This window comes from Suncus etruscus, chromosome 6 (assembly GCF_024139225.1).
Source record: "Suncus etruscus isolate mSunEtr1 chromosome 6, mSunEtr1.pri.cur, whole genome shotgun sequence".
In the NCBI taxonomy this organism is placed as follows: Eukaryota; Metazoa; Chordata; class Mammalia; order Eulipotyphla; family Soricidae; genus Suncus; species Suncus etruscus.
In genome coordinates this window covers 77940208-78084386 of record NC_064853.1, presented here as the reverse complement: position 1 = coordinate 78084386, position 144179 = coordinate 77940208, and the positions used below count along the sequence as shown (strand labels likewise).

Sequence of the window (144179 nt, the reverse complement as noted above, 5' to 3'; positions counted from 1 at the left end):
AAAGAGGACTAGTAGATATATATAGGACACTCCACCCCAAAACACCTGAATACACATTCGTCTCCAGTGTACATGGGTTACTCTCCAGAATAGACTACATGCTGACACATAAAACATACCTTCATAAAATCAAGAGAAAGAAATCTTGCAGGCTACCTTTGCTGACCACAAGGCTCTGAAATTAGATGTGAACTACAAAGGCACACAGAAGAAAAACTTTAACAATTGGAAATTAAACAGCCTGCTATTGAACAACCAGTGGGTACAAAGTGAAATCAAAGAGGAATTCAAAACGTTCCTGAAAACAAATGATAATAAAGACACAAACTGCCAGAATCTACGGGACACAGCAAAAGCGGTCCTGAGAGGAAAATTTATAGCTTTGCAAGCACACACCAGGAAGGAAGAAGGGGCCTACCTGAATAGCTTAATGACACAGCTCATAGAATTAGAAAGTGCTCAAAAAAAAGACCCAAAAATAGAGAGACAGAAGGAAATAAAAAGGCTGAGAGCAGAAATCAACAAAGTGGAAACCCAAAAAACAACCCGAAAGATAAACAAAAGCAGAAGTTGGAATTTTGAAAAAATAAACAAGATTGACAGACCATTGGCAAAACTCACAAAGAGAGAGAGAGAGAGAGAGAGAGAGAGAGAAACCTGATAACCCGTATTAGAAATAAAAAGGGGGAGATCACGACAGATATTGCAGAGACCTAAAGGGTAATCAGAGACTACTTTGAGAAACTTTATGCTACTAAACATGAGAACCTAGAAGAAATTGATAAATTCTTGGACACGTATAACCTTCCACAGTTAAGTAAGGAGGATGTAGCATATCTAAACTCCCCCATCACTACTGAGGAAATTGAAACTGTAATCAAATATCTGCCCAAAAAGTAGAGCCCAGGCTCAGATGGATTTACTAATAAATTCTTTCAAACCTATCAAGAGGAGCTACTACCTATCCTAGCCAGGCTCTTCCATAAAATTGAAAAAACAGGAACACTCCCAAACAGCTTTTATGAAGCCAACATCGCCTTGATACCAAAACCAGACAGAGATGCTGCCAAAAAAGAAAATTAAAGACCAATATCGCTGATGAATGCAGATGCAAAGATCTTCAACAAAATCCTGGCAAATAGGATCCAATGCATCATCAAGAAGATCATACACTACGACCAAGTAGGTTTCATCCCAGGAATGCAAGGATGGTTTAGCATCCATAACTCTATCAACATCATATACAACATCAAAAATGAGAAAAATTAATGATATGATCACATGATCATATCAATAGGCGCAGAGAAAGCATTTTATAAGGTCCAACACCCATTCTTGACAAAAACTCTTAGCAAGATGGGAATAAAAGGAACCTTTCTCAATCTAGTTAAAGCCATCTACCACAAGCCAATGGCAAATATTATCGTCAATGGAGAAAAATCTAAAAGACTTTCCTCTAAATTCTGGTACAAGACAAGGCTGTCCACTTTCACCATTCCTCTTCAACATAGCACTGAAAGTTCTTGCTATAGCGATCAGGCAAGAAAAATATATCAAGGGAATCCAAATAGGAAAGGAAGAAGTCAAGCTCTCACTGTTTTCAAATGACATGATACTCTACTTAGAAAACCCTAAAGACTCTACCGAAAAGCTTCTAGAAAAAATAGACTTATATAGCAAGGTGGCAGGCTACAAAATTAACAAACAGAAATCAATGGCCTTTTTATACACCAATAATGATAGGAAAGATATGGACGTCAATAAGGCAATCCCATTCACATTAGTGCCACACAAACTCAAATATCTTGGAGTCAACTTGACCAAAGACGTGAAGGACCTATACAAAGAAAACTATAAAGCCCTGCTCCAAGAAATAAGAAAGGACACACGGAAATGGAAACACATACCCTGCTCATGGATTGGCAGGATTAACATCATTAAAATGGCAATACTCCCCAAAGCATTGTACAGATTTAATGAGATCCCTCTAAAGATACCCATGACATTTTTCAAAGAAGTGGATCAAACACTTATGAAGTTCATCTGGAACAATAAACACCCTCGAATTGCTAAAGCACTCCTAGGGAAAAGGAAAATGGGAGGCATTACTTTCCCTAACTTTAAATGTACTACAAAGCAATAGTTATCAAAACAGCATGGTATTAGAATAAAGACAGACCCTCAGATCAGTGGAATAGGCTTGAGTTCTCAGACAATGTTCCCAGACATACAATCACCTAATCTTTGACAAAGGAGCAAGAAATCCTAAGTGGAGCAGGTAAAACCTCTTCAACAAGTGGTGCTAACACAACTGGTTAGCCACTTGCAAAAAAGCGAACATAGACCCCCAGTTAACATCATGTACGAAGGTAAAATCCACATGGATTAAAGACCTCGATATCAGACCTGATACCATAAGGCATATAAAACAATATGTAGGTAAAACACTCCATGACATTGAGACTAAAGGCATCTTCAAGGAGGAAACTGCACTCTCCAAACAAGTGGAAACAGAGATAAACAAATGGGAATACATTAAGCTGTGAAGCTTCTACACCTCAAAAGAAATAGTGCCCAGGATACAAGAGCCACCCACTGAGTGGGAGAAACTATTCACCCAATACCCATCAGATAAGGGGCTAATATCCAAAATATACAGGGCACTGACAGAACTTTACAAGAAAAAACATCTAATCCCATCAAAAAATGGGGAGAAGAAATGAACAGATACTTTGATGAAAAAGATATACAAATGGCCAAAGGCACATGAAAAAATGTTCCTCATCACTGATCATCAGGAAGATGCAAATCAAAACAACGATGAGATACCATCTCACACAACAGAGATTGGCACACATCACAAAGAATGAGAACAATCAGTGCTGGCGGTAATATGGAGAGAAAGGAACTCTTATCCACTGCTGGTGGGAATGCCGTCTAGTCCAACCTCTATGGAAAGTGATATGGAAATTCCTCCATAAACTGGAAATTGAGCTCCCATTCGACCCAGCTATTCCACTCCTAGGGATATCCCCTAGGAACACAAGAATACAATACAAAAACCCCTTCCTCACACCTATATTTATTGCAGCACTTTCACAATAGCCAGGCTCTAGAAACAACCAGATGCCCTTCAACAAACGAATGGCTAAAGAAACTGTGGTACATATACACAATGGAATATTATGCAGCTGTCAGGAAAGATGAAGTCATGAAATTTTCCTATACATGGATGGACATGGAGTCTATCATGCTAAGTGAAATAAGTCAGAGGAAGAGAGAGAGATGCAAAATTAACTCACTCATCTATGGGTTTTAAGAAAAATAAAAGTCTTTTTTGCAACAAGCCTTAGAGACAATAAGAGGAGGGCTAGAACTTCCAGCTCACTTCATGAAGCTCACCACAAAGAGTGGTGAGTGCAGTTACAGAAATAACTACACTGAGAACTACCATAATTATGTGATTGAATGAGGGAACTGGAAAGCCTGTCTAGAGTACAGGTGGGGGTGGGGTGGATTGGAGGGAGATTTGGAACTTTGGTGTTGGGAATGTTACACTGGTAAAGGGGGGTGTTCTTTACATGACTGAAACCTAATCACAATCATATTTGTAATCAAGATGTTTAAAAAAAGAAAAAAAAACACTGTCAGTTGTGAGTGCCACTATCAGTTGTGATGATGCATCCATGTCTTTACATTATCATTTTCTGTGGGTAGAGAATCAATTGAGGGTGTTTTCTCTATTACAATCAGAACACAGAGATTCCTGGATAATGGTCAATCCTATGGCTAAATAACATACCTCAACATTCAGAGAACCATCACTATAAATTAAGTCACTTGCCAGTAAAAAGTTCTATCTCCAAGACTATTGAAATCTCGCCTTCCAACCAAGAAAATTGTTGAAATCTGTCTAAGGTAGTAGAAATGCATTTATTTAGAACAGTTCTTTTTATTTAAACATAACACAATTCACTTAATTTATCTACATACAGTCTGCAATTAAAACAAAAATTTAAAAATGAGAGACTGTGTGGAAGAAAGGAGTAGAGAAATGAAAAATATCCATGATCTGATATTGTAATCCTCGAGCAAAATCTTTATCTCTGGACCTGTGAATAAGATCATCTCCATGAGTGGAACTCTGCAAATCGTATACATCCACTAAAGTTGTAAGACTAAAATCAAAATGAAACAAGACAATGGCATTAAGATAAATTTGTAAAAACCCATCTTTGTAGTATTATTTGTAATAAAGAAAATCAATGTTAGACTTAATGCAGAATTGGTTCAATTTGAGTATAGTCAAAATGGCTGTCATAATTTAAATAACACTATTTTTTAATTAGGGTTAAATAATTACGTTTGGAGGTGAGTGAACTCAGGCAAGATTGTGGTCATGAGGAAAATAAGGACTGGTGACCAGCAGCAAGGGGGAGACTGTGTGGACTAAAAAGTGCTGTTTTTAATTGAACTGTGGTGTCAAGAGCATGACTGGGAGGGAAAAAAATATGGACTGGTGGGGCTGGAATGATAGGGAGTGGCAGGGCATTTGCCTTGCATGCAGCCAACCTTGGACAGACCTGAGTTTAATCTGCAACTTCCCATATGGTTCCAGAGCCTGGAGCAATTTCTGAGCTCAGAGTCAGGAGTAACCCCACAGGGAGTGGCCTGAAAAAAAAAAAAAAAACAACAAGCAAACCAAAAAAAAAAAAAAAAAATCTGGTGACCGGGAACATCAGGAGCAATTGTGGGATATGGAGGAGTTTGGACTTAAAAAACACTATTTTTTTTTTAACTGAACTGAGGTGAGTAAGCCCAGGCAAGAGTGCAGCCACTCCACTTCTTCTTGGAGCCACGCATTTCTGCCTACTTAAGGAGCCCCACCACAACACATTAAAAAAAAAAAAAAAAAAGCACCATACTACAAAGATTACAATGAGAAAACAATGCAGAACCCCACTACACCTTGTGACTGATGATGCTAATTTTGAAGACTCAGCCAACATCAAATAAAATAACTTCTCTGAACAGGACTTCAAAGAGGAAATGTAAAGGCTCAAAGAATTCAAAGAATCATGGGATGAACAGCTCATAAAACTCAAGAAGGTATGAGAGTAGACATGAGAAAATATCAAACAAATATTAAAAGTGAAAAAAAATGATAGGTGACATGAAAACCTCAATGGAAAAACTCACCAGCCAAGTAATAGCTGTGAGGACAGAATCAGTGAGCTGGAAGATGAGCTGAATAACACCTCCATTTATCAGAAGAAATTGGAAAGTAGTCTTAAAATAAATTAATGAAAGATGGAAAATATCTTGAAAATATGTGAACAGACAACAATAAAATTTAGAATAAATATGACAAAAACAACAGAATCATTGGGTTCCCAGAAGGCCAGGGAATAAAACCCTATGAAGTAATAGACAAAGATGTTATTATCAAGAAGTTCCCAGAGGTGAGGAGTGCATTCACCAACATCCTGGATGCTAAAGAGAGATAGCATGGAGGTAAGGCATTTGCCTTGCATGCAGCAGGATGGTGGTTCGAATCCCGGCATACCATATCATTCCCCAAGCCTGTCAGGAGTGATCTCTGAGCATAGAGCCAGGAGTATCCCCTGAGTGCTGCTGGGTGTGGCCCAAATACCAAAAACCAAAAAAAAAAAAAAAAAAAAAGGAACAAAGCAAAAAGATTACAAGATTCAGATATGGACATTTCTTAATAAATCAAGGGATATGTACATCAAGAAGACATCACACTCCTAAAAATATATGCACCCAATGAGGGTCAGTAAAATTCTTAAAAATAGCTAGTAAAAGACTTAAAAAATACAATAGCAATACAATAATAGTGGGAGACTTGAATACCACCTTGTTATCTCGCTCTCTCTCTTTCTCTCTCTCTCTTTTTTTTTTGTTTTTTTTTTGTTTTTGTTTTTGGGTCACATCCGGCAGCGCTCAAGGATTACTCCTAGCTCTATGCTCAGAAATTGCTCCTGGCAAGCTCAGGAGACCATATGGGATGCAGGTATTCAAACCACCATCCTTCTACATGCAAGGCAAATGCACTACCTCCATGCCATCTCTCTTGCCCCAGCCCTGTCATCTCTTGATAGATCAACCGGGCTAAAACTTAACACCAACATAGGTGAGTGGATCCACCCCATGAGAGGATCCTGCTCCCCTTCAAGTGACTCAGGTTCATGCAGGTGAGTAGACCCTTCCCTGAAAGACAGAGCAAGATGAGTATAGCTACTTTATTTCATCTACACATTTCTCCTAATCAATGAACCCCAGCATAACATATAGAAAACACCACATTGCAAGTATGACAGTGAGGAAACAACACAGGCTTCTACAATGCTTAGAGAATGAAAACGGTAGATGTGATGACCCCAAAATTACCAAACACCTATTTAGCCTACCAAATAAAGATTTTAAAGAAGAAATAAGGACAATGCTCGTATAATTCAGAAAAAGCATGGGAAAAAAACTGAATGAACCACAAATAAGAATCATGAGGATATGAAAGTAGAAATGAAAAAACTTTAAGCTGAAATAAAAGGATTAAAATACTTGGCAGGCAAAATGAAAACCTCACTGTAAAAGCCTCTCCAACAGTAACAGCAGCTGAGGAAATGAGATGCATAACAACTCCATACAACAGAAAAAATTGAAAAGAGCCTAAAAGTAGACAATAAGAAAATGGGGAAAAATCCTTAAAGAATATTAACAGATTAAAAAGGATTTTTTAATAAGCTCAACAGAAACAACATAAGGATCATTGAAGTCCCAGAGACCCAGAAAGAAAATTCCCAAGAAGAATCAACAGTCAAGGACATCATTGCAGAGAAACTCCCAGAAATAAAGAGAGCACGCAACCAAATCCTGCATGCCTACAGAGTACCAGCTAAAATAAATCCCATAAAAAGCACCCCAAGCACATGCTATTTACAATGACAAATTCCAGAGATAGTGATAGAATACTAAGAACAGCAAGATTAAAAAGAGAAATTACATCCAAATCTTCATCCTTAAGATTTAGAACAGATTTGGCACACTCACACAAAAAAATAATAAGCTCTCAAGGCCTGAAAGCAGTGGTGAGACAAAACTCATTGAAATGAATGCTTCACCAAGATTACAACACCCAACCAGATTTATGTTCAGGTCTGAAAGAAGAATACAGAGCTTCATGGATAAACAATAGCTCAGAAACTTTATAGACTCAAAAACAGCCTTAAAAAACAAACTGAAAGGTCTATTTTAAGACAAGATAGAACACAAGACACAGCAAACTCCTACAAAAAGATGACACTGAAACCTATGACAATTATCTGTCTCAATGTCTAAAAGCAACACTTAAGAAACACAGATTGGCAAATGGATCAAAAAGCTAAATACAACTTTTGTTGCCTCCAAGAAGCATATCTGAATAGTCAGAGCAAACATAGACTCAATGTGAAAGGTTGGAGAATAATCATTCAACCAAACAACTTCCTTAAAAAGGCTGGGATGGCTATACTAATATGAAATGAAACAGACTTTAAACTTAAAATGTTATAAGGAACAAAGATGTACATTTCTTAATAATCAGGGGATATGTACAACAGAAAATCATACTTCTAAATATATAGGCACCCAGTGAGGGATCCACAAAATATTTAAAATAATTACTGACAGACTTAAAGGAAAGCATCAATAGCAACACAATAATAGTGGAAAACTTCAACACTGACTTGTCACAACCTTGATAGATCAACCAGACTAAAACCTACCATGAATATACTGACTCTGAATATAGAAATGAAAGAAAGTGGCATATTAGATATATACAGGGCTCTCTATCCCCAGAAAACTGAATATACATCCTTATCCAATGCACATGGATCATTTTCCAAGATAGACCACATGCTGGCCCATAAAAACATATCTCCATAAAATCAAGAGGATAAAAATTGTGCAACTACTTTATCAGATCATAGTTTACTGAATTTAAAGTGAATTACAAACAGGAACAGAGGAAAATCTAAAAATTAAACAGCTTACTTCTGAATAACCAGTGAGTCAGAGACAAAAATCAAAGAGGAAAAAAATTGAAGAGGAAATAAAAATATTCTTGGAAACAAATGAGAATGAAGACACAAATTATCAGAATTTGTGGGACACAGCAAAAGTGATTCTAAGAGGAAAATTTATAATTTTGCAAGCACTCATTAGGAAGAAAGAAGGAACTTATATAAATAAATTAATGGCATAGCTTATAAAATTAGAAGTGATCAACAAAATGAAGTAAAAATAGGCAGATTGAAGGCAAAAATAAAGCTTAGAATAGAAATTAATAAATTGGAAATACAAAAAACAATCTGGAAGATCAATGAAAGCAAGATTTGGTTTCTTGAAAAAATAAACAAAATAAATAAGCCACTAGAAAAGCAAGTAAACCACTAGCCAATAAATCACTGCGAAATTCACAAAGAAATGAGCAAGAATGAGCAAAAAACTTAATAAACCAAATTATAAATGAAAAGAGAGAGATTACTACAGATACAACCAAAATTTAAAGGGTAATCAGATACTACTTTGAGAATCATTATGCCCCAAAAAAGAGAACCTGGAAGAAATGGGTAAATACTTGGACTTTTAAATCCAGTTGAACCAAGATGATCTAGCATATCTGAATACACCATCACTATCGATTAAACTAAAATGGTAATAAAAAGTCTTCCCAAAAACAAAAGCCCAGACCCAGATGGATTAACTAATGAATTCTTTCAAACCTTTTTTTTTTTTTTAATTCTTTCAAACCTTTCAAGAGAACCTAATACCAATCCTTTCAAGCTCTTCCAGGACATTGAAGAAATAGCAACACTCTCAAATAGTTTTTACAAAGCTAACATCACCCTGACTCCAAAAGCAGACAAAGATATCACAAAAAAAGAGAATTACAGACCAATATCCCTGATGAACATAGATGCAAATATCCTCAAAAAAAAAAAAAAAAAAAACAACTTAGTTAAAAGAATCCAACGCCTCATCAAGAAGGTCATACATCATTACCAAATAGATTTTATTCCAGAGATTAAAGAATGGTTTACCATATGCAAGTTAATGTAAACACTATATCAAAAGAAGGAAAATTTTAAAAAAGCATATGATCATATTAATAAATGCAAAGAAGCATTTGATAAGGTACAATATCTACACGATAAAAAAAAAACTCTCAACAAGATGAGAATGGAAGAAACTTTTCTCAACATAGTCAAGGTCATTTACAACAAGCCCATGGCAAATATTATTCTCAATGGAGATAAACTACAAATATTTCCTCTAAAAACTGGCACAACACAAGGCTACTCCCTTTCACCTCTGCTATTTAACATAATACTGGTAGTGTTTGCCATAGCAAATAGGGAAGAAATATATATCAAGGGCATCCAGAGGGGAAAGGAAGAACTCAAGATCTCACTGTTTGCAGATGACATGCTATTATATTTAGAAAACCCTAAAGACTCTACCAAAAAGCTTCAAGAAAAAATAGATCCATATAGCAAAGTGGCAGGCTACAAAATTAGCATGGAAAAGTCAATGGCCTTTTTTTACACAAATAATTATAGAGCATAAATCGCTATTTTATCTTCAACAACAACAGAATAGATACCCAATCTACAACAAGCTGTAAAGTGGAGACCAGCTACACTAGTATTCTGGGGGGTAAAGGAGGGAGATATGGGATACATGCTGGGAACAGGGGTGGAGGGAAGACAACACTGGTGGTAGGAATACCCCTCATTCATTGTCACTTTGTACCATAAATAATTCTGTGAAAGATTTGTAATGCACTTTGGTCACAATAAAAATTTATTTAAAAAAAATCCCATTCCAATAATGCCACAAAAACTCAAAAGCATGGAATCAACTTAACAAAAGAGGTGAAAGACAAAGAAAACTACAAAACACTGCTTCAAGAAATATAAGAGGACATAAGGAAATGGAGACATATACCCAGTTTATAAAATGAGTCAGAGGGAGAGAGATAGACATAGAATAGTCTCAATCATCTTTAGTATTTAAGAAAAATAAAAGACAGTATGGTAATAATACCCTGAGACAATAGAGATGAGGGCCAGAAGGATTAGTCCATAATATAAAGGTTGCCATAAAGAGTGGTGAGAGCTTTAGAGAAATAACTACACTAACAACTACCATGACAATAATAATGGAAGAGAGAGAGAGAGAGGGGAGAGAGAGAGAGAGAGAGAGAGAGAGAGAGAGAGAGAGAGAGAAACAGAATGCCTGTTCCAAAGATAGGCAGGCATGAGAGAAGAGGAAAATGAGGGGTATTTGTGGTGAGAAAGTTGCTTTGGTGAAAGAGAGTGTACATTTTATGACTGAAATCCAGCTACAAACATGTTTGTAACCATGATGCTTAAATAAAGAAATTGATTTTAAATAAATAAAATAAACCAGCAAGTACTACTTGACTATTAAAAAGATTAAATCATGCAATCTTCTCCTGTCGGGATTGTATCACATTGAGTGAAGTCAGCCAGAGAAGAGAAAGAAATACAGAGGATGCACTCCACTCTCTCCTATGTGAAATATGAATAAGCATAGTAAGGGAGTAACAAATGGCCAAAGGCACAACTGAAAATAAAAACAAATGAGAACGGTCTACAGAATTGAACTTGCCATACAGAGAGATCATATAGGTGTAAGGAGATGATGGGGACCTCAAGACAATAGTGGAAGGAAGTGGGCACTCTGTTGGAGGAGTGGCATTAGAACATTTCATGCATGAAACTGTATCATTAACAGCATTGTAAAACAGAGTGACTAAATTTAATACTTCAGGCAATCTAAAAATTTAGTGTGTAGCTCCCATGAGCCAATATTTCTTTCTCTAATATATTACTGATTATTCAACCAACCATAGGAACCAACAATATATGTTCAATTTACTAGTATATCAGAGTTATTAAAATATATCTCACCATTCATATTCTAGGAGCTGGAGTGGTGATCCCCTGGAGTCCCATATGGTCCTCCAAGCCAGGAGCAATTTCTGAGCATAGAGTCAGGAGTAACCCCTGAGCACTGCCAGGTGTGACCCCCCACCAAAAAATAAATAAAACTGGTACTGGAGAGATAGTACAGCACATAAGACACAAGGCCAACTCAGGTTCAATCCCTGGCATCCCATATCCCTGGGACCATCAGGATTTATTCCTGCCTGAGTTTATAGCAGGGAGGAATCCCTAAGAATGCAGATGACCTCCTAAAAATTTCAAATAAGTTATAGTTATTAGTAATATGAGAAGACAATTGTTTTATTCTGTTAATGCAATCAATTGTTACATTTTAATTAGTATTGTTTCAGTAAATATTTTATAATAATAAACTATTGCATCCATGACACAACTTTAGAGATAAAATTACATAGTTTATATACCTATAAAACTATTAATTTTATTACGTGAAAAACAAAGAAGTAATTTGTACTGTTAATTCATTTCATCATACTTTGGAGGGGTAGAGATTGGGTGTTTCAGACCAAAATATAAAAAATAATTACAAAAAATAAGCTTACTTCTCAAAGTAATTTCTGACCAAAGACCTAAAATCTATTTCATAATGACAATAAATTTCACTCTCAAGAGAGAAAAATTAATTTACCCAAATACATATCACAGTAGCTAATACTAAAAACTATTTTTGTAAAATCATTCACAGACATCTTAATCATGTCATGACAACTCTCAGATTTCTCATGAATATAATAACTCAAATAACATAATAGCTCAAATAGTATTACTCAAGCATCTATATGTTTAAAGACAGATTTGATCAGTCTCTTGAGCACTGATTGGTTTTAGGTTTCAAGAGATTTAATTTTGAGAACTGCTCTTAGTTCCAAGTCTTAAACAACTTAATTGCTTTCACAATAGAATTCTTACCTTTAAAAAAAAGAAATGACAGACTGCCCTTAGAAAACTTAATTGTTCTGCCTGTCTGAATCACTTGTATGCACTTATTTTACATCTATAGCTCACAATTATTCCACACTATTTCCAAGACCTCTTGTTGGCATTTTCAAGAGCCCATTTTTTTCTACCTTTGTAATATAATTCTTCCCTTGGGCATGGAAATATTGCTAGAGCCTCCTGTAATAATTTTAGCAGGGTGTTAAGCAATAGTATATTTATTTCAGGGAAAAAGGAAAGGTCTTTTAAATCACAGCTCATAGTTTCTTTCCAGTTGAATTAACCTCACTTTTGATTGGGCATGAGGCAGGTAACTAAAGGATTTTAAGACAAAACAAAGCCTTCAACATCATTTTTAAAAATGATGAGATGGCCAAAAGGCACATAAAAAATGCTCCACATCGCTAATCATCAGGGAGGTACAAATCAAAACAACTATGAGGTATCATCTCACGCCACAGAGATTGGCACACATCACAAAGAACAAGAACAAACAGTGCTGGCGGGATGTGTAGAGAAACGAATTCTTATTCACTGCTGGTGAAAATGCTGTCTAGTTCAACCTTTATGGAAAACAATATGAAGATTCCACCAAAAACTGGAAATTGAGCTCCCATTTGATCCAGCTATACCACTCCTAGGGAACACAAAAATACAATACAAAAATCTCTTCTTCACACCTATATTCATTGCAGCGCTATTTACAATTGCAAAACTCTGGAAACAACCAAGATGCCCTTCAACAGATGAATGGCTAAAGAAACTGTGGTCCATATACACAATGGAATATTATGCAGCCATCAGGAGAAATGGAGTCATGAAATTTTCTTATACATGGATGTACATGGAATCTATTATGTTGAGTGAAATAAGTCAGAGGAAGAGAGATAGATGCAAAATAGTCTCACTCATCGATGAGTTTTAAGAAAAATAAAAGACATGTTTGCAGTAATTCTCAGGGACAAAAATGTGGAGGGCTGGAAAGTCCAGCTCACAACATGAAGCTCATCACAAAGAGTGATGAGTGCAGTTAAAAAAATAACTACATTGAGGGCCCGGAGAGATAGCACAGCGGTGTTTGCCTTGCAAGCAGCCGATCCAGGACCAGAGGTGGTTGGTTCAAATCCCGGTGTCCCATATGGTCCCCCATGCCTGACAGGAGCTATTTCTGAGCAGACAGCCAGGAGTAACCCCTGAGCAATGCCGGGTGTGGCCCAAAAAACAAAACAAAACAAAACAAAACAAAACAAAAAAAATAACTACGTTGAGAAATATCATAACAATGTGAATGAATGAGGGAATTAAAAAGCCTGTCTTGCATATAACCAACCATTAACTCCATTCCTGATGGTACACTGGCATTATCAGAAGTGATCCTTGAGAAGCCTGAAATAAGCTTAGCACTCTTAGGTTTGTCCCAAATTCCCTCAAATTGAATAAAACAGATCAGTGTATAGGAAACTCAGAGAATCACTTGACTATGTGATTCCTGATATTCCCTGAGAAGTTTCTCCATCTTATCACAGGATACCAAAATCTGCTGACATTCTAGTACTTTAGAGTTGGTCTTTCTTACTTGAATCTTCTGCATATGCAAATTCAATCAATCAGCATAAACAGTTGATTGGATTTGTGAATGTGGACCTGGATATGAAGGATAAAGGTCTGTGGGTGTGGGTGAGGATAATCAGGGCAGAGAGAAACACTCATAAAAATTGCACTTAAACAGCTCAAACACAAGTTGTTGAAAAGAAAACTGTAGCTTGTTCTTTAAGCACATGTTGTGCCCTGAACATATATCTCCCTTGTTTGTCTCTATGCCTTTGCTTGCTTTTTGCTCTCTGGACAAGACCCTGTTCTCTTCTGAACACATACTTCTTTCTCTGTCACCTCTTTCTTAGATTATTAGAAAGATGAGCTGAAATAAAAACTCTTACTTCACTAAAAACAAAGTGAATTTTACTTCAACAGCAATTCTGCATAATTCAGTGGTTTAAAGCTATTGCAGAGCAGGCGGGATGGGATGTCTTCAGCTGGATTCTACTAACTTTGGTCCCAATCTGCAGATTTGTTTCAAGACTGCTGTACATGTTCTCTCATCCTCTTGAAACACTGCCTAGCCTAGGACAAAAGCATGAGACAAAAAACTGGAATCTCTAGGGGTCATGCCTCAGAACAGAAGCACTATTTCTTGGTTTTCTGGGCCACTAGCCATCCAAAGAAGGAATAGGGGATCCTGAGTAGGGAAAGGGAAAGGGAAATGAAATTATATGAACATAATTTTATTCATCACCAAAATTTGTTTTAGTTCCAGTTCTTGCAGTTTTTTAAATAATAATATCATTATTTAAGCGCCATGTTTACAAACATGTTTGTAGTTAGGTTTCAGTCATAAGAAGTACAACCCCCTCTTCACCAGTGCAACCTTCCCACAGTTTTATGTAGTTTTATACTTCAGTTAATTGTATTAATTGTATTAATAATATTAAAAATAGAAAGACACATTGGACAAAATATGGATCCTGTAAACAAATTGCTCCATATCTTAGTAAAAGTCTTAAATTAACAAATGGGCAAAGAATAATACCCAAATTTAGACAGGAAGGCCCTATGTTGAAGAAGCCTAAAGTTAGATGAGGAACCCAGTGTAGTCTTCCCATCCTTCACACACACACACACACACACACACACACACACACACACAATTTATATGGTCTCTTTGGCACATTGAAAAGGAAGTAACTAAGCTCAAATCTTTTTCTCTGTTTTTTAAAATTCAGATGTTTCTTTCCTCTCTCACACTTAGCAAACTCTACTGTGGTCATTATGGTAGATTACAAATCTGGCCACAATTCCCTGATCTTCCTTTTATCTATACCCCCTTTGATGTGGCTTTGTGGCTTCCTATTAGGCAATGGAATCATTTTCCTCACATTTTGAAGCAGGGACTGTCTTTGACAACAGAATGCACCAGAAGTTATGCAGGTTCCACACCTAGGCTCAAGTGCAAATTTTCATATGTTCTTGGACCCTGCCACCACTGCAAGATCAAGTCCAAGTCAGCCTGCCCAGGAGGAACATAACACATGAAACAGAGATGTGCTCCCAATTAATGCAACCATGTGTGATTCTCAGTCTACCTGCCGCCTGACAACAGATCCAGGAGTAACAAGAGGCAGTTAGCAAAACATTTCAAACAATTCACAAACTTGCCAGAAATAAAATAATAAAATATTGTTTTAAGACACCGAGCATTTGTCTTGTTTTGCTGTTTTGTTTTTGGACTTTTTTGGGAGGTGGGGGATTGTCTATTTCTATTTATTGATATAACTTACAAACTGCAGTTTCAGTTCAGTTATCCAAATGAAACTAGGGAATATTTCCAGCACTCTAAGTTTTCTCAGCCCAATTCCAGTACTTATCATCATCCAAGGCTTTATTATATCTCTCATCAATTCAGTCATTGTGTCTGATCTTGAACTTAATATACATGAGATAATAAATATGAATTCATCCCTTTTTGTAAAGGTACATTCATTAAACTATCATATGTGATAATTATTAAAAGCTTGTATAGCATGTAGTAGCAGTCATTATTTGTTTATATTAACTATTCAAATATATAATTATTATTCATTATAATTAATCCACTATTTATTAAATTAATCATTACATTCTATTAGTTATTCTGGTATACAGATACATCAACTATCTTAGCCATTTGAACATTGATATGCATTGGGATTACTTCCATCTGTAGAATATTAAGAATACTGTATTTTCTGGCATATAAGACAACTTTTGAAACGAAAAAAAGTCAACCGAAAATCGGGGTTCGTTTTATATGCCGAGTATATCCCGAAAAACGTTTTGATATGCCACTAAACGAAAATCATCTGGATATTGCCACGAAACGAATTTTCCAACTTGATCCTGCACCAATCATGCAAGGCTGCTCGGACTGCCTCTCTAACTCAGCTAATCCAAGCAGGCTTTTTATGCATGCAAATTAGACAGTGTTCTGGACCCGAATCTACACTGTAAAAAGCCTGCTCAGACAGGCCAGAGTCAGAGAGGACGTCTATTACAGTATAACCTTTGAACCTTTGCTTGTTGTGATTGGCTCATGTGGTAGGTATATACAGTTGCAGCACAGGAACGTTGTAAACTTTGCCAAGGAACACAATAACTGTGCTGTGGTAAGACAATATGGAGTAACAGAAAAAATGGTCCGAGACTAAAATTAGGGGGTTGTCTTATACACCCCATTGTCTTATACGGCAGAAAATAAGGTAAGTATACTACAACTTGAGAACCCCCAAAGGCCACCAATGCGATGCAGAGGTTGACAGCTGTTGGGGGGGTCTCCGAGAGTGCAGGGGGGACGGAGGGACGATTTTTCTCTCCAGCCGTTGAGGGGCCGCTCCAAGTACACCAGAGCTCCAGGGTCCTGACCAGGACTCTTGAAAGGGCCTTGCTGCTACTCTTCAGAAAAAACCCAGGCATGAGAAGATGGACCCATACCGTGGGACTTTCTGCCCCCAGATGGCAACCCTGCCAAGAAACTCTTAGTCCCACTATGTCTTGTTAGAAGCAGAATTCTCACAAATTATGAAACCCAGCCACAATGGCAAGCTAAGGAACCCCAAACAATGTGTTCCTGTTTTTTCCCCAGATACAACACAGACTACTCAAGAGGATTAGAGAAGAAACCAGCAAAAACCTAAACAGAAATCTATGGAGAAAGAAGTTGGACACTCCAAATATATATTACAGTGCTCTGTACTCTAAACTCTCATTACAGTGCTCATTATAAGAATGTTTTAGCAATCCACAGCTGCTAAAACGGTCTAATATTTTTGTTTACAGAAGTTTATAGAAAAGGACCTTGTGGGTATCCCCTCCCCCAATTTCTTGTTTACCCCTCCCGAATGATCAGAACCACCTACACCTGGGTGGGAAGAGAAGTCTGCTTGGAGGGGGAGAGCGGGGATAAGAAAGGAGAGTTAGGGCCCGGAGAGATAGCACAGAGGCGTTTGCCTTGCAAGCAGCCGATCCAGGACCAAAGGTGGTTGGTTCGAATCCCTGTGTTCTGAGCAGACAGACAGGAGTAACCCCTGAGCAACGCCGAGTGTGGCCCAAAAACCAAAGAAAGGAGAGTTAGAGAAGGAAAAATCAGCAGAGAGAATTAACAAGGAGATCACCAAAGAGAATAAACAAGGAGAATCAGCAAAGGGGAGTCAGTCAACAATGAAGCCTGAAGAGCAAATGAAAGGGAGACAGAGTCAGAGAGAGCCAGAGAAGGAGCAGAGAAGTAGCTGCTAGGAAAAAGCTTAGTTTAGAAGCCATGTGAGGAAATAAATATGGGGGTTAGGACGTGAAATAAAGCTGGCTGACTTTTGGGACTTCATCTGACTGCTTTGTGACTTTCTCCACCATCATCTTACAACCTTCAAACCCGCCAGGCTGTAGAGGCTGAAGGAGCCGGGAAAGGCCTCACCATCCCCCTTCCAACACATGTGAGCTGTCTTATTACATATTAAAACAACAGGACTTGAGTACTATGCAAAAAAAAAAAAAGAATAAATATGCTACAACTAATCTTGCACATGTCTTTTTGTTGATGTAAGCACTCATTTTGTTGGATATTTATCTCTTAATGATATTTCTAAATAAGGACATTTTGTATACATAAGCATTCAAAAATAGATATTGGTCTTAATAAATTATGATATATAAATACAAGTTGGTATGTGGCAGCAAGATGATTTTTAATGACCATGTGCAATATGCTTTCAATTAAGTCCCAGCAATATAAAAATAGTATGCAGACTATGCATATTTATGTGTATATGTGTGTGTATTTAGAATATGTGTATATGTATTTGTGTAAAAACAGGAAAGAACTAGAAAAGAAGGCTAACAATAAACATCTTTAGGTGATAGAAATAGGTCTAATTTTAGTTTTCCTTTTTATTAATTTTGTCACTGAAAAATTATATTTGTGCTCATAAACAAAAAGTAAAAACAGAAATGTATTCATTAGTAGAATCTTATACTAAAAACTCATTTTATAATGTTTCCTTTTATTATATATATTTAATCTAAAAACCTCATTTTATAATGTTTCCTTTTATTATATATATTTAATCTAAAAATCTCACCTTCATTATAATAGTTGATGAGTCAGGACAGATATAATGGTAGATATTCTCCTACATTGCACTGTTTGGACTATTATATTAGTTGACTTTCTTAATATTCTAAAACAATAGTACAATAATCAGGAAAAATAACCTTTCTCAAAAATAAAAGAGAAAAGAGAGCAAAGAGTATAAAAATCTGAGGACTAATGAGATAACAGAACTATTAAATGCATTCAAGAAAGTTATTGCAGAAACTGGAGAAATAATATAGTGGATAAGACTCCGGCCTCGCATATGACTAACTCAGATTCAATCTCCAGAACCCCATCTGATCCCTGAATCCCTCAAGCTCAGGAGTTTATTTGTGAGCACAGAGTAAGAAGTAAGTCCTGAGCACTGCCAGGTATGCCCTCCTCCCAAAGAAACCATTGTAAATAAAGTTCCCAGACAATGGAAGTCTGATGTATCTTTATTACATTATAGAAAAGAGACATATGAAATAACTATACCTTGAGGTTAACCTAATATTTCCTGTTTATTATTAGTTTATAGTTGTTTTTTTTAATTTGGAGAGATGATACCTAGAAGTGCTCAGGGGCTATTTATTCCCAGCTGGACACTTGAGATTTGCTCCAAGACATGCTTGGAAGTCTAGAAGTGCCTGGAACAAACTGGGGCCTCCCACAGGCCAAATATACACTCCAGTTTCTCAAACTGTGGCCCCCAAAATCACAGCCTGGATTTTTAAATGCTAGGCTCATAGAAATTGCCATGGTTTTCTGAAAAATATCAACCAAAGTCAAAATTATCTTAGAAAGGGATCTTAAAAACAAAATATCTTGCAGCACCAATATTATTTTAAAAAATATTCTCTAGTCTGGGGGCAACTAGATTAGATTCTAGCTATGCTAGAATTCTAGCTAATTATGATCCACAGGCTATATCTGCATCTCTCTTTTGTGTGGTCTTTTATTTAAGAGTGCCTTTTATATTTTGATGATTGATTATAAATTCACACACACAATGATTTTGCTTCTTGTTTCACAAAGCTAAAAATTATTAACTAATCAACCCCTTACCAAAAAAAATTGTTAATCTGTACTCAACCCTCCAAGACACAAGTTTTTATTTACATAATGGTGATAAATGAATGTCACTTAGTCAGAAATAATTATTATGAGAAGCCTGCATGCATTTAACAAAACTATTTTGTCATGGAAATTCTACTTGTTTTTGGTGTTGGCCAACACCTGGCAATTCTCAATGTTTCCAGCTGGCTTTTGCATAAAGGAATCACTGCTGGTGGTGCTCTGGGGCCTATATAGGATATTGTGGAGCAATTTTGAGTCGACTACAGGCAAGGCAAGTATCCTACCCACTATGCTAACATTCCAGCCCTGGGAATTCTATTTCCTAGTTATATTTAAAATTGTATAAAACTGCATGCAACCAAGTTCTAGTCAATAGTTCGTTAGCTGGTCCCTAAATGTCCTAAGTCAACCACCAGATCTTTTTTTCTCTTCCTTTGCTTTCTGGATAACACAGATTCTAAACAGAAGAACTATAAACCTCTTGATCAAATGAAGCTACACTTGGAACACCAAAATATTCAAAATATTGAAGTGCAAACAAAAAGCAAGCTTTTTCTATGTTGCCATTGAACGTTGGGAGTGGGGATTATTTATTATAAAACAGTGATGTCACTTACCCTAAGCAATACATACATAATTTTTGATATTACTGTGTCTGATGTCATGGTCACATTTTAGTTCCTCACATATACATACATCAAAGTGTAAGCACAGTATAGCCTTTCATTTTTGTGAGTAACCAAAACATTCCTTTAAAGCACTATTTGGTTTACAACAAATAACATCTTCATTCCAAAATACTGCCCTTTTTTGTCATTAATGAATAAAATTAAACTAGTTTCAGAATCAAGTAAGGCACCAGGTAAATAAAGAAAAATCTTGACCTTTGTAAAATAACCGTCTCAAACTGTAGCTTGGGAAATATGTAAACAGCTCTTTTATGCTTATTACTCCACGAGGATATTTCTCATCTAACTTTTGTCATCCTGTTTAGTTTACCAAGTGAGATTCTTCAGGTTTCCGATGAGACACATCTGGCTCACAATCATTGTGAAATCCTTTTCTCGAGCATTGGTGATGAGATCTTGTATTTAGTAAAGATGTGAGAACCAATCAATTGGGAAACTGTTTTGAGTGGAGACATCTCTGATGTGGCATCTAAGAGGTGACAATTTAATTTTTCTTCTCTTAATAACTGCTGCCATTAAATTCACTTCTAAGTGTAAATTTACCAGTTTTGGCTTTTCAGTTATAAATTTGAACAGTCAGATTATTTTTATTATTTTGAGGTTGCTTAAAAAGACTTCACATTTTTTCTGGGTTGGAGCGATAGATAGCACAGAAAGTAGAGCATTTGCCTTGTGCCAGGAACCTGCCGAGCACAAAAAAAAAAAACGACCCTTTTCAATTTACTGATTTGGGGGGGACAGCGCCACACCCAGTGATGCTCAGGGGTTACTCCTGGCTATGTGCTCAGAAATAGCTCCTGGCTTGGGGGACCATATAGGATGCCTAGGGATCAAACAAGAGTCCGTCCTAGGTCAGCCACATGCAAGGTAAATGCCCTACCGCTGCACCACTGCTCTGGCCCCTACTGATTTTTAACTTGTTGAAACTTTTTTAATCTCTAAGTATATTTAGATATCTTCAAAGTTTTTTTAAATATATCATTATAAAGTGCACATATTTCTTACTTTTAAATCACTAACGTACTTTTAACAGCAAATATCAAATGTGAATTGCTATGAGAAAGAAAAATGGAGGCTACGTTCTTAAAAGAGAATTAAAGACATCATTAGAGCAAACCAGAAAACAAGTAACTAATTCATAAATGAAAGTCACAGGGATCTCTTCGCCGAGATTGACAAGTAACTTTAAATAAAAGGGAGTAGGCTTCCAGAAATCAGCCTCACACCTTATTATAATAAAAAAAATACATCTTTCACATCAACATTCTTATTCCAGAACTCTTCCTGTTTAGCCCCACATCATCTTAAAAAAACATATTTTGTGACAACTGGGTAAATCAGCATCCTGGATGCCAGTCTATGCTGCACTGAGCAGATGGACTTCTAGATAGTCTCTTACCCAATTGAATCCTGTAGAACCAACCATGTAAAAATAAAGGACATTCTGCAAAATAAATGATCGTAGACTTTAAGAAATGCTAATAATAGTAAAGACCAAAATAAAAGTGTATATAAGGGATATATGAGCCCTTCAAAAGAGGTGATAAATTTAGAGGACAATTAAAGGCAGCAAATGACTCTGACCCAAATCCCTGGGGAAAATATAGTAGTTATAATGGACATTAAAGATACAATTAGAAATTTTTTTGAGAATGCATTGTTAATTAGAAAAGTTTGTTGTGTCCATGTTAAAGGTATTGAGCATCATTAAAATGTCAAGATAAAGTTTTCTACTGATAACACATGACAAATGAAGTCATTAGAATTCAAGATGACCTTAGTGGCTTTAATTCTGTGATAATTCCCCACACAACAGCAACCATATATTTAGTTCTTATTTTATTTTCTCCCAAGTGACTCCTGTGATCATGGCTACATTCCCTTATGTGCATATAAGCAGCAGACAGGAGGTCAGTCTATCTGGGGTTAGGTTGGTTGCTGACTATGGTAACTAGGACTCCGTCTCTATCCCTCTGTTAAGTTAATCTTGGTTTACTTGCACAGCAGTAGCCAATTCCAAAGGCAGACATAGGAAGAGAAAGAAAGGAAGCACTTGAGGCCTCCTGGTATGATTCGCTGGGCTACATTTTGTTGAATTTTGTTGTGAAAGTCAATCATTGAGATAGTAAGAAGTCAAAGGGTAGTGCCTCCAAATTGTCACTGGAAAAGTCTCAAAATGACACTGCAGAAGGTTTAGTGACAGAACTGCAGATCTATCAACAGGACAGAACCAATAATCAATCCTCTGTACTCTTCCCCAAAGCTCTGTCGGGGTTCATAGATCATACTTGCAACTTTCTCTAAGTTTCAGCTTTGTTATTTTTTTTTATCTCCAGAGGAAGGGTATCTCCCTCCAAGCAATACTCAAGGGGCTCAATTCAAAGCATCAGAGGATTTGAAAGTGCTCAGGTCCTGCCTGCAATGTAGGTGATTAACAGGGCCACCCAGCAGTACTTAGGGACTCTAGGCCTGTACTTTGTAATGATCAGATCATGGGAATGTTCAGGAAATGGAACCAGAGTTACGAGCTTACATGGCTGGCACTGGAACCTCTGTACTACATCTGCCTTTCTAGGTTTGAGATATTTAAAAATAAAAATCTGGGGATAGAAAGGCAGGAAGATAGTTCACAGAGATGAGCATGTGCCTAACATATGCAAAGCCTGGCATGACTTTATCCTGGAGCTCTGCTGGTTTTGGCTCTGCTAGGTCTCAACTACTACCCAGCCTGAGCACAGCTGGGCATGACTGCTATAAAAATATTAGCAAATAAAACATTTGGAAGAGGGACAGAAGATAGCCTAAGAAGCTAGATACTAAGAAAACATTACCAGAATATTTTTTAATTTGATTTATTTTTTTCAAAGGTAAATCATATGTGTGAGAATACCAACTATGTCAGTAATGTTCAACTAAGTTCTGGATCTCAGTAGTCCAAGATCCATTGAGTTACCCTTGTGGGATACATTCTCTTTTTCCATATGCACTTTGAAATGTTAAAATTACTTTGAGAAATGTAAAGTGCTTTGGTTTTGGAGCTGGGAAATCTGTTGCCAATGCTAAGTGGCCCTCTAAATATTGGAAATGGCCTGATTCCTGCTGTGTGCTCTGACACACAGGAGACATTGTGAACTGCCTCTGCTCTGTTGTGTGCTGGACCTTGAACCATCCCACCCAGAAGTTCCCTGTGGGCACTTCTTCAGAGGTGAGCTGTCCCTGCCCACAAAGGGTGGAGCCAGAGGAGCACTCTCTGGTTTGCTTCACAGTCACACACACACATCTCCTAGCCAATAAACACTTAGCACTACATAAAGAAAACACCACACCATAAGTGTGACAATGGGGAAACAACACAGGCCAACACCATGCATAAAGAATGAAGATGGCTACTCTGATGACTCGAAAAGTCCCAACCACTTATTTAGCCTCTCAGATAAGGAATTTAGAGAAGATATATAGAGGATGTTCAAAGAACTCAAGAAAGCATAGATTGAGCTGAACAAACTACAAATAAGAATCAAGAGGATATGAAAATAGAAATCAGAAAACTCCAAAGTGAAATAACAGGTCTGAAAAACTTGGTAGATGAAATAAAAACATCACTGAAAATCCTCTCCAACAGAGTAATAGCAGCTGAGGATAGAATCAGTGAGCTGGAATATAAAATAAATAACAACTCCATACAACAGAAGAGATAGGAAAGAGCCTTAACGCAAATATCAAGAGGATAGAAATTGTACACACTATCTTCTCAGATCACAATTCAGTGAAATTAGAAGTGAACTACAAATGGATACAGAAAAGAAATTTAACACCTGGAAATTAAACAGCTCACTTCTGAACAATCAGTGGGTCAGAGCTGAAATCAAAGAAGAAATCATAAGATTCCTGAAAATAAATGCAAATGAAGATTCAAATTATTAGAATTTGTGGCACACATTAAAAGTAGAACTAAGAGGAAAATTTATAGCTTTGCAAGCACACATCAAGAAGGAAGAAGGGGCCTACATAAATAACTTAATGACACACTTATAAAAATAGAAAATAATCAACAACAACAAAAAATAGGTAGGCAGAAGGAAATAACAAAGCCTAGAGCAGAAATCAATGAAGTGGAAAGCCAAAAAACAATCTGAAAGATCAACAATAGCAAAAGTTGGTTCTTTGAAAAAATAAACAAGATGATAAACCACTAGCAAAACCAGAAAGAATGAGAGAGAGAGAGAAACTTAATAAAGCAGATTAGAAATGAAAATGGGAGAACACTACAGACACTGCAGATTCAAGGGATAATCAGAGACTACTTTGAGAAACTCTATGGCACAAAACAAGAGAATCTGGAAGAAATGGATAAATTCTTGGACTCTAACAATCTTCCATGGTTGAAACAGGATAATCATCTGGCCAATCTAAACAGACCCATCACTATTGAGGCAATTAAAATGGTAATTTTAATGGTAACTTGTTTTCCCCAAAACAAAAGCCCAGGCCCAGATAGATTAATTAACAAATTTATTCAAACCTTTTAAGAGGTACTACTACCAATCCTTTTCAGGCTCTTTCAGGAAATTGAAGAAGCAGAAACACTCCCAAACCGTTTTTATGAAGCTAACATCACCCTGATACCAAAACCTGACAGAGAGGCTGCAAATAAAGAAAACTATAGAGCAATATCCTGATGAACGCAGGTGCAAAGGGGCTAATGTTTAAGATATACGAACTACTGGCAGAACTTAACAAGAAAAAAATCTTCTAACCCCATCAAAAATGGGGAGAAGAAATAAACACTTCCTCAAAGAAGAAATACAAATGGCCAAAAGACACATGCAAAAATGTTCCACATCACTAATCATCAGGGAGATGCAAATTAAAACAACAATGAGGTATCATTTCACACCACAGAGACTGGCACACATCACAAAAAACAAGAATATGTGCTGGCAGGGATGTGGGGAGAAAAGAACTCTCATTCACTGCTGGTGAGAATTGCCGTCTAGTCCAGCCTTTATGAAAAACAATATGGAGATTCTTCAAAAAACTGGAAATTGAGCTGCCATATGAACCAGCTCTACCACTCTTAGGGATATACCCTAAGAACACAAAAGCACAATACAAAAATGCCCTCTGCACTGCTATGGTCATTGCAGCTCTATTTACAATAGTCAAAATATGGAAACAACCCAGATGCATAACAACAGATGAGTGGCTAAAGAAGTTTTGGTACATATACACAATGAAATACTATGTAGCTGTCAGGAAAATTGAAGTCATAACATTTTCCTTTACAGAAATGGACATGAAACTATTATGCTGAGTGAAATAAGTCAGAGGGAGAGAGACAGACACAGGATAGTCTCACTCATTTATGGGTTTCAAGTAAAATAAAAAACATTATTGTAATAATACCCAGAGACAATATAGATGAGGGCTGGAAGGACCAGCCCATGATATGAAGCTTAACTACAAAGAGTGGTGAGTCCAGTTAGAGAAATAACTACACTAACAACTATCATGACAATAGTAGTGAGAGAAATAGAATGTCTGACTAGAAGACAGGCGGTGAGTGGGGAAGGAGTATGATGGGGGGCATTGGTGGTGGGAAGGTTATACTGGTGAAGGGGGGTTTTCTTTTCTATAACTGAAGCCCAACTCAATCATGTTTGTAATCATTGTGCTTAAATAAATATATTATTTAAAAAATAAATATTGAAAATGTCAACTAAGTTCTCTGGGTCTTAGAGACTTGTCAGAAAGAGGAATGAATCTAGATGTATTAAATGGGCCCTTCAAACATCTAAATTTTTGAGATAAAATTTCTATTGAATAGTTTGCTGTCTCCCTATTTCTGTTTACAGACTTATAGGATAAGGAACACATAATCTGGTAATAACCTATAACCTGAGATTTTCCTTTTATTTTGCTTTCCAGAGTTGGTATGAAAATAAGTGTAATAAAAAAGCAGTAAAGATGTCTTTAAAACAATAGAGGGTTTTCACCTCAGGATCTGTACAGATACTGAGACCTCTAAACACAGAACTCTGATTGTATCACCCTGGACAGAGCAGAAGTCTTCCACACACACACAAAAAAAAAAAAAACAAAAAAAAAACACCACCGGGAGAGTAATGATCCTGAGCAAAGAGCTGATCCCATGACACTATACTCCAAGGACGGAGAAACCCCATATCGCATAGGGCAAGTGAATTCCTTTTTGAATGACCCTAATATTTACTGTGCCAGGGCAGGAGGGAAAAAATCAAAAATACAAAAAACACAAAACCTTGGACATTTATATATATATATATATATATATATATATATATATATATATATATATATATATATATATATATATATATATATATATATATATCTTACCTTCATTTATTATCGTTATTATTATTTTTATTTACCTAGCTATTATGGTCCATTTCTCTGTTTGGATGTGATTATTGACATTGTTGTCCCCAATTATTCTTATTTTTTTTTCTCTCTCTCTTCCTTTCTCTTCTTGCGTTTTGTGCTACGCCATGTTTCTTATTTCAAGACCACGGCGTGTTTTTTTTGTTTGTTTGGTTTTTTATTTTTTATCTTTTTTTTTTTTAATCTGTTTTTTGTGGTGCCTATCGATATAACCGGAGTCCTCACTGGATATTTGACACTTCTTTTGGTACTGGTGGAGTGTTTCACCTTCTTGTTCTCATGCACTTCCCAAATCGATGATGAGAACTTCTAGAAGGATTCTGCCCATTTTCGGGGTATTAGACCCTTACCCCAGTTTATTTACTTTCTCTTTTTCAGGCAAAACCATGCAACTTGAACTAGCTAGCCCTGCCCCCACTTACAGGGGAAAATAAGGGAGGCATCAAGACCAAACTGATGCAAGACTACTAAGTAGTAGGTTAGATACAGAGGGGACCACATATTCTAGCCGCCCTGAGGGTGAGGGAAGAGGAAATGGAAGGTAGGACAAAAACGGAGGGGTAGGGAGGACAATTTGGGGATGGGAAGCCCCCCTGATTTTATGTAAATATGTACCTAAAATATTATTGTCAACAATATGTAAGCCACTATGATCAAAATAAAAATTATATTAAAAAACAAACAAACAAAAAAAAACAATAGAGGGTTTTGTTTTGTTTTGTTTTGTTTTTGCAAAAAAAATGATTCATATTTGGGGACAGGCCAGAGGGAGTGTGTAGAGATCGCACCTGAGCACATGAAGGGCGCCCATTCAAGGGAACCTGAGTTCCCGGGACAGGCCAGAGGGAGTGTGTGGAGGTCAATGATAACACTATTCTGAAGCGCCTAGAACATACACCTTATATACAACTAATACTCAACAATCAACTAACAGGGTTTAACAGGGTAGAAAGTCCAAACACTGTAACAGTCAACATATACCGGAGAGCACTGCCCAAAACACATGGAAGAGGAACAACACAAACTCTTGACTACACATTATACCACAAAGAAACCAGCAACAGCAGAAACAGCAGCATAGAAAGAACAGGTATGTAATCAGCCTTCTACTACAAAGGCCCACAATAATCCCTTAGAGATCTTATACAGGATCACAGGTAAAGAATACCATAGAAAATTACTGACTTCAACGGAAGCATTTCATAACAATATGTTTTAATGCCTTAACCTTACTATATTTAAAATAACCTCTCAGCTTTTCTGTCCACAGGCGTTCTTGGATACAAAGGGTGGACAAACTAAGATGGCATCTCGGGGCTCAGACACACAAGATACCATAATCAGCCTGCACTACGAGAACGCCCCGAGAAAACTCTTTAACATACCCTTTATCTATAGGTTATACCTTCTTTTAGGACCTGAAACACATGACCATCTAGACCACCAAAGCAGCAACTGTGACCTACAGACTCCTACTACAGGCCCTACTCATCGAACACATTCAAGCAAACTAGCATTCCCTTGCTCTTTTTTTTTTCTATTCTCACTACTACCTTTTTTTCCTCTCCTTTTCTTTTTATTTTCTCTTTTCTCTCCTACCCCTTCCATATACTTTCACCTTTCCCCCCTTTGGTAATCTGACTATCCCTTCAGCCCTCAATCCCATCCAGATTTCCCACCTCATTAAAACTCTTCACCCTCAGTTCTTAATCCATTCGGCATCAAGACTGACCTCCCACCCCAACTAACCAGTACCCAGCACCCAAGCGAAAGGACAACCAGTCAAACCCACATCTCGTCCCCTGCAAGAAAAGGCAGGGCACCTCCCCTGCTGACTCATGCTGCACGGTCCTCCTAACCAACCCTTCCTAACTTGGACTGTTACTTGAAACCGGACTTAGTGCTAAAAGTATCCCCAATGCAAGAACTCCTCCCAAGACCTCCCTGCCGCAAAGCTTTTGCCATTCTCAAGAAGGTCAGGTTGTGTGATAAAAAGGCGCCCAGGAACCCACACACCACAAGAAAACCTCAAAAGACAATGGGGAAACCTAAACTTCCATCATAAGTATAAGACCTGTATTACACTACCTCTTTACCTGCTTTTCCCCTAATGTAAAGTAGTCTCTTGCATCACTTTGCTCCTTTAATTACTTTTTTACCGCATTTTTTAAAATCTTTTTTCTTTTTATATGTATACGTGAGCACATATATTTTTATTTCTATTTTTATCTTTTTTAGGTGTGTGACCTATTTTTATTTTCTTCTTTTTCCACCCTCAAATGCTCTGGCAATATAATGTAGCACCATTTCTCCCTGCAAAGGCACACCAAAAAGGGGGAAATCTTAAGTATAAAAACGAGCTCTTATCTACTAGGGATAAGAACTCATACTTGCTTACAATACAGGGGCATCTCCCACCTTGAAAATATGTCACGTGAACCCAACTTAGACCCCAGGTGATTAGACACCAACCATCCAGCCTTGAACTCTGGATCATAGACATAGAAATGACACAGTTCTTCACAACATCCACAAGAAACAAATCCCATTCGGGACATCCTTAATACTGTTCGGACACCAAGTGCCAGCTCTAATATGATATCCTGACAAGGAAACTGGGAACAACTTGACCTAAGAGCAGGTTATCCTACCTCACCAGCTAACGATAAGACAAAATCAGAAGACTTGTCACCCTTTGGTCTGTCCAGATGACTGGCTGACAGAACCATGACCTGACTGTATGTATCCTGGGACCAATAAAAAAAGGCCTAATCTAGGGATTGAGCTACGACCTGCACAACCACCATGACCTCTAGTTCTAGAGGTCTGTCTGAGACAATTTGCAAGAGAATGGGTCTCTATATCGGGCCCCACCCTAGGATCAGTGCAAAAACCAAGACCACCAACCACAAAAGAAGGATTAAAATGACACTGAGGGAACAGAACTTCTAGAACCACAAAGAAAGACTTCATCATAAGTTCCAATCCCTGACCTGTGCAGACACTGAGATCTCTAGATACAGAGGTCTAATTTTATCACCCAGGATGGAGCAGAAGTCTTCCATACACCACAAAAGCACCAAGAGGAGAGTAAACGAACCTGACAGGAGTCTATAGTTAATCCCATGACAATATACTTCAAGGGCGGAGAAATCCTGTATCTCTTAGGCCGAGGGAATTCCTTTCCGAATGACCCCATTATTTATTGTGCCTGTGCAGGAGGGAAGAAAAAAGAAAAAAAAAGGCAAAAAGCACAAAATAATTTTCTTTTTTAGTTATTTATCTAGTTTTTGTCGATTTCTTTGTTTTGGTGTGGTTATTGAAGTTGTTGTCTCCATTTATATTTGTTTTGTTTTCTTCTTTTCTTTTCTTCCTTTATGTGCTCTGCCATGTTTTTTATCTCAAGACCATGGCCTTTATGTGGTGCTTATCTTTATTGTTGGAGTGCTCACTGGATATTTTACTTGACACTTCTTTTTGTACTGTTGCAGTGTTTCACCCTCTTCACCTTTGTCTCTCAAACCTAGGATGAGAGCCTTCAGAATGACTCCACCCATTTTCAGAGTATTTGATTTTTCCCCCCAGTTTAGTATCTTTCTCTTCTTTAAACAAAACCACATAACTTGAACTATCTAGTCCCGCCTCCCAATTAGAGCGGGGAAATAAGGGAGGTACCAAGACCAAACAGGTGTAGGGCCTCTAAGTAGTAAGCTAGGCACAAAGGGGACCACTTATTCTAGCAGCCCCAGGGATGAGGGAGGAGGATATGGGAGGTAGGACTGGAGCGGAGGTGGAGGGAGACAATTCGGTGATGGGAACTCCCCTGTTTTATGTTAATTTGTACCTAAAATATTATCGTCAACGATATGTAAGCCACTGTGATTAAAATAAATATTATATTAAAAAATGATTCATATTTGGGGGTGATGTGTTGGGCCACATCTGGCTCTATATACAAGATTTGATACTGCAGTATTCAGGGGAAAATGCTTGTATTAAAGATTGGACTTTGATTAGACCTGGGTTGACTACATGCAAGACAAGCATCATAACCCCTCTGTTCTTGCTCTGAAATCAGTAATATTTGAATATCAGGCTGGAAATGCAACAAAAGCCTTCCCCATAAGAAAGAACCATTGTAAAACCTCTCTGTTCTATTTTCCTCTCACTTCTACTTCTTTGGCATGCCAGTCATGGCTGAGAAAGGTCCCTCCCTGCTCACTATGGAATGTAGTTTCTCATCCTCTGATGAGAAACTTACTCAGCTCTCTCTCTCTCTCTCTCTCTCTCTCTCTCTCTCTCTCTCTCTCTCTCTCTCTCTCTCTCTCTCTCTCTCTCTCTCTCTCTCTCTCTCTCTCTCTCTCTCTCTCTCTCAGGATGAACTAATGAGAATTACAAACATGGCCTTAATCTTCACACATTTTCTGTGTGTTTGGGGAAAGCACTGCAGGATATCCAGGTGCCCCACAGTACTGGCCAGTGCTTTAGCATGTGGAGCTGCTGGAAGCAGCTCAGGGTGATTTTCTCATCTCTGAGCCTGGCTACCCCTTGAGAGTTTAAAGGATTCCAAATGGGACAATCCATCAAGCTTTGATTGGTTTGTGTTTCCTTCTCAAGGGGGCTCAAAACTTACCTCTAATTTTAAATTCCCAAATTTATTTCATGTAGTATGCATTTTAAAAGGAATGAAACCTTGCCTTTTTTCAGATGCAGGCTAAAATATATGTAATTGTTTAATAATCATCTGTGTGTGAGAATAAAAGTAAATGACAATATAGATGAGACAAGAACAGCCTTTAGTTTCTGACTTGAAACTGATTTTAATAAAGTAAAAGTCATTATATTATTCACTTTAATCACTAAATAGAAACATAGCATAAGTTTCCTTTCTCTCCCCCATAACATAACCCCATTCTTCAAAATTGTAAAGAAAGGGAAAAAGATATTGCATATCTCATTAACAACTTATTTACCAATTTAACATTTATTAATAAGATGCTAGATTTGAGTAATAAAGTTCTTTCCAGTCCCAGAATTACTAGATTGTTGTGTATGTAAATATTTTAGGGGATTATTATGTTACTGACCCTACCCTGATTGGTGATTGTGCCCTACGCTAGGGTGTGACCTGGCATTCTGCCCCCACCCTAGGGTGGTACCTGATTCTGCTTCCACCATTGGGTGGTATCTGATCCCACAATTGAGTGGTACCTGATTCTGGGGGATAAAAACAAGGGTCTGTGGAAGGCTTTTGGCTGAAACTTATGCTGAGTCTTTGGACTTCAGTCTTGTCCACCGAATAAAGCTAATATTTCCACAAGCCTGTCTGCGAGGTGTTTACCCACCGTTTCACCTCAGAACCGTTGGCTGGACAGGGTGGCAGACGTGTGCTCCGAGCTGGAGAGAAAAGACCTCATCCTCCATCCCTCCATCAGTCAAGCTCTCCAGGGGCTGAATTGCAACACTAGATAATATTAAAATGTAAACTCCAGAAGAAGAAAATAGAGGATATGAAGAATATGGTGAGATAGGCTCTGACATGTTTTCTAACAAAGATCAGCCATATCTGGTGATATACAAATGTCAACAGAAACATTCTTCTAGGGTACAGTAAATATGAATCATCAAGAACTAAGATGCAACAAGAATGCTGAGACAGGAGGCAGAAATCAAGCTTTTAAAGTTACTGGGATGATTTTTATAAATGTGTTTGCAACTTAGTTTAGTGTATTCAATTTTTGTTTTTAGGAAAAATATTGAGAAGTTTTTTTCCCCAACTCTTCTAAATCAGAATGGTTTTGTCACCTTGTATGACCACATAGCACGAACATGTGTTAATACTAGCCACACGTGCTTGCAATGATTTGAACTCACCTGGAATTTGGATCTCACAGGGTGAAACGATTTTAATAGGATTCATTCATACATTTGCTTAACCTTTTATACAGGTGTCAGTCCTCAAAATTCAATTTACAATGTTACATTTTACCAAGACTTTGATCTTCAGATATCTCTTTGCAAATTTACAAGAGTTCACCCCCTAGAAGGATTTTTTCCATTTTTTTTATTTCTAAGTAATTTTTCCTTAAGATCTAAAAATGTTCATTTTAGATCTAAAAATGTTCATTTTAGATTAGAGGAGAGGCATTTGAGGTTCCCATGAGTAGACCGTGTGTGAGGAAAATGCAGGACACAACAGCCCCTGAATTCTAATTTAGGACAGCCCAAACTAAAGGTTCAGACTAAAGACAAGTCATTTGCCCCATACATCACAATCTGGCACTACTTGGGTAGGGGTGGTTGGGAATTAGTTCGAAAATCTCTCTATAGTTAAAGGATTCTAGTTTGTTATTTTAGTTATATCCCATTCCTGTGCTCATTCTGAATCCCTCCCCCCCACTTTCTAAGGGCTTATTAGGGAGCACACAGGAATATCCTTGTGGGATCCCAAAGTCTCTGGGGTCCATCCCCATCTCACCCACCAACTACCACCACCTTGGATCCCCCATTTGAACCAGAAAGTGTCTATTGTTTTAAACTCTCCCTCAGTGGTTCAGTGAACAATTATTAGCATATTAGAACGCCAAGATTGCTTTGAGATGCCAGAGAGGTCCAGCCATCCAACCAAGACCCAAAACCCAAACCAAGCACTGCTTCAAATCTGCCTGTTTTTGCTACCGCCAACCACTGTCCCCAAAGGAAAAATATTGCATGTCCTATAGACAATTTCCATCTGCTAGGTGCTAGCATCTGGCTAGGATTTTGTTTGTTTGTTTGTTCTGGGGACTGCGGCGCTCAGGGTTTACTCCTGTTAAGCACGGGGACCATTTGGGATGCTGGGAATTCGAACCACTGTTAGTCCTGAGTCAGCCGCTTGCAATGCAAACACCCAACCCCTGTGTTAACTCTCCAGCCCTACCTGGTTAGAATTTTAAAGTGCTAGGACTAGTTAGATTTAAAGGTATCCAAGGCTGCAACTAGCCCTTCTTTCTTGTGCCACAAATAAGGCCGACCCAAGCCTGCCTCCCTCCCTCCCTCCCTCCCTCCCTCCCTCCCTCCCTTCCTTCCTTCCTTCCTTCCTTCCTTCCTTCCTTCCTTCCTTCCTTCCTTCCTTCCTTCCTTCCTTCCCTTTCCTTTCCTTTCTTTTTCTTTCTTTCTTTCTTTTTTTGGTTTTTGGGTCACACCCGGCGGTGCTCAGGGGTTACTCCTGGCTATCTGCTCAGAACTGTTCAGAAATAGCCCTTGGCAGGCACGGCGACCCAGGCTTTTTACTTGAACCACCGTTACACTCTGCAAAAAGCCACGGAGAGTTGAGGAACTTTAGGAATGACTCAAGTGTTGCTTGTCTTAATCGCTGTAAGCCTGGGCAGAGACGCCCCGCGTAAAGATTGAAGAGTAAGGAATTGATTTCAGAGCCACCCGTGGACAGGAAGGGGGGGGGGATTAGGACGGGGATAGGCGCATTCCGGAGATTTGGGTTTCTTTTTAGGGAGAATCAAACGGGTAGATCCTGATCTTGGGGCGCCCTAGGTTTGAGATGCAGAAAGAGATGGGACATTTGTTAAGTGGAAGTGTGCGCTAGTTCCACTAGACCTAAGGCGGTCCAAAGGGAAGGAAAGGGCTGGGCGGGCCCAGGGAGAGGAGGAGAGGAGGAGGGACCCGGTTGGGAGGTGGGATAAAAGGCCCCAGTCTCGCCTAGCGCTGGCGCCTCCAAACCCTGAAAGAAGGGGGAGGCTGGAGAGTGAGCCAGGGCCTGAAACCAGTGCCCGGAGCTTCTATGCCGATATGAACCCCACTAGACTTCCTGGCCCCCATGCACTTTTGTAGGCTAGGCGAGAACTCAAGCCCAGGGTTCACCCCCCTATTAGTTCTTCCACTATCCAGCAGCCCCCTACGAGGCATGAGAGGCGCGCGGGAGCCCCAGGCTGCCGCGCTGTCATGAACTGGCAGCTCCGAGCTCTCTTTGCACCGAGGTCCCATCCCGGTGCTGCGCCTCCGGGATGAACCCCCAGGACGGCGGCTCCCCTACCTGAGATTTACAACCAGTGGCCCCGGCTACTCTCTGCGACCCCCACCCCCACAGCCACCCGCTGGGTCCCCATCGCTACACCTGCGCGGAGCACTGGACGGGCACGCTCAGCAGAGTCAACTCGCCCCACTTTGCAGAAAAGCGCGAAGTTTGGGGTGCAGGGAGCCGCCTGCCTGCAGCCTCGGAGCCGGCGACAAAAGTCAAAGCCCGTCCGGAGCGGTCCTTCCAGGTCTCCCCCAAATACACTCACGCCCGCTCCAGGCAGGGGCGCACAATAGCATCTCCCCGCGCGGTCCGCTGTCCCCTCCGGTCTCCACCCCAACTGCACTGGGTTCATAAAAGAGTCTAAAAAAAAGTGGCCCGGCACCCCCAGGTCACCCACAGCCACTAGCCGCCGAGCGATCTCACACCCGGGCGGACGGACGCGAACTCCCGTGGGGAACACCCGGGTCGCCTGCAGAAAGCAAGTGCCTGTCCCCGGGTGCACAAGGCTCCCAACTCTAGGAGGCCCCCCCTCAAGGGTCAGTCCAGAGCCCGGAGGAGCGAGGAGAGGCGGCCCCGGTGGGTGAGTGGCTCCGGGCCAGGACTGGGAGCGAGCGTGGAGATAACTCGGGGCGGCCCCTGACGCCCCCCTGCTCCTCCCCTCCTCTTCTCTCCTTTCCCTCTTCTTCCTCCTCCCCTCCCTCGTCCTCCTCCCCTTCTCCCCTCTCCACCTCTTTCTCCTTCTCCTCCTCCTCCTCCTCCTTCTCCACCTCCCGCTCCCCGCTCTCCTCCGGCGGCCGCTCGCGCTCCAGCTGCTGCCCCGCGGCCACATCTGGGGCGCCCATGTGCGCTCGGGGGCTCGGCTGCGTCCGCCCCGCCGCCGCCCCCTCTGCGCGCAGCCCGCGGGGTGGTCCCGGGCCCCGCTCGGCCGCCCCTCGGCCGCCACCTAGCCCCGCGGAGCGCGGGGTTCCGCTCGGCCGCCGGCTTGGACGCGCCCGGCCCCGCCGTGGCGGAGGCTCCGCCGTGGTGCGGTGGTGGCGGCGGCGGCGGGGGCGGCGGCGGCGGCGGCTCCAGCGCCCCGGGCCCGGCGTGTGTGGCCCCGCCCAGCGCCTGCCCCGCGGGGCCGGGGCCGGGGCGCGGGGTCCCGGCGGGCGCCGAAGAGGGCGCGGGGACGCCCGGCTCCGGCTCCGGGGCCGCGGCCGCTCCTCCCCCGGGCTCGCCGCCGGGCCCTAAAGCGGCGCGCCTGCGGAGGATGGTGCGCCTGGCGGCCGAGCTGCTGCTGCTGCTCGGGTTGCTGCTGCTCACGCTGCACATCACCGTGCTCCGCGGCTCGGGAGCCGCCGACGGCGCCCCCGGAGCCGGGGCCAACGCCAGTCGGAGCCGCCCGCCGGTGAGTGAGCGAGCGAGCGAGGGAACGAGTGCGTGCGTGCCCCAGGGCGGCTGGGCCTGGGCGCGTGGCGAGGCGAGGCGAGGCGAGGCGAGGCGGGTCCCCGGTCCACCTGGAGGGCGGATCGGACCGCTTTTTGGAGGTCGCGGGGCGGCGGAGGGAAGGAAGAAGCCTGGGGACTAGTCGGGAGCGAGGATTCCTTGGTGTCCCAGCTGTCCTGTCTCTCTCTCTGGTGGAACCCGGAGGGTGCGAGGCTTGGGGTGCAACAAGGTGGGAGTCTGTGTGTGTGTGTGTGTGTGTGTGTGTGTGTGTGTGTGTGTGTGTGTGTGTATGCGTGTGTGTGCGCACGCATTTCTACTTTGCGGTGCTTTACAGGCTGAGGAATAATACTTGTACCAAGGTGGGAGTGTGTGTGTGTGTGTGTGTGTGTGTGTGTGTGTGCGCGCGCGCGTACGCATTTCAACTTTGCGGTGCTTTACAGGCTGAGGAATAATACTTGCACCAAGGTGGGAGTGTGTGTGTGTGTGTGTGTGTGTGTGTGTGTGTGTGTGTGTGTATGTACGCATTTCAACTTTGCGGTGCTTTACAGGCTGAGGAATAATACTTGCACTAAGGTGGGAGTCTGTGTGTGTCTGTGCGCGCGCGCACGTCTGCTTTGGGGTGCTTTACAGGCTGAGGAATATTTATCGTGTGTGTGTGTGTGTGTGTGTGTGTACGTGTACGCACGTCTGCTTTGGGGTGCTTTAAGGGGTAAGGAATAGTATTTGCACTAAAGTGTGTGTGTGTGTGTGTGCACGCACGTCTGCTTTGGGGTGCTTTACAGGCTGAGGAATAGTACTTGTCGGGTGGGTGAGGTGCCAGGACAAGACAACGGTGACTTGACACTTGGACATCAGAAAAATGGGTTTAGTGGGAAGGGACACCCGAGCAGAAAATTGCGCAAAAGCAGTAAAGAGCATACAGGACCAGACTAAATATCCCTCTTGCTACTAGTTGTGTTTCCCATACCTGTGCTCTCAGAGCCCTCCCTGGTCTCCCCACAAAGGGACCTGGCAGCATCCAGGCACTTGTGGTACTTTGGTGTGCACTTATTTGGGCTTTGCAACTCCCAGCGACTTCCTAGTGATCAGTCCGTTTCTGGAAATGAGATTCCTTGTTTCGGATCCCAGGCAGGAAAGGGTGTCCTGGAAGAGATCTGGGGTGCCGAAGGATGGGGAATCTGTCCAGGTAAGGATTTCCTGCCTCTTCTCAGAAACGCCTCACCCCTCTTCCCTGCCATCTAGGGGATTGACAACTGTCAACCTGGAACATGTTTATGGGGGGGGCGGGGTTCCCCGGAAGGAGAAATTCTCTGGCACCTAAAAAAAACTACTCCTGCTCAAGCCAGTCAGTGCCTTCAAAATAGGACTCTGCACCTCGTAGGTAGCATTACGCATCGGATGATCGCCAAGTTTGACCATCTTCGTCCTGCTTAGTCATATTTCCAGGTCTAACTGGAACAAAGGGAACTCTACTATTTGGGAGAATAATTCGCTTAAATACTTCCCGTGCTGCTTACTATGGCTGTTGTTTTAAGCAATTCAGGGCGTTGAACTGATTTCATGGATATGCTATAGTTAACCCCCCAAAAGTGATGTTCCACAGAACTAAGAAAACCTCAATCTCGCAGAAATCACACATCTATATCTTGCTCTGTTACACCAAATTTTCTTTCTGCCTGGACATCTTTGCTCATAAACATATAGCCAGGAATGGAATTTAAGAGCGCTAGTGCTCTTACTTTGGGGGCATTTCTGAAAAAAATAGCCTTTCTGGTGTGGGAAAGTGGGTAGAGGGGCTGATTTGGAATTCCTGTGGGTCAGCTGAGCATAATGACCTTTCTACAGACCTGGGTATCACAATCCACCCAATGGGGCAGACTAATATCTTCAGGACTCTGGAAGTTATATTTTTTTTACATGATGCCTTCTTTCCTCATGGACTCAAGTAGACTCATAAAAAAATGATGTTCTATGGAAAGTAAATTTGGCAGATTTTTTTATGAGGTGTTTGCTATCATTAGAATCACCTGGGGTTGGCCTTTACCGCTCCAACAGTAAGTTGATGAGAGAAGCAGCTGGGAGAGGTGGCAACTGCAAAAAGGGAAGTAGATTAAACTCTCTAAAGAGCCTTTGGCTGAAGAACTACCTCAAGAGGGTAGAAGAAATAGGGGTTTAAAAAGAGTAATGCTATTCTGAATATGGGGTGGCAAGTAGTTGCTGATCCATCCGTTTCACTTTATATTGTAATAATGCTCGTTTGCTCCCTGCTTTGCTCCAGGCAGAATGATGAATTAAACAGGATAGTTCATAATTTTACTTTTAAAAAATAATTTATTATAAAAACTTTATATTCTTCCTGACTACAATTTTTTCTTTGGCCCTTTGGCTCTACAAAGACATCATGATTCTGAAGAGAGTATGTTTTGCCAAGTGCGGAGGTCTGCAAAAGTCATTTATCCGATTTTTCTCTTCAGAACCCAGAAAGTGAATTTACCAGTCACAGGTGTATTTAAAAACAGAACTGGGGCATTATATTCTTTCTATATCCTGGATATTTGTATACTTTTTTGAACTCCAGCTAAACTTATTGAATGTGGTATGTAAGTTCAAGTATCATTCATTGAATAAGTAGAAAGCTACTTTGCTCTTCATATTACATGATTTTTGGTTGTTTTCTTGTTCCAAAATCTGAGGTTAAAGTTTTAAAATGTTTATTTCCCAGATTGTTCTAAATTCGGAATCATTTAAAGGAAATACACCCTTAAATAAGAACTGGTGGGTTTAGCATAGCTAAGGCACACAATAAAATAGCATGAATGACAATAATAATACTGTAGCAAAGATTTGTCAGATGCCTTTTCTGTAGCAGTTACTGTTGTTAACACTTTACATACACACATAGACGCACACACAAACACACATGAACTTTTGAAACTGTCACCAAAATCTCACTAACTAAGCATTATTTCTTTCACTGTTTTAAGTGAAAGAACTGAAACTAGAACACACTTAACTTGTTTTAGAGTGTAAAAACTGAAGATTTGTCTTTCAAATTCTTAGTAAATTCATTGTGCTAGCTACAAGGTACAAAATGATTAAACAACTCATATTTTTCAAGTGCATATGAATGGTCTTAGGTCAAATAAGAATATGTGTTTACTGCTTAATAGCTACAGACATGAGCATGACCTAAATGATATCTTGGCAGTTTCAGCATATAATGGGGAACATTTATTTTAATTTTTTATTTAAGCCCTTGTAATTTAAAATGTTATTTGTAGTTGGGTTCTAGAAATACAATGTTTCAGGACCAATCCCATCACAAGTGTCAACCTCCCTCAACCAATATTCCCATAGTCCATCCCGTGCTGCCACTGCCCGACCCCAGCCTGCCAACATAACAGGCACCTTCATAAGTTTGGTTGTTATAGTTTGGGTCTCATGATTTCAGTATTGTTGACTCTGAATTGGAAATTTAGTTCTGTCCTTCTTTACCACCACCAATGCAACTGAGACCCCTTGGCCCCTGTCTTCCGCACTTAATATTCATATTCATTTCAGATATTCTCCTCCTTCATTCAATTTCTTTCCTTCCTTCTCACTATACTCTGAGGCCTAGGGTTTTCTCGACAACCTTCATTTAAGCCACTGAATTTCTTTTTTTTTTTTTTTTTTTTTTTGTGGTTTTTGGGTCACCCCCGGCAGTGCTCAGGGGTTATTCCTGGCTCCAGGCTCAGAAATTGCTCCTGGCAGGCACGGGGGGCCATATGGGATGCTGGGATTTGAACCGATGACCTCCTGCATGAAAGGCAAACGTCTTACCTCCATGCTATCTCTCCAGCCCCGCCACTGAATTTCTTTATACAGTTATTCTAAATATCATATATAAGTCCTGTCATCCTGTATTTATCCTTCTTTGGGCTTACTTCATTTAATATATCTTTCAGTTTCATCCATGTTGCAGTGAATTGCATGATGGCATCATTCATTACAGCTATGTAGTATTTCATTGTGTCTATGTACGACATCTTCATGATCCACCTGTCTGTTGTTGGACATCTAGGTTGATTCCAACTCTTAGCTATTATCCTGAGTGCTGGTGTGAATAGTGGTGTGTATATGTCCTTTTGAATGAGTATTTCTTATTTGGGGGATACCTACCCAAAAGCAAGATTGTTGGGTCTTATAGCAGTTTGATTCTAAATTTACTAAGAACCCTTCATACTGTTTTCCAAAGAGTTGGACAAGACAACATTCTCATCAGCAGTGGATGAGATGGGATTTCTTTTTTTTTTTTTAATTTTTATTCTCTCCTTGTCAGTGTGGGTATACTGTTAGGGGGTGTCAAAATGCTTAGAAAAGACTTTTTGTTATCTGGCTTGTGAAAGATTGATGTTTAGTTTCTGGACTATTTTATTATTTTCAAAGTTGTATATTTGTCTACAACTGCTACATAAAAATACCTGGAATCATCCATTTTTTTTAACTTTTGAACGAAATAGCAGTAAAATAAGTTCATCTCTCTGGAGCAAATACTCAGATGCTTTCCTGTGACTTTTAATAATAATTAAAACAAAAGTGGAACAAGAATAAAAGATACCATTATCAAATATAGAGTCTACAATTATGAAAATAAGTCTTTACTTGAAATCAAAATCAATGCCTTTCTACTAAGTTTTTATTTGATTTTGATTCATCAATTTCTACAGATTTTAATAAGCAGAGCTAAAACTCATTATAACAGTGAGAATTAGGAAGTATTGTGAAATTCCAAACTGTTGACTGATAGTAACATTAAATCAAACCAAACACTAATATGTAATTAGATGTCTTTGTTCTCTGTCCTCTAACCACCATCTTTATGAGTTCTTTCCAGACTTTATTCCTTTACTTTGCCCTCAGTCACACAGCTTAGTTATACTTCTTGGATTTATTGCTTCAAGCAACAATCATTAACAAAAGATCTTTGTATTCTCAGTCTTTTCATTTTTATCATCATCATTATTGTTGTTATTGTTGATATTAGTTTTTCTAACTAGGAATATAAGATTTCTTACAGTGATCCTGTAGGATAGTTAGCAATTATTCTCTTCACAAATGATGAAATTGAGGCCTGAAAAATAAAATGCAGTGACTTATATAAGTCCCAATAGCTGTGGAGGGGCAAATCCAAGACTTAGACCCTGAACCCAAGTTCTTCCTATTCATCGTCTCCTGCTTTAACACAAGTCAGAAGCTCTGATTCAACGAGTTTCTAGTTTTGTGACTTGTTTTTTTCATTTCCAAAAAGGCTTTTTTGTTCTTATTCCTGAAATTCTTTATACTTTGGGTAACTGGTTTACTTCTATTGCTATATAACTAAGCATTTTAAAAACTTAGCTTAAAACCACCATCATTTTATTATTTGTTCTTAAATTTCTATATCTGAAGCTCACAATGTTCGTTTAGGTGCTTCTTTTGCTGATTTTTCACAAGACTACTTATGTGGCTGCAATCTTCTTTCTCTCTTGGAGTGTATGGGCTAGAAAGTCACTGAGGCTCTTTTTATGTAATTTTTGTTGGGACCAATCCTATTATGTAGGTCAACAATGTAAGCTCAAAAAGTGCTGAAGGTGAATATATGAAAAATTAAGGCCTCTTGACCAACTAACATAGTCAAACAAATCTTTTAGTTAACTAAGATTTCAGGACACAGGAAATAGACTATTTTTAATGGGAAGAACCAGCAAACATTGCAAAAAACAATGTGGACAGGGTAGGGATGGGAGGAAGTATTGTGACCATATCTTTGAAAAATATCTACCATGTTGACCTTTTTTCTTTGCTTTATGCTTTGTAAATGTTTAAACCAACCTACTCTTGTCTTTCAACATTATTTTTGCTACTTTTGGCTATGCAAAAACTTTCCATTTTAAGTGTAATCAACTTTGAATCTCTTCCCTCATGACTTTTGGTTTACTTTGCTAAAGTAAAGTAAATCTTAATTTTGTTCTAGGAATTTTATTGTTTATTTTCTGTGTTAAACTACAGTTTTGGTTTAAGTTATTTGTGGGTTTAAGGTTTTAAGATAAAATGCAATTTTGTTTTTTGTACAAATGAATAGACATTTGACATATTATATTTGTTCAGCTTTTCATTCTTTACTTATTGCTACAAAATACCACTTTTATCAGAGGCTAAAATTGTTATATATATATATATATATATATATATATATATATATATATATATATATATATATATATATATATATATATATATATATACCACACTATTTTATGTAATATAGCTTCACAGTATTTTTAGCAGGATAAAAATCCTTTTATTTAAAAAAATCATTTAGGAAGTTTATAGAAAATGTTATTTTTCAAATAGAAGGAGTAATTAAGAATGTTGTCTTTTTTTTTTTTTTTTTTTTTTTTTTTTTTGGTTTTTGGGCCACACCCGGCAGTGCTCAGGGGTTACTCCTGGCTGTCTGCTCAGAAATAGCTCCTGGCAGGCACGGGGGACCATATGGGACACCGGGATTCGAACCAACCACCTTTGGTCCTGGATCGGCTGCTTGCAAGGCAAACGCCGCTGTGCTATCTCTCCGGGCCCTAATGTTGTCATTTTTAATCCTCCCATTTTGTATGTTTCTCAAGTGAAATTTTGTCTTTTTCTTTATTTTTGACCTTTATCTTTTACAAACTACTTTCTAGGTTTCATTTTCATTGTGAGTAGGATTTATTTTCTGTTATGTAATCAAAATTGATAGTTTTGAAACCAAGGAAAGCTAAACCTAGCAATACTTGCTTATAATTCTATTTGCTTATAATTCTATTTGTGTATTAGCAGTATCTATTTCCGTTGTAATATTTTAGTTTATGACATAGTTGAAATTGTTTTACATTTTTACAATACAACTTTCAATAATAAGAATTAACCTTTTTTGTAACACAGTCATAATTTACTCATGAACCTCCTGGGATAATTAACTCTTCCTGGACAACATTCCATGCCATTCATGGTAAATAGTGATTTTCAAATAATAGTTCTTTAGTAAAGTTTGACATTTAAATATTTCCAGAAAAAAAACCATTTTAATTGTTTTAAATTTAACAGTAAAATTTTGCCACATAGTTTATTTTTATTTTGGAAAGAGTTCAATACTACATATTCTTTGTTATGAACAAATTCTTATCTCTCTTCATATGATCTACTATATTAAAATGGTCAGAAGTTTTGCAAGTCTTGATATATTGTTTTCTTGTTTGCTATTTCCTCAAAAAACAAAAACAACAACCTAACTGTATTTATCCTATTATTGTGAATTTGTCTTTCTTTTTGCTATCCTATTAGTTTTGTTTTACTTGTTCATTATTTACAGCGTAGGACATGGTGTTAGGATATGAAATAAAACCTTTATTATAGTTTCACATTTATTCAAAGTAAAGTTGCTTGCCTTCTATTGCATTTTATTTTATTTTGCTTATTTCGAATTTTTATTTATACACTGTGATTTACAAAGTTGTTCATAATAGAGTTGTTTTAGGCATACAGTGTTTCATCACCACCACCACCACCAATGCCTTTCTCTCCATTCATGTTCCAATCCCAGCTGGGTAGGCATAAAAAATTTCAACTCTGCACCCCCTTTTTGATACTCTTTTTAGTTTGTTTTTGTTTTATATTTTGAGTCTCATGTAGTGGTGTTCAGGGCTTACTCCTGGCTCTGTGCTCAGGTATCTCCTAGTGGTGCTCAGGAGACCATACAGGGTGCCTGGAATTAAACTCAGGTCAGCTGCATGCAAGAACAGTTTCTTTACCCACTGTACTATCTCTCACCTACTCTTTTCTTTTCTCTATCCAACTTTTTTTGTCTTTACCCTTCTCTCTCTAATTTTTCTCCTTTATTTTTCTCCTCTTCCTTCCCTTTGTTCTCTCTGCATTTTTTAAATTTTAAAATTATGAATTCACTATAATCAATGTTTTTTTTTTTGTTTTTTTTTTGTTTTTTTTTTTTTTTTTGGTTTTTGGGCCACACCCGGCAGTGCTCAGGGGTTACTCCTGGCTGTCTGCTCAGAAATAGCTCCTGGCAGGCATGGGGGACCATATGGGACACCGGGATTTGAACCAACCACCTTTGGTCCTGGATCGGCTGCTTGCAAGGCAAATGCCGCTGTGCTATCTCTCCGGGCCCAATTAATGGTTATTAATGGTTCTATTGCATTTTTGTAATTTCATACCTATATAACTACTACCAAAATTATACCATCATTTCAGATATCTTCTAATACATATTTGTAGGCAACACACTATTCTTATTAGCAAATAATGTTGAATTCTTTTCAGAATGCCATTGTCTCTAGTCTTCCTAGAGATGAAATCATACACTATATATTTGTGTAAGTACATTTCTTTAGTCTAACATGATTTTGAGATTTGTGTGTTTTTTCATGTTACTAGGTCTCTTTTTTGATGTTTTTGTTTAGTGATATGTATGCTATGTACCCATTTCTCTAATGGTGGCATTTGGATTGTTTCTAATACTCTGAATATTATTAACAAGACCACGTTAAATTGCTCTATAAACCTTAGTGTATCATTTCCATTTCTAATAGTCATAAAATTGAGTCTCTTGTAAAATATTGTGGAAATTCCTCTAGGAAAATACATTTTTAGAAAAATTTTTTGTTTACTAAACATTATGATGTTTTATACACAATACAAAGTTGTTGATGGTTGTGTTTCAGTCATACAATGATCCAACACCCATCCCTTTACCAGTGCACATTTTCTGACACCACTGTCCCCAGTTTCCCTCCTATCCCTTATCTCCCATGAATGAATGGGAGACATCTGACAAGTGGTTAGTATCCAGGATATTCAAGGCACTGGTAGAAAAAAAAATCCAACCCATCAAATAATGTGGAGAAGAAATGAACAGATGCTTCCTCAAATAAGAAATGTCAATAACTAAAAGGCACATGAAAACTGTTCCATATCATCAATCATCAGGGAGATGCAAAACAAAATGACAATGAGATATCATCTCACACAATAGAGAATGGGACACATCAAAAAAGAACAAAAACAACCAGTACTGATGTGGCAGTGGGTAGAAAGGGACTCTCGTCCCTTGCGTGTGAGAATGTCTGTGGTCCAGTTTAATGCTTTCTTGTAATAGGTTACTTTTATTTCAGATCAACCTGAAATCATTTCTTCTTCTGTAGGTGTTCACCTGTCATAATTTTACATCTAGTGTGATAATATTTTTCCACCTTTTCCTTAGTATTTGGAGAAGGAAAATAAGTGAAAATATTAAGTCTAACTATCAATTGAGCTGAATTTGTAACATTTAATTTCTTCATTGTTTTGGGACCCCATTTGCAGTGCTTGGGGACTACCACTAGCTCTATTGCTTGAAAATAACTCCCAGTAATGCTTATGGATCATTTGGTATTGGGAATCCAATCTATGACTCCTATATACAAAGCAAGTATGCACTCCGCCTATTGAGCTATCTCTCTGGCACAAAAATTGTATTTCTTACTATTATTTTCTTTATAAAATCATAAAAGCTTGATTATGTGTGACATTCCTTCATTTATTCTCTTCCAACTTTGATGTTAAAGGCCTTGATTGATCTTTGATATAGAAACCTTCAGAAATCTAGAGAAAAACCCATTGGATAAAAAATAATAATTTGAAAAAAATAATAATTTGGGGCTGAAGAGATAGCATGGAGGTAGGGCTTTTGCCTTGCATGCAGAAGGACGATGGTTTGAATCCCAGCATCCCACATGGTCCCCCAAGCCTGCCAGGAGCTATTTCTGAGTGTAGAGCCCGGAATAACCCCTGAGTGCTGCCGACTGTGACCCAAAAATAAAAAAAAAAATTATGTTAAGGTTGAAGTGATAGCACAGGAGGGGAGACATTTGCTATGCACGAGGCTAACCCAGGTTCAATCCCCGACTTTCTATATGGTCCCCTAAGCCTGCCAGGTATAATTTCTGAGTGTAGAGCCAAGAGTAACCCCTGAGAGCTGCTGGGTGTGACAGGAAAAAAAAAAAAGAAAGAGCAATAATTTATTGGGCTTTGATAGCTTCTGATGGACGACTCTATGTCATACAAGTGTTGTTGTTGTTGTTGCTTTACAGCCTTAATGTCAAATGGAACATTTTAATCTGATGTTTCTTTTAAATATGTATGTATGTATGTATGTATTTTTGGCTATAGGGCTACACCCTGTGATGCTCAGGGGTTACTCCTGGCTATGCCCTCAGAAATTGCTCCTGGCTTGGGGGACCATATGGGAACCCTGGGATTAAACCCAGGTTCATCCTGAGTCAGCTTCCTGCAAGGCAAACACCCTACCACTGCACTATCACTCCGACCCCTGTTTTAAATCTTCTATCCTACATTTTAATTTCACTTTATTTTTCTTCTTACTATTTATGAGCAGGTAGATATTCTCTTCCCATAAAACATCTCATGTGAAATTTGAATGCAATATTTAATAGTTTCTCTATCTTCCCTATATTTAATCATCTCTCTTGCTTGTCTTATTTTTGGTCTTATTTTATGAGGTTTTAATGGTTTCTGTGGTTCTGTTGGTTTTCATCTTAGGAAACACAACATCTTCTTTCATCTTCTGTAGTTTTTGGCTTAAGGATATGCTTTATCGAGGAAATGATAATGGTAAAGACTTTTTCAGTGAAAGTCAAATAAAAATTTTAGTGAAAACTCTGTGATGATTCCCCAGAAGATAATTAAGTAATGAGATAGTATTAGCTTAATATACAGGATTATATGTGAGTGTGTCAGTGCAAGGAAAAAACGCTCTTGTTTTGCTTTTGACTTTAAGATTGTCACTATTGGGCCCGGAGAGATAGCACAGCAGCGTTTGCCTTGCAAGCAGCCAATCCAGGACCAAAGGTGGTTCAAATCCTGGTGTCCCATATGGTCCCCCGTGCCTGCCAGGAGCTATTTCTGAGCAGACAGCCAGGAGTAACCCCTGAGCACTGCCGGGTGTGGCCCAAAAAACCAAAAAAAAAAAAAAAAAAAAAGATTGTCACTATTATCTACTGAATATTTTCTACTGAATTAACCACTTCAGTAGAAGACTGAAAGTTTTCTATCTATGGCTGATCAATCAAAGAATTGACAGTGTTTAATGTTAATAAAGCCCCATGCTACTGCCCGGAGTTCCTCTTAGTAACAAGCATTTAGATCCCAGCATTTTCACTCTGTGGTTCTTTCTCTTCCCTGAGCTCATCTTCCATAACATACCACTTCCTCTTTACCTCAGGGCCTCTGGGATCCCCTGAACCAAGCACTGTATAAACATTAATCAGAGCTAGCAACCAACCACTTCTTTAGGAAGTGAGGATACAGGAAAGTAAGTCCTTTCTTGAGGCTCCTGTCACTTCTTATTGTCTTTAACAAAAATGAAGTCTGTGTCTCTGAAGGGATGTCCTGTGGACAACAATAGAATCAAGCTGCCTTTATGCTTCCCCTGAGCAATGAGAAATGAGGAGTTCAAAAATGGTAGAAAGGGAAAAGGCTAGGCCTAGGCAAAATCTAGAAATAGTTAGTGTTTAGTAAAATAACTAGGTATTTTCTCCTGTGAGCTTGATCCCATGGGTTTTGTTTTCTGAATTTTTGTTTGTTTGCTTTTTGTTTTGTTTTTAAGCAGAGGACATTGACAGCAATGAGAAGTGAGGGATTGTCAGGGTAATGTTTGAAAAAGACTGAAGGAAATGGCTTTGGTTAATGTAACTGAGCATCGTGTCCCAAGCACACACAAACCAGCATGTGCCATTGGGAAGTGACTTAGTCAATGTAAAAAGAGCAAAATAATTACCCCTTCTTGTTGGCCTGACTCAGGAACACTTTACTAAACTGAGTAATCTTGTATCTAGCACTGTCTCAGGAGCAATAGTCCTCCCCCTCTACCCTACATTTTCCCTAGAAGGAATATTGTTGCAAGCCCAAAAGAATAGAAGTGTTTTGTCTTCAAGTGTGGGCTAATCTTGCATTTTGAGTACTGTAATCCCCAGATGTTCCATAGCAGTGACCTGAAAAAAAGGCAGGTATAGTAGAAAACAATAGGTCACTTCCTTCTGGACACCAAAACTCAATTTTCAAAAATAACAGTAGACTTTACAGGAAGGATGCAGGAATGCTGGAGATGGTGCCATATACCACTCAATTCTTGACCTCTATATCCAGGTAACCTATTTATTCCAGTGCCAATGAAACCATTTTTGTTTGTTTTGTGTATTAGTTTTTGGGCTGCATTCAGCAATGCTCAGGGGTTACTCCTGGCTATGTGATCAGGGATCACACCTGGCAGGCTCAGAAGACCATATGGGATACTGAGGATTAAACCTGGGTTGGCAACATGCAAGGCAAATGCCCTTACCGCTGTGCTATTGCTCCTGACTCCTACCAATGAAACCATTTTATTTTATTTTATTTTTTTTTTTTTGTGGTTTTTGGGTCACACCCGGCAGTGCTCAGGGGCCACTCCTGGCTCCATGCTCAGAAATTGCTCCCGGCAGGCACGGGGGACCATATGGGACGCCGGGATTCGAACCGATGACCTTCTGCATGAAAGGCAAACGCCTTACCTCCATGCTGTCTCTCCGGCCCCCAATGAAACCATTTTAAAAAATGCTTCAACTTCCATTTGGAGATAATGTTTATGCAATAGAGAATGTGGGTAAAGTGGGAGATTTTTATCTTAAAAAATACACTTTAAGAGATATCGTCCTTTGAACTGTGAAAAATAAGAGCACCAACAACAGAAAACTGACTTTGACAACTGTGACTGAACAGAGCCTACCTTGGGACTAATAAGGAAAACCCTACCCTAGGCTGTAGCCCAGGACACATAAAAACCACCACCAACAACAAGATGTCTTATTGCAGAGGTCCAACTTGGACAACAGAGACTGAGCAGAACCTTTGGATCCATAATATCCTAGGCTTTGGCTTAGGGACTGAACAAAAACAGGGAGCAAGTGTTACAGAAGACTGAACACCACAACAACGATGGATAGGAACCTCTAGAACCTAGAGACTCTATCCTAGACCCTGACCTATAACCTGTGCAAATACCAAGATTGCTAGCTACAGTGGCTTGATTTTCTCACACACAACTGAGAGGAAACTTTCCTGGCATCACAAAAAAGCCTTTGGGATGGGGTAATGAGTATATATGGAGCCAGGGGTTGATCCCATGATGGTATGCTTCAAGGATGAAGAAACCCTGAATCTCTTAGGCCACGGGAATTCCCTTTCTTCCCCAATGCTTACTGTGCCTATGCAAAAAAAAAAAAAAAAAAATAAGTGGGGGGAATGCCAAACCCTACCACTCCAGCACCCATACTTTTTCTTGTTTTGTTTTGATTTGTTAGTTTTTGACTTTATTTTCCTTCTCTTTTTTCTTCCACTTTTTTCTTTCTTTTTCACTCTTGTGGTTATTATTTAGAGATTTATTTTTAGTTTTATTTGCTGGGTCCATTTTTTTTCTTTCATTTTTCTTTTTTCTTTTCTCTCTCTCTCTCTTCTTTCTTTTTTTGGTAGTTGTCACCAAATTTTTTTCTCCCCTTTTTCTTATCCTTTTTATCTCCAATGACAGTGGAATAGATGCTCAATCTACAACAGGCTGTAAAGTGGAGACCAGTTGCACTAGCATACTGGGGGTTAGAGGAGGGAGATATAGGATACATACTGGGACTGGGGTGGAGAGAGGACAGCATTGGTGGTGGGAATGCCCCTCACTCATTGTCACTATGTACCATAAATGATACAGTGAAAGTTTTTTTGTTTTTTTGTTTTTTTTTTGTTTTTTTTTTGGTTTTTGGGCCATACCTGGCAGTGCTCAGGGGTTACTCCTGGCTGTCTGCTCAGAAATAGCTCCTGGCAGGCACGAGGGACCATATGGGACACCGGGATTCAAACCAACCACCTTAGGTCCTGGATCAGCTGCTTGCAAGGCAAACACCGCTGTGCTATCTCTCCAGGCCCTACAGTGAAAGATTTTTAATGCACTTTGGTCACAATAAAAATTAAAAACAAAATACACTTTATTGGGGTCAGAAAGATAGCATGGAGGTAGTGCATTTGCCTTGCATGCAGAAGGATCGTGGTTCAAATCCCAGCATCCCATATGGTTTCCTGAGCCTGCCAGGAGTGATTTCTGAGCGTAAAGCCAGGAGTGACCCCTAGTGCTGCCGGGTATGACCCAAAAACCAAAAAAAAAAAAAAAAAAAAAAAAGGATACACTTTATTGGGGCTAGAGTGGTAGGGTGTTTGCCTTGTGTGTGGTCAACTTGGGATGGACCTAGGTTTGATCCCCGGCATCCCATGTGGTCCCCTGAGCCTGTTGAGAGCAATTTCTGAATGCTAAGCCAAAAGTAACCCCTGATCACCGCTGTGAGCAATCCAATTTTCAAACCTTTGAAGACAGCACTAATGTCAAAACGATAAATAATCCACCATCTCCAATATTTCCTTTTGCTTCTTTTTTCTTATTCTCTAGCTGTCTTCAGTCTACCACTGATCTGTTTTCTGTCACTATAGACTAGATTGTGCATTTTCTTGATTTTTGTGTAAGTGAAACATGGAAAATATCATTAAAATAAACACAAACAAGTTAGTGTAGGACAGAAGAGACAGTCCAGTGAGAAGAGCATTTGCTTAGCATGCAACCAGCCTAAGTTCAATCCCAAACAAACCATATAATCCCATGAGCTTTGCCAAGGGGCAAATCCCAACCCCTGAAAAAAGTGCTATACGAATTCTTCATAAGGATTATGAAATTTATCAGTGATGGGATGTACCTTTTAGCTGATGGTCGTTTTCTTAAATGAATTAATTTTTTATTGAATTGTTATAATTTAAACTATTCAAGTTATTCTACAGTTGCAGAATTACTATACCAAACCTTTTACTGGTGTTTCAAGATTGTGTAGATATACCACTATGTGCTTATTTCTTTACTTCTCTGAAGGATATTTGGGTTATTTCCAGTTTATAGCTATTAAAAGAAAAAATGATCTGAACATTTTGGCATATCTAAATCTTTGCATAAATATATGCTTTTCTCTTGTCTGAATTACTGTTTAAAGCAGAATAGCTGGGTTACATAGTATCTCTATATTTAGCTTATTATTAAGTTATATAAGAAGGAAAGATGCTGTCTCTTTGGTAGGAATTTGTCTATCTTTTTAAGATTTTCAAATTAAAAATATTACTTGGGGGGTTATTTCTTCAGGGAATGTAGCTATGGGGCTTGTAGCAGTTAGGGGACAGAAGAAGTTAGCTGCCATGAAAGAATTGAGTTTGAAAAAGCAGAAATCAAAGTTTCTGTTTCTATAAACTCTTGTCCAGGTCTTTTTCATCTTCCTGTTCCCATGTACTGCTTGACTGGAAATTAAGAAAACCAGAAATAGGTTTTATCTCTCTTGCCTGGGGAGTCAATTACATTGTGTCTTAAAATTTCAGTGTTGGTTATAAGCCTTCATGAGTTGTAAGCCAGGATTATTGAGGCAAAATTTCAAATTCCAGGAAATAAAAGGACCCAAAAAAATTTTAATGGAGCTCTGGGTATGTATTTCTAGTCATTTGCCCAGGAAATGAGCTGACCTTCTTGGCCACATGGGACATTAGGAGAGTCTAGAATACTAAAAACTCATATGGGCTTCTTTTCACTAGGCTAAAACACTGTTTTCTCTTACGGATAAAGTAACGCATCACTGTCTGGTATTATTCGAGTTGTCCAAAAACAAATTGTGAGAAGCTTGTCAGTACCTATACCCAGGTTGTCACCTGATTAACAACAAAAATGTCAGCAGAATTTCCTTTGAGCTTATTAGAAGATGAACATCTCAGAACTATAGAATCATGATATCCATTTTAACAAGGTCTACAATTAATCATTTTCAGTTACACCGGTCAAGGCTCTGAAATAAGTGCTTTTCTTACAAGATTTAAGTCCCAGAGAGTATTGTTTACAGCTTAGCTATTATTTTGCTATGATATAGGTTGTGTTTACCTATTTCCTAATATTTCTATAGCACAACCTCCCCCAAGATTTGCAGACACTGTAATAATACCACGTATTTAAATGTACATGTGTATTTTGGCTAGCCAGGGTCTATTACTTCTGGGCAGGCTTGGCATTAAGTTCTGGACTGAATATGATTCTCCTATGTGTCTCCTTATTGTCTTCAACCATCAGATGACCTGTTGTAACTTTCTTTTGGGAGATCAAAAAGCACAGAAAATCAAAGGCAAGTCGAAAAGGAAAAGTGCAACAACAACTTTACTTGAATGACAGCTTTAATATCCCACCAATCAAATGTAACAAGATAGAATGAACAAACTGAGGGGCTCTGCATTTATTGTAATTTCACTTCTGCTTTTCACTAATATATATGTTCTGAGCTGAGGGAGAAGTCATACAGTTCTCTATGCCCTTCTATGCCCTATTTAGTCACATCAGACAATAATTATTATATCCTTATATGTTGTGGTATAATTCCATTATCTGTATACAAGAATGGTTTTTGTGATGGATTTTTTATATTATGCAGCGGTATCACTCACCATAGGCAAGTCATGTAAACTTGCTTCTTTTTTTGAGCGGGGCAACATCCAGTAATACTCAGAGGTCGTTACTTCTGGCTCTCTACTCAGGAATCAATTAACTCCAATGGTACTTAGGTAACATATGGGATTCCAGGGACCAAACCCATGCAAGGCAAGTTCCATGTGCACTGTACTATCTCTCTGACCCGCCACTTCATTTTCTTTAGCTATAAATAGACATCTCAGTGGAACAATTCTAGTTTTTTAATTTTATTTACAAAACATGATGGTACAAAAGCTAAGTAAAGAGCCTTCATTTTGTGACAAGCAATGTTTTAAGGGTTTAGTATGATTTATAACCTTCAAATTATCTCTAATTTGCTGTTAGGCAGTACAATAGCAGGAAATCTGGTTTGAGCATCTGAGTTTCTGAATACCTCATGCAAAAGAAAATATATCACAGAATTACTGCAGTTTGGGCTACCATTTTTGGAGCTAATCCATATTTTGTCACAAGTCTATCAAGAATTTTTCTAACATGATTATTCTTGGAATTGTCTCCCATTTGGGAAAAGACAATGAAAGAGTAGAAGTGGCTTCAGAGAATCTACTGGAAGAAATACTTTGCTTCTGGTTCAAAAGACCTGTTTTCCTTTCACATCCACCATGCAATATCATATTAGGAGGCAGATAGAAACACTGAATGTATCCACTGGGTCCCAGTCCTCGTGTAGGTCTGTGCTATGGAACTACCTAGTTTGCTTCTCTGATGAAATTGGGCTGAGAAAAAGGGTGAGGCTTGAGGGGAACTTGACTCGGAGAAACTGAGAGCTTGAAATGGCCCTGTTGGCACAGGATTCTTCTACCCATTAAGGTTGTTTCTGAGTCAAAGTACACATGTCCATCTCTTTCCATCTTCTTTTCTGAATGGTCTCCCTTGTGCTGTTTCAGTGCTTACAAAATTGTGTACTCCATGGTAGGGATGGATTTGTGCCTGTAAATATGCTATTCATCACTCATAGAGTTTACAATTTCAGTCTGTAACCACTTTCACTGATGAAGGGTACCCTTTCCTGCCATCCTGTCCCAGACATAAAAGAAACAGGACATGCTTGGTGACAGGAGTTCCATAGCTCTATGAGTTCTAAGCTTGTGTAAGTTGTATATTCTGTGAGTTGTATATTCTGCCTTTTAATTATTGTTGCTAGTCAGAAGAATTTCTTATTGTGACTAAGATTTTCCTATTTCAGTCTGTCACGAAGACCATTTCTTTAAGGCCTTCTGAAGAACAAGTCAAGAAATTTTTTAAAAATGTTTGACATAGGGGCCGGGAAGGTGGCGCTAGAGGTAAGGTGTCTGCCTTGCAAGCGCTAGTGTAGGACGGACCGCGGTTCGATCCCCCGGCATCCCATATGGTCCCCTCAAGCCAGGGGCGATTTCTGAGCGCATAGCCAGGAGTAACCCCTGAGCGTCAAACGGGTGTGGCCCAAAAACCAAAAAAAAAAAAAAAAAAAAGTTTGCCATAATTGAGAGTAGAATTATAATTGTTTTTAAATAAGGTATTATATTGCTAGCATCTAATCAATCTTGGGGCACTCTTTATTCATCTTTCTAATCCTTGACTATATTGCTTCACTAGTGAATTCTGTTTTGCCTTGTTTCTTCATATCTTATATCTCATATCCCAGTATATCTATACCCTCTCTCCTCCATTTGTAACTGAAGGTTAAATTAGAACCTGCCTCATTTCAACTGTCCTAGTAGCTTTGTAATTTTATAATTATCTCAGAATTGAGTACTGGCTAGGGGGAGAATAAAAGAAAAAGAATTTTTAAGATATGATCATTAAAAAAATGTAAAATATTTTCCATTATATTTGTAAAATGGACATATACACATACTGAAGATTACTAAAAATTTTTATTAACACCTTGAAGATTTTTATCAACACTCTAAAGTGTTAATAAGAAGATAGAATACCTGTTGGGAAAATGAACAAATATTAATACTTTGGAAATTTGTTCTTCTAGTAACTGCTAAACTGCTAAAAGGGAATATATATATATGTGTGTATATTTACATATATATGTGTATATATATATATACATATATACAAACACACACACTCCTGGCCTAGTATGAAACTCTGGGTATATATACAAAGATATATTCATCAATGCACTCAAAAACATGAAAAGAAATATTTAGCATAGCACTACTTATAATGGCCCCAGTCTTGAAATGACCAAACTGTCCATCAACAGTAAACTGTAAATTAAGCTGATAAGTGCTCTTATTGGGCACAAGCTTATATATGTGAGAATGTCCTATGTCAATAAAAACAAACAGTAATGGTGAGTATGTAGAGAAAAAGAAAGCCTGATCTACTATGGTGAAAATGCAAACTGGTTAGTCTCTGTGTGGTACAGCATGAATATTTTTCAGAAAAAAATTTTAAATAGATCTACCACATGACCCATCCATTCCATCACTAGGTTTCTATCCAAAGAAAACAAAAATGCTAACTCAAAAAGAAATATATACACCTATATTTAATAACCAATATTTGGAAATAATCTAGGTCCCCAAAGACATATATAAATAAAGGTTTGGTATATAAAGAAATTGTGTGTGTCCATATTTATATGTTTTACACACATGAATATAGACATATGTACATGTGCATACATATGAATGTATATTAGAATATAACTCAGCCATAAGAAAAAAATTAAACTTTGTTTTTTGTAACAACTTGGATGGAACTAGAGGGCCTCATGCTAAGCAAAGCAAATGATCAGAAAAAAGATAAATACCAGATCTTCTCACTTTATGTTGTGTATAAGAAAGAAAAAGCGACAGTTTCCAATGAAAACTAATCATTAGATTCTGAGAACAGAGCTGAAATTTTCTAGATGATGGGAAGAAAGCTGAAAGGATCTCTTAAACTATGGATGATTCTTGATTGACACTCTGGTAGTGGGTGTGGTATGGTAATATTGTACACATAACTGTATAAATTTTACATTTATGTAAACCAATGTTATGTATATTAAAGAGAGAGTAAAGAATATATGCTGGGAAATTCTGTTTATATAAAAAGAATTCAGAACTGGGAAAAATTAATCTGTGTTGTTTGAAAGGAAGTTGGACACTGAGTTCTCTTTCCTGGCACACAACTCTCAGGAATCAACTAGAAAAAGCATAAGGGAGCCAATTTTGGCCATCTGTGACATTGGTTGTCAATCTGAGTATTGGCTATACCTTGTTTCATTTGTGAAATTCCACAGAGCTCTCAATGTATGTATGTGCAACAGTCTTTAATTTAAAGTTCAGAATGGAATGCAATAGGCAGGGGGAAGCCAGTGCTAAAAGAAAGTATCATTTTTCACTGGGAAAGGCAGCCTGCCTCCCTGTGTGCTCCCTGATGTGAGCTATCTGAGTCCAGAGTCCAACTTGTAAGGAATGCGAACTAGTTTTAGTTTGAAGGCAATCCCTCTCTGCCTCCTTAGCCCAGAGATATTGTTAGGACATCAAAGACCAACTGCTGGCTAAAATACAGTCCATATCAAAACTGACCAGCAAATTTACTACTTGACTTCATTCCCTTTCAATGGAACTGGCCCCATGGTCTTCTTTCAAAGCCCAATTGTGGACATATATCTTCTTTATAGTACACCATGTACAATCGAGAGAAGCAATAACTTAATTGTTATTTTGTTTTGGTTTGGTTTTTGGGTCACACCCGGCAGCGCTCAAGGGTTACTCCTGGCTCTACACTCAGAAATTGCCCCTGGCAGGCTTAGGGGACCATAAGAAATACCAGGATTTGAAACACCAACCTTCTGCATGCAAGGCAAATACCTTATCTCCATGCTATCTCTCTGACCCCTTAACTGTTATTTTTTAATAACAGAAAGAATACTGTTATTAATAACAAAGAATACTTTTGAAGGTACTATGAGATGAACATTCCATCGCTGTGGTTACATGTACCCAAATACTAGAAGTACAGCCTTCTGAAGGTCTTAGGCTCTTCTATTTGACATAGTGGCTTTCTTGGACAACCTGAGTTATAGTTTTTTCCTCCAAATCTTTCCTATATGCTACAAGGTCTTGAGAAAGTCACTTATAAGAGGCAATCTACTTCAAACCAGAAGACAGCTTTACTGAATTCGGACCCAATAGCTATGTTCATAGACCCTTACTCATTAACTTATTTGCAGCTATACTTCAGTCGAGTAAACATTTATTAAGAACTGAAGCCAATCTAAAGTCTTAGGCTAATTATATGCAGTTTTTAAACACCCATGTAGATAGCACTCTCAGTGGAAGATGGACAGATACTAGAGCTGGGTGAAAAAGGGACAAAATTGTTTTTATAACTATCAGAAAATGAAATGCATGATTACCTCTCCAAGACGGAAAAAGAGTTCTGCAGCCTATGAATAAATTAGCAATAACATAAAGGAGATTTAATTTAACTGGATTAGAGTGAGGTGGTGAAGAAAGAGACATGTTCAAAGTTACCAGGCTGCTCAGAAATCAAACAATCCAGAATTATTTTTTTGGATAAACAATCACTTATTACAACAGTGAATAAGCCTAGAGAGGAGAAAATATTTTAAAGGGTTTCCAAGTCATCCTGGCTCAATGCTTCCATTCATGTTTTTGTTCCTTACTCCTGAAAAAGAACATGCTTCAGTTGGCTAAAAAAAAGCCTAAGTGTGGTTTCATTTCTATTCCCTCACTAAAAAATACAAGATCTACCTACTCTGAGAAATAGCTGATGTTTTCCCGAGATTTGGGTGGAGGTAAAACAGTCCATTAGGACACCTATGAAATATGAGAATCCTGCAGAATAAACATGAACTGGAAATTCAGAGACCCTAAGAATACCAAAGAGTGACTTTAAATATTCAATAATAAGAATATTTAAAATAATAAGTCAAAAAATTAAAATAACTAAGAAGTCAGGCTCTTCAAAGTTACCTATGGCAGATCACTTTACTATTCCAAGTTCTCTCACTGACCTCATTGCCCAGAAGCTCATAGTCCAATACAGAGTTCTTTACCCATCATGGCTTTTTCACCAATTATTCTCCAACTCTCAGTCAGATGCTGAGCTCCCAGGTAACCTAAAAGTGAATGTCAATATTCCTTGGCTTTAATTTCTCTTATATATGGAAATAGAAAAGCAGGAAATTCAGCCCACAATTACCCAAACAACTTAATAATATACTTAGTCTTAGTCCAAATACAGGAAGAATTATGTGTTGGGGGCCGTAAATAAGCAATGATACTTCCAGTATGTACAAAGGAAGGGGCTGTGAAGAGAGAAGAAAGCATAAATGAAATCACAATTTAGAAGAGTGACCCTTTCATTCAGCACCCTTTCTCCTGAAGCTGAATAGTTGCTCTAAGAGTGCTCACACCATTAACTCAATTTACTTTAGTGGCAAGGCTCCTTTATGGTCTGTTGTTCCTTTGGAGTTTTTCATGCCACTTAGGATGTAGAGTAAATAGAAGTTCTGTGGAATTCTGCCAGTGAGATGGAGCCTCACTGGATGGCAACAGCTGTAGGGTGCACAGATGCCCTCTAAAAGAAAAACTCAGTACCCACAAAACCCAAGTGCTCAGACTGAAGTTCCATGAGGGGATCATCTGGCTCTTCATGGAGATCCAAGGAAAGCTTTAACTTGGTGGTTTTATCTTAAGATAGATGTTAGCAAAGGAATTGCTACAACCATATCCTTAGATGCTTCTGTGTCTGGATCTAACAATATAAGTGGAGTCACTTTTAAATCAGCAGTATCTATAGACATGTAATAATCACTATGGCAGATAGGAGCCACTGCATATGGCTGTAGGCCTGGTCACAAACTTCTACACACAGTTGAGCTAGGATTTCTTATACCCTCCACTTGAAGAACATATAAGAGTCTGGCTAATTTGATAAGAAATTATTCTTCAAAGGCAAATTTCAGTCACTCACTAAATCCTTTTCTTCTATTTCACCACTTCAGTTTCAATTTCACCATTTCAATACTGTCACCTCAGTAGGAATATATCAAAGTAGATGGCAAAGTGGCATAGAAACCACCTAATGTTAATAAACAAAACAAATGACGGAAAAATTAAATAATAACAAATAGTTTAGCAAACCTTTTGACAATGACTTTATGACCTCATTGCAAGATAATTTTCACAAGTTTTCTTTCACTGTACATTTATATTTTTTATTAACACTTAACTATAAGCAAATAATCTAAAGTATATTATCTTGTGCCTCCCAAGGAGGGAGGCTTGACAATGGGTGGAAATTCAGGGACAATGGTAGATATAATTTTACACTTAAAATTGGTGATGGGATTGGTATTGGAACATGGAATGTATTATAATCAACTATGTAAACCACAGTGTTTAAATAAATGAATTTTTTTAAAAAAGACACAATTCTGATTTAGAGCCAACAGGATATGTTAATGAATCTTATTTTATTGTTGAGAAGTGAGAGATCAAATCTAATTTTACGTTGCTTGAGAAGAGGTTGGGGATGGAAAATATGTCATAGATCTGTTGGGGGCATATAGAATTTGTGGTGTCTATGGAATACCTAATTAAGAATTATGGAAACCGGGCCGGGCGGTGGCGCTGGAGGTAAGGTAAGCCTTACCTGCGCTAGCCTAGGAGACGGACCGCGGTTCGATCCCCATATGGTCCCCCAAGCCAGGAGCGACTTCTGAGCGCATAGCCAGGAGTAACCCCTGAGCGTCACCGGGTGTGGCCCAAAAACCAAAAAAAAAAAAAAAAAAAAAAAAAATTATGGAAACCTAAGTATCAAATGGGTAGGAAACTAAGGTTGAGACATCATGTGAAGACCTGGTTGGTAGATGGAAACCCAGGTTGTGGTATTGTAAAATCCAATGAAAGAAAATTCCTTAGGGAAAGAATCTGACAAAATGGTAAAGGAGATAAAGACTAGGGCTTGAGCAGAAGCACAGTGGGGAGGGCATTTGCCTTGCACATGGCCAACCCAGGTTTGATCCCTGGTATCCCATGTGGTACCCCGAACACTGCCAAGAGTGATTTCTGAGTGCAGTGCCAGGAATAATACCTGAACTCTGCAGGGTGTGCCTCCTCCAAATTCTCTCTCTCTCTCTCTCTCTCTCTCTCTCTCTCTCTCTCTCTCTCTCTCTCTCTCCCTCTCTCTCTCCCTCTCTCTCTCTCCCTCTCTCTCTCTCCCTCTCTCTCTCTCCCTCTCTCTCTCTCCCTCTCTCTCTCTCCCTCTCTCTCTCCCTCTCTCTCTCTTTCCCTCTCTCTTTCCCCCTCTCTCCCTCCCCCCAACCCCCCCCCCCGCAACTGGGCTCCATGGGCCCCTGTGAGCCTTGAAGCACCAGGGCCTAACAGCCAAGCAGCAGGCGAATTTGCAGTTTATTGTAGTAACCTGCAGAAGCCCAGCAAACTTATAGATTACTGCAGTAATCATAGAGAAGCATTTTACAAATTTCTACACTTGACTACTTAATTGAAAAAGTATGATCATTGGGTTCAACCGGTACTTGGGTTTTACCCATAAAGTTGATCAAAAGAGAGAAAGGGCAAGATGATTATAAGTTATCATAAGGTAACCTGTGCAAAGTAAGAAAAAGCTGAAAATACTGTGAGAAAATGGTGGTAGATTTGAGATTTCAGTGAATATGAAAATTAGGAAAATGAATGAAGACAGAATGTCTTTGTGGAACTGATTTGACAACAAAGTCATCTAAGGTACAGTGGAGGAAAGGAAAGTAGGTTTAGGTAAGTAGCTATAGGGGCTTGGAATGTCCTCTATATGGTTTTTAAGGTCACCAGAAAGATAATAGAAATCAGTTAATGATAAAGACTGAGATAAAAATTTAAGTTTTTGATGTATGTAAGCAAGCTCTTTACAGTTAGGTAGAAGTTGCTGTACTCATTCTGAAAGGAGTAAGATTTGGTTTTATTTTTGTTTTGTTTTTAGAAGAAAAGGAACCATAGAAATGGGACCATAAAGGCCTTGTAGGTTAGAATATTATACAGCTGTTAGGAAAATGAAGTCACGAAATTTGCTTATACATGGATAGATACAGAAAGTATTATGCTGAGTGAAATGAGTCAGAAGGAGAGGGATAATCTCACTCGTCTGTGAGTCAGAAGAAGAGGGAATAATCTCACTCGTCTGTGGGATATAAGGAAAATAAAAGGCAGTATGGTAATAATATCCAGAAACAATAGAAATGAGAATAAGGAGGACCAGACCATGGCAGGAAGATTGCCACAAAGAGCAGAGAATGCAGTTAGAGTAGAGAAGTGTCTAATATGAAAGGAACATTCATGGCACCCCTTCACTAGTAATAGTGCAAGCCACAATGTTAAAAAAGAAAAGAGAGAAAGAGAAGTAAAATGCCCACCTCAGAGGCAGGTGGGAGAGAATGGGTGGGATGGAAAAGGGCATTAGGGAGGGTGAGAGGGAAATTGTTGAATTGGTTTTGGGAATGTGCACTGGTGAAGTTTGTTATATATTGTATGACTGTAATTCATTCATGAACAACTTTATCTGTGGGGGAAAATTTAGTATAAACAACTTTATAATGGAAAGAAGGGAGGGAGGGAGGGAGGGAGGGAGGGAGGGAGGGAGGGAGGAGGGAGGGAGGGAGGGAGGGAGGGAGGGAGGGAGGGAGGAAGGAAGGAAGGAAGGAAGGAAGGAAGGAAGGAAGGAAGGAAGGAAGGAAGGAAGGAAGGAAGGAAGGAAGGAAGGAAGGAAGGAAGGAAGGAAGGAAGGAAGGAAGGAAGGAAGGAAAATGAAATAATGAAATGAAAAAAGACCTTGTAGGAGGTTCAAGGGTTGAAACAAGAAGTTGAAAATGACAGAAGTTGCTTATTATGTAATCAGAATCAATGTCTAGAAGATGTTAAAAAAGGCTTGAGAAGAGACAGTGAGCCTGGCTGTTCAGAGCATTGTGGGTTGTTGGAGCTATAGGTCTCTAGAATTTACTTGAACAATCAGTGATAGGATTTGAAGATTCTCTGAGATGGCAGGGGGCTTTCTTCCTCATTGGAATCGTGACTCTGGGTTCTTGTTTTCAAGCTTATGTGTAATCTCAACTTTCATGTATCAGATGAAAGGTAGTTGTTACTTGGGCCACACAGCAGTTAGGGTTAGCAATGAGAACTTATGACATCAATTGACCATAAGATAGCCATACAATTGTGTAATAATTCAGGAGAAGTTGAGGAGAGAAGTGTGAATAAAATTTCACTTGATTTTATTCACTTCTTTTTGTGACTTACTCCCAAATCATTTTTTATTTGCCAGGTACCTCTTTAAATGTTATATTAACATTAGTGGATTCTGGCAGGGAATTCAGATGGAATGACACTGGATCAACAATAGAAGAAAGCAGGCACGTTGGTGTGAGGGTGTAATGGTGTAATGTTGTTGTTGTTGTTGTTGTTTTTGTGTGTGTGTGTGTGTGTGTGTAGTTTTTGGGTCACACCCAGCAGTGCTCAGGGGTTTTTCCTGGCTCCATGCTCAGAAATTGCTCCTGGCAGGCACAGGGGACCATACGGGACGTCGGGATTCGAACCGATGACCTTCTACATGAAAGGTAAACGCCTTACCTCCATGCTATCTCTCTGGCCCCGTAATGGTGTAATGTTTAACAATGAGATCCTATATTCATAATTTTGTCAACTCTATGCCTTAAATAAATTTAAAAGACAGATTTAAAATTAAAAATAGCTTAAAGCAAAATCATGATTATCTCATTGTATGCAATAAAATTAGCTAACTTATTCATAGACGAGGTAGAGGCAAGATTTCTAGATTCCAAAGTATAGGTTTTCCACAATGATGGCCAGAGTGGTTAAGGCAGTTTTTTTTTACGTGATCCCAAATGAGACCTTTCTTTGAAAGTGTAAAGGCATAATGCTGAAATCTCACTCTGATACAGACTAGTAGTGGACTTGGGAGTAACATTTAACTTTGGTCAACCTCAATTCTTTAATGATCAATTCCATGTAGAGACTTGGGATAATTTAAGTTCTGCTGTCTTCTTAGCAATTCTGGCTCAGAAAGAACATATCAATTCTGATATATCTGGTCATATAACATATCTGGCCATATCACATCACATCTGACCATATCATAATTGGTCAGACCTTGATGCAGGGTTGCTGGCAAATATATTCTCTGGCACATAATTTTAATGGAGAATTGGCTTATTTAGCTGATTTCTTAATGCTTATGCTTTCTTAACTCTTGTGCTCTTCTCCAATTGGTCCTCGGTTCTCAGCTCCTTGCTTTTTGCTTCACTTTTAGTTATCTATCACATGAACCAATAACTGACCATATGAATTCCATTAACTGCCATACACCCCATCAATTCTCAAAATATAAGATATATATCTTAATATATCCCCAGTACCAAATCACAAGGAATAAACTAAGCATGCCCATAGTTTCAAGTTATATTCTTCACGTCTAAGCATCTATTTGTAATGTAAAAACTTACTTAAAGCCTGGTTTGGGTGGGTGTTGCCATAACCTGTTTTACAGGGAATACAGGACAAAGATGCACAGTATTTTCTTTCACTTATAATTACTGGTACCTTCTCCCTGAAAAAGATATTTAAAGGGGAAAATTAATATATTTTTATTAATTATTATGATAGTTTTTAGTGAAAAGTCAAGAGGAGCCTCAAACTCATTGTAATTGCAGAAAAAAATGATCATCCCTATCATAATTTCAACCCATAGTGTGTGTGACTGTCTTCTCTGTTTTCAAAGCCAAATAAGTTCAAGAGCAGAGGATTTTATTCCTAACAGCACCACCCTGACTGGTTTGCAGCTGAGAGTAAAATATATGACTGTCAGTCCCACTGAGGAGTCAAGTTTAAATTCAAAGGTTCTGTTTTTTGCAGTTCTGGAAGACATCCTATGAGAAACCCAACCTTAGTCAATGAAAACAAGGGAGTAGGATTTCTTCCTGGGACATTACATGCTTCTAAGTCCTACAAGTTCTGTAGGAAGGCAGTTTTGTGGTTTGATTTCCTCACAAAAGTATATAGTTAACAGACATGCTATAGCAGGACTAAATAACTACACAATTTAAATATCAATGCAGAGATAACATGATTATTCTTAAAAAATCCCTTGGCCAAGGTTGTTGTTGTTTTTATTTCAAGTATTTTGATGGCCCTGATGTATTTGTGGAATGATTAGTTTTCTATTGAGAAGTTATTTTTACCAATGCAGAAATCAAAAGAGCAATATAAACAAAACAGAAAGGTGTATTTTATCTCTAAACCAGAAATAGAGGTATCTGCCTAGCCTGCTGTGTATGGCTTTCATTTCCTGCCACGGTTCTATTGGAATGCCCCCCTGAGTGGCTTGAAATTGAAAATCAAGTCATGTTTCTTTAATCAGCTCAAGAAAACAGAGAAAGAAATGGGTAGTAGAGAGGTTTCATCTTATGAAATGTTTCTAAAATTAATGGTCTTTTTTTTTAATGTCAACATAGCTTTGGGCTATGAGTCTGGGATTTTAATTTCAGAAATTGTTCTTGTCCTGACATATCTGTGACACATACAGACCTTCTGAGTATTATTTCTTGTTCCAAAATTTAGCAGTTTGAAACACAGTTTTTTGTTCACAGAACTTCTTTGGATCAAATATCCAGGCCCAGAATAGCAAGGTACTGCTGGTTTTGGTTTTCAAAGAGACTGTGGTCAAGTTTGATCACGACAGGAAGGGATAGCATAATTTTCATCATAGCTGGTACATAAAACTGGCTTTTAGGTTCACTCACTTGAGAATTGGTAAGATTTGATTTTCAGCCCTGTTAACCAGTAACCCTGCTTCCTGCTCTGTGCACTTTTTTCAGAAGGACATCTTAAATATTAATTCAGCAGAGTAATTAAATGATCCTATCTCATAAAAGAGTGATAAGACAAAAGAAATTCTTTGTGAACTAAGCTCAGTGACACCCTATCATTTTTGTTACCATCTCTCTTTTTAGAAACAAGTTAATTGGGGCCGGAGAGATAGCATGGAGGTAAGGCCTTTCATACAGAAGGTCATTGGTTCGGGCCAGAGAGATAGCACAGCATTTGCCTTGCAAGCAGCCGATCCAGGACCTAAGATGGTTGGTTCGAATCTCACCATCCCATATGGTCCCCTGTGCCTGTCAGGAGCTATTTCTGAGCAGATAAGTAACCCCTGAGCACCGCCGGGTGTGGCCCAAAAACCAAAAAAAAAAAAAAAAAAAAAAGAAGAAGAAGGTCATTGGTTCGAATCCCGGCATCCCATATAGTCCCTGGGCCTGCCAGGAGTGATTTCTGAGCGTGGAGCCAGGAGTAACCCCTGAGCGCTGCCTGGATGTGACCTCCCCCGCCCAAAAAAAAAAAAAAAAGAAGTTAATTATTAATACTTCCCAATGGCGACACTCTCTTCACTCTCTGGTACAATGAATCAGTCCACCGTTTCTCAGTTCCTATTTTCTTGCATTTATTCAAATGATCTTGCTCGTATTTATCTTTTAAAAAATTATTTTTCCACCAGGCATGATCCCCAAACCCAAAAAAACAAAATCATTTTCCTCCCCTGCATGTGTTCCCTACTAGTTCCCCACCTCTCCCTACCCACCCATTTCTCACCTCAATACAGGGATCTCTGAGATTAATCAGCTTTTGCTGCCTTTTGCTTTCTAGACTATGTGTAGTCAAGCTGAACTCTTACAAGTCCTGTAAGCTCTCCTTGTGCTCCCCAGGCCTCTTCCCTCAAGGCCTTTCTCTTGGCTAACACCTTCCACACTCTTTTTTGTTTGTTTGTTTGTTTGTTTATTTTTGTTTTTTGGGTCACACCCGGCAGTGCTCAGGGGTTACTCCTGGCTGTCTGCTCAGAAATAGCTCCTGGCAGGCATGGGGGACCATATGGGACACCGGGATTCGAACCAACCACCTCTGGTCCTGGATCGGCTGCTTGCAAGGCAAACACCGCTGTGCTATCTCTCCGGGCCCACCTTCCACACTCTTTCCAGCTGCAAAAACTCTTTACAAGCCACGAGAGTTTTCTTTGTCCAGATAAAAATGGGCGCGTTTCTTAAACATCATAATATTGTGCATCCTTTCCATGATGATAACTCTTTCTTGAATAGTTGTCTGGGCTTATGGAACACCATTATACCTCATTCTGCTTTTTAGAACATACCAGAATCTTCAGAGAAAGAATTGTATCTTGTTTGACTTTTACCCCTCACCATGCAGTGATATATGATATGATATTACATATAATACATGTGTGTATATATATACTACATGATATAATCAATATATGTATATATCTGTATGCATATATCTGTATGTGTGCATATATAGACATGATATATGTTTAGTAAATTTGGGCCTATAGGATGTATTATGTTTTTTCACATGTATTGAGATATTTTTTGAAATCGCTCACAAGAATTGGAAAAACATGGTGGCTCTTTTATAGATGAGGAAACAAACCCAGAAGTTGGCATTTAGGTTTTCAGCACACAGTAGCAGAGACAGTCTCTTTTGTAAGTTCCAATGCTGGTGCAGTACCCTGTAACATAAGAAGAAAATGACAATAGGACATCTACCTTTGGATCTGTTTTGGCTTTTAAATGTGAAACTACATTTTTGTTGTTGTTTTGTTTTTTATTTTGTTTTTGGATTACACCCAGTGATGCTCAGGGGTTACTCCTGGCTTTGCACTCAGAAATCTCTCCTGGCTTGGGGGACCATATTGGACACTGGGGGATTGAACCACAGTCTTTCCTAGGTTAGCCACGTGCCAGGCGAACACCCTATCAGTGTGCTACCATTCTGGCCCCTAAATGTGAAACTACTTAACTTGATCTGATTTTTGATAGAAATTATTCACAGTTCTCGGGCCCAGAGAGATAGCACAGCGGTGTTTGCCTTGCAAGCAGCCGATCCAGGACCAAAGGTGGTTGGTTCGAATCCCGGTGTCCCATATGGTTACCCCCCACCCCCCACCTCGTGCCTGCCAGGAGCTATTTCTGAGCAGACAGCCAGGAGTAACCCCTGAGCACCGCCGGGTGTGACCCCCCAAAAAATTATTCACAGTTCTCATATTATAATAAATGTCCTATTCTCCTTTGATTTTTTAATCATTCTAGAAGAGAGAGCGTCTCTGAGATTTTCAAAAACAAAATGCATAAATTAACATTTAGAGGGCAGGGGAACACCCCAGTCTGCAATTTCAACGTAACCCAAAATACAGTATAAGGTTTTTAAATACCACCTTGTATATATCTTTTTCTCCCTTAATTTACCATTTTGTTTTTAGGTCACACCCAGCAATGCTCAGGGCTTACTTCTGGTTCCACACTCAGGAATTACTTCTAGTAGTGTTCAGGGACTAATGTGGTGCCAATGATCAAACCCAGATTGGCTGCGGGCAAGACAACTGCTCTACCTACTGTGATATTGCTCTGTCCCCCCTAATTCCTTCTAACCAGATGTTGCAGTTATAGAGCTTGTAGCCTACTCGGTTCAAGAAAGTTCTGGTGACAAGGAACACCTTTACTTGAACCATAGTTATCCCAGGAAAAAAAGTGTATCTGTATATGTTTGTCTTTGAGTGTGTTTGTATATATGCATACATGCATGTTGTGTCTAGGTGTGTGTATGTAGTATGAGAGAATGAAGCAGACCTTCTAAAAGGGAGACATATACATGAAGGTAAATTATATCACAAAATCTACCATGCAGATCTTAGTTAACAAAATTATAAATTCAGAATTACTTTCAAGAAGTCAAAGTAGAGGCCAGAGAAATAGCACAGCAGTAGGGCTTTTGCCTTGCAAGTGGCAACCCAGGACCAACAGTTGTTCAAATCCCAACATACCATATGGTCCCACGTGCCTGCCAGGAGTGATTTCTGAGCAGAGAGCCAGGAGTAACCCCTGAGAACCACCGGGTGTGGCCAAAAACAAAACAAAACAACAACAACAAAAAGCCAAAGTAAGGGGAGAGCACTTGCCTTACATGCTGCTTACCTGGGTTTGATCCCTGCATCTTATATGTACCCCCAATTCACCAGTAGTGATCCTTAAGATCAGAGCAGGAGTAAGTCCTGAGTACAGCCAATATGTTCCCCAATCCCCAAACAAAGACTTTTAGCCAAGTCATGCTTGTTCTCAGGAACTGTGAAAGGTATTGAAAGTTTCATAAGGTAGATTAATTTGATCAAGACAGGGAGTAATTTACAACCTCAGAGACTTAGATACATTGGCATAAGGCAGTATCATAGGAAAGAATTATGATTTTCAAACAGAAGTTTGAGCTTGAATTCTTTTATCTCAGTATGTGTTTGTCCTAAAGGAATAAATGAAAAAATATTTTAAACACTGTGCAAAAGTTGCATTCATGGAATAGCATGGCCTGAATTCTTTGATTTTTGTGAGTCTAAGACTAAGGAAAGTCAGAATTTTCTCTATGACTTGCTCATCATGTCAGGATTATGGTTTCAAATACTTTATGAATCTGATTTTCCAAGTTCCAGGTAGGCTGTGGGTGATGGCAAAAGCCAAAGTACTGAGGGAATTAGAGAAATCTAGGAGTTACTTGGAGACCGGGTGTATAGCATTTTCAGAAAAATCTGGTTTCTAGTATGTCTTCATTTGGTTCTCTTTTCAGAACATTTCATTTTTGCTCTATTTATATTGGGGGTCTGATTTCTAACAACAAATGACTATCCAAAAAAAGCTAAAGATGATCTGTATAGAATTTGGGTGAACTAACTTGAAAGGCCTACATCTGAGAAATTTGATCATCTCACTCTTCAGCCTAGCTGTGACATTGCTACATTACATAGAAAGCTATTTGGGTGGTTTTTTTTTTTGGAGGGGGGGTCACACCCAGCAGTGCTCAGGAGTTACTCCTGGCTCTGCACTCAGAAGTCACTCCTGGCAAGTTCAGGGGACCATATGGGATGCTGGGATTTGAACTGGGGTTGGTCCTGTGTTGGCCGCATGCAAAGCAAATGCCTTCCTGCTGTGCTATTGCTCCTTTTTTCTTTTTTTAAGGTAACATTTTGCTGAACATATTACTTCCAGGTCAAGCTTAGGAGGTTCTCAAGTTTAGTGAAAAACATCTTCATAATTTTCTAGCAGATAACTTCATAGTGTAAAAGACATTTGGACTTATCTTTAGCCAAGTCCCATAATACTAATTTCTACCAGGTTTCTTCTCATTGTTCAATGGGTGAGCCACACTAATTTAATTTCCCCTTTTAGTCAAGTTCTTTTCTTTTTTGTTCCAATTTCAATGTTGGAGGGACAACCTCAGTGGGGCCAGATAGCCTGAAGAAACATCACAGAATATTGGAGGTTGTGATACCTATTTTACATTACCAACTACTTGAAGGGTAAAAACAGTTGAATAGGTATGTATTTACATACAAAGAACAGCATTGAACTGAATTCAACATGAATATGCAAATGAATGACAAGGTAACATACATGCTTTAAGAAAAAAATTGATAACATGAAAACAGTGAGGAGAATGCAATTTTTTAAGCTCCTTGTAGAAAAAAAAGAAGATGTTTATATTTGGGTGAGATTGGCTAAACACCATGGGCCATATTCTGGCCTCAAGTACATGTGGTCAACCCAAAAGCCCTGGAAAAATATCTGGCTTTGCCTTTATCCAAATATTAGTCATTTCTGGGTGGATTTTCCTTAGGATGATTTTTTTCAAAGATAAATAAAGTCAAGACACATAGACCTGGAAGAAAAGCCAAGGCTCACTGGGAAAAGCACGAAAGCTCTTCTGCTTCTCCCTACCACCTTTAGGGAACAAAATGAGCTTGAGTTGGGTGCCAGTCATGCACCAGCTCATTTCACAGAGAGACCAGAACTTTGACATTGGTTCAGTCAGTCCAGCTTCTAAACTCTGGTTCTACCCATCACAGTGCCACTGCCAGATGTAGAGAAAGAGCCAACTTGAAGCTCTACAGAGCTGCATCCAGGAAGGATGCAGCAGGACCACATGGAGTCCATTCTTCTCCAGCAAAGAAATGATGTATTCCAGGCAACAACCCAATCTGGGATATTTTGGCCCAAAGGAAACATTTACAACCAAATTATACACCTCGGAAAATAAATGAGCTCTCATTTTGAGAGAAAACTGCCAGGCTCTTTATTATTTGCACCACAGTCATAAAGTTGGTTTTAATCTCTGTAGTGGAATGCTGTTGGATTAGCCAACTGGCAAGCTCTGGTGGTTTGAGTGAGGACCACTTCACCCATAAGAACACACAATGGAAAGCAGGGTCGGAGGTGTCATTTTTCAGAATCCATCCTTTTTTTTTTTTTTTTGAGATTGTGTTTTGTTTCATTTCATTTTCAAAATTTTTTTCTTCTTTTTTGAAGATATTCATTGCAACCTCAAAGAAGTCTTTTAATTTCATTTTTTGTTCTCATTTTTTAGATTTATTGGGGCCTTCCAAAAAGCTAAAATACTTAATGTAATGTTTCCTTTTTAAATTGATGAAAATCCAGGAGCAAGTCCAAGAAAGTCTATAATGGATTTCCATTGATGGTCAAAGGGGAATTGGATATAAAAGTTGAGAGAGAACAGAGAGAAAGGGGCATATCAAGCAATTTTTCTTTTTTTCTGTCTTAACAAAGGAATCAGGAGGGTGAAACCATTCCCAAGACTAAAGCCGTGATGTGACCTGGTAAATATGGCAGCCAAAAGGCATAGGATTTCTGGAATAACCTGCATTTAGAATATTTTAATACATGGTCAGATTAGATGCTGGGTAATGTGTCTCAATTTACTGTTTGAAATAAAGAAGTCATCCTACCTGCCTTTAAGTGTTTAATTTTAGCAGGAAATTTTTCTTGGAAGAACTGGGAGAGGACTAAGGACATTTCATACTTCCACTGAAGTCATAAGAATGTAGTCTTTGTGGAGACATAAAGTTTCAGAAAGCAGAGTAAAAGCTGTGAAAATAAGAGATAAATAATAATAATTGTTCAGTCTCTTTGATAAGACTAAACATGACAATGCTAAGAGCTGTCAGTAGGAAGATGTCTTAGGGGTCAGGGTACAGGCTTAGTATACACAGGGACCTAAGATTGATTCTGATATCACATAATTTACCCAAGCTCTACCAGTTTGACCCTGGTGGCCCCAGTACTGGCAGACCTGAACAATACTAAATCACTGGATTGTAGCACTAAAACATTTAACTTAGTGGGCTCAGTAGAGCTGATAGTGGCTCCTGAGACCCCCTGAGCACTACTTGGAAATCCCCTCTCCCCAAGGAATTCAAGGATACTCTATATCCTTGGGGAGCTTTTAAAATTACTGATACCTTTACCCTGTTCCAGACACAGTGTTTTAGTTATTTGAGTGTCTGATCTGAGCAGCCAAAGGAGCAACAACAAAGTCTGAAACATGCTATAGAAAACAGGACACATTATTGAAGGAAGAACTACCTTATTACTAAATTCTTGGAACCCAGATTATTAGCTCTCAATAACTGTCTATGAATAAAATATGCATTTAAAGCTCCAAAATATTTATCAAAATAAATCCCAATTCCCTCACTGATTTCAGCACTTAAATGTCTTGGTTGAGAGAAACTCCAAAGTGGCTTTAGTTGTTGGGTTTGGGGGCCCTATTTTACCTTCTGTGTCTTCTCATATGAAACCCCCTAGAGATGCTTTTATAACTTCCCCTTATCCGTTTTTGATTTTCATGATCAGGCAACTTGTAAGGATTGATTACTTTGTGCTTTTTTTAAGTCAGGAATGAATACCTGTATTGCTCTGCTTCTTGGCTTTTCCTGGAACACCTTTAATACCTTAATGATTTAAAGATAACTCAACCCAGTTCTCTGTCAACAATGCTGTGGGAAAGTTTTTTCCACCAGCAGATAAAGGACAAAGTACTTGTTCTCTCCTTCTGATACTAGAGGTTTCCACTTCTCACTTGTTGCCTCTATCCTACCTCTCCCCCGCCTCCCAGACATCAAATTCTGGCACTAGATAAGTCAGTTTTTATTGTAAAAATGTTTATGGATGCTGTCATTTCTTAACCTTAAAATTGAACCATGTTGTTTGTATTTTTCTAAGTGATGGAGAGTGTGAAGGACTAATGAAAATGGAGCGTGAAGAGATCAAACATGTGTTGTGAAATCTTTGTTTAAGACCTGGAACGAGAGACATTCCATTTGTGGTGGAGGGCAGGAATTCCAGAGAAAAGGATCTTCTGTGAGTCAGTCTCAAGGTCTGAGATCATGAGCTGGCGAAGGAGAACATGGGGCAAGAAGGAGCGAAGGAGCCAGTAGTGTTAGGCTAAAGGGGAGAATTCAAGATATTTTTCTATTTGTAACTCTAAATTTTTTTTCTTTTGGTGAGAGAGAAAGAGAGAGATACAGTCCACTTGGAACAAGCTCTATCTTCTGACCTATTTTGACCTGATTTCAAAAGTTGAAAATTTAAAGAAGTCATTCTAAGTTTATATAACCTATCCTGTTTGAGAACTTCATCATACTATGTGCCCTTTCTGTTGACCATTGTGAAAAGTGAGCAAATCTTAATCATTGAACCTGGGGCCTTGTTTCAAAATGGTATAGGTTTTGTTAAAAAAAAAAAAAAAAAAGCATAAAAACAAAACTTGCCTTTCTCTCTGTAGACTCTGGAAGTGAATGTTGAGTCTACACTGAAAGAAATAAATGGCATTTTCCCAGAAGGGGCATAAATTTGCTCAAAGAAAGTGAAACTCTGCTTGCCATTGAGTTGTTCCTATTAGGGCTGTGTGGCTGGTTTGAAGAAAGCATTATCTTAGGCTTGGTTACTGAGAGCTTTATACCCTGTCTAGGGAGACTACAGATTCTTAGTTATGAGATGTGTTCAGTGGGATTCTTTTATCTGGAAGTTTTCTCTAAGATAATGAAGTCATGAGGAGAGAGATGAATGCTGCTCATGTTTTTTCTACCTTTGAGTAGAATACATTTGGTATTATTGACTGTAGTGAATTAGTTGAGTACCATTGGATTTTGTTCCTTCTACATTATACATTGCATTTATATGCATTTTCCTGGAAAAGTGAAGCTGAGCTTTTGGAGAGTCTGAGATTTTTCCTTGCTGAAGAGTTTACTGGTGGTTGGGACAACCATTTAAGGAACCAGGTGGGAATATTTTACAACTTTCTCCTGTGACTTCTACCTTAATTTCCCCCACTTTTCTCTATACTAATGGATAGTTTCTTCTCTCTTAGGTCTGTGAGGACACCATCTTAGGACCTAACCAGACTTCTGAGCTAGGAAAATGTATCCTACCCATAACCCATCAAGACCCAAGCTTATCCTTCCCCATGGTCCTTCATTAGCTTTTACATGGAGGAAGAAATCCATTGTTTAGAACCTTTGTCTGCTTCCTATGGGCACTTGCTACCTAAGCAAGCATGAAAAGAATTAGATTTCTAGAAGTTTGGATTTGAGAGGAATAAGAAATAAGTCAAATACTATTGGTCACCCTTCATCTTCAGGATTTTCGCTCTTCATAATGTGTACTTGTGCTGATATCACGAAACTCAGTTGTAACTTCCTTCACTCAGATGCATAGCTGGTTGGGGGAATAAGACACATAGCTGTTTATTCAGGAGTAAGCCTTGAACAACACTGGTCATTGCACAAAAACAAAGATGTGATGACTCAACTATATTCTTTGATATGTACAACAATATCCTTTTGACCATGATAATTCAGGGGTCGAGTGATATCACAACAGTAGGGCATTTGCCTTGCACATTACAAATCTGGGAAGGGCCCAGGTTCGATTTCTGCCATTCCACTTGGGTCCCCCAAGTCTACAAGAAGCTATTTCTGAGTTCAGACACAGGCATAACCCCTGAGCACTGCCAGGTGTAGCCCAAAAACCAAATAAATAAATAACTAAAAATAAAACCATGATAATTCATTCCTTTATTAATTCATCTATTTTTTCGTCCACTCATTCAGAGGGCATTTGATGAGATGTTACTCAGTGCCAAACTCTAGCCTAGTGCCAAGGATGCAGAGTGACAGAACAGACTTAATGTCTAGTTCAAGAAACTCACCCATGATTGGTCAATAACAAGGAGAAATCCCCTAAATGGCTTCATTTCAGCCTTCTGATAACTATCATAAAAGAGTATATGAGTAAAGGAGGGGAATTTCATTATATTGAGTGATTTGAGAAGTCCTCAGAGTGATATTTAAGCTAAAACTTAGAAGATAAAAGTAATAGAGATGATGGTGACTTGCACTAGGATAATAGAGGATTTTTGAAATGGACAAAATATTCATTTTGTTGTTAATAAATATGAACCCAAAGAAGTTAACTAAGACTGAGTTTACCTAAATTTAGTTTTTGTGCAATTGTGTTTATGATTGAGTCACACTTTTGTGTGTCTTTATTAACTAGGAACTAGCAATACTAATTAAAGTTATATAAATACAATAATTTTTTTTTTTTTTTTTGGTTTTTGGGTCACACCCGGCGTTGCTCAGGGGTGACTCCTGGCTGTCTGCTCAGAAATAGCTCCTGGCAGGCACGGGGGACCATATGGGACACCGGGATTCAAACCAACCACCTTTGGTCCTGGGTAGGCTGTTTGCAAGGCAAACACTGCTGTGCTATCTCTCCGGGCCCAATACAATAAAATTTTGTAAAGTACATAAATAATGCAGAGCAAGAAGAAATTAACTCTGCTAATATAGAGAAAAGTTACAGAGAAAAGTCTTAAAAGTTGTATGAATTTTTTTTTTGTTTTGCTGAAAAGGAAAATTGCAGAACTAGAGAGATATAGCATAGAGGTAGGGCGTTTGCCTCGAATGCAGAAGGATGGCGGTTTGAATCCCGGTATCCCATATGGTCCCCCAAGCCTGCCAAGACTGGTTTCTGAGCATTGAACCAGGAGTAACCCCTGCGCGCTGCCAGGTGTGACCCAAAAAACAAAAAAGAGAAGAGAAAAATTGTGTTGCATTGTTTAGGTTTTAATTTGTTTTATTTTAGGTATCATTACTTAAAATACTATTCATGGCAGGGTTTCATGCATAATATGTTCCAGCACCACATCCTCCACCAGTGTTTGTTTCTTTCCAACATACGCCCAGTATCCCCTGTCCTCTTTCACCAACCCTGCCTGGAATGGTAAATTTCCTACTAAAAACCAGTTCTCAGTTCCTCTTGCCTTTGATCATTTGTTATCACCTTACTATGTTTCTATATAATTCAGATATGAAGATCATTTTGTGTCCATCTCTCCCTTTCTAACTTCACTAAGCATAATAGTCTTCAGATGCATCCATTTAGCAGCAAACTGAATGATTTCATCTTTTCTTTTAGACAAGTAGTATTCATTGCATAAATGTACCCTGGTTTCTTTATCTAGTCACTTGTTCTTGGTTACTTCCAGACTTTGGCTACTGTGAATAGTACTGTAGTGAACATAGGAGTGAAATGTGTTTTCTGATGTTTTGAGTCCATGGGTAGAAGCCAAGAAGAAATAGTTGGATCATATGAAAGCTCATATATTTTTGATCAGTATCCATATTGTTTACCCCAAAGCAAAGAGCAGTGAGTCCCTGTTCCCTACACCCCTGCCAACACTGGTTGTTTTTCTTATTTGCATATGCCAGTATCACTGCTGCAGGGTGAAATCTAATTATTGTTTTGATTTGCCTTTCTCTAATGATAAGTGATCCAGGGCATTTTTTCCCCTCACCTCCTGGTCATCTGTATGTCTTATTTGTGGGAGTTTCATCTCTTGCCCCATGTTTTATGGGACTGGTTGTTATTTTCTTGTAAATTTATTGGTGCCTTATATATCTTAAATTTTACCCCTTTGTAAGATGAATGGTGGGAAAAATATTTTTCCAATCTGTGGGACATTTTTTCTATTCTGGTCATTGTTTCTTTTGTGGTGTAGAAGCTTCCTAGTTGGATATAGTCTGATTTGTTTATCTTTGTTTCTATTTGCTGGACTAATGGTATTGAATTGCTAAAGATGCCTATAGTTTCAATGCCATGAAATTACTATGTTGATTATTATGGTTTTATAGTATAGAGCGAAGTTGGGAAGACAGGTCTCCCATTTTGTTAGGATTGCATTGGCTGTGTGGGAGATTCTGTTATTCTATATAGAAGTCTATTGACTTCTTCCAAAAACTACAAATTGAGTCCCCATGTGACCCAGCAATAATACTCCTAGGAATACAACCTAAGATCCCAAAAACAATTTCAGAAAAAGCTCTCTGCATTCCTCTGTTCATTGCAGCATTATTCAAAATAGCCAGAATCTGGAAACAGCCCAAGTGCTCAAGAATACATGAGTGGATAAAGTCACTGTGATATATCTTCACAATGGAATACTATACAATTGTTAGGATAGATGAAGTCCTGAAATTTTCTTATGTGGATGGATATGAAGAGTATTATGCTGAACAAAATGAGTCAGAGGGAGAGGTATTGACATAGAATGATTGCACTCACTTGTGGGCTATAAAATAAAAGTTATTATGGTAATAGTATCTAGATATTATAAATACAAAGACCAAGAGGACTAGTCCATGGCAGGAAGCTTGCCATAAATATGGAGGGTTTAATTAGGGCAGAAAAGGGACCATTATGAGAATGATAGTTGTTGTAAACGTTCACTCTGGAAAAGAACTGGGTGCTTAAAGGAGATAAAGTTATATGCATTGTACCCCTTAAGTAACAAACCACAGTGTCTAATGGGAAAAAAGGAAGAGGGGGAAAGAGAGAGGAAAAGTATCTGCCACATAAGCAGGCAGGGGAGAGGACAGGGTGGGGGAAAGGCAAGAAAGAAACTGGGTACATTGGGGGAAGGAAATGTGCACTGGTGGAGGATATTGTACATTGAGTGAAATTCAATCATGAACAATGTTGTAACTATGGGGAAAAAAGAACAACTATATTATGAACAACTTTGTAAACTATGGTGGTTAAATGAAGTAATTTTTAAAATATCTTTTAAAAAGTCAACATCACTTGGTCTACTTATTCTAAAAATATCATTTGGGGGATAGAGCATTAAAGCAGTGTATAGGGTGCTTGCTTAAACATGGCTGACCCAGGTTCAACCCCCTGTACCCTATCCTGAACCCAACAAGAGTTATCCCTGAGCACAGGGCCATGAGTAATTCCTGAGCACTGCCAGGTGTGCCCCCCCCCAATCTTTTTAATGTCATGGGTATTTTTTATAGGGACTGCATTGAATCTGTATTATACTCACAGTTGTACTGCAGAAAACCACTTGCCTAGAAATCAGCTAACAAGAGTTAAAATATACAAATTATAAAAGTTATACAGTTATATAAGTTATAAGTTAATATAAGTTATACAGAGAACACTATAAATCTCTACTAAAAGAAATAAAAAGGATACAAGAAAATGAAAAGCATTGTTTAGTTTTGACTGTTTTAGAACATTAACTATAACAAGAGAGTGGTGTACATGACTTCCCTGTTCTTTGTTATTTGTGAAATTCATTGATGTTGTTGGGTGGAGTTATGCTTGGCTCATTCTGTTTATTCTATAGTATTTCACTGTTTATCTTATGCAGAAAATTGACCTTATCAAAGGCCATTTTTACCCCTGACACTTTGAAAGTTCACCCCAAATAGTGAGAAGGATTGAAGAAGAAAATGATGACCCCAACTATCAATATTTAAGTTAATAAGCTTATGTTTATGTTATGGCTCTTTATACTCTACTTTCTGTTCCCTGCCTCAGCCAATCCCCAAATAATTCTTCGAAAGTTTGCCTTAAGTGTGATGTGTCACTTAATTTTTACTTCTTCCTTCACTTAGTAGTCACCAATCCATTTTGTTTCATCCTCAGTATAGCAACTATTTTCTAATAAACTGACAACTAAATCCAGTGTAGCACCTTATAATACTTACTCGCACTAAAACCTATGTCATTATTATATCTGGGGGAGAAACTAAGATATGTGACAATGAAAAAGCAGTACAGTGCTTTCTACTTGCTAATCAGGAGCCTTTCTGATGCAAATTCTTTATCTCTGCAATAGTGATGCTAGTGTATGATCTCGGATTTATGTGGTAAAGTTTAGACTTGGCATGTTGGCTTTGTTCAGGCAAGTCTTATGTCACTGGTATCTTCTGTTTACCTCTGTAGCTTCATTTTCATCCTTTTTCATCCTGAAACACTTGGTCATATAGGTCTGTATACGTTACATCTCTGGACTCCCTTATTCCTGAGCTGCTTCTTGGATTCAAACACAAACATGGCAGCAAAATGATAGAGGTGTTGCAATATTTAGTAAGCTCCTTTTATCAGTACAAATATACACAGACTCCCAAATATATACATACCTTTTTTGTGTAATGGGAACCTTTTCTTTCCCTGCCTTCTCGTGTATATCTTTGATGAGTTTTCAGCTCCTTCCCCAGATATCTGTAAATTGTTCTTTTATTAAATTCTCCTCTGTTCATTAGTACCTTTGTCCCACTTGTGTAGCTGCAGATCGATAGATAGACCCCAATGCTGATGATTCTGTCACAATCATGAGAATTTGCTTTGTTGTATCCTTTTTCATGTCTACCCTACAAAGAAAAGTCTATGAGAAAGTTCTAGTTTCTTTTCCTGAATTGCAAATAATTGAGTTCTACTGAGAGAATATACTGATTGAGAACAATATCAGTAGGTACTTCATTGCTCTAAGGTCACAGTTGAAAAATGTATGGGCACAGTGAATGAGAATTATTGAGGGGGCCAGAGAGATAGCATGGTGAGTTGGATGTTTCCCTTGTACATGGACAACCTGGGTTCTATCCCAGTCATCCCATATGGTACCATGAGACTGCCAGGAGTAATTGCTGAGTGCAGAGCCAATAGCAACCTCTGAGCACTGTTGGGTGTGGTCCAAAACAAATAAAAAAAAAAAAAAACTATTGAAAGTTCTACTTAGTATTTAGTCATCTGTTCTTGCCAGAATCTATATAAGGAATTCCACTGACAGTCTTGCTAACTCAGCAGTTCTTCTTTCATACTTTATTCAGCATGAGATGAGGCTCTAGATAGAGGTATAATCAAGAAATTGAAAGAATATAATATAGTGGTGATAAAAATTCCATAAATGAATAGTTGGATAGTTATGATTAATCTTAATTACTTAAGTTTCTTTGGGGCTGAGGGACTATACCCAGTGGTAGTCAGGACTTACTCCTGGTTCTATACTCAATAATTATTTCTAGTGGTAGTTGGGGTTCCACAAGTTCAGCCACATGTAAATATGAACTCCTGAACTATTGCTCCAGTCTTAAAATTTTTCCATTTTTTACCTTGCAATTTGTATTTATATATGGTCTGCCCTGAGCATCACCAGCTGTAACTCCAGAACAGATACGTGCATGATTTTAATAATGTTAAAAAAGACTTGGGGCCAGTGAGGTGGCGCTAGAGGTAAGGTGTCTGCCTTGCAAACGCTAGCCAAGGAAGGACCACGGTTTGATCCCCCGGTGTCCCATATGGTTCCCCCAAGCCAGGGGCAATTTCTGAGCACTTAGCCAGGAGTAACCCCTGAGCATCAAACAGGTGTGGCCCGAAAAAAAGAAAAAAAAGACTCATTCAGGGGCCAGAGAGATAGCATGGAGGTAAGGCATTTGCCTTGCATGTAGGTCGGTGGTTCGAATCCCGGCATCCCATATGGTCCCCTGAGCCTGCCAGGATTGATTTCTGAGCAGAAAGCCAGGAGTAACCCCCGAGCTCTGCCGGTTGTGACCCAAAAACCAAAAAAAAGTAAAAAATAAAAAGACTCATTCAGATATCAGATGAATACATCTCAAATAATTATTTAATCAGTAAAGAACTACAAAGATATCAGTGTCAGTGAAGAACATTTAAGAAACAGATACCTATGAAATCATTTGGAGAAATTTTGAGGAAAGTTATTTTGGTTTTTATTTTGCTTTTTTGGCCACACCCTGTGACACTCAGGGGTTCCTCCTATCTATGCACTCAGAAATCACTCCTGGCTCGAGGGACCATATGGGATGCCAGGGATAGAACCAAGGTCCATCCTGGATTGGCCACTTGCAAGGCAAATGCCCTACCACTGTGCTATCTCTCCAGACTCAGAGGAAACTATTTTTTAATGAAAAATAATTTAATATCTCCCAAAGGTAACAAAACAGTGAACTTGAAGTAATTGTTTCTACCAGCTTAAAACTATTTCTATGAAATAAAAATCTATAAGTTAGCATGTAACTTTTAATCTGGTTCCTGCCAATAGTGAATGATAGGCAAATTGAAGATGTTTTATTTTTCCCCTCAAATAGGACAACATATAGAAACTAGCTCATTTTCCTAGGAAATTATTAAAATTGTACATACCAGGCTTCTGATATATTCCAGGTACAGTTTGAGGTCCCTAGTAACTCAGCTCTGGGCAAAGGACAAAAGACTGCCCTTCTGGAATTTATAGGCTAGCAAGGGAGAGAAGCCCATAAAACATAAACACATGTGCACTCTTTTACAAATTTGAATAAAGTAGGCTCTAGGGTTAGAGTGTGTAATCTAAAGTTACATTATATAGGTGGCCCAGAAAATTTTCTGAGGGGGACTTAGAGTGACCGAAGAGTAGGTAGGATATCTACCTTGCACAAAACTGACCAGAGTTCAATCCCTTGCACCTCATAAGGTCCCCCAAGCTGTCCAGGAGTGATTACTGGATGAAGAGCCAGGAGTGTCAGAACCATTGATGTAGCGCAAAAATCCTTTAAAAAAAAAAAAGGTTTGTTGCAGAAACATTATTTGTGATGTGAGATTGTGGGGGGAATGTTACTGTTCATTGAACAAAATAAGTCATGTAGCTGAGTTCAAAGGTCTGTAACTTAAGTATTCAGACAGAATGTGAATTTTTTAAAATAGTTTTTATTTTAATCATAGTGGCTTACATATCATTGACAATAATATTTTAGGTACATATTAACATAAAATCAGGGGAATTCCCTTCACCGAATTGTCCTCCCTCCACCTCCATTCCGTCCTACCTCCCATATCCTCCTCCCTCACCCCCGGGGCTGCTAGAATAAGTGGTCCCCTCTGTGCCTAGCTTACTACTTAGTGGTCTTACACCTATTTGGTCTTGGTACCTCCCTTATTTCCCCCTCTATTTGGGAGGCAGGACTAGATAGTTTAAGTTATGTGTTTTTGTTTGAAGAAGAGAAAAGTAATAAACTGGGGAAAAAATCAAATACTCCGAAAATGGGCGGAGTCCTTCTAAAGGCTCTCATCCTAGGTTTGAGAGACGAAGGGGAAAAAGAAGGCAAAACACCACAACAGTACAAAAAGAAGTGTCAAATAAAATATCCAGTGAGCACTCCAAAAAAAAAAAAATACCATTATTATAAGCCTACAAGTGCAAAGGTATAGTAAATTGTCGAGGACAATCCTGAGGCCTGGATACAGGTCTTAGAATTCATTGACCAGGCCCAGATTCCATTTCTGTGAACTCTCTACCAGGATTTCATTGTCTAGGTTTATAACTTTTAAAACTTCAGCTGAGGGGTTTACAGTAGGTTCCATTAACAGCCATTCACTTTGGGTATTGAACAAATTAATCTTAATTCAAACAAAGGGCAAAACAAGGGCTCCTGTGCTACTCCCACAATGGACAAGCCACTCAGTTGTGCCTTTACAATTTTGGTTTGCCTTCCAAGCTCTGCCTCCTCAGAGTATAATCGGAGCCTTGACCTGGGTTTTTGGTTTCCCTCTTCCGTGTGGGAGAGGGACACAGAATCACTGTTCAGGTGTTCACCTCCTGGGTCTACTTATCCTATTCCACACCTTTATAGTTTAGGATTCTTTAGTTTGAGTCTTGTGAAACAGTCCTTCATAGTTAGTTTCCATGCTGTTTTGTTTGCTATATTCTAACTGGGAATGTACAACAGGAATAATTCCCAACAATCCATAGATATATTAAATATTGGCACGTTCAGTTAACAAGCTAAAGAGCAGGGATTGGCACCCCCTGGTGGCCACTTTGGGCCTGTTCTTTATAGTCTAAGAAAATTCAAAGAAACTTCTCAGGAGATACTCTAACCTTACACCCCAAGAGAGTTATCATTGTCACTCACCACTTTCCTGAGAAAGGGATTCTGGAAAATATGGTTTCCCTATCGTTATCCATTTACAGAGATATTTTGATGACAGGAAAAGATTTCTTTGACAAAATTGGCTTCCTACCTCATATTCTACTTCTTACATTTTTTTTTATTTCCATTCATTATTTAGGCCTAACAGGACATAAAGTAAATGGATCCTGGATAGTTCTCACTCTGTTTCCTTTGCCAGCAGTAGAGAAGCACAGCTTGAAAAATCCCCACTACTCTACAGTTTCCAGATCAAAGCTGTTTACAAAAGGACCTGAGATGTGCCAGTGGGGTGTTTCTTTCATTTTCTCAGCAGTTCCCAAGAGCCTTCAATTAGGAGAGAAGCATGGGGGAGGTGGGTGACCCACAACACTGGCCCCTTTTCTCATAGAGCCATCCCTGGGCCAACATGCAGTGATCACTCTTGGTTTCTTCTAAAGTATTGCTTGAGTTTTTAAATGAAGTCACTCCCTAACCCTAACTACATTAAGTATCCTTCTGAGACATTCTGCCACCATAATGAAAGATTCCTCTGCTATTTATTAGATTTTCAGTGCAAGTCTCCACTCCCCACCAAGACACAACTCTTGATTTCTTGAAACACCACGTGCCTGTACCACTAGATCTGGACTGTCTAGAGAAGTTTTCTCCACAGGAGTCTGGGTGGTCCCCTGAACATCCTAGGATATCCTAAGTGGACCCACAGTTGAAATCTACACAAAAGGGAAAGCTGTGGCAAAAACTAGGAGGCCAAATGATAGGATGGGTTGGGTCAGGCGTGCCATGGGAAGAAAACCATAGGAAATAAATTTGGGAGGAGGCCATGGTGAGAAAAATGTTGGCACACCTTCCTGAGTCCAAGGTTGAAGCCATGGGGTTTTTTTCTTTTTTTTTTTTTTTTTTTTCGGCCACATCCGTTTGATGCTCAGGGGTTACTCCTGGCTAAGCGCTCAGAAATTGCCCCTGGCTTGAGGACCATATGGGACACCGAGGGATCGAACTGCAGTCCTTCCTTGGCTAGCGCTTGCAAAGCAGACACCTTAACTCTAGCACCACCGCACTGGCCAGAAGTGATTCTTGAAGGGATCTTTGTATATCTGCGCTTGCTACAAAGTCAAAGCAATGGCTCTCACTATCATACACAGATAAAGCAAGAACTGAAGCAGCCTGTCTTGTCATTACTGATTTTAACTGTGTGGTTTCCACACTACCAATCCCATCAGCCCCACCACCACTTACTTATCTCAAGCACTTCATGAAAATCTCCACCACTCCCTACTGCCTTCTTTGGTTTTGTTCTTGTTTAGGAGCCAACCGCTCTGGGATCAGGGCTTACTTCTGGCTCTGCACTCAGGAATCACTCCTACTAGACTGAGGAATGATTGGGGTACCAGGATCCAAAAGGGATTAATACAGGCAAGGAAGTTACTCTACTCCCTGGTTTTTTTCCTTCCAACTCCTATGATTGGTCTTTTAGCTTCTTCGTGAACCAAAACATCCCAAGAGAGCCTAATTTAAAGTCTTTGGGGGGGGGGGGGAGTGGGCTGAGCAGTGGTGCAACAGTAGGGTGTTTGCCTTGCACGTGCTGACCTAAGACGGACTGCGGTTCGATCTCCCGGCATCCCATATAGTCTCCTAAGCCAGGAGCAATTTCTGAGTACATAGCCACAAGTAACCCCTGAGTGTCACCAGGTATGGGCCAAAAACCAAAAAATAATAAAAATAATAAAGTCCTTTTTTTAGGGGATGGGGAGTCACACCCAGAGAGCCAGAAATTTTTTTTCATAGAACCTCACAAACATTTATATATGGGAATAAAGTTGTTATGAGAAATACAAGAGATTTCTTTATTTAATAACTGTTCTCACTTAACCACCTTTGGGTCATTAAACTTGTATGTAGAATTAATGGTTTTCACTGTGCCTCAGTGAAGTAAGTCCAAAGCTAGAGTAAAAGCTCTAGAATATAAAATTTTATTCCAGAATGTTCTAAAACTGTCTGGAAAAGAAAAGGCAAGTAATATGCCCATATACTGAATCATTTTTATTAATAGATGTTTAATTGAACTACTATGACATACAGTTGCACATTTTTTTTTATTGAGTTTCAGTCATACAATGACAACACTGATACCTTCACCAGTGCACATTTTCAATGTCCCTAGTTTCCCTCCTACCCTCCTCACCTACCTTCATGGCAGACATCTTTCTCCCTCCTTTCCCCCACCCCATCACTTTTAAGTTTCTATAAATCTTAAAATCTATATAGTACCAGCTCCTTTACACATTTTTCTTGAGTGGACAATACTATCCAACATGATGGAATGAGGAGGTTGGTAATGGTCTCAGATATAATGTGGGGTGGGGAGACTTTCTTTTTGTTCACTTAAAGAACGTAGATTCTAGAAATGACCCAAGAGCCAGAGATATCTCCTGATTCTGTGCTCAAGAATCACTACTAGTAGTTTTCAAGAGACCATGTGCAATGCCAGGAATCAAACTGGGGCATGTGCAATGAGATGGCCTTTCCCTGGGAACTATTTCTCTGAAAAAGTTTCTCTATTTTTATTCATATTCCTGGCTCCTTTCTCCACTCAGGATTATCGACTCCCCCACTTATGTGTAAAGATAATCATTGTGCCCCTTTCTGTATTCTTTTATCTTCCCCAATAAGGAAACTTTTGGTCTTCCCTTTGAAATACCATCAGTGGCATTCTTTGCTTATTTTTAGCAATGTGGAAGTGTTCCAGACAAAAATTGATGCCCAGCACAGATAAAGCCCTGAGTGTGTTTATCGTGGGTGGAAGAAAATGGAGTGTTTTAATGTAGAAGAAGTACGGCCATATGCCTGGGTGCAGCATGGCTTCCTTTAATCTGGAAAAAAGGAAACAAGCATTGTCGATAATAATATGCAGATGGCCAGCCCCAAATGAGGACATATTGCTAATTAGCTATATTGTTAGTATGTTTTAAGGAGAGAGGCTGCAGTGACGTTAATTATAATCTCTGTTGTTTGTTGTTCAAAGTCTATGAGACCAAAAGCATTGCTAATAATATCTTCTTTAATATCTTCAATAGAGGATTCTTGGATTTGCTTTTTTTCTTCTTCTTCTTCTTCTTCTTCTTCTTTAGAATCCCACATAAAAGCTACATTAGGGGTAATGAGGCTTGTAGCCTGAGCCTAATTAAAACAAAATCTTACTAGGCCTGTAGCCATCATTATCATTAACTACTACTTATTGAGTGCCCCCTGAGCATGTGGAATTGGAGGGTGTGGGCTTCAGAGATTGCAGATATGGCCTGTTCTTTGCCCTCCAGAAATTTCCCATCCTGTCTGCCTCCAAGAAGTCTGCCTGGTTATGTTAATCTGGGAATAGTTACCACCGCCTTTCTTGTTTTTAGGGGGGAAAAAAAAAGCACTAAAACTGTCTTAGTTGGCTACAATTTGTTGCTTATTTGCGTCTCTTCTAGTACCTCTGGTAGTCATCAAGTCAGCCGTGTTTCCCATTGGTCAATATTAGTGGCGGCAGGAAAGTGACTGCAGACACGGACTCTAGTGCTTCACAAACTTTCCCTGAAGATGCCCCATTACCCAATTCTGTCCCTTCATCATCATTTCTCTGGAGCTGATCACCTAATTTGTGTAGGGTTTCGCTCTTTAATAAACTGTTCCCTTACCACCATTGCCTACCGGATGAGCTGCTAGGAAACTATGATCATTGGCTGTTCTCATCGTTCATGAGGAGCTACCAAAATTGCAGCTCCATAGACTGGACATTCTTGATATTGAGCTAATGATGTATGGAGGGAAAAAACACAGGTAGTAAAACATCAGGACTTGTCATCTTAGAAAAGATGGCAAGTCTACAAATGAGATTTCTCTTCAAGAGGACAAAACATTTTGGTGATCTTTTGTAAAGGATATCCAGGACTGTAGATAAAACAAAGGAAAATGGAGGAGGTCCCAACCCCATAAATAGAGCTTTAGCAGATATCCAAATGACCCAGAAGATGGAACCAGGAATGTGGTGGCCTGATGGGAAAATCCCAACATGCTCTAATCAAGAACTTTCAAACCGTCTTTCAACTGTAAGATGAAATCTTGCCACTGCTGAGAACATGGATGGAGTCAGAGTCATTTGCTAAGCATAAGTACAGAAAGACAAAGACATCACAAAGACCGCCCCTGATGCTGTTCCCAAACCACCTGGCAGATGGAGCCCCCATAAAACAACTTCAGATCCACCCCCCCCACACACACTCCCATAGATCCACTGCTCCAGGGATTCTCATTTAGGCATAAGTCTCAGGAATACACTTTTCCAAAGATGGGAAAGGACAGCACAAAAGAGATGTGCCATCCCCCTATTATCAGAGGTCACACACAGGCATAACTCTGGGCCATCCCTCCCTCACAGAGAGTTTTGGTTGAGAGAGATAAAGTCAATTTTATGTCCCATTGTTTTGATCCCAAACATTCCTAATCCCCAGTGTTCATGTTTAACTTCCTCTGGCACCTCATATCCCTAGATGCCCATCTCTGGTGTCCTAGGCCCTGCCACCCTGTATATGTCCGAGTGTCTCTTGTCCTATATAAGCACTGTTAGAGTGAAAGAACATGTCTCTGAACATCATTCTCAAACCCATTTTTTCCCAGTCATCAGCTGAGGGAATGTCCTCAGTGCCAGACACAGGGAGGAGGGAAGCTCAACATTGCTGGCCAAAAGGGTCAGTGCAGACAAGTACTAGGTAATCTCACTTATACATGGGATATGAAAGAATAAAGCAAAGCAAAACCAGCCCTTGGTACAGCAAAATGACTAAATAGTAGAGCACCTTCATTGCTTGTACTGAGGAGGTTACTAAGGAGTAGAGTACCTTCCTTGAATGTATGAAGTTCAATCCCTGCACTGACTGCTTCCTGAGGTGAAGGCCTTCATCTCTGAGCAGCACAATAAGCACAGCCATCTTCTTGGCACTCACATATGTGAACAAGCACCCATAAATAACAAGTCTCTAAATGGTAGTTTGATGAATAGAAAAGCTTTCAGACACTCACCCTTGCATTTCTATTATGAATCACTATAATCTTGTTTCAGGCAGCTGAGGGGCTCCAGTCCTCTTGCCTCTTCCAATCCATATCTGTTCTTTTGTTATTTGTTATTTAAAACAATGTGATTTAAAAGTATTCAGAGTTGGGTTTTACGCATACAGTGTCACAGGACCGATCCTACCACTAGTGTCAACCTCCTTCCACCAATATTCCCAGATTCCATCCTATGCCCGCATTCCCCACCTCAGCCTGCCAGCATAATAGGCACCTTTTGAAGCTTGGTTGTTAAAGTTTGGGTCTAATGATTTCATTGTTGTTGACTCTGGCTTGCAAATTTAGTTCTGTCCTTTATAACGCCAGAAATGTAGCTAAGACTTTTAGCTCCTGTCAACCATCATTTCATATTTTTCTTCTCCCCCACTTTTCTTTACTTCTCACTATATTCTGGGTCCTAGATTGTTCTTGATAAACCTCTTTTAAGCCACTGCATTTCTTCATGCAATTATTCTAAATACTACATATAAGTATACATGTATACTACATATACTACATATAAGTGATTCTACCATGTGATCTATTGATTTTGAGTGATGCCCCTGGTATCCAAGAGTCTTCTGTCTTCTTCTGAGAGGACAAGGACAGTAACTTTTAAAGTTTCTTTGCTATGGAGCTGGAGTGATAACACAGTGGGGAGGACATTTGCATACCAAGTGGCTGACCCAGTTTAATCCCCTGCATGCCTGAGTTGGCCAGGACTGATTTCTGAGTACAGAGCCAGGAGTAACCCCTGAGTGCCACCAGGTGTAGGCAAAATAAATAAATAATAGTTTCTTTGCTCCAAACTTTTCTCTGATAAAAAAAACTCTAGAATTAGCCATTTGTCCAAACAGTTATGGTTTCTTTGACTAAATGCCACAGCAGGAGCCAGTACATAAGTCAAAGAACCAGAGTGCATGTCAGGCCCTTAGGTCTTGTGTCTGATATTACATTCTTCTCCAAAAAATGTAATGATAGACATTTTGTGCAGATTAAATGAAATACTGAATTACCCAGTGAGGAAAAGATTTGAGAAATGTAATATATAATTACTAAAACATTAAAAAATATTCTATAATGTCTGGCAAAGGGCTGATTTGGAGTGGGGTATTAAACATGTCAGCATCTGAAGGAAATACACAAAATTTTGTTGCCATGAGGAGTCACACAGGGTCCTGTTGGAGCATCTATCAGCTGGGCACTGTGCTCAAGCGCTAGGAATAAAAGACTTGAATCACATAACTAAACGGAGCTGTTCCACTTTAATTTTAAGGAACAGCTCCTCAATTGGCATCATCATAGTCAATATTATCATGATATTTCTGATCATGACAAAAGAAGTTCAGAGTCACCATTTTAGGGCCAGTATGATTCTACCATGCAAAAAAAAGGTCAGAGAAGTAGTACAGGGGCAAGGTACTTTTCCTATATGAACTGACCCTGAATTCAATTCCCAGTACCACCCCTGTTCTCCTATGTACTGCCAGAAATAAACCCCAGGTACAGAGCCAGAAGTTATCTTTGAGCATTGCTAAAAATGGCCCCCAAGCAAAACAAAACCAAAATACAATACAAAAAAGGGACCGGGACCTCTTCATCTTTCCATTGAAATTTTTCAGTCTATTCATTATTTTTTCTTTGGTTTTTTGAGTCACACCCAGTGATTCTCAAGGGTTACTCCTGGCTATGTGCTCAGAAATCACTCCTGGCTTGAGGGAACCATATGCGATGCCAGGGATTGAACCCAGGTACATCATGGGTCAGCCATGTGCACGGCAAATGCCCCACCGCTCTGCTATCACTCCAGCCCCTATTCATTTTTTTCTAATGATATTTTTAAGCACCAGGGTTACAAACATATTTGTAGTTGAGTTTCAGTCATAAAAAATACACCCCTCTTCACCAGTGTAACCTTCCTGCCACCAGTGCCCCCCCACTCCTCTACTCCCTCTGTCTGCTACGTTATTTCACCCCAAACAACTATTTCCACAGTTCAGTCAGATAAGAGAGAGAAAGGTTGAAAAATAAAATAAATCTGTCTCTCATTCTTCTTCACTATCCAATATAATATCTTCCACCTAAGTCTGTTGGGCATTATTGAGTCCCATGGTTAGTCCGCTAATATAAATACATGCTGAAAATAGTTTTTGTTACCCACTTGATTCCTGAAACAAAGAAAGGGGGGGGGTGATGTATATTGTGTAGTTTATTAGTGCCATAGTATTATTGCTAATGCAAAATACTGCAAAAGGCTACCTACATATGGGGCTGTTTTTCTAACATTAACATTTTAGTGTGACTTCATTCCTGTTTATAACATTAATTATATCATAATAGATGAAAGGAACATTGAGCAAAGATGATGGTCATTAAGCAGTAGCTAAGCAATTTGACCTCCCTATATCACCTGCCCGAGCCATTGAACAAGGCAAATGTGGTAAACCAACATAATTTTAGTTCTTCTGTTTCTAGTCTTCTCAGTAGTCATAGATCCCAAAAGAGTAAACATTGCTGCTGGAGCTGTAGTATTATCACAGGTTGAAGGTTAGCTCTACACATTGTGGGTAAAAAGTATTTTCCCAAAGTAATCTGCTTCATGTTGCATGGCTTTAGGTCAAATAAAACCCTACTTGCTGCTTGTAAGAATGGGGAAGTTTCTTTTTAGCTCCTGGTGTTTCCAAGATACACCCTTTAGAGCATGTTTGCTTTTCTAAATAAATCACAATAATTTATTTCTGCATTTTTGAGGTCCCCAGTCAGTTAAAATAATTTAAGTGGTACAAAAGAGTGGTGGATGTATATGAAGTAAAATCCACCAACCAAGACTAGGGAAGGTGTGACTTGTGTCCTATTCCCAAATGATAAAGAAAAGATATGTTAAAATATCTTGTTAAAATATTCTGTCTACTGTCTCCTACCTTTGATGTAGATCACCAAAATAATAACTACTCCCCAATCGGACTAGTGACAGAATAAAATGGAATATGGTTTTATCGGAACCATTTAAAAACACCTTTTCCTTATTCTAGGATTTACAGTTTCTGTATGGTTTTGGCAGTTTTATTTCAGTTTTTAAATGCTTGGATAAATGTGCTAGAAATGGAAGAGTAACTCTGTTATTCATAGGTCATATTAGCATTTCCTTATTACTGTCTGTCTTCCAAATGTTGTAAAAATATTAGACTTATGAGGGATAAGGAAAAGATTGAGAAATAGCACAATTATGTATGTAACTCAAGCCAAAATATCCTTGAACTCCAGAAACACTATTCCCGGCAGAAACACCAGTGGCCTACATTGTCCTGGCTATGGACCTAGCACTAACATACTCCAATCTCTTGGCTCTTTTTGGGATTGTGCAGACTCTTCTTTGTTGTTTTTGTTTTGTTTGGGGGGATTGTTATTTATTTTACTGCAGGATCCCTTGTCCACGTGGAGTTTAAGGACTTTTTCTTAAAAGTGTGTGGCTAAGCCAGGGTCACTAAGCTGTGTTGTATTTGCCTACCAGGAAACATTCCAAAGTCTAATCGAAAAAATCAATCAGACTCAGTTCTTGTTTCTTTCAGCCATCTAAGAAAATGCCAAATAGTTCTAAAACTGCATAGCCTACTTCTACAATATCCTTTCAGAAGTTAAAAAGTATTTCATCTGAGAGAAAAAGAAAGAGCTCCATTCATCCATATGTCCTGATGGCAACAAAGAAATTAGGGTTTGGTTTGCAGACAATCCCCTGAGCAATTGGCCAGTAAATCCTGGACCCATTCTGAAAAGTCACTTGTCTTCTATTACACTGTTGAGAAAGTTTTAGGGCAAGGGATCCTGAAGTGGGGGATAGAACAAATGCTTTCAGTTACTAGCATTTGATTGACATAGATGTGGGGTGTGATAGATTTACATTAAGTATATTTTGTGTGTTTTAGACTTAGCCTCACACCTCCAAATATATGTTGCCACTCCACACTCACTACCAAAGTAGCACAATTTACCACAGTTCCTTCCCTCCTTGCTTATATTTCTTTGTATTGCACATGAGTGATGTCTTCTGATATAACTCCTTTAGTTCCATTCTTATTTTCCGAAAAGCACTGATTCATTTTTTCTGATAACAGAGTGTTCATCCCCACATCTATTGTTGGACATCTGAGGTATTTCCATACCGTGACTATTATAAATAGCACAATAGGGAGCATATCAGTGCATAGCTCTTTTCAAACTTACGTTTTAGCCTTCTCAAGATAGATTCTGAGAAATTGAATTAATGGACATATGGTATCCTATTATTAATATTTTGATAAATCAAAGTACTCATTTCCATAGAAGCTAGATCACTTTATATTTCCACCAAACAGTATGCTGTAGTTCCTTTTCTGTACACCTCTTGATGGTCATTCTGACACATTCTCAGGTATGGTGACAGGGTGTTATGACTTTGTATCCTCTCCTTTCCTGCACTGTTCTCCTCCCTTCTCTTCTTTCCTATCTTCTCTTCACCTCACATTATCATTTTTCTCCTCACCTTCTTTCCTGACCTCTCTTGTCCTTTCCTCTTTTCTTCTCCCTCTCTCCCTTTGGGCTCTCCCTTGCCCTGTCTCTCTCCCTCACCACTCCTACTCATCTCAGCATAATACATTTGGCTTCTATTGCATTGAGGAATGCCTGGGAATGCCAAGGCAACACCCTGTGCCAGAAGCCAAAACCATGGCAGAGAAGTGGCTGGAAAGGTGAACAAAGACATCGCCCCTGGACACATCTCATGAATAAAAAGGGAGGGCAAGCAAAAACATGAAGAGTAACCTTCATCCCCTCCCCTCACTGTATGATTTAAAGGAAGACAACAAGCTCCCTGTCTCTCTGTTTTGCTCTTAGCCTCTGGAACCTTTACAAAGATTGTCTCTGTATGAATGTCCTCAGTCCTCATTTCTGTTTAAAGAAATCTAGCAAAGACATACCCTGAGGATAATTCTCTAAGAAGATATTTCTCTCCTGCACGTGTTTCATCTTCCAGCTGTTCTTGATCTTGGGTACGTAGAGTCAGGAGCACTTTGATACCAGATGTAACCTTTTGACTGGGTCCAAGGCACTGTGGAGGGAAGAAGGGAGTTGATGTGGAGACACTGTGCTGGAATATACACTCTCAAGCCCCCAAACATACCCAAGAATAACAAGAACATTAACCACTGACCGAAACACTGGTGAAATTCTATCTTCACATCTCCCTTAACCAGTAAACATGAAAATGCTATCCCTGAAGGGATGGATACTTCCAATGAAAGGTCCAGGGAGGTAGAGAGGAAGTGGGTTGGTTTTGGGGGGAGGAAAGTCCAGCAAATTCTGCACTCCTGGGGCCGGAGAGATAGCATGGAGGTAAGGCGTTTACCTTTCATGCAGAAGGTCATCGGTTCGAATCCCGGCGTCCCATATGGTCCCCCGTGCCTGCCAGGAGCAATTTCTGAGCACGGAGCCAGGAAAAACCCCTGAGCACTGCCGGGTGTGACCCAAAAAAAAAAAACCACAAAAAAAAAAAAAAAAATTCTGCACTCCTCAATCACTAGAAAAATTTCCCCAAGTGACAACTAAATAGAGAGTTGGTTTTTTACTGAGAAAAACATCAGAATTGCACTTTCTTTGTAGAACAAAAGCATCAGATTTCAGAATAGCTCTGTTGCCTTTTCTTTAACTATCCTCATCTCTTCATCTTTCCCTCACATCATTCTTTTTTTTTTTTTTTTTTGTCTTTTTTGGCCACACCTAGAAGTACTCAGGAATCACTCCTGGCAGACTTGGCATACCATATGGGATGCTGGTGATTGAACCTGGATAGACTGCATGCAAGGCAAACCCCCTCTCAAATGCACTGTCGCTCTGACCCCTCTCATATTATTCTTACTGTTTTCACTCCTTTCTAGCCTCAGTGGTTTACTCCTGGTTTCTCAAATACACTGATTTCATCCTTACCTAGGAACCATTTCATTTGCTGCTTTCGCCTCTAGAATATTTTTTCCCAGATCATCCTTGTACACTTGCATTCCCTTAATCAGATCTCTTATCCAAGGTGAACTTCCCATGGAGATCTTCCTATCTATTGTCCCCAGCTAATTTCTATCCTTCCCTTCTTTATTTTCTTCTTAGTAAGCATGACTTTATGATAGGATTTTAATTATTCATATTTTTATTATTATTATTATTTGGTATTTGGTCACACCCAGCAGCACTCAGGGGTACTCCTGGCCATTTCAGGGGGGCATGTGGGATGCTGGGATTCAAATCACCATCCTTCTGCATGCAAGGCAAATGCTCTACCTCCATGCTATCTCTTCAGCCCGTTTTTATTTTATTAACCCCAACTTGATGTATACTCTAAAAAATATACATTTTTTATCATTCCTTGCTTCCTGTTCCTGGCACCTGGTTAGCATGCATTTGGATGGATGGATGGACAGAGAGATTAATGAATTACTAGATGCAAGGATAAATTAATACAATCAATATTTGGCTCAAGTTGATTAGATATCTTGATCTATTACACACATCTAGACACAAAGTTCAGAGGCCTTTAGATAGTACCATGGCAAAGCATTTGCCTTGTATTCACCCAAGATCAATTTCCAGTTCTACATTATCTCCTGAGCATTGCTGAAGCACTACTAAAGGTAGCCAAGCACTGATAGGTGGGACCCTTGAAGATCCCCTCATTGCCAGGGTGGCCCAGGCATACCCTGTGCCACAAGACCCAGCAGCCTTGCATCTTTGGGGTCTGTGCATTGAACTGTGAGCCAAGAATGGCTGGTGAGGTTCCAGATCCTTTGAAACCCACTTGCTAGTATCCCTGCTCCAAAAGAGAAGCACATTCTGGACACCAGAGCTATACCCAAAGCATGAGTCTTACAGTAGAAACTGTAAAATCAAAGCCATTATGATTCTTATTCTAAATGAGTGTTTATTTACTCTGCACTGACATGTTTTAGTGTTTCAGAAATACTCCCTAATTTGTTAACCTTCTGAAGAATATTAAGCAGCAGGCTAAGGGAAGTTTGCTATTGATTTAACTTGTTAAAGATGGAACATTAAGCTGTAAGGAATTCAGATGTATTGGGAGTACCATCTGGCTCCAGTTTGACTAGGGACTTTCTTGCTCACGATTGAAAGGATTGTTATGGAAGGCATGCCTTGATGATGTCTCCTCTATTTACTTTTCTGCTTGCTTTTCTGTTTATTTTAGACTAATCTTAATGTGGAAAGTGACTCTTCATCCGAAACCAGCTTTCCTCTTCTTAAAGAAGTGCCAGGGGAGCCTCTGGACCAGCAGGCTTCACAAGAACCCTTCCCCAGGCAGGGATTCCGGCAAGAGGCTGGCCGCCCTTCACTGCAGAGAGACAGCCCCACATCCTTTCTCCTTGATCTACCCAACTTTCCAGATCTTTCAAAAGCTGATCTGAATGGGCAGAACCCAAATATCCAGGTAATGCTTATTAGCAGGAAGCCACTTTGGATACAAAATACTCACTTAGAACTTGGCCTTTCTCTCCTCCTGTGATCCATAAAGGCAAGAAGCCTCGCTTTTCTGGGCAACTCATGGTTCTTGGCAGCTCCTGTTCTCATGGCTGCTTCCATGCTGTTCCTGTTGTGTTCTCCCTTCGTTTCTGTTGTGGAGAGGCAACTTTTTCCATTTCTTGCTCACTACATCAGATTCCACATTGTATACATGGCAAAAGATCTTCAACCAGAGCCACTAATCCTTAATTGTCTCTGTAGATAAACACTCTCTACATGCCACTGTTTTAAGAGGATCTGATTTTCACAACCTCTGTTGTTTTGCTTATAATCCACATGTTCTGCTGGCTGACAGACATCATGAATAACTCATGAATAACATCATGAATAACACATACATACCTACCACATGTAAATGTCATGGTTGATCCTGGAAATTTTAGGAATATATGACCATTGCCCTCCAAAATGGCCACAGTATAAAGATCCCAGACACCATTTGAATTTCCAGAGATTCCCAGATATCTCTGAGAGAAGATAAAGCACTGAATTCCACAGAGAGCATATCTACATGAATAGGCAGGCGTAGGGACATGACAGTATAGAGGATACCAAAGGGAAAAGAACTTTGGACATCAGTCTTTGAAAACATGTGCAGAAATCATTGCTTGCCCAATGATTACTTATTATTCCCACTGATGAGTTAGAAAAATAGGCTTGCTGATTCCCTGTTCTTGCTCCATGAACAGGCTATATGACTCTCTGATAAAGTATAAAAGCTCACTCAGGAGGTGCCAATCCAGGTACAAAAAAGAGCCAGGACTTCTCCTAATTGTTGCCCAGTGTTGTTCCTTTCTCCTCAGGAAGTAACTCTCAGACGTCTGTACAGACTTTTAAGTTTTGAAATTTGTAGTACACTTGTGCCTTTACTCTGCAGATATGCAGGCCATGCCCCAAGCAATTTAAGGCTTGCTATGGCTCTCATGTTTACCACAAAATAAAATTGTCAGTGTGGGCCTAAATTTTGAGGACTAACCTATTACTGTACTAGATTTATTTTTAATTTTTAAAAACTACTTCATTTAGACATAATAGTTTATAAGGTTGTTCATAATACAGTTTTTTTCCAGTTGTTTGTGATTGAGTTTCAGTCATATAATATACATAATAACCCCAGTTTCCCTCTCCTCCCCACTGCCCTCTCCCCTGCCTGTCTTTGAGGCTGACATTTTTCTTTTCTCTCTCTCTTCATTTTTTTTTCATATCACTTTATCTTCTTTTTATTTTCCAGAGTGATCATTTCCAACAATCATTGTCACAGTGATCCCTTCTCTACCCTAACTCTACTCCCCTGCTATTTGTGGCAATCTTCCTACCATGGACTGGGCCTCCTGGCCCTCATCTCTTATCTTCTTGGATTCTTTGAGTATTATTACTCAAATACATTATATATAAATTATGATTTATATATATTTTATACATAATATATATTATATAATGTGATAATACTTCTTTATTACCATAGTATTTTTTAATCCCACAAATGAGTTCAGTCATTCTGTGTCTGTCCCTCTCCCTCTAACTCATTTCACTCAGCATAAAATAGTTTCCATATCATACATATATATAATCAAATTTCATTGTTTCATTTTTTTCCTAACAGATGCATAGTATTCCATTGTGAAGATGTGCCACCGTTTCTTTAGCCCCTCATCTGTTCTTAGCCACTTGAGTTTTTCCAGATTTCGATTATGGTAAATAGTGCTACAATGAGCATAGGAATACAGAGGGCTTTTCTACATTGTGTTTTGGGTATCCTAGGGTGTATCCTAGGAGTGGTATTGCTGGTATATGGAAGCTCAAAGTCTAGTTTTTGAGGAATATTTATATTGTTTTCCCAAAATATTGGACCATTTCCACCAGCAGTGAATGAGAGTTTCTTTCACCCACACCTATACGAACAGTTCCAGACTTTTTAAAATTAGTTATGAAGAAGTACAAAAACATAGCTCAGTGGCCAGGACTATGTACTTTACATGTGTAGGCACCAGTTTGCATTTCTTGTACTGAATGCCCCATTTACCACCTCAGTATACTCCAGCACCACCAAGCCTATGCACTAAATCACCAGACCCAAGTGTGACCCCTCTGGCTGAGAATCATCATAAATGGCTTAGGATTCAGCACTGCTTGGGACTCACCTCCCCCAAAATGTCAAAATAAAAAAGTACTAGTACTATTAATGTAAAGTTAACAGAAAAGACCTGGATGTAGATTGGCCTCAAGGTATAAGGTCTTACCTTAAAAAAAACATTTTTTAAGCAGTAGCTTTCATGATTTTCCTATCATAAAACCAGCCATCAAAATATTTCCATAACTTATCCTCTCTAATCTATACTTGGTTCCTTTTATTAAAATTTAATTTTAATTATTATATTTGGGGAAGTTATGATAGTGTTAAATTTTATGTTATTGATATATCCACACTGTCCACCACTGTCTTTATTTCTCTTCTAGGCCAGCCTTCTTTTCTTCCTTCCTACTCTGTTTAATAATTGGTTCCATATTTCAATATCTATTCTTTGTCATGGTTAGCATGACTTATATTCATATTTTGATTCTCTATTCTATAGATGAATGGAATCATTACTTTGTACTTTTTAAAACATGACTCTAAATGTCAAGAAAGAATAATGGTTAGATAGAAGTTGTCTGTAGAGCTAGGAAATCCTGATTACTTTGTTAAAGAGAAGATCAACCCAAGAACTAAACTGTCCCTAGCCCACGGAATGAAAAGTTTGCAGACAATGAAATCAGTAAAGCAGTCAAGATTAAAATTCATTTTTTACCATAAGAAGCTGAGTTGTTTAGCTGGGTGGGAAGTCAAGAATGTTTTGGAATAGTTTTACCTGACTTCATGAGGGGTTGCTGGAGTTTGCAGGAGTGCAGAGAAAGTTGTGAGAAGGCTACACCTGAGAATCATGGGAAGAACCTCTTGGATAAAAAGCAGCTTTCTTGCTTGCTGTCACAGAGTAGAGCAGTGAAGATGGTGCAAATGGAAAGTGATTGATGGCATCCCCTCTGAGACCATGAACCATTTGTTTGTATAGATATATAACTTAGGAAAAGTAGCAATCAGTGCAATTATTTTTCACTTATATTACCTTTCTACTAGCACAGTAATAAGCATAAGCCTAAGAGTTGATTCAAAGAGAGACACTTGGTATGAGGGATGGGGAGAGGGACACAAAGTCCTATAATTCCAAAGAGTCCAGGCTCCCCACATTTTCATATACCAAAATGAATTAGAAACAAATAAAGCTCCAATGCACAGTGCTGTTAAATTCAAATAACTGCCATAGACAGGCAACCTTTTCTTCCACTACCTAATCAGTTTCTTTCATTTTGTCTCATATAGTTTCTATAGGTACAATCAGGGGGGGGGGAATTGTGAATGACAAGGGAGACCATGATCTATTGACTTAATGCCATATTGGCTCCTAAAGAAAAATAATGAGCTGTATTTCTAGTCTTCCCTGTCTGAAAGACCACAAAAGCTTAATGCTGGTCAACCAGAAAGATGCTGAAATAAAGAATCAGCTATCCCCTTTGAAAACTTAGTGTTCCATGTGCATATAAATATATATGAGTGCAAAAAAAATTTCTAAAAAAAAAAAAAATATATATATATATGGGGCCGGAGAGATAGCACAGCTGTAAGGCATTTTTGCCTTAGACGCAGAAGGACGGTGGTTCAAATCCCGGCATATGGTGTCCGAGCCTGCCAGGAGCAATTTCTGAGCATAGAGCCAGGAGTAACCCCTGAGCGCTGCCAGGTGTGACCCCAAAAGAAATCCAAAACAAAACAAAACAAAAAAAATATATATATACATATATATGTGTGTGTATATATATATATATATATGAGTGCATAGTGCATGTGCACACATACATGCACGTGTGTGCACAGCTGTCCCCTTGCACCCACAATGTCCCACAACACACCACTGCACTTGAGCAAACCAACTCCCCGGTGTTTAAAACCAACATCTTTTAAAACCAACATTCTTTAAAAGATGAGGCACTTTCTGAAAACGCATGTTGGTTTGTATTCCAACTCTCTCTCAGTCTGCTCCTTTGTTGAAATCTGCTGGTTTGGCACAGACTGATGCAGCCTAACAGACTGCCCTGCTGCTCATTGGAGGCCCCATCAAAGTCTTTTATTCTCCTCAAGGGACATGAAAAGCTCAGGCTGAGGACAGGTGAAGAGCATATCTAGGACTGGCTTAGTTTCAGCCCCTTTTTTCCCCTCCCCTGGCAACCTGCTCCCCCCTCACCTTAATTCTAACTGAAACCATAGAGCTGAATAGGAATTTTATACCCCTTCCTCTAAGCAGGCCCCCTTCCTGGAAGTGTTTTCCATGCCTCCAAGCCGAATCCCAGTTTTTCCTGCCAAATGGCCCACACTTGTCCATAGTCAGTGCCACTGCTGAGTCCAAGCATGGGGTTTTAACCCTTTCTCGGGCCTCTTTACTTTTCAGAAGGGAAATCCTTCAAAAAGCCCTAGTTTTAGAAGTTTTGCTAACTCCCTTTCATATGCCTAGCTAGGTGGGCTTCTATTCCTCGTAATAGTCTTCCATTTGAAGACTGTTTCAAGCTGCAGAAACAAGATGAGACAATATGGGGCGGGGGGGACACCACAACAATGTGCAAAGTAGAAAGAAATTGCCTCCAAGTCCTGAACCAAATCTCCATATTAAACTTAAAAAAATACTAGAAGTTGGGATTGGGTTGTTTACAAAAAGAAAAAAAATCATTCAGGAAAGAAAAAAAGGAAATCCCTCAGGACAAGTAAAACTTGAACTTTGGTATCTCTCTTTGGCTGGGTTTTTGATGGCCAGATAGCAAAGACAAAAATCTCTAAAATAACTCATTATTAGGCTTACTACATCAACTCATTACCACAGTAGCTATTCACAACCAAATATTTCTCTTTTCTGCAAACTGACATTGGTATTTATTTCAACCAATATCCTTATTTCTTTTCTTCCATGGATGGAGAATTTTAAAAAGTAATTTGAAGACCTTTAATCCCCCTCGAATATACTTATTTACATGGCCCAAGGCCTCTTAAATGCCACAAGATATAATCAGATGAGTTGGCCATTGCTACAAATATTGTACGTGCTTTTACGCCTGATTTTCCATCCTTCCACCTCTCTAACATATTTGTGGAATGGCAGGTCCATCTGAGCATGAACCAAGAAATTACTGTGCCTAAGACTCATACATCTTTAGGAATAAGACATTCTGTTTCACAAGCTCTATTGTCCAGAACATGAGCTGAAGAATGCACTTGAGCTGATTTTGGGACTGGGTGCCACCATTCAGTCATCTAACCTTGACCTTTGGTTTCATGAAGTTGAACTTTTCCGAAACTTTAGTGTTCTCATCTATGAGCACAATACAGACTAATGTAGTACAATACTGTATAAGTCAGAATGAAGATTACCTGAGATATCTGGGAAATCTTCCCAAATAAGTATATGACTTTTGCTAACAATATGGGAATAAAGACAAAAGAAGAAATGGATAGAGAATAGCTGGAGATCAGAAGTCTTTATTTTGAGAGTTACTCTATGTCTTTGCTCTTCACATTGGAAAATTGAATTCTCCCAGTTTCTGCACCTGAAATTTTGGACTTATTTGCATAGAATGAGTATTACTACTTGGGCAAGCACACACCTCCATATCACAAAATACTTTCCATTTTGAACCCCTATTTAATTGGGCTTGTCAGAGAGGTTTTGAAAGCATTAGTGAGAAAACCTATCATCTAGATTTAGATAAGACCTATTTTCTTTGTCAATTCAATAAAATATATATTCTTGGTCTATTTTGCAGCTGTGGATAAAGAAGGAAAATTAGCTTAATCTGGTACCTGACTCTTCCTGAAAATGATTTTCTTGTCCCTATTTGATGGTGTTGTTCCTGAGAAAATTATCATGTCTCTAAGAGCTCATTTTCCTCTCTGCCAAATACTGAAATGTCTGTACAGTAGTTGCCATGCACAAGGTTTAGGAATGACAAGCAATAAGATTCTAGAAGAGAGAGGCTGCAGCAATAGTATAGTGTGTAGGGCACGTGCCTTGCACATGGCCAACATGGGTTGGATTTCCAACACTATATATGGTCCCTGAGCCTTGCCAGACATGATCCCAGAGTATACAGCAAAGAGTCATTCCTGAGCACCACCAGGTGTGGCCTAAAAGCCATATATATTCTAGAAGATTCTCTTGAGTTTATAATCTTGAAATTTCTGGGTCGTAGAGAAAGTACAGTGAGTTCTATGATTGCATTGCATACTTTCACATGGCTGATCTTAGTTTCATTCCCAACACGCATAATCTCCCACGAACCACCAAGAGGAGCCGGAGCAGTGGCACAAGCAGTTAAGCATCGGCCTTGCTCGTGCTAGCCTAGGGTGGACAGTGGTTCAATCCGCCAACATCCCATATGATCCCCCTGGTGTCCCATATGATTCCCCAAAACCAGGAGCAATTTCTGAGCACATAGCCAGGAGTAACCTTACATCAGAGTCCTCAGGTGTGGCCCAAAAACCAAAAAAACAAAACAAACAAACAAAAACCACCAAGAGTAATCCATGAATACTACCAGGTGTCACTCAACAAGAGAGAAAATAAAAAATAAGACATTAACAATTCTATAGTCTTATTGTCGTGAGTTTATTATCAATTAATTGAGAATTGTGTTTCCTATGAAGAGTGCTTTTCCATAGCAAAAGAATGTTTACCTAATAAGTAGGCATTATTAACTTTGAAAACAGGAAAAAAAACTGTCACCATTGCATAAGGATAGGGTCTCAAACTTGTGGCCACGGGCCGTTTGTGACCCTTCTTACAACATTTTTTGGCCCGTGGCCAGCCTTCAAATATCGCAGTATTTGTGATTATTCGCTTACTGAATAATTGCAATAAAAATTGCATTAGTAAGAAAAAAATCGCATTAAACATTTGCATACCCCGAGCAGTTTCGTTCAGGGTATGCAAATATTTAATGCGATTTTTTGCGATTTTTTTCTTACTAATGCGATTTTTTATTGCGAATATTCGGTAAGTGAATAATCGTAAATACTTTTCGCCTAGCGCAGACGTCATTTCCGCTGCTCCTGCCCACTGTCCCTTGCATTATCGGAGGTCTAAGGGAGAGAAGTTTATTACAGAATTAGATTTTGTCATACCTTCATCATGACTTCATCAAAGCCTGCAGTGAAGAGAAAGATTGATGATGAGCACAGATAATTTCAGGAAAAGTGGGAGACGCAGTATATCTTTGTTGAGCACAGAGGCATCCCCACATGTCTTATTTGCTCAGAGAAAGTTGCAGTGCACAAGGAATACAACTTGAAACGCCATTATTCAACTAAACATGCCAAGGAATGTGCAAAATGTCAAGGAAATGAGAGAGCCAAGCGGGTTGCCAGTCTTAAAGCATGTCTAATGAGGCAACAAGATTTTTTCAAGAAAGCAGCCAAAGAGAATGTTGCATCAGTTGAAGCTAGTTACAATGTTAGTAAGATGATTGCTTAAGGCAGGGAAACCATTCACAGAAGGAGAATTTGTTAAAAATTGCATGTTACAGGCTGCAAGTATTATCTGTCTGGAAAAGAAAGGTCAGTTTAGCAAAATCAGCCTTTCTGCCAACACTATGGCAGAGCGCATTTCTGACAAGTCAAGTGGCATTTATCATCAACTGTGTGAGAAAGCCAAATGTTTTGATGCATACTCAGTTGCTCTTGATGAGGGCACAGATATAACAGACACTGCACAGCTCACAATTTATGTCCGTGGTGTTGATTGCAATTTTGAATTGACAGAGGAGCTGCTCACAATAATTCCAATGCATGGCCAGACCACTGCTAATGAGATATTTCGGCATGTGTATGATGCCATTGAGAATGCAGGTTTGCCATGGAAGAAGTTTGTTGGAATAATAACTGATGGAGCGCCATTGATGACAGGGAGGAAAAATGGACTGGTGGCACTTGTTCAAAAAAACTTGAAGAGGAAGGTGTAGAGAAGGCCATTGCTCTTCACTACATAATCCATCAGCAGGCCCTTTGCAGTAAATGCCTGCTGTGTGACAATGTGATGTCTGCTTTTGTGAAATGCATCAACCAAATCAGATCCAGGGGCTAAAAGCATAGGAGGTTCCATGCTTTTTTAGAGGAAATGAAGTCAGAATATGGAGATGTGCTCTATTTCACCGAGGTACATTGGCTCAGCAGGGGAAATGTCCTGAAAAGATTTTTTGAGTTGAGAGAAGAAGTGAAAGCCATTATGGAGAAAGATGGGAATGCTGTTTCTGAGTTGAGTGATCACAAATGGCTCATGGACTTAGCTTTTCTTGTTGACATCACACATAAGTTGAATGTACTAAACAAGATGTTACAAGGCCCAAGGCAGCTTATCAGTGCTGCCTTATGACAATGTGAGAGCATTCTCCACAAAACTTGTGTTATGGAAATCCCAGCGCTCTCAGACAAACCTTTGCCATTTCCCAGCATGCAAGGAACTTGTGGATGCAGGCATACCATTCAGTGGTGAGAAATATGTTGATGCTATTTTTAAGCTAGAGAAGGAATTTGATCACAGATTTGCAGACTTCAAAAAGCACAGAGCCACTTTCCAAATTTTTGTGGACCCCTTTTCCTTGGATGTGCAAGATGTCCCTCCTGTGCTTCAAATGGAGCTCATTGACCTGCAATGCAACTCTGATCTCAAAGCCAAGTTCAGGGAGATTAGTGGAAAAGCAGACATGCATGGGCAATTTTTGAGAGAATTGCCCCCCAGCTTCCCTGAGCTTTCCCGAATGTTCAAGTGCACCGTGTGCCTTTTTGGGAGCACATATTTGTGTGAAAAATTGAACTTCAATAAGTCAAAGTACAGGTCTAGACTTAATGATGATCATCTTCAAGCCATACTGAGGGTCTCAACTGCTTCCTCTCTAAAGCCAAATGTGGTTCAGATTTGTGAGAAGAAGCACTGTCAAGTCTCTGGCAGCAAGGAATAGGCAAAAGATGCCATGTTCAGAAGAACTGTTCATGATCTTCATTCAATGTTCTATTCATGTTCAGAAGAAATAATTAAAACTGTTAATAATGACATCTGGGGCCGGGCGGTGGCGCTAAAGGTAAGGTGCCTGCCTTGCCTGCCTAGCCTTGGATGGACCGCGGTTCGATTCCCCCGGTGTCCCATATGGTCCCCCTCGCCAGGAGCGACTTCTGAGCGCATAGCCAGGAGTAACCCCTGAGCGTCACCGGGTGTGGCCCAAAAACCAAAAAAAAAAAAAAATAATGACATCTGAGGACTTTTTTTTGTGTGTGAAATTCCTTATGCGGCCCTGCCTCACCCTGACTTTGCCTCCTGCGGCCCCCAGGTAAATTGAGTTTGAGACCCCTGGCATAAGGTCATTTCCTGGATTTGGTCAGAATTCCCCACTTGGCACCCATTTTATATTGTCTCTTAATTGCTGATAAGCTTCTACCAGAAGGGGAACTTGAGCCTTTTGAACAAGCTCTTTTCATTATACTGTCTCGAATTATGGTGTAAAAAAGTCCAAAAGAAATAATATATTAAGATAATATATCTTTAATTTCATGTATTAAAGAAGAAAAGACAATAAAGTGTACAGTCTTTACAAGCATGGAAATATGCTTGGTTCATTCCCAGACTTTCAGCTCATCACACTGATTATTATTCAAGGTATCTTTATAAACAGATTCTTTGATGATTGAAAATATGTAAATAATAGCAATTGGAAGTATAAAACTAATCCTTGAAATTCAAGAAGTTACAAATATGCTCAGAATGTCTTTTTTAATTTGATATCAATGAAGTTGTCATTTTAATATTAGGTTTCTTTTTTGATGTAAAAAAGCTGAGATTTTTTTACATTATTAACTATAGGACATGGTGGGTTGTAAGGTTGCTTTGGTTTTTTTCTTTTAGATGTTAATTCAATTGAGGCAATGTCTAAATTTTGAAGGGAAAAAAGAAACATCTAAACTGTTGAGATTTACTCATTGATAGAAGTTTTGGAGTAAATTTATATTTTGTTACTGCTTGGCCAGGCAATAAATCTATTTTGTTTGGATCTGAGTAGCAGTTTTTTTTTTTTTTAATCATTTTGACGGTAATAGTTTAAAACATAAAATTGTTTTGATTTCCAACTTGGAGAAATTGCTTGGCATTTTTGTTTAGGCAATTCTTCTGCCTCCAATCTGAGTGTAAACTGAATACCAAAATGGTTGGGCATGTTCCCCTTATCTCTGACCCAGAGACTGATTTCATTACCATAATTGCTGGCTTGCCTGGCTCTTGGCAGTTTCTTCCCTCCAAGACCCTTAAGAGATTGTTGTGGTTCCATTGTTTTGTCTGCAGAGGGGAGTGGGACTGCAGAAGAGAAAGGCTCTGTCTTCTTACCTCTGCATTACAACTAGGATCTACCCTCTTCCTACACTTTTCCTTGCAGAGAGGACAATGGGTCCTACTCACTGGGAATCTCTAGTGACTATATTTGTCAGCTAACAACAGGGATCCAGAGTAGAGGACATATTTCCTCTCTTCTGCTTTAAGGAGATGACTAAACAGCTCCATAATTATGATTACTGGAATAATAGCAGTGACATGAAATCAAGTCAATAAAGCCACACTAGGTTTTCATACTGGTGGGAAAGATGCACTTAGCCTGGGATTGGAGATTGTGCTCTTGACCTTGAGATGACCACAAAAGGTTCCAGGTCCATCATATATTGGACAGCTTCATTTGAATGTCCATGTGAGGAGAATAAAAACTTCTCCTTTCCTAACTCCCCCTTTCCTAAAAGGAAGGCACTGTTTGTCTCTGGGATGGCACACCCTGGTATCATTTGGCAAGCTACTCAGCAACTGTCTCAGAATTCAGGTTAGGGCAAAACTGGAAATGCATCTGCCCAGTACATCTTGCGCTGATTACTTGGAGAGCATGTTTCAGATTCATTGGCACATAACTTAGCCAGAGGGTGTTGCAAGAGCTATGTGATGGCCAAAGAACCCAATGAGTCTTTTATTATATATTCTTAAGCAAGTTTCTCTATGTTGATTGTCTGCTGGAGCCAAGGAGCTACATTCTTCTCACTCTGTGACTTCCAAATAGGCTCCCTAAATTCAAACGCAATTTCTAATCTTGGCTTTACGATTGGTTGAGTAAGTGCCCTGGTGCTGGCCTGTGGGATGAGTGAAAATTCGAACACTGCAAGAGCATAGGTCTTGGAGATTTTGTGCCCATAATGCCACAAAACCTTTAGTATTCAATTCCAAACAACATTCTTGACCTCTTTGATTCCTGGACCATGTGAAGGCCCTTTCTGTTTCCTACTTTTTGAGAGGCACAAAAGCCTATACTTTTAGAGCCTACAGTTATTGGCTGTGTGACTTTAGTCAAATTGTCATCTTCTCTGTGTGCCAGTTTTCCCTATTTATAAAAAGCTGTTTCTGTATCGTGATCACCCCAAAACATAAAGGATGGTAGCAAAAACTATTGACTTGTTCAAGTTTCTGTGGGTCAGGAATTGGAGCAGAGTTTTAGCTGAAAGCTTTTCTTGGTTCTACATGGTATTAACTGGGATAGCCCAAAAGAGATAAAAATCTAGACAGCCTCCATGTGACTGAAGTCAGGGATCTGGTCTATGGTAAAGGCATCCTGGTTCTTTTCAATGGATTCTCTCCTCATATGACTCCAATATGTGCAGAACTCTAGGCTGAATTTTCTTTATACTCAGTATCTCAGAGAATGGAAAGGAGAGTGAACAGAAGCCACAGAGTTCATAGGTTGTTGCTGTCACTGGTAGAATACATGGTTGTTAATGAGTCACACAGCCAGTGCAATCAGAAAAAGGAAATATTCAATGACACTTAATAGTAGATAGAAAGTAATTGGCTGTGGCCATTTTTCTAAAGTACAGGGGCCCATAAATTAGACTCAACAATTATAGGGGTCTACCAATAATAGAGTTTGATGATTCAATAGGGATAAATGGAGAATTGAGAACAGATCATAAAACAGTGAACCATAAACAAGTATTCAGTGTCATAGAAATTATTCTCATGGAACTCTAAGAAAAATCTTGTACCTATTGAGTCATTAAAGATTTCCTAACAACATAGTTGGCCAGAAAACTGGGGCTTTCATGATGAATTGTCTATTTTAACCCTGAGGCCCCCAGGCATCAGTCATGTGTAATTGTGGTGCTCATGTTGGCCATTCCTGGATGTTTTTCATCCTGTGTCACCATGCAACACCTGCTTTCCTTCCCGTTGGATACATCTATCATATTTTCTGTTCTCTTCAACTGTCTTCTGAAGGTCAGACTGCTTGGAGACTGGCAACTCCTTATTGACCCTGGACTGTTCTGAATTCTTCAGGTCACCATAGAGGTGGTGGATGGCCCTGACTCTGAAGCAGATAAAGATCAGCATCCAGGGACTAAGCCCAGCTGGTCAGTCCCCTCCCCTGACTGGCGGGCGTGGTGGCAGAGATCCTTGTCCTTGGCCAGAGCCAACAGCGGGGACCAGGACTACAAATATGACAGTACCTCCGATGACAGCAACTTCCTCAACCCCCCGAGAGGGTGGGACCATCTGGCCCCAGGCCACCGGACTTTTGAAACCAAAGAGCAGCCAGAATATGGTGAGTTTACCATCCAGTAATATAAAATGGGTTGGGAGAATAAATGATGTTATGGCCTAATGGATAAAGAGTCCCCAAAAAAGCCCAATTTAGAGTTTGTGGCTTTGAGACCTGGAAGAGGCAAAATCTGTAGACTGTGCCACAGAAGCCCCAGGAGGAACCAGCAGCTACATTTTAAAATCACAATTATGAAAGAAGTTTTTTTAACCTAGAGGTCTTTGAGGTTCTGCCTATTTTCCTGACAGTTTTCTTACCTAACATGAAAACCAAATTTATTATGTAATTTACTATATAAATTTATAGTGGCCATCAGTCTAGTAAAAGAAGTCCAATAGCTCTAACTTACAGGGAACTATGTTAATTTGACAAGAAAATGGACTGGTCCCTAGAGAATCTCATCAGTGATCAATATCTGGGTTGTCAAATTCCTCTCCCTCAGGAAAGGTCAAGACCCCAATTTGGAACGTCTATCTTCAGATGTTTTTCATTTTGTTTTGTTTTTGTTTGTTTGTTTTGGTTTTTGGGTTATACCCAGTGGCACTCAGGGGTTACTCCTGGCTCTGCGTTCAGAAATCACTCCTGGCAGGCTCGGGGGACCATATGGGATACCAGGATTCTAACCACCTTCCTTCTGCATGCAAGGCAAATGCCTTACCTCCATGCTATCTCTCAGGCCCCTTCAGATGTTTTTTAATTAGGACAGGTAAGGTAACTTCTAGTTGCAATGACCAAAGATAATGAAAGTTGGGGCAAGGGGATTTCTTTGCACACCACCACAAATGGTAGTTAAGCCCTTCCAGGAGTTAATTCTAAATACAAAGCCACATATAACTCCTGAGTAGTGCTGGGTATAGCCTAAAACAAGAGCAGCAGCATCCAAATATAATATTTCTACCTTGTTAGGAGAGGCAACTAATCAATCTCCATTCATTCAGTCAGAAACACTGGCTCCTTCCATCTTGGGTCTCCAGCAGTTGTTATAGCCTGCAATGTTCCTAACCCCTGTGTTTCTCAACTATTTTCTAATGGATACTTTTGGACTTTGTTCATACACTCTGCCCCCTCTGTTCTACCTGTTAGCCCTCCTAGCCTCATGACATAGTCCCATTTACATAATTTTCACCTGTGGTCTCCTGGAGGCCCACAGGAGACTATCTTGTCCCTAGTTGTAAATTTCTGATCTACCTGCAGCTCTATATCTGAGTGGCTGCCAAGGAAAGAGAGGGAAAGAGGCAAGGAAAAAATTACACTCCTCTTCTTAACCACCTCAATCTAGAGATTATCTGTGTCATATCTGCTTAAGATCTGTTGACCAACAGTTGATCCTACAGCTTTCTACAGATATAACTGAGACTGGGAAACATTTTCTGTATCCATGAATAGGAAGTATAATTGGCAAGCTTTCATGGCTTCACTGTCTGCCTTCATGGAAAATCAGAGCATATACACTGTGTTATAAGAACATCAAGGGGTTTGGAGAGAGAGTACATATAGTAATATGAGCATCTTCCGAAATAGCCCTGGTGACCCTCCAGTATTATTTAGGTGGTCAGGATTACCCCTGGCACCATAGGATATTAAGGCTATTGCACTGAACCACCACTAGACTGGCCAAGAATCACTAAGAAGGGTAACTAGGGGTCTTGAGCAATGCTTAAAAGATCATCCCCTTAAAATGAGAATATTTGAGAGCTAAAAGATAGCTGAAATGATACATTACATATAAATATATCTAAGGCCCTGATCTCCTGTGACATATTTCTCCTTAAACACTGCCAAGCACAAATTTACTCACTCTGAAATAGCACCTTGTAGCACCAGGCCCAACAATCACACTGCCAGGTCTGAACATTTAGGTTTAAGTTGCCAAACAAGCATGATTAAGAGTAGTCCTTATGAAAAATTAATTCTGTGGGGCCAGGAAACAGTATAGTGGTTAGGATGTATGCTAACAAGTACCCAAATAAAGTTTTATCCCCAGTATCCTGTGACCACCCAAGCATTGTCTTGTCTAGGTCTGCTTAGACCTGGAGGTCCCTGAGTTCTATCTGGTCTTTATTGGTTCTCTCTGGTTCTATTGGTCCTTAGCATTGAATCCCTGGATCCCAGCATTGATCTACCAGCCTGGTTGACTGTGAATCACTGCCTGTGTAGCCTGAGCCCTACTGGTAATCCCCCTCCCAAAATAAAATAGATAAATAATACTATTTGAGGTCTTACACATGCATCCACTATTCTTGTAACTTCTCCATTTTTACACTTACGAGCAAACAACAGATGATGAAAATAACTTGTCTGGCACCATTTGCATTCTCACCTGCACCTAGTTGGTTTTTTGTTTTGTTTTGTTTTGGGGGAGGTTTTTTGGTAGATAAAAGAAAGGCTTGTATCTTGGCAGGTCTGCTAGCATATGATCCTAAACAACTTCAAAGAACAGGACAGTGTTTTAGGTATTTTTTCAGAATTATTCAATTGCTTAACAATATTAAGAGCGTGTCTTGTATCTGGCACTCTATGAGGTGCTAGGGATCCAAATATGACTAAGACACAGTTGTTTCTGAAAGGGAGTCTTAACTGTCTATGGATAAAGGAAGAAAAATTAACTGAGATCAAAAGGGTACCCCCAGAGATGTGCATCAAGTACAAAAGAACCCCAAAAGAGTTCTACCAGTCCCATTCCAATCAGGAGACTGGGGAAACCTTCCACTTTCCAAAGGAAGTTGAATATATTTGTTCTCTAAGGAGAAGTCAGTGTTTATATATACTGTCCCTCCACCCGGCACCTCACATTTTTAATTGGCTATCTGAAGCAGGCACTTCATTTGAATGATGGGAAAACTGAATTTTGCCAAGTTAAGCTTGAGCATCAAATTACCTCTAGCAGTCTGAGTTTATGTTCTGTCTTCTTAATACTCATGTTATTGTACTCTCTGGGTGGTTGGGGACTGAGGGCATAATACTTCCTTAGGATGTGAATCTAAGAGTGAGACATTGTTTGTATGAAAAGTTATGTGTCAGAGGACAAATTTGGTTTTCCCAGAAATACAGAACATTGTTTCAAAGACTGGCACTCAGACTCTTGACATCAGAATTGCTGCGTGCATGTTTTTGAAATTCCATTTCTAGACTGAAACCTTTCCGTATGCTTGTGCAATGATCTTCAAGTGTGGTCCCCAAACCAGCTGCATCAGCATCATCTAGGATCTTGATAGGAATACAGAGTTCCAGGTCTCTCCAGAACTACGCAATCTGCTACAAAACTACTAAAACTATTCAAGATACACTGGTGGATCCTCAACATCTATATTTAAACAAGCCCTCTCCAGGGCTTTGGTACATTGAGTGCCACTATTTAAGATCAATTTTTCATCACTATTGTCATTGGGTGAATTGTTTCAATTCGGTTGGACTTCTCCTTGAACCAATAAAATAGCATATGCATGATATGAAGGCCCAGGTGTGACTGTTTTCAAAGCTCTGTGATGAAGCCCATCATAATTGAGGCCTACTGCTCTGTGTCCTTAATCAAACCAGCCACAGCCAAGTCCAGAATTTCTTTTCTTTTGTTTGTTCAATTTGACAACTAAAGTCACCAGGTGATTCTGAAGCTCAATGAAATGTAGAGTTCCCTGAACAACACTTTTTCCATTTGAAGCATTTACAGTGTATGCTTTGCCAAATTCATGAGCATTAACCCCCCAAAAATTCTCCCTGAAGCCAGCAAAATAATAAGAGGGAAAGCACTTGCCTCACTTACAGTAAACCTAGTTTGATTCCTGAAAGCATTCCCTGAATGCCATTGGGAGTGATTTCTGGGCACCACTGGGTGTGAACACCACCACCCCCAACTCATTTTGCTCTTGATTATAGAATAGAATTTTTTTTTTACTGAGGCTGTTAGTGTGGTTTTTCAGCTTTTCTCAACCCAAAAACCTGAGAGGTCCCAATGTCTGGATTTCATGGCCACCTTAAAGTATGGAGAAATGCCCAATCTTTTATGATTTGGGAGACTCTTAGAAATTTCCATATCAATTGACCCAGAAAACTGGGTTGCCTCTTTAGCAACAAAAATCTGGTCTCCCCCTATAGGGTTCAACATTCTCAGATTTCATGGGTACATAAGTAATGGGGAAAGGGGAGGTGCTCTCAATCTGCTACATTGAGGTTGGTGGGAGCCTACAGATAGTAGATCCCATTAGCTCTGAGCAATGAGATGCTAATTAAACATGTTGATAAGGTTGGAGTGTGTTTGAAAACTAAAGGTATCATGGTTGCTTCTTTAACTGACTCATAAGGACACTGTGCTTTCCAGAATCCCATAGAGCATCAGATGCGTGGCCTTTTCTGTCCTTTCAGCCAATGAGAAACTCTTGTGCAGAAACTCATGTCTAGATGACACTAGAGTCATCTAGAGCAAAGACGTCCAATGAGTGAATTATGTATTTCCACTGAATTCCTACTGAGTGAATGATATATTATTTCCAAAATTGTTCAGAATAACCCACATAATGAACTCAGTTGGACCCTGCTCATTTGAAACTTGAATTTTTAACAATTCTGTTTCAGTCAGAGTCCTAATTTAACAGAGTTCACAGTGACTCCTTTTTAAAGGGTATTTTTGTCATGTTGAATTATGACCACATAAGTTGGTATCTTCCAGAAGGGAGGTCAACAAGGGAAGAATCAAAGGTGAAATATCAGAATATAGACTAAGAGACAAGTGGGGCTGGGGTGTGTGTGAAATCTTAGTTCTAATCTCAGCCCTGCTAAATATAAGCTGTATGACATTAGACAGGTATGTCTTTGAGCCTCAGTTTCCTTTTCCATAATGGAAATTTTTCTCAGTTTGTTTCCAGCTGCCTTGTCTAGCTTCTTTGTGGCATTATTAGAGGAATTAAGGTAGTACACTGAGGTCCAGCAGCTGGTGAAAGCAAGTTCTCAATGACTGGCCTGTCCTAGCATCTGAGATAGGGAAGTGGAATCTTTCCAGTGACGGAGTCAAGACCAAGTAACTTCAGTGACCCAAACGCTGTGACTGCTTCACAGAACCCAGGGGCCCTGAAACAATATAAGGACTACTTTGACATTTCAAATAACATCCTTGAAACCCAACTCTGATCCCACTGCCCTGTGGACTGTTCTTGTTCCTTGCTAAAACTCTTTGATGTCACAGGCCCTCTGTGAGTTCCATCTAAATGCTCACAGATTCTGTTTACAGTGTTTGTCATCTTCTTGGCAATTATTCACATTCATTTTCTGCCCTGAGCAGCACTCCCTGGTAGATTGAGCAAATGAGAACAGGCTTATTTTGGGTTTTTTTGTTTGTTTGTTTTATAGCAGAAAGGAATCCAACTCGGAATGCTTCGTCCCACAGTCAGAACTCCCCTTTCTGGCCTTTGAACACATGAAACAAATAGAAATCCCCCAGCCAAAGGTCATTGCTGGAACATTTATCTAGGACAGTGTATTCTAAAAGCTGTAGAGGAAAGAGGTGACTTAATACACTTTTCTCTAGAAGGTTATTTGGTTTTAGGAAGCCATTACCACATGACTGTCTCATTGTTCTGCCTTACTATGAAACTATCTAGAAAAAATATTTGGGGGGAAAAACAGCTTTTTGTCACCATTTTATAAAATAAAGAGGTAGAGAAAAATTACTGATTAATGAAATAAGTCTTTTGTAGTTCCTACGGCTATTAGTCATCAAAACAGCATATTTGGGGAGAATTTAATAAAGGGTTTCTCACTAGTCATTTTTGCTGCTTAAGAACCCATCCCTGTAGCTGAAAGAATAAATATGACTCTTTTCTGAGTCTGCAGGTTATCAGGACCAGTCAGCTTCAGACTGGTTTGACCATGGCTGCATGATCTCTTTTGTTTTCTCTCCCTCTGGCCTTAAAATGTCCCAGCACTGAGGAGTGGATTCTGAGGTATAGGTTTCTCCCTTGCTGACAGAAAAGGCCCTGATAGAACAGTACAAAAGTCCCCCTGAGTGCAAGCACTTTCCAAACCTCTGTTGGACTCATATTTACAGTTTTTTAAATTGGTCAGAGCAAATCACTTGGCCCTAGCCAAACATGGTGTAAATGAATCTCTAAGTGGATTGATATGGAGAGAATTGGGGAAATCATTTTGCACATAATCTGACCTATTGTTAACATTCAAATTACTTCAATTCAAAAGATACCAAATGAAATATTAAATCTTGCAGCTTTTCTTATAAGCCTCGAGACACATCTAAAACTGGAACTAAAAATTACAGAAACATTTATCAAAATTGAGTTCCTAAATAATAGTAGCCTTATAGCAAAGCAAGATTTCAGAGGGGTTCTAGAGGGTAAAAGGCCCACAGCTTTTGTGAAACCAAGCAGCACAACAATGATGACATGAACTCAACCTCTTTGGATAAATATTTTTTTCTGACTAAGTGCTCCCTTGTTATCACTCTACTTGTGACTTGTGACCTTCACCAGTCTGCCTCAGTAATGTATGTAGACTGACTATGTCCACCTGTACCTAAAAACCACTTCACTTAGATGCTACCAAAGTGGATTATATGATGATTCCATACAATAGTTCTGCTCTTATTCATCTCTTGCTTTTGTCTAGAGATGCCAGACAAATATAGAGAAAAATAGAGAAATATCAGTTACCACTCCCTCAGTGGTTTCTCACCTGGAAGCTATGTTTCTGCCACTCTGGTTTTGATACCCAGAAAGAGATAGGAGAGATAAAGTAGACAAATGCCAGGAAAGAGATCCAGTTCCCTCATACAAAATAGTTACCTCAAACATATGCTTGCCCACATACTAGGGGAAAACTACTTAGAAGAAAATAAAAGTTTGGAGACACTGTTTCTGAGAAGAGTAGGGGAAGAGTGAATAGGCAAATTGGGTACCCAATAAGATGTGAGAAAACTCTTTGGTCTGGGTTAGGATGCAGCCTTGAATCCCCCAGAACAATGGTGAATGAATTGAGTCAACTGGCATCCAAGATTGGCCTGTGGAAAATTAATGCCATGGAAATACAGCCTGGGAGGATGGCACAAAGCCCACAGCTCAGGTAGAAACATGTGTGGATGACATTCTTGCTCGATCTGTGTAATACCAATCAGCCTCTCATGAAAGGAGGACCCTTCTCTGCAAAGCACATGCCTATAGCTGTCCACATGACACTAGCAGAGGTCTCAGAATAGTAGGGAGATTGGATTGCACCAGAAAGAATTCTTGCAGAGTAGATGTTGCAGAAAGAATTAACTTCCAAAGATGTGGAACTAAATGTGGGGTCCCAAGCTTTCCTTCTGCTTCTTTGATGGCTTTGACTTAGTCATCCACCATTTTAGCAGTTGCTACCTTTAACTATATACATATATATATATGTATATTTATATAAGTATACTATATATTTATAGAGGTATATTTATATAGGTGTATGTATACCTATAACTATATATGTATATTTATATATTCATGTCGGATTTTCTCTTACCTGAAAAGCATGTAATCAGCCTACTGAGCTTTCTTCCTTAATATCTTTGCTTTTAAAGAGAATATAATGTACTACATCTCCCACATGCTCAGGCCCTCCTAACCTGGTTGGCTTTTTCTCTTTCCATGCCACACATAAACTAAAATTACTATATAATTCAGTCATATGTTTGTATTTATTGATCACTTAAGACTTTTCTCACTAACAAACTAGTTTTATCATTAGAAAAGTCTTTAGAAATTTTGTTTTGTTTTGTTTGTTTGTATGTTAGCATTTGGACCATATCACTGTGGTACTGGGATCAACTCCCAGTGGTACTTGAGGGTAGTACCAGGTAGTACCAGAGATTGGTCTCAGGACTTCTGCATACAAAACAGAAGCTTTGAGCTGTCTCCTCTACCATATTTGAAATAATAATCCATATTTATTGACTTTTGCCTGACTTATTCAAGTGCATGGATTTATATTGGAAGAAAGTTAAGTAATGGCTCAAATGATCATTAACTTCATCAGTATACATTGGTTGTTGCCTACTGTATACAAACTTCCTCCCCAACATCGATTTATTCTTTTTTCCTGAATAAATGTCTCAGAAATTTAGGTGAGGTTTAGGTGAGGTTTCAACAGAGAATTGTTCTCTTGTACTCTTCTTGCCTTCTGTTGCATCCTGTTGTGCTCTGAAAAGTAGTAGAAGATTGAAAAAGGCTTCAATTATATTTCAGTATCTGAATGGTCCTTCATTCAGATAGTCCTTTAATTTATAGGTTCAACCTCTGCTTCTTTCACAGAGACTAAACACCCCAGAGAAAAAATTATAAACTGCCAGTCTCTGAAGACCAAAGTCTGCTCAGTTTTTGCATGTATGCAAGGAAAAGGAAGATCTAATGACAATCATTTTTGAAAACCATCTAATATACTATTCTATGTTCCTTGGAAACCATCTAATATACTATTCCATGTCCCTATATCTACAAATATTTGCATTCTCAACAAACACCAGATAACACTCTAAATACTAACATTCTGGTCATGAATTGATCATCAATGTGCCCCAAACTTCAGAGTCTCTACCTTCATGAAGCTCATGCCCAAAATGCACCCAGTAGCTATTTCTGACATAGATCCTCTCCAGCAATGGTAGAGTGGGAGACTGTGTGATAGAGGTAATTCAGAACTTCTCAGTGAAATTAGTAACCATCCTGCCTGATCCCTGTCAGATTCCACAGATGGTGAGGGTGACTGGAGCCTTTGGTCTGTGTGCAGTGTCACCTGTGGGAATGGCAACCAGAAGCGAACCAGGTCATGTGGCTACGCATGCACTGCTACAGAATCCAGGACATGTGACCGTCCCAACTGCCCAGGTGGGTTTTCAAAGGAGTCCAAGTCACTAAAATGCTTTCACTTAGTATCAGTTTTTATCTGTATTTTTTTAAAACTTACAGAAATATACATCTTATAAGAGAACCGCTTTCTTAAGAATTCTGATCAGGGTCCAGAGCGATACAACAGCAGTATAGTATTTGCCTTGCACATGGCAAACCCAGGACAGACCTGGGTTCAATCCCTAGCATCCCATGTGGTCCCCCAAACCAGGAGCAATTTCTGAGTACATAGCCAGGAATAACCCCTGAACATCACTGGGTGTGGCAAAAAAAAAAAAAAAGTATTCTGGTCAGACTCCTGACTAGATCTAGATCAGGAGTTGAATAATGGGCTGAATGAGTGAAAAATAGACTTTCTGACTTATAATGCACAGTGCTGTCTTAGTAGCTATTACTTAGAGACAATGTCACTACACACTAACTAATGCAAAAGAATTTTAGTTCAGCGTTTTTCAACCATTGTCCCCCAGCACACTAGAGTGCCATGAAATATTGTCTGATGTGCCATGGGAAAAATTCCAATTTCATCCGTAACATGCAGCTTCGGCATGTTAGGTCTATTTGTGAGTCAAAGTGCATGTTACGGACTATAAAAACTAAAGACAGACAGAGACTAAGAGCTGTTGATGAAGAGCTATGTGTGTGTCTTTCTTCGATTCCTGCCAGAATGTCAGCTTTGTGTTCAGCCAAACAGGCCCAGGTTTTGCACTGAGTAAGTAAACAGAAATATGAACAATTATAAAATACTTTATTATTCCATAATAAAGTAATTATAAAATATTTTTGTGTGTTTATTTGATTCCTATTCAAGAGAATTACTTTATATACAGCCAATATAGGCACAGAGTTAAATTTTTTTAACATTTTCTAATGGTGGTGTGCCTCGTGATCTTTTTTTCATGAAAAAAGTGTCCCTTTGCACAAAAAGGCTGAAAAACACTGCTCTAGTTCACTGAAGCCTTTAATGTGCAGTTTCAGTGAAATTGTGTAGGCCTTAAGGAGCCATATGAATACAGACATTCATAATCTGATAAGAAAGCAAGGACAAGAAGTTTCACAGACATCTCTAAAAAAACCAGCCAGCAAGACCTGTTGATAATGTCTAAGAGTTGCCAAAGTCTCCCATGGGAACACACCAGAACAACTTAACAATTAATTATCTCTATAAACTCTATTGTCAATGCTTTAAAACTATTAATTGCAAACTTGGTGAAAGGCCATATAGATGGTAAGAAATAATTGATACTGTCCATAGCAATGGTTGTTAAACTGTAGCCTGGGTTTTGTAGGATTCCCCACAGTTTTAAAGTGTCATAAAAATATAGCAGAAGAGGAGGAGGAAGCAAAGGAGATGGAGGAGGAAAAGATGGAAAAGGAGAATGGAGAATAGGCTACCAAGATCATGTCTGATACACACAAAATATATGTCATTTTTTTTCTTTTGGTTTTTTTGGGCCACACCCAGTGGTGCTCTGGGTTACTCCTAGCTCTGTACTCAGAAAGCACTCGTGGCTCCGGGGACCATCTCGGATGCTGGGGGATCGAACCTGCATTCATCCTGAGTCAACCAAGTACAAGGGAAACGCCCTACCACTGTAATACCACTCTGGCCCCAGACTCTCTCTTTTTATTTTAAAACCAAAAAAGTAACCAATTCTTGATATAATAGTTTCACATTTGCAATGTGTTCTGCATTGCCAGGTAGAATACCAGCCTAAAATAGTACTTTACCCTCTTCTAAGAAACCATCACTCTAGTGGCTTCATTTGAAAGAAATATTATAGACAGAAAATTTGATCTCCACATCCCAAGCTTTTTTTTATATCCCTAGAAACTCAGTTCTCAATTGATAAGGTTAAGACTTGCAATAACAAAAACAGCAACAAAGAAGTGATAGAAAAAAAGGGGCTTCTAAGTAGACAAAGAATCAGGCAAATTAATAAGAAAGCCTTGCAGAAAATGGTGTGAAGGGACTAGAGTGATGATGCAAAGGGATAGTTTACAAGTTCAAGGACCCAAGTTTGATTCCTAACAAAGCATGGCCCCAGACCAACATTGTTGGGTATCACCATGATAGTCCCAAATTATATTGACATAGCCCTGGTGGATCCCCAGATTTGCTGGACCTGAGCAACATCACATCCCCAGGCCCTTCCAGTGAACTTCCTAGCCTAATTGGATGAATCTTACCAGGAATGGTGGTTCCCCAATATTATTCATAATATACAGGAGTTAAAAACTATATAGTGTTCTCCTACAGAGGAAGAAATAAAGAAGATATGATCTATGTACACAATAAAATACTATTTAAAACAGAAAAAAATGCCATCCTAGAACAACATAGATGGAACTGTGGGGCATTAAGCTTAATTAGATAAGTCACAAAGACAGGGAATAAGAAAAGCACCATGTGATTTCACTCATGTGTTGTAAATAAATCAAACTAATGAATGTACTAAACAGCAAAACCATTCTTTTAGGTAAAAAAGAACAAAATGGTGGTTCAGAGGGGAAGAGGTTGGCCAATCAGGTCAAAGGGGTCAATTGTATGGAGATGACAAGAAACTGGGTTTAGGGTAACAAACATATGTAGTACATCAAGATGTTAGATTTAAACGCTGTGCAACTGAAACCTATTAGTCTTATAAACCCAATTGTGTTTGACCTTCCATCCCCTTTAGAAAAGTAACTAGAAATCTAGGGGTTTTGTTTGTTTGTTTGTTTGTTTTGGTGCCACACCTGGAACTGCTCAGGGTTTACTTGTTGCTCTGCACTCATGCATCATCCTGCAGAGTTTGGGGGAATATATGTGGTGCCAAGTCACTCATATGCAGGGCAAATGCCCTACGTACTGCACTACCTTTCAGGTTGGAAATCTAGTTTCTTCAGTGAACAAATAAAAAGTGTTCCCCAATTGCACTAGATGCTACGATTATTTCCCTGCATCTTTCCAGCACCCCTCAGGAGCATGATTTTGCCCACTTTGAGAAACAATTTATTGGGGCGTTTGCCTTGCAAGCAGCCGATCCAGGACCTAAGGTGATTGGTTCGAATCCCGGCGTCCCATCCCCGTGCCTACCAGGAGCTATTTCTGAGCAGATAGCCAGGAGTAACCCCTGAGCGCCACCGGGTGTGGCCCAAAAACCAAAAACCAAAAAATAAATAAATAAATAAATAAAACAATTTATTCAACTATTATCACTTCAGTTTTAAAAACTCATCTTTTTTCTGGGGGGGGGGGTTTGGGGCCACACCCAGTGATGCTCAGGTATTACTCCTGGCTATGTGCTCTGAAATTGCTCCTGGTTTGGGGGACCATATGGGACACCGAGAATCAAAACGAGGTCTTTCCTGGGTCAACCACGTGCAAGGCAAATGCTGTACCACTGCACTATCACTCCAGTTCCAAAAACTCATGATTTTTAAAGTCCTTACAATTATGTAAAGTTTCAAACTGGAGACAAATGCCAACTTGGGTTACAGAATAGCAATACTTGGAATTTATATAGAAGAATGGCAATACTTAGAAACTTTATATTTCTTCTCTCTATATGAAGGTTTTTGTTTCTTTTTTCTGTAAATATGTGGTATATTGGACCCAGGGCCTCGTACATACAAGGCAAGTGCTCTATCAGTCAACGATATTCATGGCCCTCTTTTGAGTAACTTCTGTCTTCTAATGTGTTAAGTTGAATTTACTCAGGTGACATTTTTTTTCTCAATAGAGAAAAAATTCCCAGGAAAAATATAGAATTTTTTACATTTTGTGTTCTACTTACCAGTAAGTAACAAATTCCAAATAAAAAAGTGGTAGTTATGATAGATCAGCCATATAAAAGATTCCAAAAGTGAAGCAAAACTAACAAGATGATATTTTCTAATCTTCCCCACAGAGTTAAATTTGTACAAGTATAAATAAACAAAAATAAAAAATATGAAAAATTGAAGATAGGAAGAAAGTTAAAAAGAAAAAATAATAATGATAATAAGGAAATAAAGATAATAGAGATAAAATGAAGGAGATAAAGTACAGATGAACAAAATATGCAAAAATGATAAGATCATGATGAATCAAATTTTGAGCACTTAAGCAAACATTTCTAAGACCATTTTAGATGTTCCTTCATTTAATCTTCAAAAGAGTCTTGTGAAATGGGTACTGGAACCATTTGAAAACTACAGAAAGTGAGGCAGAGATATTGGTGTGCCTAGAGTCAAACAAGCAGCAAGTAACCAATCTAGAATTTAAATCCAGAAAGTCAGATGCAGGAGTCCATGATCATAATCATGACACCCAATCCATCTCTACTAGAATGAAAATGTATCAGCTTTGTCACACATGGACTCAGGTGTCATTTAATGTCAAGGTCTAGGACTTGCCAAACCTTTTTTTTTTTTCCTAGAACTTTCTTCCAACCAAATTTTTCACCTGAAGAGACAATAGATATAGATGTCTTATTATGGAAAAACACTTTGCTGCCATTTTGAATGTTATTTTTTATTTTCTTACATCTCTAAAAGCAATGAGACCAATGGTTTTCTTTTTATCTTAGCTGGCTCTTCCATTTTTTTCTTCTCTCTGATTCTAAAACTTCCCATTTTTTAACCTTCCCTTGGAACAGGTAGGAAAAATTTCTTTTGCAGGGTCTCTTTCCTTGTTTTCTATTTCTATATTTGGTTTGTTGATTCTCAGCTTTACTGGAAAGTATCATGGAGCAACAGTCTTTCTGGCCTGGTGGTAATTACACTGTAAAAGTTTGTCCCCTGGGACTTGAGCTAAAGATGTGGCTCAGTGGCAAAGCACATGCCTTACATGTGTGAGGCCCTGGAGCCCTGAATTCAATTCCCAGGACCACAAACAAACAAACAAACAAAAAATGTGTTCCCTAGAGCAACCATAGAAATAAGTTTAGTGGAGATTACGGTTGATGTCTCCAATATTATTTTATTTTATTTTGTCTTGTCTTTCTCTTTCTTTTTGCATTCGAGCATGAGTTGATTTCAGAACTGAGACTATTGTGTGGTACCTATCTTTATTGCTGTAGTGCTCACCGGTTATTTAATTGGATAATTTTTTCTGTATTGTTGTGGTATTTCAATTACCTTTTTCACATCCTCTCTCAAACTGAGGTTGGAAGCCTCTAGAGAGACTCAGCCCATTTTCAGCGTATTTGACTTTTGACTTTTTTTTCCTCTTATTTTTTACCCCATTCTATTGCTTTTCTTGCCTTCAAACAAAACCACATACCTCGATTTTTCTAGCTCTGTCTCTAAAACAGAAGGGGAAACGAGGGTTCCAGGACCAAACAGATATGAGATCACTAATAGTAAGCCAGACAAAGAGGGGTCCACCTACTCTAGCAGCCCGAGGGGTGGGGGGGTGATGGTGGGTTATATGGGTTGTAGAAAGGGAAATGGAATGGGGGGAGGACATAGTTGGTGATGGGTATTCCCCTGATTCAATGTTAATATGTACCTAAAACACTACTGTGAAAGATATGTAAGCCATTATGGAAAAAAATATGTTTTTAATCAGAAACTTTCTTTGACTTACATGTTTTATTATTATATCAATTATATGTTATGTTATGTCACTATATTATGTTATGTTAGCTTACCTCATTATGTTAATCAATTTTGTCTCTTGAATAAATTCTTATAATAAAAAAATAAATAAAAAATTAGAATTAGTACCAAAAAAAAAGAAATAAGTTTTAGAAATCTCATGTAAAATTAGAAAGAATTCCTCAAGGAAATCAAGTTTTAGCATAACAGCCAAGGTTATCCACTGAATCCCTCCATGTTTCTCTATCTCTGCCTCTTCTGGACTGCCATAGAGTTCAGTGTATAAAGGATTTCTATTTGTGAAGGCAGCGTCAGTAGAGTTGAGAGCTTGGGGGTTGGAAAGGAAAAAGGAAGTTTGAAACTCAGAAGTTTGAAGACCCTAGTAATGACAAAGCTGAGTTATTTGATACATCCAATACTTCATGGCATTGCTAGAACATTAAAAGGTCTAAATTGATGATACCGGACTATAAACTATGAACACTCACAATAGATCTGACAAGTATTCAGAGGAAAAATAGGAATTCCATTTATGATGACAAGTGGTTTGGTTTGCTTTGGTTTGGTGGGAGGCTTCATCTGCCAGGGTTCAGAGACCGTTTCTGACTTTGTGTTCAGGAGTGACCCCAGGCTGTGCTCAAGGGACCAGAGATAAAGCTGGGGATTCCAATCAGGGTTGGCTACATGCAAGGCAACACCATACCTCCCATACGTTGACTTTATGGCCCACAAATATTAGTATTAACATATAATTCATTTAATCCATTCAACCCTATGTCATGAGTTGTTTTGTTCTCACCTATTTTACAATGGTCAAATTGAGTCACATAAAAGCTAAGTGTCTCACCCAAAATCACATGACTAAATAATTTGAGCCAGTCAGTTCCCAGGAGTGATATTAACAGCTAGACAATAGACCAAACCACTCTTTTCTCTTTCCTCCAGTTAATTTGTCACCCTGGTACCAGACATCATCCTGGTCTGTTTTCTACCAATCTCCTGTTCTCGTGGATGAGTCCCATTTCATACATTTGGGTCAGATTTCATGCTGCAAATGGTATCTGGGCTTTCAATATATTTATGCTCTACTATCTGCATTTCACTGTTTCCTCTTAAGTTTTTGACTTTGCATAGCAATGAATATAAAAAAAAGTGTTTTGTTGAGGTACATTCAGTTGGTGATGAGGAGGGTTCCTTTTTCCATATTACCAGACAAAAGTCAGCTCCTGTCTGTATTTAGGGGTTGAAGACACCTTCCTGACAGCTGCCACTGAAGCAAGCCTTCTCGCAGGAAGTGAGGAGTTCAATGCCACCAAATTGTTAGATGTTGGTAAGTTATTGTTTATCTAAATATTAATTAAGTGGGTTTTTTGAAGATTCCTGTTACCTTTGCAATGTTATCCTTATTTTTCATTTAAATGTTGAATCTGAGTGTACAATGTTCATCCTCCTTCTATACAGACGATGAACTCTCCCAATATAGTTCTTGGTCACTTGCACCTCCTTCAAATGATAGTTCTCTGCCTTCAACCTTCCAACCACAAGCAAGTTACTTTTCTTAGGACAAAATCATTCTTCTAGAGGCATCAAGTCACATGAAATCTCTTCTCATGAGACCTCCCTGAGCTTTCCCACTGAAATCCGGAATTAGTAGTCTCAGTTTTATAGCCAAGATGTGAGGGACTTTCTCAATATTCTCCTGCTACCTTAGTTAACTCTCAGTGCATCCTCTATAGCAAGATCTAGAAAAATAAAAATATGGCAAACAATGCTAATAAAATACAAACTAATAGGAGCTGGAATGATACGTTAGTGGGTAAGGTGCTTGCCTTGCACACAGCTGACCCACATTTGATCCCTGGCATTATCTGGTCCCCCAACCCTCACCAGGAGTGATCCCTGAACAAAGAGCATGGAGTAAGTCCTAACCACCACAAGGTGTGACTCAAAAACATATAAAGCAAACCAACAACAAATAGAAAATGATTATAGTTCTAGCATGAAGTGGAATTTTGCTTTTTAGAAAATACTTTCATGTTTTTATAAATATAATTCTGTTTTGTTTATCCCCAAAAAGTATAAATCCTTAGACTCTACTTCTTTTTGGCACTCTACAATTCTTTCTTATCCTCTGTGTTTCTATCCTGTTCCCTCAGCAAATTGGAGGCAATAGAAAATTCTTTGTTTTCTAAGGATCTCCTCTTAGTCATACACACACACACACACACACACACACACACACACACACACACACACACACACGCAGGAGACATTTATTGGAAACGCAAAAATGCATTTGATATAATACCAACTTTGAGAAGATGAAATATGAACATTGTACATAAAAAATGTAGAAATGTAACTTGGTCTTTTCAAGCACAGAATTTCTCAGACCTTCCACATAGGTGGCAATCACTTTCTTTTTGGGAGAGGTTAGATCTCCACTGCCAAAGCTAGCCCTGATGTGTGGCTAGGAGGAGGAAGAATGGTGTGTGTCAGCTAGATTCTCAGTGGGAACAAACTGGGCACACTCAGAATGGATCATTGAGGAGCATTTGATCAGAATTTGTTTACGGAAGAATGAACCAAGTAGAGAGAAACCTAGGAGGAATTTTTTGGAGAGGAGAAGGGAGGGAAGGAGAGAAGAAAAGAGGGAATGGAAGGAAAGAAGACAAGAAAGGAGAGGGGAGGGGAGGGGAGGAAGGGGAATGGAGGGAAGGAGAGGAGGAAGGAAGAGATGAGAGGGAGGGGAGGGAGGAGGAGATAAAGGGGGAGGGGAGATAAGAGGAGGAAGAAGGAAGAGAGAAGAAGATGGGGAGGGAAGAGGGGGAGGGGGGAAGAAGAAAAAGGGGTGGGGAGGGAGGAAAGCTGGGTTTGGGACCAGGGTAAGGTCAGATAGAGGACCAGGTAAGAGAAATATGCAGAAGAAGCAGCAGGATAAAACCATGCAGGAAAATACAGCCAAAGACTAGAAAACTGCAGGAGAAGTAGCAGTCCACCAGCTCACAAACTCCAGCTCCAACAACCTACAGCAAACCCTATACACCTGCACTCAAGGTAGGGACTTTTATATCCCTCTGGCACTGCCACCCATTGAAAGTTAACCAGGGGGCCATCTTAAATATACAGACCCTTTTTATGGGTGTTAAAAAGGTGTACCCTATGACTGAAGGCAAGCCAGACTCTCCTCTACACAGTTCCCTCTTCCCATCTTGGTATTTGATTTTTATTCAAGTCCCCACAAACCATTAGGCTTCCCAATCAAAGCTGGAACGTCACTTTTTTTTTTCATGCCCAAGTCTGGTTCTCTTGACCATCTTGATTTCCCCTACTGTTATCACCCAGAGTATCTTGCCAGGACTCCTATAATTGAGGTTAGTAGTTAATTTATTTTCTTACTCTGCAGCTCACTAGTACCCCTGAGCAAACCTAAATTGCACGAGCATCCTATCCCCCTATATTCTCTGCTCTGGTAACGTGTTCTCCATGCCCCCATTCACACTGAACCATCCCAAGTTTTGGATTTCTACAATTATTGTTGACCAAGAATGTCTTCCCATTCTTTCCTGGGGAAACTACTACAATTAATGTCCACTAGGATCTTCTGAATGGTAGGTATCGCCATGGGATTAGAAAGACAAAAAATTGTTGGAGAAAACTACTAAGAAGTACAAAAGGGAAGGCAGTAAGTGTCAGCAAGAACAATTAAAGTTTTGAACTTTGTCATGTTAGCTAACAGTTTCTCCTAAGATTTCCTCCCTGCAAAGCAGGCTCCCTTCCTAAAACATTCTTTGATCTGCTGGTTCTTACTACCCTTTCATGTCACTCCCCCTTTAGTGGGATCATTCTAGTTTTACTTTTTTGGTAAAAGAAAGAAAAAAAAAGGGAAAGAAGAAAAAAAGAAAAGAAAGAAAGGGAATAAAGAAAGGAAAGAAAGAGAGAGAGAGAGAAGGAAGGAAGGAAGGAAGGAAGGAAGGAAGGAAGGAAGGAAGGAAGGAAGGAAGGAAGGAAGGAAGGAAGGAAGGAAGGAAGGAAAAGAAGGAAGGAAGGAAGGAAGGAAGGAAGGAAGGAAGGAAGGAAGGAAGGAAGGAAGGAAGGAAGGAAGGAAGGAAGGAAGGAAAAGAACGAACCTTATTGCTTAATCCTTTGCCTTGAGCAAAGTCTCCATGTTCAAGGGAGGTGAATATGGACGGGGCCACCAAGGGCCTGGTGATAGTCAGATATTGACAGGTCGACTGGGAATGATGAGGTTGGTTCCTGCCCTGTGACAAGTGGGTTAAAGAATTCCCTGTAACCTTTTGCAGACACAGACAGCTGTGAGCGATGGATGAGCTGCAAGAGTGAATTCTTAAAGAAGTACATGCACAAGGTGCTCAATGATCTACCCAGCTGCCCTTGCTCCTACCCCACAGAGGTGGCCTACAGCACAGCAGACATCTTTGACCACATTCTGCACAAGAACTTCCGCTGGAAGGATGCCAGTGGGCCCAAGGAGAAGTTGGAGATCTACAAGCCCACTGCCCGCTACTGTATCCGCTCCATGCTGTCCCTGGAGAGCACCACATTGGCTGCCCAGCACTGTTGCTATGGTGACAATATGCAGCTCATCACTAGAGGCAAAGGTGCGGGCACACCCAACCTCATCAGCACAGACTTCTCAGCAGAACTCCACTACAAAGTGGATGTGCTACCCTGGATTCTCTGTAAGGGTGACTGGAGCAGGTACAATGAGGCTCGACCTCCCAATAATGGGCAGAAGTGCACAGAGAACCCCTTGGAGGAAGACTATCTCAGGCAGTTCCAGGAGGCCAGGGAGTACTAGAGAGTTGCCAACTCTGGTGCCTGTCAATCAGATGTACCACATGACCTGATTCACAGGGCCAACTCTCCTGTAAGTGTATATTTGTACAGACCACAGTAGGATTATCCAGAAATTATACTATGTATGTGCACCAGATTGTGTATGCAGTTGCCCTTGTAGAATGATTGTGGACCTTCTTGGAAGTCCTTTGAGCAGTGATGTTACCAAAAAATGAGGATAAAGAAGTCAGAAAAAATGGGGGACCTGTGGGAGGGGGAATTCCAGGACCCTGTCAGAACCATGTTTTCCCCAAGAAGCAAAGGGGAGAGACGGACATCGTATACATTATAAGCAATTTTTATCTATAACTTATTTAATATGAATGTGACTTAAGCGTAACCTTTTCTCTGGAGTTGTCATGATGACAATAATCACCTCTGGGAGAGTTTGGAAGGTTTAGGTAAGTGGAAGAGAAAGGAATCTGTGAATTCTTCCTTTCAAAATGAATCACTCAACACAATATATCAAAGCAAGAAAGTTCCCACCTTACATCAAATGTTAATTTAGTCATGCGCACACTGCTGAAATCTCAACTTGAAGTAACTTTGTATCAAGCTGAGGAGTTGGGAGGGAAAAAGGTATCGTAGGGCCAAATCTGAGGCCTGTTTGAAATAAGCTTTCAAATGTAAAAATATGATACTATGATTCTACTAAAATGCTCTGTACAAAAGAATTTTTGTTCATAGGGTCACACAGCATAGCAGGGAGGCCAGACAAAGATAAGTATAGCACTTTTTCAAAGGCATGGGGAAAAATGGAAAATAAATCACATGCCATGTATTTATGCTAATGCCATCTTAACAATTTTTGTCTAGCAGCATATTTTCAGAAAATAATTATAAAAGGAGTAGAGGGTCTCAAATATAGGAAATCCTATGTTTTTTTATGTTTTATGAGTGGAAGAAAGCAACATTATTTTTGTAAAGTATTTATTGAGCCATTGAGTCCTGTGCATCAAGCAATAACACTATGACCTGGTTTCTGGAGAGTGGGACTTGGACAAAAACAGCAGAACTCCAGGGAAAGAGAATACACAATAAAATCATAATAAAATGTGTTATCTGCAGAAAACGTGTTACTGGAAATTATTTTTGATAAATACCATAAATCATTCTAATGCAGCAAAGAGAGAAATTCCAGTCCAGGGAAACACGGGGTAGGAGGGGTTCTTGATTCATATAATGGTGGTGATAGAAATAATTACATATTTGAACCAGAAGTAGCCCCAGGAATCTGGAGCTCATTGACACACAGGGAACTTTTGTCCACTCAGAGCTAGGTAAGTGTTAAGAAGCCAGAGGAAGTGCACAGGGACTTAAGAGAGAGACAGAAGGGATGGCATTTGCCTTTCTTTTTTTTTTTTTTTTTTTTTTTTTTTTTTTAATTTTTTTTTTTATTTAAACACCTTGATTACATACATGATTGTGTTTGGGTTTCAGTCATAAAAGGAACACCACCCATCACCAGTGCAACATTCCCATCACCCAAGTCCCAAATCACCCTCCTCCCCACCCAACCCCCGCCTGTACCCTAAACAGGCTCTACATTTCCCTCATACATTCTCAATATTAGGACAGTTCAAAATGTAGTTATTTCTCTAACTAAACTCATCACTCTTTGTGGTGAGCTTCCTGAGGTGAGCTGGAACTTCCAGCTCTTTTCTCTTTTGTGTCTGAAAATTATTATTACAAGGGTGTCTTTCATTTTTCTTAAAACCCATAGATGAGTGAGACCATTCTGCGTTTTTCTCTCTCTCTCTGACTTATTTCACTCAGCATAATAGATTCCATGTACATCCATGTATAGGAAAATTTCATGACTTCATCTCTCCTGACAGCTGCATAATATTCCATTGTGTATATGTACCACAGTTTCTTTAGTCATTCATCTGTTGAAGGGCATCTTGGTTGTTTCCAGAGTCTTGCTATGGTAAATAGAGCTGCAATGAATATAGGTGTAAGGAAGGGGTTTTTGTATTGTATTTTTGTGTTCCTAGGGTATATTCCTAGGAGTGGTATAGCTGGATCGTATGGGAGCTCGATTTCCAGTTTTTGGAGGAATCTCCATATCGCTTTCCATAAAGGTTGAACTAGACAGCATTCCCACCAGCAGTGGATAAGAGTTCCTTTCTCTCCACATCCCCGCCAACACTGTTTATTCTCATTCTTTGTGATGTGTGCCATTCTCTGGGGTGTGAGGTGGTATCTCATCGTTGTTTTGATTTGCATCTCCCTGATGATTAGTGATGTGGAACATTTTTTCATGTGTCTTTTGGCCATGCGTATTTCTTCTTTGTCAAAGTGTCTGTTCATTTCTTCTCCCCATTTTTTGATGGGGTTAGATGTTTTTTTCTTGTAAAGTTCTGTCAGTGCCTTGTATATTTTGGAGATTAGCCCCTTATCTGATGGGTATTGGGTGAATAGTTTCTCCCACTCAGTGGGTGGCTCTTGTATCCTGGGCACTATTTCCTTTGAGGTGCAGAAGCTTCTCAGCTTAATATATTCCCATCTGTTAATCTCTGCTTTCACTTGCTTGGAGAGTGCAGTTTCCTCCTTGAAGATGCCTGTAATGTCCTGTAGTGTTTTGCCTATGTGCTGTTCTATATATCTTATGGTTTTGGGGCTGATATCGAGGTCTTTAATCCATTTGGATTTTACCTTTGTACATGATGTTAGCTGGGGGTCTAAGTTTAATTTTTTGCAAGTGGCTATCCAATTGTGCCAACACCACTTGTTGAAGAGGCTTTCCCTGCTCCATTTAGGATTTCCTGCTCCTTTATCAAAAATTAGTTGGTTGTATCTCTGGGGAACATTTTCTGAGTATTCAAGCCTATTCCACTGATCTGAGGACCTATCCTTATTCCAATACCATGCTGTTTTGATAACTGTTGCTTTGTAGTACAGTTTAAAGTTGGGAAAAGTAATTCCTCCCATATTCTTTTTCCCAATGATTGCTTTAGCTATTCGAGGGTGTTTATTGTTCCAAATGAATTTCAAAAGTGTCTGATCCACTTCTTTGAAGAATGTCATGGGTATCTTTAGAGGGATGGCATTAAATCTGTATAATGCCTTGGGGAGTATTGACATTTTGATGATGTTAATCCTGCCAATCCATGAGCAGGGTATGTGTTTCCATTTCCGTGTGTCCTCTCTTATTTCTTGGAGCAGAGTTTTATAGTTTTCTTTGTATAGGTCCTTCACATATTTAGTCAAGTTGATTCCAAGATATTTGAGTTTGTGTGGTACTATTGTGAATGGGGTTGTTTTCTTAATGTCCATTTCTTCTTTATTACTGTTGGTGTATAGAAAGGCCATTGATTTTTGTGTGTTAATTTTGTAGCCTGCCACCTTGCTATATGAGTCTATTGTTTCTAGAAGCTTTTTGATAGAGTCTTTAGGGTTTTCTAAGTAGAGTATCATGTCATCTGCAAACAGTGAGAGCTTGACTTCTTCCTTTCCTATCTGGATTCCCTTGATATCCTTTTCTTGCCTAATCGCTATAGCAAGTACTTCCAGTGCTATGTTGAATAGGAGTGGTGAGAGAGGACAGCCTTGTCTTGTGCCAGAATTTAGAGGGAAGGCTTTCAGTTTTTCTCCATTGAGGATAATATTTGCCACTGGCTTGTGGTAGATGGCCTTCACTATATTGAGAAAGGTTCCCTCCATTCCCATCTTGCTGAGAGTTTTGATCAAGAATGGGTGTTGGACCTTATCAAATGCTTTCTCTGCATCTATTGATATGATCATGTGGTTTTTATTTTTCTTGTTATTGATGTTGTGTATTATGTTGATAGATTTACGGATGTTAAACCAGCCTTGCATTCCTGGGATGAAACCTACTTGATCGTAGTGGATGATCTTCTTAATGAGGCATTGAATCCTATTTGCCAGGATTTTGTTGAGGATCTTTGCATCTGCATTCATCAGTGATATTGGTCTGTAATTTTCTTTTTTGGTAGCGTCTCTGTCTGGTTTAGGTATCAAGGTGATGTTGGCTTCATAAAAGCTATTTGGAAGTGTTTCTGTTTGTTCAATTTCATGAAAGAGTCTTGCCAAGATTGGCAGTAGTTCCTCTTGGAAAGTTTGATAGAATTCATTAGTGAATCCATCTGGACCTGGGCTTTTGTTTTTCGGCAGACATTTGATTACTGTTTTAATTTCATCAATGGTGATGGGGGTGTTTAGATATGCTACATCCTCTTCCTTCAACCGTGGAAGATTATAAGAGTCCAAGAATTTATCCATTTCTTCCAGGTTCTCATTTTTAGTGGCATAGAGTTTTTCAAAGTAGTTTCTGATTACCCTTTGAATCTCTGTCATATCAGTAGTGATCTCTCCTTTTTCATTCCTGATACGAGTTATCAAGTTTCTCTCTCTCTCTTTCTTTGTTAGGTTTGCCAGTGGTCTATCAATCTTGTTTATTTTTTCAAAGAACCAACTTCTGCTTTCGTTGATCTTTCGGATTGTTTTTTGAGTTTCCACTTCGTTGATTTCTGCTCTCAGCTTTGTTATTTCCTTCTGTCTTCCTGTTCTTGGGTCCTTTTGTTGAGCATTTTCTAGTTCTATTAGCTGTGTCATTAAGCTACTCAGGTAAGCTCCTTCTTCCTTCCTGATGTGTGCTTGCAAAGCTATAAATTTTCCTCTCAGTACTGCTTTTGCTGTGTCCCATAAGTTCTGAGAGTTTGTGTCTTTATTGTCATTTGTTTCCAGGAACCTTTTGATTTCCTCCTTGATTTCATCTCGGACCCACTGGTTATTGAGCATGAGGCTGTTTAACTTCCAGGTGTTAAAGTGTTTCTTCTGAGTCCCTTTGGAGTTCACAAATAATTTCAGAGCCTTGTGGTCAGCGAAGGTAGTCTGCAAAATTTCTATCCTCTTGATCTTATGGAGGTATGTTTTATGTGCCAGCATGTAGTCTATCCTGGAGAATGTCCCATGTACATTGGAGAAGAATGTGTATCCAGGTTTCTGGGGATGGAGTGTCCTATATATATCCACTAGGCCTCTTTCTTCCATTTCTCTCCTCAGGTCTAGTATATTCTTGTTGGGTTTCAGTCTGGTTGACCTGTCCAGTGTTGACAAAGCCGTGTTTAGGTCCCCCACAATTATTGTGTTGTTGTTGATATTATTTTTCAGATTTGTCAGCAGTTGTATTAAATATTTTGCTGGCCCCTCATTCGGTGCATATATGTTTAGGAGAGTGAATTCTTCCTGCTCTACGTACCCCTTGATTAATATAAAATGTCCATCTTTGTCCCTTACAACCTTCCTGAGTATAAAGTTTGCATTATCTGATATTAGTATGGCCACTCCAGCTTTTTTATGGGTGTTGTTTGCTTGGATAACTTTTCTCCAGCCTTTTATTTTGAGTCTATGTTTGTTCTGACTATTCAGGTGCGTTTCTTGTAGGCAGCAGAAGGTTGGATTGAGTTTTTTGATCCATTTAGCCACTCTGTGTCTCTTAACTGGTGCATTTAGTCCATTGACGTTGAGAGAAAGAATTGTCCTGGGATTTAACGCCATCTTTATTTCAAAATTTGGTGTGTCTTTTGGGTAGTCTTGTCTTAGATTAGGTCTTTCAGTTTTTCTCTTAAGACTGGTTTTGTGTCTGTGAAGTTTCTGAGCTGTTTTTTGTCTGTGAAACCATGTATTCTTCCATCAAACCGGAAAGTGAGTTTTGCTGGGTATAGTATTCTGGGTGAAGCATTCATTTCATTCAGTCTTGTCACAATATCCCACCACTGCTTTCTGGCATTGAGCGTTTCTGGTGACAGGTCTGCTGTAAATCTCAGGGAAGCTTGCTTGAACATGATTTCCCCTTTTGATCTTGCTGTTTTCAGAATTCTGTCTCTATCTGTGGGATTTGTCATTGTGACTAGGATGTGTCTTGGGGTGGTTTTTCTGGGGTCTCTTTTGGTTGGTACTCTTCGGGCATGCAGGATTTGATCACATATATTCTTTAGCTCTGGAAGTTTCTCTTTAATGATGTTCTTGACCATTGATTCTTCCTGGAAATTTTCTTCCTGGGTCTCTGGGACTCCAATGATTCTTAAGTTGTTTCTGTTGATCTTATCATAGACTTCTATTTTCGTCTGTTCCCATTCTTTGACTAATTTTTCCATTGTCTGCTCATTTGCTTTAAGTTTTTTGTCCAATCTCTCCTGCTGTATGGAATTGTTATGTATCTCATCTTCCACAGCACCAAGTCTATTCTCAGCTTCTGATACCCTGTCCCAGAGCTTATCCATTTTGTCATTCACTTCGTTTACTGAGTTTTTCAGGCCTGTTAGTTGACATGTTATTTCAGTTTGGAGTTTTGTCATTTCTGCCTTCATATTTTCTTGGTTCTTATTAGTGTTCTGTTCAACTCGATCCATGGTTTCTTGGAGTCTGTTGAGCACCTTCCATATTGCTAGTCTAAAGTCCTTATCTGAGAGGTTGATTAGTTGTTCAGTCATTATCTGGTCCTCAGAATTGTCATCTTCATTCTCTATGTCTGATGCTGGCCTGCGCTGTTTCCCCATTGTCACATTTGTATTGTGGGTTTTTCTACGTGTTGTAGTGGTATTCATTGTCTATATGATGTAGGCAGCACACTCCTCTGGCTCCTCCCTTTCTGGATGGGCTGACTTGCCTCTAAGGGAGGGGAGTCCTCCGTGGATGAAGCCTCACACTGGGTCAAATCTTAGGCCCGAGCATGCAACAGAGAAGACAGTCCAGAGAGAAATGTTTGCTTCTGTGATATAGCGCCGTTCTTAGTGTGATTTTTCCTTCTTGTTGCAATGGAGTTCTTTCCTTAGAAAGAGTGCACGGCCGCGTAGCGAAGCGGAGCGGCCGTGCTCCTCTGAGCCTCTTTTTGCCCCACTCGCAAGAGTTTCACGCAAGAGGACAGTAGACAGACATAGACAGGTCACACTCACAGTCTTTCACAGCTGAGCCCCACTGGGCCGGTGTACTTTCGCGGATTTTCCCCGCCTGGTGTCACACACAGGGAGCCAGCTTTTGCAAAGGATAGCCGGTTTTTATGCTCTGAAGTCCCTCCATGAAAATGGCGTCTGGGCGAGCGAGGTTTCTGGAGGCTCTTTTTGCCCCACTCGCAAGAGTTTCACGCAAGAGGACAGTAGACAGACATAGACAGGTCACACTCACAGTCTTTCACAGCTGAGCCCCACTGGGCCGGTGTACTTTCGCGGATTTTCCCCGCCTGGTGTCACACACAGGGAGCCAGCTTTTGCAATGGATAGCCGGTTTTTATGCTCTGAAGTCCCTCCCTGAAAATGGCGTCTGGGCGAGCGAGGTTTCTGGAGGCTCTTTTTGCCCCACTCGCAAGAGTTTCACGCAAGAGGACAGTAGACAGACATAGACAGGTCACACTCACAGTCTTTCACAGCTGAGCCCCACTGGGCCGGTGTACTTTCGCGGATTTTCCCCGCCTGGTGTCACACACAGGGAGCCAGCTTTTGCAATGGATAGCCGGTTTTTATGCTCTGAAGTCCCTCCCTGAAAATGGCGTCTGGGCGAGCGAGGTTTCTGGAGGCTCTTTTTGCCCCACTCGCAAGAGTTTCACGCAAGAGGACAGTAGACAGACATAGACAGGTCACACTCACAGTCTTTCACAGCTGAGCCCCACTGGGCCGGTGTACTTTCGCGGATTTTCCCCGCCTGGTGTCACACACAGGGAGCCAGCTTTTGCAAAGGATAGCCGGTTTTTATGCTCTGAAGTCCCTCCATGAAAATGGCGTCTGGGCGAGCGAGGTTTCTGGAGGCTCTTTTTGCCCCACTCGCAAGAGTTTCACGCAAGAGGACAGTAGACAGACATAGACAGGTCACACTCACAGTCTTTCACAGCTGAGCCCCACTGGGCCGGTGTACTTTCGCGGTTTTTCCCCGCCTGGTGTCACACACAGGGAGCCAGCTTTTGCAATGGATAGCCGGTTTTTATGCTCTGAAGTCCCTCCCTGAAAATGGCGTCTGGGCGAGCGAGGTTTCTGGAGGCTCTTTTTGCCCCACTCGCAAGAGTTTCACGCAAGAGGACAGTAGACAGACATAGACAGGTCACACTCACAGTCTTTCACAGCTGAGCCCCACTGGGCCGGTGTACTTTCGCGGATTTTCCCCGCCTGGTGTCACACACAGGGAGCCAGCTTTTGCAATGGATAGCCGGTTTTTATGCTCTGAAGTCCCTCCCTGAAAATGGCGTCTGGGCGAGCGAGGTTTCTGGAGGCTCTTTTTGCCCCACTCGCAAGAGTTTCACGCAAGAGGACAGTAGACAGACATAGACAGGTCACACTCACAGTCTTTCACAGCTGAGCCCCACTGGGCCGGTGTACTTTCGCGGATTTTCCCCGCCTGGTGTCACACACAGGGAGCCAGCTTTTGCAAAGGATAGCCGGTTTTTATGCTCTGAAGTCCCTCCCTCGGCATTTGCCTTTCATGCTCCCAACTCAGGCTAGCTCCCCTGCTCTCCAGGATGTCCCCCAAACCTGTCAGGAGTAAACCCTGAGACAGAAACAGAAATAAGCCCTGAGCATAGCCAGGTGTGGCTCAGAAACCAAATAAAAGGAAGAAAAAAGCCAAGCCATAGGAAAGGCTTGAAGAAAGCCCACGTAAGAAGGCTTCCAGATAAAATTCCTCAGTTATGATTCATTAGGGAACTATGCCTTTTCTAGATTAGCAAAACAAAACTCAGAAAAATATAAATCACTTTGAGTTGATCTTTTATTTCTTAGTCCTACAATATCAAATATTTACTGTCCTTATACCATAGCTTTTTTCTTTTTCTTGTATTCCTGACCTATCATTCGCCAAATAAGATTTTGTCTATCCAACCATTTGAATTAGTCATTTATACTTGAGAATGCATTGTTTGAGAATTTTTCATTGTCTAGTTATTTATATTTAAGACTTATCAATGACGGAATAAGAAATATGATTTACGTCTGAATCAATTTTAGGTGACTGAATTCGTAAGGAGAGAACTCATAAGTCAAAATATCAGGAATTGGGCAAGAGAGATAGCACAGCAGAGGCATTTGCCTTGCATGCAGAAGGACGGTGGTTTGAATCCTAGGATCTTATATGGTCCCTCGAGCCTGCTGGGGTTGATTTCTGAGCATAGAACCAGGAATAGCCTCTGAATGCTGCCAGGTGTGACCCAAAAACCCCCCAAAAACATAAATTCAGGAATTATCTTTACTGCTAATAATAGAGAAGGTATTTTTGTAAAGGTAGTTGGAATACCTTGCTTTTGGTGGTAAGTCTGGAGATAAATCATGTAAAAAAAAAAAAAAAACTCAACTGGGGCCAAAGAGATAGCATGGTGGTAAGGCATTTGCCTTTCATGTAGAAAGTCAGTAGTTCAAATCCTGGCATCCCATATGGTTCCCTGAGCCTGCTAGGAGCTATTTCTGAGCATAGAGCCAGGAGTAACCCCTGAACACTGCCAGGTGTGACCCAAAGAAACAGACAAACAAACCTCAACGGAGTGAAGAGGAAAGACAAAGCATGCAATCAGGGTCTGAGATAGCACAGTGGTAGGGCATTTTCCTTGCATGCAGAAGGATGGTGGTTTGAATCCCGGCATCCCATATGGTCTCCCAAGCCTGCCAGGAGTGATTTCTGAGCCAGTAGTTATCCCTGAGCGCTGCCGGTGTGACACACACCCCCCAAAAAAAGCATGTAATCAAAGGACCTTATGTTTTGCTAAAGGTAAGTGCAAATTACTATAGGGAGGAAAAAGACAGAAATCAAGAAAATAACCTGTTGGGTCTCCTGAAGAAGGGTATTTCATAAAGCAGGGAAAAGCAAATGGAAAGTATCTACATTTGGAGTGAAAGAAAAATATATGAACTCAAGCTAGAAACTAGGAATGTGTTTTGAAAACTGGTATGTTTAGAGTGGAGAATGAAGGTACAATAGTAGCAAGTTTGAGCTGTATCTAAGTTGTTACTAAAAATTTAGCATAAAAGATGAAAAGGAATGAGTTCTTTCCTATTGAATGACTGATACAAGCAATATTTTCAGTGGACTCTGGTTTCTCATATTATGCTTCATAAACCTGGGACAAGAGAAATAGTACAGCGGCAAGGTGCTTGTCTGGCATGCAGCTGACCTGGGTTCAACTCCAGGCACCACTTCTGGTCCCCCAAGCTCAGCAGGAGTGATTCCTGAGTACAGAACCAGGAATAAGAGGAATACCACCAAACACTACCCCTGTTCCAAAAAGTAAAACATGCCTTATAGACTTAAAGAACCAAGAGTTGGAAGAGCTGAGGATGACTGGATTCTTTGCTTATGACCAAAACCCTTAATCTTCCAAATACATTCAGGATGGAACCACAGCCTTGAAATTCAAACAGGAAGACCAAATTTCAGTCCTAGAGTTCTATTGTCACAATGAGTGATCCTAAGCAAATGAGATTCTACAGCTACCTAGAACAAGGACAAGACAAGGACAGAATCCTTTTTGCCTCCATTAAAAGCCCTCAGCCCCACGTTACCTCAGGTGAGGTAAAAAAAAAAATGTATTCAAGTAATGGCTTATATGGAGTTAAAAGTCTGTGACCTTTTCCCTTGTAAATACAACCTCTCAGCCTCTGTTCCACAAATGCCTCTCTTGGATACACTCACTGCTCCTTTACTTTTTCTTTCTCCGGGGAAAAATTTTTTTTATTAACCCACTGGGTCCCAGTGCCACCTTATTCCAGCTGATTTTTTTAAATTTTTTATTAAATTTTATATAACTTTTTATTAATTTTTTCAATTAACCCACTTGGTCTCAATGCCACCTTATTCCTGCAGAGATGCCCAAGGACCTCTAGTGAATAAGCATGGGAAGAGGGAGTAAGAGATCAGAAAAGAACCTCACTTTCCAAAGATTCACCATGATGCTTCTCTGGAAATATTTCTATTGCTGTGCTCAGTGTCTAATGAGGGAGCTTTTCCTTCCTAAGGTCATGGGTTTGGATCAAAGAATAGTCATTATGCCAACTACATTTTCTTAAGCATATACTGTGTGTCGGAATTGATCAGTTTACCAGGGAACATTGGCATCCCGTTTCACAGATGAAAGTCCAAAAAATTTATCTAACTTGTCTAAGGTTCTAAGACTACCCTGGAAATGACAAAACTTGTTGGAATGAGCCATCAGATTTTTATGTCTATGCTCTGGACTTTGTTCCCATCTCTTAATTCTTCCCACCCACAAGATAAAGGTTTTTCAACTCACCCTACTTTTGTTCAAGTTGCCCATATCTGCCAAAGTATTCTGCAAAATATTGATTCTCGCATTTAATGACAGAGCATCTAACTTTTTCCCTCATTGCTCTGATCTTTCATAGTCTGCAAAATTTTGAGCCTGTAGTAAGTGCTAGCTTGGACCGGGTAAGTGGCAGTGCTAGAATGTTTTAGGAGAGTGTTCTATGATACAAAGGGAAGCTGGTCTTTTTTTTTTTTTTTTTTTTTTTTTTTTTTTGGTTTTTGGGTCACACCCGGCAGTGCTCAGGGATTATTCCTGGCTGTCTGCTCAGAAATAGCTCCTGGCAGGCACGGGGGACCATATGGAACACCGGGATTTGAACCAACCACCTTTGGTCCTGGATCAGCTGCTTGCAAGGCAAACACTGCTATGCTATCTCTCCGGGCCCGGGAAGCTGGTCTTTTGACCCCACTGCACACCACCCAGTGACATAGATCTTGGCAGCAAAAGTCATGTGTCTTGCTTTATTATGCCCAAGCTCCTAGCACTACAGGCAATGAGTTCTGGCAGACAGCATGGGGCTTGGGAATTTTTCTCTTGTGTCAGACTGCCTCAGTCCTCTTGCTGGCTCTCTCACTTGCCTTCTGGATATCAGTGGATAAGCTCATCAGTTTACTATGTTCCAATTTCTTCCTATAGTTGTTGTTTTGCAAAATAAGATAAGGAATATTGAGTTCATAGTATATAGCCTATCACATACCAGGTACATTGGAGTTTGAATGTGAGTATTTGATCATGGAAGAAGTAGTTCTTAAGCATATACCTCTTGCCAGATATTGTTCTAAAACAAAATTGTTCTAACCATAGTATAAAAATACATGTTTTCCTCTTGGAGATAAGTAGTTGATGAATAAGTGATTATATCATCTGAAATATTGGTAAATGGTAAAAAAAAATTATCACCTATGTGTTTTATGTTGCTATAGTAACTTCAAATCACCATGATTTAACAGAGTAAAAGTGTGGACAGTATATTTCTGACCAACTGGTCAAGTGGTGATTAGGAAGAAAGACTATAGATCTGTTGTCTTCAAGGCATGAGTCTTTTTTTTTTTTTTTTTTTTTGAGGAGGGGGTCACACCCGGTGTAGCTCAGGTGTTATTCCTGGCTCTGCACTCAGAAATTGCTCCTGGCAGGCTCGGGATATTATATGGGATGCTGGGAATCAAACTGGGTTCGTCCTGTGTTGGCATGTGCAAGGCAAATGCCCTACTGCTGTTGCTCCAGCCCCAAGGCATGAGTCTTTAGAATTGCCCAACTCTAATAATATAGGGCAGAGCAAATATGGATAATTTTTTTTAGATAAAATAGGTATAAAGTTATATATATCACATTTACTCGATTGCTTTAGCTCTGCAAGGGAAACTGGGAAGTGGAGTCCTGTGGGGAGGCCCTGGGTCTGAAGTGGTGGGAGGAGCAAGGGAGACTGAGAAATGGAGTCCAGTATCAGTTCCTGGGGCTGATAGGTAGGAGGAACAGGTCACTTTGAGCACAGTTGACCAAAACACAGACCCCCTAACTGTCAGGTGATGCTGATTATGCAAACTAGTAAAAGGCTCTCTGGATGGAAACATAGTAGAAACCTAAGGATATATATCTTTCACCCCATAGCTAGCTGCATTCCCAATGAGCCACAGTTTCCTATATATATAATTAGGATGAAGCCACTTGGCATACCTGCTTTGCAAATGCTTTTGATATTCTTCACAGCCACTAGGCACTTGGCATATCTGTTCCAACTTAGCTTTCACCTGGCAGCTCTTGTAAATCTTTACTTGGCAACAGTCTCTATCCACTGGGCCCAGTTAGCTTGCTCAGAGGCAGAATGAAGTGACAAGGAGTGGCCCCCAGGATCACATAACAGTTTGACATACTTTATATCATTCCTGCAGCTCCAAGTGGAATTCAACTCTAGTTACCTACAGAGGAGACTTACTTATCCAACCTTTATTGGCTTCCTTCCTTTCCCTGTCTTTCCTCCCTACATCCCTATTGATGCTTTCTCTAGTCCTCTCCCAAATAAAATACTTGTTCAGATATCTGTTTAGATTTACTTCTGGGGAGAGTCCAAAAGCAAGATATTATTTCACACAAAATACTGTTATTTAAATAGAAACGTACTATTTTGACATCATGTTCTACTTAAAGAGGAAAAGATTTGATGTTGGGAGATGTATCAGAAAAGAAAACTCAGTATTATTCTGGCCATGACAGAAGCCCTACTAGATTTCAATACCACTGAATTTTTATAAAATAACACCCCTTCTGGGGCTGGAACAATGATGCAAATAGTAGGGTGTCTGCACGTGCTAACCTACCACGAACTGCGGTTCGATCCTCCGGTGTCCCAGATGGTCCCCCAAGCCAGGAGCAGTTTCTGAGCCGGTTTCTGAGTCAGGAGTAACCCCTGAGCATCACCGAGTGACCCAAAAACCAAAATAATAATAATAATAATAATAATAATAATAATAATAATAATAATCCTTCTCCTGGGTTTATGATTAAATTCAACAAACTGAAAGGATCCTAAGCTTTTCTTTGCTTTTGAATTCATCTCTTTGCTGACAAGACTCAGTCTTTCTTAGAGAACCATATTTTGAGTGATGCTACTCCAACACTGTCCCTCACATCAGCATGATTCTGACCTCATATACAAAGAGTTCTGAAAAAACTTCAGAAATGGATGTGGGGAAGAAATGGAAAGGCATTCTGCCTTTGTCATCCATTTACAATTTCCAATGGAAAACTGTGTAGGTCATTACCATTATGCCTGCATGATTTCAGATAAATTAAAGACTTGCTTCAATAATTACTAGGCAGATATATACAAAAACATATATCCATAAGTACAGATCCTAAATACAGTAGTATAAATTAAGGCAGAACGCTTATATCCAGTTACTTCCCTGAGGTTTTATACTCATTTACTATAGGAATTAAAAGAAATGGGATGTTTCCTGGAATCAGAAGGTTAAGATTTTTCAAAAACAAATTTAAGGGACTAACATTTCTCATTTTAAAATCCCCCAGAAGAACAAAAATTAGATTTGTGGGTTTTTTCCTCAGTACATGTAGAGATTTATAATGCCCACATAACAGCAAAAATAACTTCATCGGGGCTGGCAAGGTGGTGCTAGAGGTAAGGTGTCTGCCTTGAGAGCGCTAGCCAAGGAAGGACTGTGGTTCAATCCCCCAGTGTCCCATATGGTCCCCCCAACCCAGGGGCAATTTCTGAGCACTTAGCCAGGAGTAACCCCTGAGCATCAAACGGGTGTGGCCCGAAAAACAAAAAAATAAATAAATAACTTCATTAACCATCTTCGTGGCAGGGGATTGGCAAGGAACTAGCTTGAGACATAGCTGCAATAGCAAAGCTGACTAAGAATTTTATGATTCTGCTAATTTTCTATCTGTTCTGGGAGTAATAAATATGCCCTTACAGATATTCATGATTGCTCTCCAAAGGAAATTTAAAATAACATATTAAATAGCCACAGAAAAGCCTTTTATTCTTGAGGCATGTAATTCATGGATGCTTTTCAAAATGTCAAGTTTGAATTGGGAAAGTAACATTTCTTGAATTAATCAGCCAATTACTTCAAGAATATGACTCAAAGGATATAAAACTTTCAAGCCTAACTTGTATAAAAGAAAAAGGAATTTTGCTCTATGAGCTAAGTTTATTTTTCACAAAAGGTCATGGCAAAATCTTTGGTTTGTTTGCTATGAAAAGGAATAGTCTCAATGAATCTGCCTTTAATTCCTTAGTGGAAGAAAAAGATCATGGACCTGAACAAGGATCATTTACAAAAGAAATAAAAAATTGGGCCCGGAGAGATAGCTCAGCAGCGTTTGCCTTGCAAGCAGCTGATCCAGGACCAAAGGTGGTTGGTTCGAATTCCGGTGTCCCATATGGTCCCCCGTGCCTGCCAGGAGCTATTTCTGAGCAGACAGCCAGGAGTAACACCTGAGCATCGCCGGGTGTGACCCAAAAACCAAAAAAAAAAAAAAAAAACCAAAAAAAAAAAAATTATACCTCCAGATATGTAGCTTCATTTCTCCAGCTGGAACTCACTGCCCCTTTAACGTCTTTGTGATGGAGAAACTACAGAAGCTCCATTAATGATGTATTTAACTCCAAGGAACTTGTAAATCTCCCTTCATGAGTAATTGGGTTGGCCCAACCTCTAGCAGGAAGACATTTGCAAAAAAACATCACACCTTAGAGCTGTGTGATCATTCTTTTAAGGTCTTCTACATTAACTGCCTTTGAGAAAGCACTGGACAACAAAAGTATTTCCAGTTCCTCACTGAGGTCTCCATTCAAGGAAAATCAAGGCCACCTGCTTCATCTCTCAGGGAAGAATTGGCCATGGATACCCTTGAGTGTTCCCTCCTGCTACTCAGGATAAACAAGGAGTGGGGTGAGGCGGAAGTAGGGACCCAGTTCTGAGTAGACAAATTCACAACACCAGCAACAAAGGGGTGAAAATGAAAGGAAAAAACTGCAATTGCTTTTGATTTTTTATTCTCTGCTGTTTTTACAATCACCTTTTTAATGCACCTTCTTTTTCATTCCCTTCCAATCAGCCGTTTAGTAGCTAATTGCCATTTTCTGGTTCATCTTTTCTTTAAAATACTCATCAAATATTTTATTCATGCTTAACGTAATTTCAGAAAAATGCACTCCTATCACAGGGGCATGAATCTGAAATGTTGCAAGGGAACACATAATTGTGTAAATAATTCCCAAGGCTAAAATCAATAAATTACCTTGAAGTAATAGAATGTTCTAGATGATTCTGATGATGACTCCACAGCTATGTGAGTTTGTCCAAACTTATTAAACTATACGCTTAAATTTTTGAATCTCAAAGACCGGAGTGATGAGGCCTTTACCTTGCATGCAGCCAACCCAGATTCTATCCCCAGCATCCAATGTTGTTCTCTGAGCCAGCGAGTAGTGATTTCTGAGCACAGAGCCAGAAGTAAATCCTGTGCACTGATGGGTGTGGCCCAAAAATCAAAACCCAAAAACAATAATTTTTTTGAATTTCAGCTCTAGAGATAATAAAGTTAAAGAACTTGCCATGCACAGGGCCAACCCAAGTTCAATCCCTAACATCAAATATGATGCCCCAGCATCACCAGGAGTAACCCCAGAATATAGAAACAGGAGTAAACTTTGAGCAGCACTGAGTGTGGACCCAAAAGGAAATAAATTTTATTTTCTAAAAATTTTACCACAAGATAAAATAAATAATATATTGCCGGTCTACCCATGTCTTCTTTCCATTAGTTCCTACTTCCCAAAACTAATCAGTATAATTACTAAATTAGTACTTGGAGTTAAAACTTCAAATAAATGAAGTCATACATATATGTCCCTAAGGTTTGCCATACTGTGGTCAACACTTACTGTGAGATTTCACACACATTATTCTCATCACAGTCTAGTCGTCACATTTCTATTTAACTATCCTACTAAGTGTGGGTGCCCTTTCCTGCAGGGACACCAAGTAAGATGTGGTTATTCTTTCTTGGAGGGAGATCGCGCATACATAAAGACGAAGACAAACAGACAAAGACAGACAAAAGTAGGAAAAGGATTCCAGCCAAATCTGAATCCAATTCCGTTTATTGAAACTCAAGGCCCGGTTTAAATACTTTTTTGTGGGCACAGCTCCACTTGTAAATATGTCAATAAGAGGTAGATACATTGAACAGGGCAAATAACAGGATCCATTGGCAGGTGAGATGGAATGTGCAGATAATGAGATCTTCTCCATCAGGTCAGGGATGTACTGATAATGGAACCTATCTCCAGCAGGTGGGATATACAGACAAGGGGATTTAATAGACTAGACTTAGTTTCCCAGGATCAAAGTCCTGTGCCTTCTTTGTTTCTTTCTTTTTTTTTTTTTTTTTTTTTTTTTTTGGTTATTGGTTTTTGGGCCACACCCGGCTGTGCTCAGAGGTTACTCCTGGCTATCTGCTCAGAAATAGCTCCTGGCAGGCATGGGGTACCATATGGGATGCCGGGATTTGAACCAACCACCTTGGGCCCTGCATCAGCTGCTTGCAAGGCAAACACTGCTGTGGTATCTCTCCGGCCCCGCTTTCTTTGTTTCTAAATGTTTACATTTAATTATGGAGGCTACTTGCTTTTATCATGGCTTTCTGTTTGGTGGCCCTTAAGCTTTGAATCTTAAATGTTTACTTTTTTAATATATTTTTTTATTTAACTAACATGATCATATTTGGGTTACAGTCATAACCAGAACACCCCCCTTCACCAGTGCAACATTACCCCTCCCCCCTTCCCATCCCCTGCCTGTATTCAAGACAGGCATTCTACTACAGTAATTTGTTTTTAAGTTCAGTAAGTTGAATTTTTTTCCTTAAAGGATAAGAGTAAAAAAATATAGTAAAGGTGTGATAGTGGCAATCGCCAATGTTTGCATAGGTCCAGAAAAATGGAAAAAATGGAAAAAAAAATCCTTAACCTGATTACAAAAAGGCCTTACCCCAGAAGTTTATTGGCATAAGACAGACTCTGGGTTCCAAGCATACCAGTCTATCCAAGTCCAGTCATTCTCAAGGTCCCGGTGAAACTTTTTTACACTTTAGCTATTGTTAGTATCAATTTAAAGACTCTGGATTCTGTGCATTTCTTTCATCGATGTCAGGCTGATGTGGAGCATCCTCTAGTTTCAGCATATCA

General features: G+C 39.4%; 1 protein-coding gene across 2 annotated transcripts; it reads left to right on the top strand.

The window, feature by feature from the left end:
• The first annotated feature begins 35584 nt into the window (after positions 1-35584).
• Positions 35585-126385, top strand: ISM1 (isthmin 1). Of its 2 annotated transcripts, XM_049774339.1 has the most exons (6): positions 35585-35740; positions 93882-94121; positions 106639-106903; positions 115609-115752; positions 122579-122668; positions 125643-126385. In XM_049774339.1, exons 1-6 carry the CDS (start codon positions 35603-35605, stop codon positions 126158-126160), a joined length of 1395 nt encoding a protein of 464 aa, XP_049630296.1. In that variant the 5' UTR covers positions 35585-35602; the 3' UTR covers positions 126161-126385. The 2 variants fall into 2 exon arrangements, with proteins under 2 accessions (XP_049630296.1, XP_049630297.1); XM_049774340.1 differs by lacking the exon at positions 93882-94121.
• Positions 126386-144179: the final 17794 nt, after the last annotated feature.

What these genes read in the sequence shown, in the direction of transcription:
- ISM1 (XM_049774339.1), top strand. Translation starts at nt 35,603, where the DNA reads ATGGTGCGCCTGGCGGCCGAGCTGCTGCTGCTGCTCGGGTTGCTGCTG. An exon ending in GGCAGAACCCAAATATCCAG is followed by an intron (nt 94,122 to 106,638) that starts GTAATGCTTATT and finishes TGAATTCTTCAG; the next exon opens with GTCACCATAGAGGTGGTGGA. An exon ending in CAAAGAGCAGCCAGAATATG is followed by an intron (nt 106,904 to 115,608) that starts GTGAGTTTACCA and finishes GATCCCTGTCAG; the next exon opens with ATTCCACAGATGGTGAGGGT.